A 139,927-nucleotide genomic window follows, 5' to 3' on the forward strand; every position below is an offset into this window, starting at 1 on the left:
CGTTTCTGCATAGAGCCCGGACTTCGGAGCCCGACCACAGCCTCGGCCCAGTGTGGGCACTTCGGGCGATCGTCCGCCGCCAGGCCTGAGCCCCGGTCCTGCTGCGATCGGTCCACGGTCCAGAGCCACATCTCGGGCCGGTGGTCGCGCTGTTTTCTGTCCCTGCACGTTGCTGAACGCCTTTCTGTGTTAAGGCTTTGGCAGAGCCCATCGCAAAGTTTGTTCTGCGGGCCTGGCCGGACCTCCGAGGCCGAATCAGCCGACCTGACTTCCCATCTTACTCCTTGAGAGGAAGAGGCATTGTTTTACTCGAGCTTCGAAAACATCTGCTTTCCATCCTCTCCGACTCACAGTCAAATCACCCAATTTTCTTTCCTTCACAGACATCATCACTACCTCAAATATGTGTGTCCTCTGCGTGCCTTAACACTGATGGGAACGCGGCCCTCGGCTCTCTTGAGAACTAAACCTTACTCAGGTGCAGCTTCTCGGCACCTCCAACCAGCGCCTGGCACATCATCCAATATATCCTTCCTCGCACCAATAGCAATAGAAATGGTGCATCTTGAACCATAGAGGGGCTTCTGCCCCTAGTGGCAAGGCTGCAGGCATCTCCTTGCCATGATGCCATTCATTCCACAGCTTGCATGGTTTATACCCAACTCACTAGCCAATGAATTTCCAGACTGCCCAGATGAGATCTGACAGTGAAAGACTCAACTCTCCTCTGTTCCTTTCTTTTTAAATTTTGTTTTATTTATTCATTTAAGTTTATTTGTATTGGTGTGTATGTATGTGTTTTCAAAGACAAAGTCTCATGTAGCCTAGGCTGGATTCAAACTATGTATGGGAAGATGACTTTGAACTAATGGCCCTCCAGCCTCCACCTCCCAAGTGCTAGGATGGTAGGCTGGCTTTACCACCCATCCAGCTTGCCTTGTTCTCCTGATATATAAAAATTCAAGGGTTTGGGCATTAGCTCAGTGGTGGAGTGTTTGCCTAGCAAGCACAAGGCCCTGGGTTCGGTCCTTAGCTCTGAACAACAAAAAAAAAGTTCAAGGCATTTGAAATCCCCTGCTAGATTGAATTCTTTCACATTTTAGCTAAGTATTTAATGCTATCTGTCCAAAAATATGAAAAGACACTGATCAAAAACATTTGGGGATAATGTTTTTTTATGTAATTTGGGGGGAACCTGGAGATTATTTTTTGTAAGCCATCTGCCTCATACCATTTCCAGGCATACAGACTTGAAGAAAACTAGTTAGCTGCAGGAAAGAGTGAATGCAGTGAGGTGGTATGTTATATATTGTGTCGCATGCAGTAAGTGTGTCCTCCACCCATAACTGTTATTAACTATTAAAATTGATAAATCTAAGAGCTCTTTGCATTGTCAATGGTAAGATTTATCCTTTGTAATTTCTTATGACCACTAGCACAATACTGGGTACATTCAAGAGGACTGAAGTGGATTTTCCCCCATTTATTTGTTCTGTTTTTGCTGGTCCAAGGGATTGAACCTAGGCCCTCACACATGCTAATCAAGCTCACTATCACTGTGTGACAGCCTTAGTCCTATCTTTATAGTTTGCCTTCTCCTTTTCCATAAATCATCAGAGGTGTCCCTTGACTGGCTCCTGACTTCTCTATGCTGAGATTCCTTGGAGAATCAAATATTTTGCATGAAAATGTTTCTTGGGAGGTTTGGATGCACTTACCATTTTGTCCTTTGCAAACATATTCGGCACCCTTGTTTATCTGTTTGTCAAATACGGAGATTGCAAGAATAGGAAGATATTTTTAGCACCTGTTTCTAAAGATCCATGCCAGGATGTTCTCTGGATACCAAGAACTGCAGTCAGAGCCCCTTGCCACAGGTTGGTTCTAGTGTCTTGCCTTCTGAAACGTCAGGCCGCTGGAGGTAGTAAGAACAAGAAAGAAAGCCAGGTATGGTGGTACACACCTTTGATCCCAGCACTCAGAAGGCAGAGGCAGGTGGATCTCTGTGTGAGGCCAGCCTGGTCTACAAAGAGAGTTCCAGGACAGCCCACACAGTCTTTCCTTCCTCCGAACAGTGAAGGAGAAAGCTATGCAGCTCATTTCACTATAGTTTTCTAGCTAACTCAACTCTCTGGTCAAATCTTGGTATGTATCAGGTAGCACTGTAATTATTGTAATGTCCTGTAATTTATTTGTGCTTATGAGTGGTGTTTCCCCTCAGCCCACTTCTGTTCCTGTGTAGAGTTAGCATGTGGTGTTGAGAACATTCCAGATGGCTGAGTAGATGGAATTAAGAGGCTATCTGACTAAGCTGGGTGGTTGTGGGACACGCTTTTGCACCTTTGATCCCAGCACTTGGGTGGCAGAGGCAGGCGGTATGTGAGTTCAGGGCCTGATCCACATAGTGAGTTCCAGGACAGCTTGAAACGTTTTGTTGTCTTGAAAACAACAAAAAAGAGGCTAGCTGACTGAGTGCACAGGGTAACTAAGCGTTTCTGCCTGCTCTGAATGTGGTATTAACATTGTGTATTGCTTCCAGCCATCTAGGTTTCATTTCATAACTCTTGTCATGTTCATTTTAAGATGTCCTTCTTCAGGGCTGGAGAGATGGCTCATCTGTTATGAGCACTGGCTGCTCTTCCAAAGATCCTGAGTTCAGTTCCCAGCAACCACATGGTGGCTCACAACCATCTTTATCGGTATCTGATGCTTTCTTCTGGCATAAAGGCGCACATGCAGATAGAGCACTCATATACATAAAATAAATAAATCTTTAAAAAATGTCTTTCATTAGTAACTTGGTACTATATGTTATCTGCCATCTCCAAGGGTACCCTGTCCATAAAACTATTTGCAATGTGATACTAAGGTGTATGGTTTTGGTGTACGGTTTTGGAAACCAAGGTAAAGAGGGTGCACACTGACTCTCAGTCTCCATGCAGCGTTGAACTGACTGTGGAGAGAGTACCTTCCCTTCCTCCTCCCCCAGCCAGTGTTGCTGTCAATACACTTTACTCCAGTCTACTCTTGACTTATAGTAAAGACAGATATGTCAGCCCATGTTCATACTGATGCTGAATGAAAGGTATGTGCACTCTTTGCCAGACCCAGAGAAGAACCTTGTCAGAGACAAGCAGCTGGCATACTTTCACTACCTGTAGCTTCCTTGCACAAACCACAGGGCATTGTGGCTACACCTGCTGGGTGGTGTGCATCGTCAAACTGACTGATGACTTACAGATGGTCATCATCTCCCTGTGCCTTCATGTAGTCCCCTGCCCCCACCTCTCTCCAGGGTCTCATGTAGCCCAGGCTAGCCTTGAACTCACTATATAGTCAAACATGGCTTTCAACTCTTGATCTACCTTTTGAGTGCTGGGATCACAAGCATGAGCTACCATGCCCAATGTTCCCAGGAAATTTTTTTATAAGGATACCACTCATATTGGATTAGGGCACACTACTACTGAGGGACCTTTTTCAACCTCAGATATCTCTTTAAAGGCCACTTCTCCCAATACTGGCACTCTAGGTAATCTAGGACCATGCTAGGGCCTGAGGGTGGCTCTAATCTGGTTCTCTGCCTTGGAGCTGCCTGGAGGAATGGCCTCTTGTCACATTTCCTGCTGTGCTGTGGAAAGGTCTGAACTTAGAATCTTCTCTCTCTCTTTTTTTTCAAGACAGGGTCTCACTATGTAGCCCTGCTGTCCTGGAACTCACTCTGTAGACCAGGCTGGCCTCGAACTCCCAGAGATCCACCTTCCTCTGCCTCCCAAGTGCTGGGATTAAAGGTGTGCACCACTATGCCTGGCTGAATTTTGAATCTTAAGACCCCAATTGCCTCTCCAATTGTTCTGGAAGACTCCTCCCTTCTCTTAAATACTCGATAGTCAGCTCATGGACGCCCCATCTCCTTGATGGAGCATTTCCTTTCCAGGCACCTGGGCCTCCATGGTATCCCCACTGTCTTTTTTGTTTGTTTGTTTGTTTTTTAGATTTAGTGTCTACATATATGTATGTGCCTAATTCCTGTAGAATCCAGAAGTGGATATTGGCTCCTCCAGAACCAGAGTTATGGATAGTTGTGAGCCACCATGTGAATGATGAGAACCAAGTTTGGGTCCTCTGCTAGAGCAGCAAAAGAGCTTAACTGCTGAGCCATATCTCCAACTCCCCTTCCCCCGCTCCCCTTTTTTTTTTTTTTTTTTTTTGGTTTTTCGAGACAGGGTTTCTCTGTGTAGCTTTGCGCCTTTCCTGGAACTGGCTTTGGAGACCAGGCTGGCCTCGAACTCACAGAGATCCGCCTGGCTCTGCCTCCCGAGTGCTGGGATTAAAGGCGTGCGCCACCACCGCCCGGCTTTGCGCCTTTCCTGGAACTCGCTTTGGAGACCAGGCTGGCCTTGAACTCACAGAGATCCGCCTGGCTCTGCCTCCCAAGTGCTGGGATTAAAGGCGTGCGCCACCACCCCACCCCACCCCACCCCACCCCACCCCCCCCCCCACCCCCACCCCCCCGGCTCCCCTCTCCCCTTTTTAAGAGAGGATCTCACTATGTAGCCCCGGCTAACCTAAAATTCACTACGTAGACTAGGCTGGCCTCACACTCCAAGAGATCCGCAGCCTCGGCCTCCCCAGCGCACCACCACCCCTGGCTGCCTTGCTTTCTAATAGCCCTTTGTTAGTTGCATGAACTTTTCCTGAGGAGACACAAACAGCTAATCACCCCAGATAGGCACCAATGACAGACCCAAGTAATGACGCCATCAAAGTTCAAGTCAGCAAAGGGATGGATTTGTTTGGCCTACTTACAGAGCATGGTTGAGGGATTACCTCCAGGTCCTGGGTGACACCCAAAAGTCTCAACCCAGCATGGATGACTTCCTCCATAGCTGCACAGAGGCCATTCCTCTTCAGCTACTTCCACCCTCAGTACACGTGAGCAACTCCCGAGACCATGAGACCTCTTGCCGCACGGACTGAATTACATACAGCTGACAGGGAGGTATAGGAAGAAGTGGCTGTACTCCAAGATGAGGGTGTTTTAAAGTTTCTTAAAAGACTGTTTGCCTGAGCCGGGCAGTGGTAGCTCATGCCTTTAATCCCAACACTCAGGAGGCAGAGGCAGGTGGATCTCTGTGAGTTTGAGGCCAGCCTGGTCTACAAAGTGAGTTCCAGGACAGCTAGGACTACACAGAGAAACACTGTCTTTAAAAAACAAACAACAACAACAAAAAAAAGATTGCTTGCCGATCTTAACATGAGGAGGATTCACTGTAATTGCCTCACAGACCAGATGGGGCTTGTTTCTGCCCATGACTTCACAGACTGACCACTAGGTGGCGTTGAGGACCGTGGATTGAAGTGACATGGCCACCTGCATTCGTTCACATTGAGTAGACTCTGTTAGGATTAATTAGAATCCCAAATCAGACTAATAAACTCTCTGAGTGACTGCTATGGTAGAGGAGGACTGATGGTTCACGTCTGCAATCCCAGCAATTCTGGAGGCGGCTTCAGGACTGCAATTGTGTGTTATTGTTGTTCTACATTTGTTTCTCTGTTCCTGTTGAGGGGAGGGGCCATGATGACAAGGTCTCTTGTAGCCCGGACTGGCTTCTGATTTGCTTTATAGTGAAGGATGGTCTTGAACCACTCACCCTCCTGCCTGCACCTCCGCAGTACTGGGATCACAGGCGTGTGCCATCACCTTTGAGTGGTGCTGGGGACTGAACCCAGGGTTCCAATGTATACTCGACAAACACTGTAACAACTGAGCTACATCCCAAGCCCAGAGACTGCAATTTCAAAGCCAGTCTGGGGAATTCAGTGAGACTGTCTCAAATAAAGAGTGGAAAACAGCAACAACAAAAACATAAGAACCCAACAACAAAAAGTGGATGGGAAGACTAAGACTATAGCTCAGTGGTAGAGTTCCCCTAACAAGCATGAGACTTATGTTCAATTCATAGTAAAACAAAACAAAACATGAGCTGGGTGTAGTCATGTACATCTGTAATCCAGGCATTTGGGAGGCTGAGACAAGTGTATTGCTGTGAGTTTGAGGCCACCCTGAGCTACATATTAAATACCAACCAGTCATAACTAAATAGTGAGACCCTGGCACACACAGAGAGACAGACAAACACGAGGAGGGAGCTGGGGAGAGAGTTCAGTACTTTATCAAGGTCTTGCTGTATAAGCATGAGAACCTGGGTTCAAATTCTCAGAACCTACATAAGCTAGACACAGAAGTCTATCTCTATAATCTCAGCACTCCCACCGAGAGATGGGAGGCAGAGACAGAGGAATCCTCAGAAACTCATGGGCCAGCCAGCCTGGCATACACAGTGTTGAAAATAAGGAACCCTGTCTCAAACAAGCTGGAAAACAAAGACTGACACTGGAGGTTATTTCCTGACCTCCATACACATGCCATAGGATTCAAATGCTCACATTCACACATAGAAATACACACAAAAATAAAAACAAAGGGTGGAATCGGGTGGTGGTGCACACACATTTAATTCCAGCACTCGGGAGACAGAAGCAGTCGGATCTGAGTTTGAGACCAGCCTGGTCTACAGAGGAAGTTCCAGGACAGCCAGGGCTACACAGAGAAACTCTCTTAAAACAAAAACAAAAAGGCTGGAGGAGTAGCTTAGTGCTTAAGAGCACTGGCTGCTATCTAGAGGACCTAGGTTCTGTTCCTAGCACTCACATGGTGGCTCCCAACCTTCTGTAACTCTAGTTCCAGGGCATGCCCCCTTCTGGCCTCTTTAGGCACTAGGCACACATATGGTGCACAGACATACATGCAGACAAAACACTCATGCACATAAAACAAAACAATTTTAAACTAATAAAAATAAAATAAGCCAGGTATGGTGACTCATCCCTTTAATCCCAGCACTAGGGATGGAGAGGCAGGTGGATCTCTATGAGTTCAAGTCCAGTCTGGTGTATATGGGGAGTTCCAGTATACAGCTGGACTTAGTGAGACCCTGTCCCAAAAAATAAAAATAAAACAATGATGTGCCATTTCCCCCAGTACACAATGTCTGATGCATCCCTTAGCCAGGCTGGAGATGAACCTAACTTCAGGATTGACTTGACCTGGACCTGAATGCACGTGTTGCCTTCCCTGTGTGCTCTTGAGATTATGTTGCCTAGGCCTCTGCATTAGCTGGAGATCTCCTGAGAAACAGAACCAAAGGACATAGAGAGGGGAAGAGAAAGATACATTTATATTAAGGAATTGGCTCCCATCATTGTATACCCTGGCAAATCTGGAGTCTGCTGGGCTGGCCAGCAGGCTGGGCCCTCAGGGGAGAATTGAATTTGTCATCTCAAGTCCAGAGGAAAGCTGGGGGCAGAATGCCTTTATCTTCCAGAGGCCTTGGTCATGCTGTTAAGGCCCTGTGGAGGGTGACCGCCCTGTTCCAAGTGTGGTAATTAAAATGTCAATCACACTTGAATACCTTTAAAATAGTGTCTAGACTGGCGTTTGACCAAACATCTGGGCATCATAGCCACATGAAATTTAGGAACTCCTTCTCAATTCATTAATTAATTGTTTTGTTTCATGGAGACAGGGTCTCATGTAGCCCAGGTTGGAGGACTTTAAATTTCTGATCCTCCTGCCTCTACTTCCCAAGTGTCAAGTGTTGGGAGGACAGAATGCCCCGCCAGCTATGCTTGCCTTCTGTTGTTGTTGTTGTTTTGTTTTGTTTTTTGAGACAGGGCTTCTCTGTGTAGCCCTGGCTGTCCTGGGACTTGCTCTATAGACCAGGCTGGCCTCGAACTCAGAGCTCCACCTGCCTCTGTTCCCAAATGCTGGGATTAAAGGCATGAGCTGCTGCCACCAGCGCCAACACCCCTACCGGGCTGGTTTGTTTGTTTGTTTTAATATTGGAAGAGGGAGGCTGAGGAGAGGGCTCGTCAGGAAAGTGCTTGCTGTACAAGCCTGAGGATGAGATTGAACCCCCACAACTCACAGATTTGGGGTTCACGATGTGAATTTCCCAAAGAATCAATTAAAAAAAAGAGGTGTGGTGGCATGTGCCAGTGATTCCAGCATTGGGGAGGCAAAGACAGGCAGACTCCTGGAGCTCACCAGCCAGCCAGTCAAATTGGAAAGATCCAAGTTCAGGGAGAGACCCTGACTTAAAAAACTAAGGTGATTAGAGCTGGAGAGATGGCTAAGTGGTTAAGAGCACTGGCTGTTTTTGCAGACCTGGGTTAAATTTCCATATGGAGGCTTACAACCATCTGTAACTCCAACTCCAAGTGATCTAACATTCTCTTTTGGCTTCCATAGGTATCAGGCACTCAAGTGCTCCACCCATATATATTAAAATAAAAATTATTTTTTTAATTAAAAAATGGGCCAGGCATGGTGGTAAACACCTTTAATCCCAGCACTTGGAGGCAGAGGCAGGTAGATCTCTGAGTTGGAGGTCAGCCTGGTCTACAGAGCAAGTTCCAGGACAGCCAAGGCTACACAGAGAAACCCTGTCTCAAAAAACTACATACATACACACACACACACACACACACACACACACACACACACACACACACTATAATGTAAGGTGGAAACTGAAGAAATGACTCAGGGGTTAAGAGTTTTTCAGTAGCATCAGTGATGGCAGACTCACAGTTGAGAAAGAGACATAGACAGCTTCTGTGAACCCTTACCCCACTGCTGGTGACCATGTCAGAGGGGCAGCAGGAAGTTCAAGGTGTCAGCCCACCAGGAGGAAACTCCCTGATGGGTGAATCTCAGCTAGGCAAGGCCCCCGAGACCACAGACGCCAGAGTGTCTTTTGCTTCTGCTGTGCCTTCACATGTTGGCCGCTGCCATCTTCCTCTGGTATCCAGCATGGTGTGACTGGCTGTGGGGAGATCCCTACTGCCTGTAATGTAGTGTGTTTATCTCATGGAAATATCCTGTTCTCCTGCGCATTTTCACCTGTGGATTATTATGAAGATGATCTCTTCCTAAGCTGTAGTGTCTAATTGATAATAACAATAATGTTAGTTTAAATAGAGTTTTGATGATTAAAAATACAAACAAGGAAGTGTCACACTGCTACAACACATGAATTTAAGGAAAACAATTGAGTCCCAGTTAGCCCAGCTAGCTTAAATTCTTTTAACCTTAATGTTGGGAGATGCGTTCACAGGTTTCAGAGTGCGTCACAGCTGAAACAAAGCTTTGAAAATAAAGTTAGACTAGATGCTTTTGTCAAAGATTTTTTAGGTGAAAACTCCAAGAAGCTAATCTAAAGTTTTAGAAAGGCACATAGTTGTGTGAGGAACTCTTTAAGGTCAGGGAACAAGAACAAAGCAGCTCAATTATTACTAGCTGACATGCCTTTCATGCTAGGATTGGTTGATGACCAAAGGTGATGATTAATTCCTTATACCCATTTTTGCCCTCAATCTTCTGACATAAAAAAACCATTGATGGCTGGGCGGTGGTGGCGCACGCCTTTAATCCCAGCACTCGGGAGGCAGAGCCAGGAGGATCTCTGTGAGTTCGAGGCCAGCCTGGACTACCAAGTGAGTTCCAGGAAAGGCGCAAAGCTACACAGAGAAACCCTGTTTCGAAAAAAAAAAACAAAAAAAAAAACCAAAAAAAAAAAAAACCATTGATGAATGGGTATGCACCCCAAAGATTTAAAGTAGAACTGATTGATTCTTTTTCATATGTATAAAAGTTTAGGTTTATGATTCCTTTAAGATTCCTTATAAGATTACCTTTCAAGATAAGTAATAAAGTAACCGGCCCTTTCTTTGTAACTGCAAAACTGCAGCCTGCCAGGAAAAGACCTGACTTTGAAAAATACCTTGCTTGCCTACACAGTTAATCTATAACAAGTGGCTTGGGTGTGAATGTATGTGGGTTCTTGGGATAATTTGTTTTTCCCCTGTAATACATAAAATGTTTAATCATGTAAGGGATATGGAAAACATGCTGTTTTTTACTGTTTGTTTTGTATTCATTGTTATCATTCACTTGAAAAACAGAATGTAACCTGTTGGAGCCCACAGAGGTTTCCTAGTGAGATCTGAGCGTGCTTTACCAGCAGGGCTGCATAAGAGGATGACTGGACCACGGGCCTGGATGCCAGGTGTTTGGAAGGGTCTACACTTGGCAGTATCTAGTAGGGGAGAGGGTTTTTTGCCTCACCCCTTGGCATTGTTATAAAAAGCCCTTTTGAATAAAGTTCTGGGCTGGTGGTTTTGACCCAGGCCCTCCTGTATTTCTGTCTTTCCTCTCATCATCTAGGTATCTCTTTCTATCTAAATATTCCCCACTTCTCCCTGCTCAAGAGTACCCTGGCTATAAAAGTGGGGGCTGGTCCCCCACAGTAACCACACTGTAATTTTTATATTGTCTGAAAGGTTTTGCTGGAGTATATAAGCTGTAAGAAAAAGAATTAGAGAGAGTTAAAATGGGCTAGAAGGAAAACATCAGGAATGAGAGAAGGCAATCACCAGGAAAATAAAGAATAGAGAATGCAAAAGATGAATAAAGAAAAGGTCTGAAGGAAATCCATCAAGAGAGTGTGTGAGTGTCTTTTTCCCTAACCCCCTCAGATAGAAAAGTCTAGTACGCGCCCAAGCCTGTGCTGCCTTGAGGCTGGTCCCCCAGGTGGCAATATCTCACCCCCCCCAAAAAAGTAACAGCCTAGACAGAAAGCCATTGAAGAGAACTCATAAGAATTGTGATAATGATGCTGAAGTGTAGCTCTCCACAGTTGATGGCTTCTGGCGGGGATGCAGGTAGAGAAGGACTCAGTGTCCTTAAGGAGTTTGACCATGCTCCAGTGAGTGTGTGGGCAACATAAATTGGACTTGTTTTTTTGGGGGGGTCACAAGGGTGGGGGTGGATCAGGGAGGACTGGAAAGTGAGTGTGACTGGGGTTCCTGGTGTGAAATTCCCAAATAATTTTCAAAAAGAAAGAAAGTACAAGACAAACAATGATATAGTATGCATGCCTATTAGATGATGACTAACGTTAAAAAGATTGACCACAGCAAGTATGGCAAGGATGTGGGGGACTGAAGCTTTCACATACTACTGATACGAAAAATAGTTCATCAAGTTTCTTAACAAGACAGACATATGACTGGCATACAATCAAGTAATTCTGCCTGCATGGACTTGCCAATGAGAGATGATAAAGTATGTGCTGATACAAATTTTTTTTTTAAGTTTTTATTGCTCTTGCAGAGGACCTGGGTTTTATTCCCAGCATCAATTATCAAGCTGCTCACAACTGCCTGCAACTCTAGTGTCAGGGATTGGTCACCCTCTGGCCTCCACAGGGATGTGCGTGTGGTGCACATAAACTTGTGGTTGGCACACAGGCGAACACACATAAATAAAAAAATAATAAAGAAATCTCACTTTAATGCAAAAATGTGAGTGGCCAGTGAGAACAGCACAGCAAGGAAAGGCTTGGCAACCTAGCTTTGATCCCTGGAACCCATGGAGAGGTGGAAGGAGAGAACCAACTCTGACAAGGTCTCCTCTGATATCCAGATGAGCCAACCCCCACTGTAAGTAAAACAAATAAACACATAAAATCAAATGTTAAAATAAATAATAAAGTCACAAGAAATAAGTAAGGTCTCGGAGAGCAATGGAGGGAGAGACCTGACACTGACCTCTGGATTCTGCATGCATCTGCACACTTGTATACACACACACACACACACACACACACACACACACACACACACACACAATTCTGAAGGAACTAGAGTGTAGCTTGGTGCTAAAACACTTGCCTAAGCAGCCTAAGGCCCTAGGTTTAATCCCAAGTACCACACACACATTAAAACAACAACAACAAAAACTAGGGGCTTGAGAGATGGTTCAGAGGTGAAGAGCACTGGCTGCTCTTCCAGAGGTCCTGAGTTCAATTCCCAGCACCCACATGGTGGCTCACAACCATCTGTAATGAGATCTGGCGCCCTCTTCTGGCCTGCAGGGATATGTGCAGGCAGAACAGTGAAACAAACAAACAAACAAACAAACAAACAAATAAATCTTAAAAACAAACCAAAAAACAAACACTAGCCAGGCAGTGGTGGCGGCACACGCCTATAATCCCAGCACTTGGGAGGCAGAGGCAGGTGGATCTCTGAATTCAGGCCAGCCTCATCTACAGAGTTCCAGGACAGCCAGGGCTACACAGCAAAACCCTGTCTTGAAATACCAAAAGAAAAAAAAATTGGTTCTTATCTACTTGGATTATCATCTTAAAATATTGATTCTTGCAATCAATGAATGTAGATTGTCTTTCCATTAATTTTTATTTCTTTTATTTATTATTTATGTGTGTATGAGTGTGTGTGTGTGTGTGTGTGTGTGTGTGTGTGTACCACTGAAGCTCCCAAGCTTCCTTCCACTGCATCACTGGCACACTACAGGGAAAGGAGCAGGTTAAAAGCAACACCTACACTCGTCGGCCTAACTCTCCACTATTCCCCATCTCTCTGCTGCCTCACAAGCATAAAGACAAGTCAATAAGGGGTTCTAGACTGTGACCTAGAACTCATCCTAGGCTAGCTTAACATAAAAAATGAAGTCTATGATCCTAATTCTCCTCAAATCTATCCAGCTGAATAATACAAAACTCAGCATGTACGTGTGTCCAGATGCCCATGGAGGCCAGAAGAGGGCAGTGGATTCCCTGGAATTGGGGTTACAGAGGGTCGTGAGGTACCATGTGGATGCTGGAAATGGAACCCACGTCTTCTGGAGAGCAGCCATTTTCTTAACCACTGTGTAGCGAGGCTTTCTCTGTCCCACCAGCCAGCTCCCAAATCACAACTCAGAGACTTATTATTAATTATGAAATCTCGGCCAATAGCTTAGGCTTGTTTTTTAGCTAGCTCTTATAACTTAAATTAACCTGCTTCTATTAATCTATGTGCTGCCTGAGGCTCGTTAATCTCATCTGCATACAGTCTCTCCTACTTCCTTCCTTCCTCTGTGTCTCTTCGAGGCTCCACCCTTCTTCTTCCGGTGTCCTCTGTGCCTGGAAATCCTTCCTATCTATTTGCCATTCAGCTTTTTGTTAAATCAGAGTGACACATCTTCACAATGTACAAAAAGTTTATTCCGCGGGGCGGTGGTGGCGCATGCCTTTAATCCCAGCACTCGGGAGGCAAGAGGCAGGCAGATCTCTGTGAGTTCGAGGCCAGCCTGGTCTACAGAGTGAGATCCAGGAAAGGCGCCCAAAAAAAAAAAAAAAAAAATCATTCCACTGCACCACTGGGCCATCTTCCCAGCCCCTGCTTTTTGTTTTTTTAAGACCAGGTCTCATGTAGGTATTGCTGGTCTTGAACTCAGAATTCTCTTGCCTCCTCATCCTAAGAGCCTGCCCCTCTTTCTGATCTTAGAAAGGAAACACTTTAGTCCCCCCTGCTACACCAGCTGAAGTTTTTGTAAGTACCGTATTTGTTTGTTAGGGATGCCATAACAAGATACTACTACACTTTGTGCAGTTTCACTGCCTGGGGGGCCAGCCTCCAGCAGCTCAGGACTCGAAGGGAAATCACAGAGTCGTGTGCTGTGACTTTTTTATCTGAGGGGTAAGGGAAAAGACACACACTCTCTCTTGATGGTTTCCTTCTGAATTCTTCTTCTGTATTCTCCTTTCTCTTTCATCTTTATCCAGAAATGTTCCTTATGTCTCTCTTGATGTTTTCCTCCTAATTCTCTCCTATTTGATGGTTTCCTTCTAACTCTATCTTTATTCTTCCTTATTCTTCCTCTCTATTTTTCCTCTGTTGCTTGTATACCCCAAGACAATCTTTCAGGCAATATAGAAGTTACAATGTGCTTACATTCTGTTTTTCAAGTGAATGATTACAATGAATACAAGAAAATAACAGCCTGTTATCCCTTACATGATTAAACATTTTACATATTACAGGTGAAAATCAAATTATCTCCAAGAACCCAAGCACATTCATACCCAAGCAACTTGCTATAGATTAACAGAGTATAAGCAAACAGGGTATTTTCTCAGCCAGTTCTTTTACTGGCAGACTATTCTTTGAGGTTACAAAGAAAGGAACAATCACTTTATTATTTATCTTGAAAGGTAATATTATAAGGAATCAGAAACCTAAACTTTTATAAGTGGAAAACAGTCAACTCTACTTTAAACCTTTGGGGTACATACCTACTCATCAACAGTTTTTATAACAGGAGATTGAGGGCAGAAATGGGAACAAAGAAATAATCATTTTCCTTGATCACCAATCAATCCTAGCAAGGAAAGTACATCAGTTAGTAACAGTTGGGCTGCTTTGTGTTTTTGACCCTAACCTAATGAATCTATAGCTCAGCTACGTGTCCTTGTGAACTGTAGATTGTTTTCTAGGGTTTTTCATCTCAAAACCATTATCAAAACATCTGATCTAACCTGAAGTTATTTTAAGGCTTTTTTTCAGCTATGATGCACACCAAAACCTGTGAATGCATCTTGTTATGTATACAGTATGCCTGCAGGCCAGAAGAGGGCACCAGATCTCATTACAGATGGTTGTGAGCTACCATGTGGGTGCCGTGAATTGAACTCAGAACGTTTGGAAGAGAAGCCAGTGCTCTTAACCTCTGAGCCATCTCTCCAGCCCCTGAATGCATCTTTTAAAAAAAATTTTTTAGATATTAAACTGATAAGAACAGATACTACACTTGATCTTAGCCAAAAGGCCGAGAAGCAATGTGAATGCATCTTTTAACATTAAGAATAAAATAATTCAAGCCGACCTGGCTCCTGGTACTCAATTGTTTTCCTTAATCATCAACCTGAACTGAGATCTATGCAGCTCCTTAGGTGAAACTCAGAGTTCCTAGCTGTGTGACATTTCCTTGTATATATTTTTAATCACCAAAACTCTATTTAAACTAACATTATTATTATCAATTAGACACTACAGCTTAAGAAGAAATCATCTTCATCATAATCCACAGATAAAAATGCTCAGTAGAATGGGATATTTCCATAAGATAAACACACTACATTACAGGTAGTGGGTAATCTCCCCCACACACATTCACATCATTCCAGATACAGAGAAAGGTTGCAGCAACCAACATGTGAAGGCAAGCAGAAGCAAAGACATTCTGGAGTCTGTGGTCTCAGGGTCTTGCCTATCCGAGATTCATCCATCAGGGATTTGCCTCCCAGTGGTCTGACACCTCCAACTTCAATTGTTACCTGCTGCTCCTCTGGCAGGGCCACCAGCATCTCCTCCCTTTTTCTTTATTAAATGAAGCATGTGAATCTCCCTTTGGGTAGAGTGTACTCTGGATCCTAAGTGTCTGAAGATGACTGGAAGAAGGAATAGAAGTAGAATAATTAATCCTCCAATGATTCCCAAATTAATAAGAAAACTCCATAAAGAATTATTTTAAACAAGATTTTTGACCAAACTGATGAAGTAACTAGCCACCTCTTCTGCAGAGGATATCTGCAGTTTAGAATGATGGCGTTAATCTGAAAATGAAGAGCATCCATGTTGATAGCAAGCTGAGAACTATTCCAAACACCTTGTAGATGTAGCTGTACCTGATCCCAGGACATCTCTGATCTGCCGTAAAGCAGAATAGTACCACAAATCAATTATAGTTCGCACAACACAATGTGGTTAAGTGTGTCTTAGTATTTTGAATCTGAGTCCCCGTGTAAAGAATGGCTTCTTCTAAAGCACTAGCTCTATCTGCTAATTCTCAATCAGTCTTTTCCTGAGTTACCAATGCTAATGAAACATTTCTAGATAAAGAGTTCATGTGATTAGCGGTGTGCACTTGCTGAACCAAAGCTGTAGGTGTTGTGGAGCTGACATAGATCTCAAAATTGCAATCCAAGCAATGAATAAACCATTTTGGCTGTGAGAGGGCAGTAGCAACCTGTTTCAATGCATCCATAGCAAGATCTTCATACCACCTAACTGGCAAAAGTACTGGGAAGAATTTATACATTAGGAATAAAATATTTTTTGAGGGCAGTCCAGCGCCTGGGCTGGAGAGTTCAGGGTAGAGGGCAGGGTATGCAAGCCCTATCCTATAGTAGGTAGGGACTGAGAGAAGTTGGGATAACCTGGCAGCCTGGTCCAGCTTTGACGTGATGAATAAGTTATGTCCTGGGTCTGAAATTTAACATCCCAGCCTTTTTGCTGATAAAAGATGAGTGATGGAGTGCTGAAATCATCCGCGACTACTTTGTGCTGACATTGGGGTGTTGTTGGGGCCCCAAAGACTGGAATGTTGACCGAATCTGGGAAGAACAGACTGTTTTCATTTGTTGTCCAGGCTCTGCAGGACCGTGCGGGGCTAGGGACATGCAGGCCACGATTGGAGCAGTCTGTAGCCTTTAATTGATTAGAAATCTGTGGGAACAAATATATATATTAATGGGCAGGAAATGAAGCTAAAAAATTTTAAGGGGGAAATTTTTCTTTTAGGTGTACATTTGGAATTTCCAGGTCCATGGTCCTGGCAGACAGGAGAGGCATGCCCCAAACCAGGGAAAGAGGAAGAGATCCCACCCCCTCAGGAATAGCCAGGTGGGGAAACAGGCTATTGGTTGGTAGTACTTAGCTGGAGCCCGTTTTGACCTGTGAGAGGTGGTGGATCCAAGTTGATTTCCTGAGCTTATAAGAACCTTTTTTTTTTTTTTTTTTGTTTTTGTTTTTGTTTTTCGAGACAGGGTTTCTCTGTGTAGCTTTGCACCTTTCCTGGAACTCACTTGGTAGCCCAGGCCGGCCTCGAACTCACAGAGATCTGCCTGGCTCTGCCTCCCGAGTGCTGGGATTAAAGGCGTGCGCCACCACCGCCCGGCAAGAACCTTTTTTTAAGAGGCAAAAATTTCAGATATGCTAGCATTGTTATTGCTTGTAGTCTGTACTGAAATCCACACTGTAGAAGAGGCAGTAGACTCCTGCCTCTGAGTCATAGTAAAAGTTTGGAAACCTGAAAATGATTTTGGTTGAAAGCATTAACATTTTTTACTTTATCCAGAAGATTGGGTGTATATAGACTAGGCAGATGTTTTTAGCACAATGAGAAACATTTTTATTTCTAAACTTAGAAAACAACCAAAGGGAATTTAAAAATCTTGAGCTTGTGACTATGCTAAAAATAGTGTTTAACAGAGCTAGTTTAATAGCTTATCAGAGCTCTATTGATTAATGTCAAAACTCTGAACTTTTGAAATCTCAGTGTAACAATAGCATAGAGAGGGGAAGAGATTTGAAACACTTTTTTTAAGAATTTTTATGTATTCAATCATTTTTTATCATAACTTAAACTTTTATGTCCTCAGACCTTAAATTTTTGAATCCTTATAGCTTAAACTTTAAACTTTATTCCTTTTTTATCCAGTTATTTATCAGGAGACATAGGTGGTCGATCACTGAAATAGTCGTTGTAAAACAAGTTCCTTTAAACAAAGGAATAGTAAAAAGTTACATTGAAACCTGTTTGGTGAGTTTATTTCTTATTTGGAATCTGGTAGCAAGGTAAATTGTTTTTAGACTTGGTATTAGCCTTAGGGAGTGAAGCCAGTGGCCTGATTTTTGCTTTGTTTTTTTTGTTTGTTTGTTTGTTTATTTGTTTGTTTGGTTGGTTGGTTGGTTTCTTTGGTTTTGTTTTGTTTTTGAGACAGGGTTTCTCTGTGTAGCTTTGGAGCCTGTCCTGGAACTCACTTTGTGAACCAGGCTGGCCTCGAACTCACAGAGATCCGCCTGCCTCTGCCTCCTGAGTGCTGGGATCAAAGACGTGCACCACCACTGCAGGGGTTGATTTTTACTTATGAGGGAAACTGGGAAGGTAGCTGAAGCCTCAGGGAAGGTGTTTATATATTTAAAACTACAGCCAGTCAATATTCTTAGAGATCTGAAAAGGATAAATTATGACTGGAAATATAATCTAAATGGTCTATGTATCGATTAAAATCAAAGAGACCCATTACCCAGACAGGTGACCTTAGGCTCTAGTAGTCTCCATAGTTTTGTTGGGGGCAGTGGTTGGAGGTCTTCAGCTGTCATACAGACCAGCATAGGCCTTTGGCTGTCAGATCCAGGTCCGAGATTTTTCTGTAAAGGAGCAACTTGGGGAACTGACCCTACCTTGACCAGACAAAGCAGGACGATTGACAAAAATATATTTTCTCCTAGTTCTGACCATTTAAAAGCCAAAAGCAAAGTACAGACATAGTTGGTTTCTCCCGAGGGCCTGCCTCTTCGGCTTGCAGATAGCCATTTTCTCCCTCCATGCCTGTGTTTTAATCCTTTCTTCAAAGGACGTCAGTCAAACTGGATTAGAGAACACCTAACAGACTTACTTAACCTCAATTACCCCTGTAAAGATCCTAAATAAGTCATGTTCTGAAGTACTAGCATTAGAAATCTAACCTATTGGGGATGATATAGGCAATCATGACCAGGAATCTTTATCAGACTCAGGAATTTCATTTATCTTTTTATTTATTTTACTTTTAGGCAAGTTCTCATTATATAGTGCAGGCTGGCTTTAAATTTATGTTAATCTTCCTGCCTTAGCATTCCAGAATGTTGAGATTAAAACATGAGCCACCATACCTACCTAAGGAATTTCGTGTCTATTCCTAAATTTGTTGAAATTTTTTGTTTCTGTTACTGTTCTTTCAGACAGGGTCTCTCTACACAGCCTTGACTGTCCAAACTCACATTATAGACCAGGCTGGCCTCAAACTCACAGAGATCTGCCTGCCTCTACCTCCTAGGTGCCAGGACTAAAGGTGTGTGCTACCACATCTGGCAGAGAAGTTTTACAAAGCTTTGTGTTGTGTTTTCTATTTGTTTGATACAGGGTCTTGCTCAAATGATCCTTCAGCTTCAGCCTGTAGAATACCTGAGACAAGAGGTTTGCCCAGTACACTGACTGGCTTCAGATTTTATCAAGTACTTTTTCTTTCCCCTACCCCTTCTGTACTGGGGATTGAACCAAGGACCTTAAACGTGCTAGGGAAGCACTTTATACCCAGTTCAAATACTTTTTCTGTCTTTGAGATGACTATGTGGATCTTGTCCTTTACTTATTGTGGTAGTTTGAATATAACTGGCTCCCATAATCTATTAAGAGGTGTGGCTTTGTTGGAGTGGGTATGACCTTGTTGGAGGAAGTACATCACTGTAGGGGCGGGCTTTGAGGTTTCCTATGCTCAGGTTATCGCCCAGTGTCTCAGTCCACTTCCTGTTCCCTGCAAGATGTAGGACTCAGCTACTCCTCCAGCGCCACATCCGCCTGCATGCCTCCGTGTTCCCCGCCATGATGATAATGGACTGAACCTCTGAAACTATAAGTGAGCCATCCCAATTAAATGTTTTCCTTTATAAGAGTTACTATGAGCTGGGCAATGGTGCCACACGCCTTTGATCCCAGCACTCGGGAGGCAGAGCCAGGCGGATCTCTGTGAGTTCGAGGCCAGCCTGGTCTACAAAGCGAGTTCCAGGACAGGCACCAAAACTACAGAGAAACCGTGTCTCAAAAACAAAAACAAACAAAACAAAAAAAGAGTTACTATGGTCATGGTGTCTCTTCACAGCAATAGAAATCCTAACTAAGACACTTCTGTTTTGTTTTGTTTTGTTTTTTTCAAGACAGGGTTTCTCTGTGTAGCCTTGGCTGTCCTGGAATTCACTCTGTAGACCAGGCTGGCCTCACAGAGACCCAACTGCCTCTGCCTCCTGAGTGCTGGGATTAAAGGCATGCACCACTGCAGCCCAGGGCAGCAACACTTACAAACCTAGAGTTTCGAATAGTAAACTAACCTTGCATTCTGGTTAAATTAAATACTATCTAGTCATGGTGTTTGATCTACTTTATATGTTGCTAAGTCAGATTATATATTCTGTTGAAAGAGGTTTTGTGTCTTTATTCATAAGGAATATTGACCTGTAGTTTCTCCATGATGTCTCTATCTGGCTTTGGTGTTAATACTGAACTTAGTAGAGTAAGTTGGAAAATCTTTCTACTTGCATTAGTCAGACTTCACAGCTGTGACAAACTACCTGGGATTCTGGGCATGGACCACAAACTCAAACCACTCTGGGCTACAGATGAAAGAAAGTTCTGGAGAAACACTGATGGAAATGGTTGTCATCACGGATGTCAGGCAGTGGGGACAAGACCAGGCAGCAAGGTGTGCAGCTCTGTACAAAGCCCAGGGCCTCAGGACTTTCTACTTCAAACAGCAGGCCTGGCAACTTCAAGCTCACTGTAGTAGGGAGCAATGGCTCAGCTGTTAAGAGCACTGACTGCTCTTCAGGAGAACCTGGGTTCAGTTCCCAACACCCACAGGCATCTCACAACTCTGTAAACTCCAGTCCCAGGGGACCTGACACCCTCTTCTGACCCTGTGGGCACTGTACACACATGATACATAGACATGCATGTAGACAAAACATCCACAAACATGAAATAAAGGGAAAAAATGTTAAAGTTATTCTACCCAGTTCCTCCTATCCAACCCAAAGTCCAATGACAAAGAGCCATATTCATCCTGGAGCCGAGGACCAGGAATTGTGTTATTTATCACCAGCATAGAGCAAAGCTATTGAACATCGAACTCTGAAAGATCCACTATGTATATAAATTAAAACCCTGGGAATATGAATGTAGAGACTCAGAATTAGCTGGGATGTACCTTGAGCAAGTCCCTGAGACTCACTGTGTCCAGCTTCCCCATCTGCCAAATGGCATCAGAGCAAGGTTGTTGTGACAAGAATAAGTTACATTTGTAAACATGCTTTGCAAGCTCTATTAAAAGGGTGGCTATGGGGCTGGCAAGATAGCTCAGTGGGAAACGGTCCCTGCCACCATGCTGGGTGACCTGAGTTTGGCTTCTGGGAACAATAGTAGGAGAAAACTCTCTCTCTCTCTAAGGTTGTCCTCTGACCTCCACCATACTCACATACACACATAATAGCAATATTTTTTTACAGATGAAAATGCAGCTATTATTAATCATGGATAGAACCCACCATGGTGATTTTGAAGTTGCCAGGCCATCTTTTTGAGGCAAAAGAAGCTCTTGAGGCCCTGGGTATTGTACAAAGATGCACACCTTGTTGCCTGGCCTTGTCCCCGCTCTCTGACATCCAATATCCCTCAGTGTTTCTCTGAAAACCCATGCATTCCATCTGTGCCCCAGCAGAATTTCCAATGTGGCGCCATCTGATAGAGTGCTGACTCCCGGGACAGGGACTACATCAACTTCAGAAAAACAAAGTATTGGCTTGCAAGGCTGTGCTTTGGAATGGGTGAATAACCTTGGTGGGCATTTGACGATGGTCTGCATGCCAGCCTTTGATTTGGCCGTGGTAGGTCTTCAGTGATTCTGGTGGGAGTATGTAGGCTTCAGCTAGGTCCTAAAACTGTGGCAGTTTGCTGCCTTCCTGCTCCACTGTGGCCTGTTTGTCTAGAGGCAGGCTTGTTCCCAGCAGGACTCAAGTCAGCCAAGGGCATCCATCACATGCTCTCCTCTCTGTCTGCCTTGCCTCTGTCTTGGCCCAAAGTCACATGGGCAAGCATGGTGGGCCCTGGAGCTGGCCTCATCCTCTCACACTGACACATCTCTGTAAGGCACACCTTTCTTCCTGAAGGTGCAGTCTCGGCTTGCTCCTCTAAGATCCTGCCAGTGGCACCTGTCTGGTGAATACTTACTTCCTGCTTATGTTTAATTCATGGCTGAGCGTTTGGGATGAGCTTCCCAAGAAAGGAAAGAACTCCCCTGGGGTCTTGCCCAGTTCCTGCCTGCTTTATGGGCCCACTGCCAAAGTCCCAGCCTCCTCCCTGTGAGTGGGGCTGGGCAACAGAAGCTGTCCATGGGCTTGGAGGACATTGTCCCTGCCAGGGTACAGCCATCAGTACCTAATCCACGGCCCTGGAATGTCTGTAGGCCAATCAGCAGGGTCTTTGGGGGCTCCCTGAGGGTGCTAATAATCCTACAATGATTAGCAGGGGCCACAGGGTCAGTGCACACCGCTCTGCTTGCTGCTGTGGAACAGACTGGCCAGACACTGAAGCTGGAGGAAGGAGGCTTTTAGAAGGACTCGATGTCTCTTTTGAAGCCAGTGGACCACTGAGGGGAGGCTATTTGGACACAGTGATGACTCACTAGCCTCCTCCTTTTGTCTGGCAGCTTAGCCTGACTCCTTGAGACTGTGGATAGCTTCACAAAGCCTTGGAGGCTAGGTGGACTGCTGAGAGAAGCCATGTCTGCAGCACCAGGCAGGCCAGAGATTCAGCCAGAGCCCTCCCTGGGGCTGGGAGGCCAGAGCCGATGGCTTGGTCTCTTGCTTGTGCTCCTGACTCTCCCTGGTGTCACCTGGACAGAGGTGCAGACACCCCAGCTGCGAGAGCAGGCTCCAACTCTCCAAGGTAAGGGATACCTGGGCAAAAACAGGAGTAGAGTGCTGTTGTGAAGGGATCCCTGAAGAAGGGATCCCAAGGGGTTTCTAGGAGTCAGGTACCCAGGACTGATGTGCTAGGATGGGGGTACCCGTTATATGACAATGGTGGGGGGTGGGTGATGGATGGATACTGGGGAGGAAGAAGGATGACGCAGGTGGGTCTGGGGTTGGGGTTAAGGAAAGATACTGGTTAGAGCCTTCAGCGAAGACCGAGAAGAAACAGTGGTAGAAGGGAGCCGCAGCTAGGACTGCCTCTAGCCCAGGCCTGGGTCTCTCATTTCCCTCCTCACCCCCACCCACAAGCCAGTCACTCACAACATTGCTCGATACTTGGTCTGTCCTCACCTGACTCTCCTGTCTCTCTCTTGGAATCCCTCTCTCTCTCTACTGGGAGTTCTCCCCGACACACCTACCATTGTCCCTCCTCATCTCAGATCTGGGTCCCTGGGTGGGGTTGCACTCTCACCTGGCTGTGGAGATGTCCCAGGTGCCGTCGTCGTCGGCCTGATCTTCTCTCCTGGCCTCCAGCCCTGAGCAGGAAGGAGAGTTTCCTGATCCTCTCCCTGCACAACCGCCTGCGCAGTCAGGTCCAGCCTCCCGCAGCCAATATGCAGAGAATGGTGAGTATGTTAACTGCTCTGTATCAAGAGGGCCGCCAGGGGGACCGAGCCCCAAAGTGAGCCCAGGAGGCCTTGCCAGGGCCTCCCCTTTCACCGAGGGCACAAAGGTCTTGGTGGCTGGAAAGCTATGGAGCTTCTTCCTTCAGGGAAAGCCCGTAGTATGGAGGTCAGGGCCCTCAGCGACTCACACTCAATAAGGGACAAACCTGCCTTTCCTGGCATCTTGTTGCCACGGAGATCAACAGATAGGGGGGAGCCAGGCTTCCTTCCTCCAGGGAAAAGGAGCCACACAAAGGATTCCAGCAGAAATGGAGAGGTGAAGAACAGGGAGGGAGAAGCATCCCGCTGGGCTGTGGGGGCACTGGTATGTGACCAGGATTTGTCTAGAGAGTATTAGGGGCCTCTCCCAAGTTCCTCCTTCAGCCACGCATTTGCAGTTTAGAACCTCCGTGACTGAGGCTACAGCGTTGGGCCTGATCATCCTGGGGGCTCAGACATAGTCTGGGACCGCTGTCGACCCAGCTCGTGTGAACAGGCCAGGGAACAAGGGTGGAATGGGTAAGGGAGGGCAAGGTTCCCCATGGTTGCCTTCCATAAAGTCCTCCGAGGCTGACAGCCACAGTGGGTGGCGACCTTGAGAGCTAAGGGGTCAGTTTCCCAGGAGGTGGGGGAGGGCCAGGAGGGAGTGGTCTGCTTCTCTCCGGCCCTACTCTGAGTGGCTCTGTCGCCGCCGCCTCCTCCTCGTGCCTACTATCCTGAGCAGCTAGGATCTTCCAAGTAATACCTGGCAGTGAGTCCTTCTACACCCAGGACCCTGCAGGCTGGGAGTTATGATTAACCGGCAGGTTGTTTGTTCCCTTCTCAGGGCCCTTTGGTCAAAGGCCTGGAAAAATCACATTTGGCCAGATGGGAGCAGCAGAGTTCTAACTGTGGCCAGGGCCAGCTCTCAAAGAGAAACACAAAGCCAGACATCCTGCAAGTCTGGGCACTGTCCAGGCTCAGATTACGGGATGGGAAACACGACAGTAGAAGCAATCCCCTACCCTGGCCTAGTGCTGTTCCCTAGGCAGGGCCGAAGGGTGTTCATGCAAAGCTCAGGGAGATGGAGGCACTATTTCCTGACGTCTCGGGCAGCTCCAGAGGTCCTGGCTGAACCTTCTGTGGCTCTATGCAGTGAGGAAAACAGCTCCGATCATTAGGCAGGCAAGCTCAGCTCTTTGCTTAGTGTGACCAGGCCCCCCATGGATGCTCAAAGACAGTGGAGATGACTCATTGCTCATTACTTCCCTCTTATCCAAAGGCCAGTTGTAATGGTTAGTTTTGGTTGTGTCAACTTGAATAGAATCACCAGGGAAGGAATTTCACTGAGTAACTGTCTAGATCAGGTTGGACTGTGGTGCATCTGCGCTGGACAGTCTTGATTACGTTAATCGACATGGGAAGACCCAGTTTAAAAGTGGGTGGCACCAGCCGAGCATAGTAGCACATGCCTTTAATCCCAACCCTTGGGAGGCAAAGGCAGGTGGATCTCTGTGAGTTTTAGGACAGCCAGTTCTACATAAAGAGTTACTAGACAGTCAGGGCCACAGAGAGAGATACTGTCTGAAAAACACAAAGAAAAAAGAAAGAAGTGGGTGGCGCCCTTCCCTGGGTTCGAGTCCTGGACCAGGGAAACGGAGGCAGTAAGCTGAGCACAGCATTCATGCCTCACTCTCTCTCTGCTCTTGACTGGCTGTGACCAGCAGCTTCAAGTTCTTGCCTCCTTGACTTCCCTGCAGGGATGGATTGGAATTTGAGCTGGATAAAGTGTCCCTCCTCATAGTTAATTTCGTCACACAGCAACTGGGAGGGAAAGGCGAATATACCACCTGAGGATGTCTTTCTTTGTGCCACTCCCAGGACTGGAGCGAGAGCCTGGCCCGAACAGCTCAAGCCAGGGCAGCCCTCTGTGGCACTTCAGCCACCCCAAATGTGGCATCTGCCCCACGGCACACCCCACAAGTGGGCTGGAATGTGCAGCTACTGCCCGTGGGCTCCGCAACCTTTGCTGAAGTGGTCAACCTCTGGTTTGCTGAAGGGCTGCAGTATAGACATGGGGACGCTGAGTGTGCCCACAATGCCACCTGCACCCACTACACACAGGTGAGTGAGCTGCTGATGAGGCCAGGGCATGGGCTCCCCAGTCACCTTAGAGAAGGCTGTACTTCATCCTTTAAAGGACACTGTCTAGATTTAGATGTCACCACACCAGAGCCCTGTGCCTTGTCTTTTCTCTCTGTCCCTCTACAGAAGAATCTTTCTCAAGTTCAGGTACGTCATTCTCAAGAAAGTTTCTTTCTTTTTCTCCTCCATTCAAGGACTATGAATATTTGTTGAGTGTTTTTATATACCTGGTTCTGTTAAGAGGCTAAGTACAACACTGAACAACACAAGCAAAATTCTCAACATGTTTTAACACCTTTAGTATACATACAACGATAGTGAAGCTGACCCATGAAATGAAGTAGAATCTTTGTCTTATTTCCTATTTTCTGGAATAAATTATATGACATTTGCTATATCTGTCCCTAGAACTATCAGGCCTTGTTTCATTTTGGTTTCTCTTTGTTTTATTTGTTTATTTATTTATCTCCTGAGACAGGGTCTCACTATGTAGCTGTCCTTGAACTCACTCTGTAGACCAGGCTGGCCTACATACTCAGAGATCTATCTGCCTCTGTCTCCCGGATTCTGGGATTAAAGGCGTGCGCCACTACACCTGGCCCTTGTTCCATTTTGTGTTTGTGTGTTTTTTATGTGTGCCTATGTAAATGGACTACTGTTGTTTTGTTTAAAATAATGATAAATTTAATATTTATCTGTTTGTTTATGTGTATGCCTCCACATACATGCAGAGGTAGAGGACAGTTTTGGGGGGGTGGATCTCTGACTTTTTCTTGGGTCCCAGAGACAAAACTGTCAGTTTTGCGCAGTTGACACTTTTACCTCCTGGGCTATCTCTCTGGCCGATTGTTTTGTTTTTTTTGTTTGTTTGTTTATTAGTTTTTGTTTTTAACATTTTGCTTGTTTGTGTGCTCATTTGTGTGTGTCTGTGTGTCACAGAGTACATGGAGAGCTCAAAGGCCAACTTGTAGAGGTGGTCTCCTTCTACCACGTGGGGGGCTGAACTGCAGACTTCAGAATTAGCAGCAGGTGCCTTTATCTGATGAGCCATCTCCAGATCATTGTTTTGTATTCTGAGGCAGTGCCTTGCTATGTATTCTTAGGCAGACCAAGCTGGCCTTGAACTTGTAGTGATCTACTTGCCTCTCCCTCCCAAGGGCTGGATTACAGGGGTGAGCTGCTCCTCTTTGTCTTCTGGTGTGGATTTTTATATCATTAATATGAAGTCTTTTTGTTTTTGTTTTTTTGAAGTCTTTTTTTTTTTTCTTTTGAGACAGGGTCTCATATAGCCCAGACTGATCTATGTAGCCCAGGATGACCTTGAGTTGGTGATCCTCGTGCATCCAGCTTCCAAGTGCTGTGACTGCAGGAGTGTGCCATCATGCCCAGCTTCATCCCATAAGTTTTTTCTTTTGATTTTTTAAAAATGATTTATTTACTTATTATGTATACAGTGTTCTGCCTGCATATATCCCTTCAGGCCAGAAGAGGACGCCAGATCTCATTACAGATGGTTGTGAGCCACCATGTGGTTGCTGGGAATTGAACTCAGGACCTTTGGAAGAGCAGCCAATGCTCTCAACCTCTGAGCCATCTCTCCAGCCCTTGTTTGTTTGTTTGTCTGTTTTGTTTGTTTGTTTAAGATTTTTTAAATGTACATTGGGGTTTTGCCTGCATGTGTGTCTGTGTGAGGATGCCAGATCCTCTGGAACTGGAGTTATAGACGGTTGTGAACTGCCATGTGGGTGCTGGGAATTGAACCTTAGTCCTTTGGAAGAGCAGCCAGTGCTTTTAACTGCTGAGCCATCTCTTCTGCCCCAAGCCCATAAGGTTTTTTGTTGTTGTTGTTGTTTGTTTGTTTGTTTTGTTTTGTTTTATTTTGTTTTGTTGGTTTTCGAGACAGGATTTCTCTGTGTAGTTTTGGAGCCTGTCCTGGATCTCGCTGAGTAGACCAGGCTGGCCTCGAACTCACAGAGGTCCACCTGGCTCTGCCTCCCCAGTGCTGGGATTAAAGGCGTGCGCCACCACCGCCCAGCTTTGTTTTGTTTTTTTGAGACAGAGTTTCTTTGTGTAGCCCTGGCTGTCTTGGAACTAGCTCTGTATACTAGGCTAGCCTTGAACTCACAGAAATCTACCTGCTTCTGCTTCCCAAGTGCTGAGATTAAATCTGCCTAGCACACATTTTTATATTAGTGTTTTTATTGTTATTAAGGCTGGGTTTCATTGTTGTTGTTGTTATTTGTTTGTTTTGTTTTCAATGATGATAAGGGGTTGTTTGCTTGTTTTGAAGCATGTAATTATATTTTAATTTATTTCTTTAAATTATATTTTATACTTTCTTTCTCTTCTTTCTTTCATTCTTTAATTTTGAATATATGTGGTACTAGTGATCCAACCCAGGGCCTTGCACATGATAGGAAAACACTTTAGCAGTGAACTATAACTCTAGCTCTAAAATTTTAAACTTGAAAATTATATTACATTAAAGCAAGACATGGTATATGCCTGTAATCCTAGTACTCAGGAGGTAGAGGCTGGAGGGTCAGGAGTTCAATGACATCCTTGGGTATAGAGAGAGTTTGAGGCTAACCTAAACAATATGAAATCTTTCTTTAAAAAAAAAGTATAGGTTAGTGGACTAGGAGAATGCAGCTCAATGGTAGAGCACTTGCTCAGTATGTGCCAGGCCCTGGATTAAGAAAAGAACAGTCTATAAACTATAAGTATGATGGAACATACCTTTAATTCCAACATCTGGGAGGCAGAGGCAGGTGGAACTCTGAGTTTGAGGCCAACCTGTTTACAGTAATTTCCTGGTCAATACTGCATGCTGCATAGTGAGATTTTTGTCTCACCATATACATACAACAATGGTTCTCAACCTTCCTAATGCTGCGATCCTTTAATACAGTTCCTCATTTTGTGGTGACCCCCACCATAAAATTATTTCATTGCAGCCGGGCAGTGGTGGGGCACACCTTTAATCCCAACACTCGGATCTCTGTGAGTCTGAGGCCAGCCTGGTTCACAAAGTGAGTTCCAGGACAGGCACCAAAAACTACACACAGAAACCCTGTCTTGAAGAACAAAGACAAAAAATTTTCATTGCTATTTCATAACTGTAATTTTGCTACTGTTGTGAATTTAACGTAAATGTCTGATATGCCACTGCCCTAGAGAGAAGTGAAGGCCGTTTTTTACAATCTTACACAAGGTCCTTGATATCAAAGTCTTTCTTTTGTCACTCTTTCCGTCTGCTCATAATCTTCCCTCCTGTCAACACTTAGTAACCTTCAAAACCTATTTCCCCTTCCATTCCAAAAGCTTATCTCAATTCTGATGGCTCTGCTCAGCATAGCTGCTGTTCCTCGGGCCCCAGGGAGGTAAGGCCAAAGCCTCACTGCCTGTGGTGCAACTTACCCCCAGGCTGAAGTAAGGCTAGTCTGAAAGGTTTCTCCACCCTCGTGTTCTCTGCAGCTGGTGTGGGCCACTTCCAGCCAGCTGGGCTGTGGGAGGCATCTATGCTCTGTGGACCAGACAGCCATGGAGGCCTTCGTCTGTGCCTACTCCCCTGGGTAAGCCCCTCACCATAGGCTGGGTGATAGCCAGGGGTGGGGTGAAAGGACAGGGAGGCTGGGCTGTAGGGGCTGAGTGGATGGATGGCTTCTTCTCAGGGTGGGGTATGCACCCAGCCACCCAAACTGTCTTTACCCCTTGGTCTGCACGAGAGAGAAGTGGATAAAAGGAAGAAGATATAAAAGATTCTGGCCATGAAGAGCAGGACTTGTCTGTGAAGGCTCCTTCCTGCTCTCATGGAAGGTGTCCAGGATTGATACAAAAGTCATCTTTTGTTTCCTTACTGGTCTCCCTGCCACATCCAGCCCCCTGAATCCTTAACCGGGCCAGGTGCTAAAGGAGCCCATGGGGAAGGCAGCCAGGACCCAGTCCTTCCCCATCCAAGGCCCCTCCTCAACTTTGTCCAAAGCTCCTCCTGCTCCTGCCCTGCCCAAGGGCAGGTTCTCCAGACCCTCTGATGCTTGCTTGCTCTCACAGAGGCAACTGGGATGTAAATGGGAAGACAATCGCCCCTTACAAGAAAGGCTCCTGGTGTTCACTCTGCACAGCCAGCGTCTCGGGCTGCTTCAAGGCCTGGGATCATTCAGGGGGCCTCTGTGGTGAGTATCCTATTTGCCTCCTCCTGGAACAGCGGGTACACGAGGACTTAGAATTGGTGGGAACTAGCAGTTGAGGAGCTGCCGCAGAAGCCTTGGCCTCAGCACCTAGGAAAGTGCCTGCCTGGTCTATCTGCTGGAAAGAGGCCCCTTCTCAGAATTACCTACTCTTCTCACCAGAGGTCCCCAGAAACCCATGTCGCATGAGCTGCCGAAATCATGGACATCTCAACATTAGTACTTGTCTCTGTCACTGTCCCCCTGGCTACACAGGGAGGTACTGCCAAGGTGAGGACTCGGTGCCTATTCAGGCTGCCCCTGAGGGGTAAGTGTGAGGGAGATGCACCTCGGTGGGCATACACTGGTCCTGTGGTGTGTACTGGAGCTGGTGCAGTGGGACAGCTGGAGGACTGAGGTGGCCAGAGGGAGTCTCAAGTGCATTAAAAGTATTGACTACTGGGTTTTCATACTTTGTGCATTCATTCAATAAAAACTCACTGAGCCCCAACTGTGTGCCATACCCTTATATATATATATATATATATATATATATATATATATATATATATATATATATATGATTTAAAATGCTTCGGGCTGTACTTAGGGCTAGTACTTGGGAAACTGAGACAGCAGCACTGTCATGAGCTCCAGGCCAACCTAGGCTGTATAGTGATCAGCTAGGACTACAGAGTAACACTCTGACTTAAAAGAATAAGAAGAATCAGTTTGGGCCCATTAGACTATCTACTGAAACAAAGATAGAACTGGGAGACAGAAGGAGTCCCTCTTGTGCCAATGCCCACTTTCCACGACTTCCGAACCTCAGTCTGCTTCTCTCTACAATGAGAATCAAAGCAGCCGAGCGTGGCAGTGGCTGGAAGCCCCTGTGGGCTCCTTCTCTAGGGGGCGTTCTTGCTGTAGTTGGCCTGTTAAGGTAACTTGAGGTCCAGGTGGTCAGAGACTGAGCACTCCGCCCTTCTGCTCTGTCCTGGCAGTACGGTGCAGTGTGCAGTGTGTGCATGGCCGGTTCCGGGAAGAAGAGTGCTCCTGTATCTGTGATGTCGGCTATGGGGGAGCCCAGTGTGCCAGTGAGTTCCAACTCGAGGTTGCTTTTCAGAACCCTCTTCAGTGGGGGGCTGGATCTGATTTTACCAGCTCGTAGGAGTCCATGTACCAAGCGATTACCTACTTCTTGCTTGGGAAAAACATGCCAATATCCTCAAATTGGCCACAGTGGATTATTTATACCAATGGAATTGGCAAATGCTGCAAGCTATGGATTTTGTGTGTGTGTGTGTATTGGTGGGGGGCGGGGGGGGTTCAAGACAAGGTTTCCTCTGTGTATCTCTGGCTGTTCTGGAACTTGCTCTGTAGACCAGGCTAGCCTCACTCAGAGATCCATCTGCCTCTACTTCCTGAATACTGGAACTAAAGGCATGTGCTACTACTACTCGGCTTATGGACTTTTTTAAAAAAATAACATTTTATTTGTGTGTGTGTGTGTGTGTGTGTGTGTGTGTGTGTGTGTGTGTGTGTGTGCTACAGAGCTGGTGTGGATGTCAGATTCTCTCCTTCCACCATGTGGGTCCTGGGGATCAAACTCAGAACATCAAGCTGGGTAGCAAGTGTTTTGCCCACTGAGCTGTTTTGCCAGTCCTGGATTCCCCAGCCCCACCCCCCCGCCCCCTTGAGAGATCTCACACTTGCAAATTTACCAGTACACTACTGACTTCTATCTACTTCCAGTTTGGAGAGTTAGCTGGAAGTTGGGGTACCTTGAACTTAGCTCAGCCTGTTGGGAGAGGGTAAAGATTCTGCGGTCAGCACACAAACTCAGGCTTTCCTGTCCTTCCTGCCAGCCAAGGTACACTTTCCTTTTCATACCTGTGACCTGAGGATTGATGGAGACTGCTTCACGGTGTCTTCCGAGGCAGACACCTATTATGGAGCCAAGATGAAATGTCAGGTGAGGGCTGCTGACCCTTACCTTCCCAGGGTCTCAAACAGGGTCATAATGGGGTGGCTTTGGACCAAGAGATGGTTCCTTCAGCTTCTCCTGGCCTCACTCTCTTCATTAGTATAAAGCAGGAGTCATAGATTCAAGGCTAGTAAAAGCCAAGAGCTCACTTAACACCAAGGAACAAGGCTGCGTCCCACACTCCTATGGAAGGAGCTGTCTTGTCTCAGCTCCAGCTGGTGGTGGACATGTTGGGATGCCAAGTCAGGGTATCCAGAACACAGGGTTTCTAAAGCCAGAAACCCAGGTTTTCCTTAGTATTTCTTGACTTGCTAATATTGACAATTGGTCCAAATATATTCAAGACACCACGTTATTGAGATAAAACTCTTGTGAGAGCAGGACCATGCTTGGGCCTGTGAACTGCCAACTGGGCTCATGTGCACACACAGAGGGGAGTCTGACCGGAGAGGAAGAGAATGTCTACTCTCAGAGGCCAGCGGTTGTTGAGGGTAGAGGTAAAGACAGTCCAGCCTGCACACCCATTTGGGATCTTGGCCATGGTGGGGCAACAGAATAGGCAGAAAGTTCTGGGCTTGAACTCTACAGTCTGCCCCATATGACCCAGAGTGGGGTTACAGGGAAAAGGTGGGGTACTAGCCCAGATCGAGAACCAGAAAGTGCAAGACATCCTTGCCTTCTACCTGGGCCGTCTGGAGACCACTAACGAGGTGACTGACAGTGACTTTGAGACCAGGAATTTCTGGATCGGTGAGTGCTTGGCAGCTGAAGGATGTGGTAAATGGGAGGGACTTGAAGTTCCACAAGGCTCCAGGATGCGTGGACTGTCGCCCACTAGCAGATAGCGAGGGTGTGGAAAGGGTTTGGAGCACGGAGTGGGTCAGTAGTCAGGATGGTCACTTTCCCTGGGTAGAGGGCTGCAGGGAGGGAAGAACCACAGGGTGGGGAGAGTTCTGGAAAGAATGGTTTAACATCTGGGAGCTTGAAAGGTACTGGGCCTCAGGCTCCTGGACTCTCAGATGGGGGGCAACCTTGGCTACCCTGGCCCAGGACTCACCTACAAGGCAGCTAAGGACTCCTTCCGCTGGACTACTGGAGAACACCAGTCCTTCACGAGTTTTGCCTTTGGGCAGCCTGACAACCAGGGGTGAGTCTGGGATGCTTACCCTCCCCTGGGCTCACTTCCCGCTTGGGCCTGTCTGGTTGAGCTTCAGATGCCACTGAAGAGCCTTCACCCAGCCTATGAGGGTCTGGACCTTACCTGGTTTTAGGTGCCAGGGAAGCCTGGACCTAGCTGGTGCAGACACAGGGCTGAGGCAAGAGGCACAGAAGGCACATTACATGGAGGAGGGACTCAAGAAGTTTCCATCCATGCATCATTGCCATTTGCCCTTGCTCTCTGTAACCCACACCCTTACCTGCCTACTGCCTGCATCAGTACATCATTTCTGGTACCCACCCACCTCCATCCTTCGTGCATACCTCCTCCAGTCGTCCTGTACAGAGAATATTCTGGCTATGTGGCATCTCCCTGGCCCTCACAGCCCAGGAGTGCCGTAACAGGGATGGAGGTGATGAGTCTGGAGGGTCACCCCGGGCTCCAAATATCTCTCCCGGCACACCCTCATTGCAGTCAAGTCTGACTGGACTTCCGGCATCTATTCTCTTGGTTGCAGAAGGATGTGGGCCTGTCTATTCCTGCTACGGCTAAGTGCTGGACTGGGCCGGGTGGGGGGTTACAGAGACCTCCCCGTTTTCCTGTGGAGAGCTGCCGTGTATGGGGAACAGAATGGCCCTGGCTCCCACCAGCCCCGTTTGCACGTGAAGCCCCTGGGCCTCTGAGATGCAGGTGGCTTAGAGGGGTGGAGGGCTGAAGATTCTCCTAGATTCCCAGTTTCATTCCTCTGCTTAAGCACTCTTTATCCTGACCCCTCAGGTTTGGGAACTGTGTGGAAATGCAGGCATCTGCTGCCTTCAACTGGAATGACCAACGCTGTAAAACTCGAAACCGTTATATCTGTCAGTTTGGTGAGAGCACGCTCTCAGCTCCCCTCCTCCTCTGATACCCGTCCCCCAATGTGCTAACAGTCTACTCTATGTTGCTTGGCTATCCAGCTCATAGGTACAGAGTGTGTCTGGGTGCTCAGAGTCAGAGAGAGTTTCCTGCTGGGGCCTTGTGTTGACTGAGGCTGAGAGGACAATGTGGCCCAGCATTGTATAGCATGCCCATGCAGAGAAACAGGACTGGGGGCCCACATCTTGCCTGGGAGTTCTCCAGGGTCCCTCTCCTCCTACCATGAAAGCTGTCACCTGTCAGATCCCTTACTATGCCCTACAGCCCAATAAGCTATGGGGGAGGGGCAGAAGTGAAACCTGGACCAATATCAGCTCCCAGCATCCACCTATTAGAATTTGGAGTTCCCTAAGAGAACACAGCCATGGCTAGCTACTTCTAGATGAGTACAGCGAAGTCCCCCTCATAGGAGGCCTCACTCTGTTATGCTTCCTTTCCAGCTCAGAAGCACATTTCCCTGTGGGAGCCAGGGCCCTGAGCCTGGCCAGGCAGCTCTCCTGCCAGCCTCTGAGTGCACAAGTCAGTTTGCCTTGACCACTCACCCGTGGGAAACACGGGCCTGGCTAGGACTGAATGTCCAACACTGAAAGAAGTCTCAGAACTTGCACAGTGCTCGATGTTGGGTAAGGGAAGCATTGAAGCCCACGAGAAATGATTTGGGGTCCTAAAGGAGCCTAGCACGGGAAGAGAAGAGCCAGGGACCATCAGCCTGCTTTTGAGTGGAAAGATGGGCTTCCATGGACCCCCGAAGCCAAAGCCAAAGCCAAAGCCAGTGGCCAACAGCTGTTCTGCTCCATCTAGACCAAACTTCATTGGACAGCTGGAGTTTTCCAGACCAGAGACTTCACAAAGAAATAAATGATGTTATGAATCAGCAGGCTTTGCAATTGATCAATTTTCCTTTTTCCTCTGTGTGTATTTTGTTCTGTTTTTGTATTGTTGTCGCAGTTACGGTTTTGTTTTATTGTGCTGACAAATTTCAAGCTGACATCAAATTCACTATGTAGCCCAGGCTGGCCTCCAACTCACAACAAGCCTCCTTACTTAGCTTCCGGGGTACTGGGACTTCAGGCATGTGCCATTGTGCCTAGCCAACTGCTGGCCTTGAAGGGGGATTCAGACGGTGGAGAAGATATTCCTGGGAAGATCAGAAGGGACGGGAGCTTCTCTGTCAGTCTCCTATTGGTCCTCTGTCCCTTTCAGCTCATCCTTATGATCTAAGCCACACCCTGGGCGTTTTTCGACTCCCTGAAAACTTAAGGACCGATTCTTTGACTCAAGAACCTCCTCCTCCTCCTCCTCCTCCTCCTCCTTCTCATTTCTTTTTTCCTAGCAGCTCCCAGCATTGTGCCTCAAGCAGCAGGGGAAAAAAAGAAAAAAAAAACTGAAAATGTGGGAAATGGTATGTGCTGTATCCACCTGTGGGGTACTATCACACATCACCTTATCATCACATATCATCTTACAGTTGAAGAACTGCCGGCACAGAGGTTGAGTAACTTGCCCAAAATAACACAGTTGAGAAACAAACCAAGTCAATTTGGCTATCATTTAATGCTTCTATTTTCTTTCACTGATTTAATCTGATGAAGCCAGGAAGGCACACAGGAAGAACTGATGTTCCCTCACTCATAGTGTGGACACTTGAGGGACCTACCATACGCTTATGTATATGGAATTTCATCTGGGGACTTTATTTTTCCCTATCAGGGACTAAGGGGGTCCAGCCCCCTCGATAGTCCCCTCCCAGGGTCCGGGAAGAATCTACAACCAGCTGATAATTAATCTTTGATGAGAAGAAATCAATCTATGTACACGAAACTCCTTAGTCCATATACTTTATTATTCTGTGTCAGTTACAAGCTTATATTCTGCTCTCATATTTAGGTCTTTTCTTGCCTGATTTCTCTCTACACTTGTCCGCGGTCCCCTCTGGGTTCTAAATTCCTTCATCTTGTTCTGCCCCTTCTAGGTTCTCATCCATCTTGTTCCTTCCCATATCATCTTTTCTCCCATCTCTTTCTCTCTCCTCATCTTGTTCTTCCTCATCTTGTTCTTCCCCATCTGGCTCATCCTCATCTTCCATCTCATTCCTCTAGTACTCTCTTCTAGCCCTTCAATCTAGTTCTTCCCCATCTCAGTTTGTTCCTCTCAAGTTCTTACCCGTCTAGTTCTTCCATTCTCTTTTCTCTTCTCCGACTCCCTGTGCCCTGGAAGCCCTGGTATATAAAGCCAGGCTTCCAGGGTCAAATGGAAGGGTGATAAGAATCACATAGGGAGGCAATAACCGTTAATTATCATTTGCAACCCCAAAGGGAAGTGACTAATGGGGAAATTAACTAAAGGCTGAATTCAGGTAATATCTAAGAAGAGGGCTCTTATGTGCTCAACTATAATCTTAAACGTGATTGGTAGAAAATGTTAAGAATCTATAAGTTGCTAGGTCAATGGGAGAAAATAGAACTGTCTTCTTTTTTCCTGTGGCTCCTATCTGTCCAAGCTATCTGCCGTTTTTCTGCAGGGTGGGGGAAAGTGTGCTCAGTCGCTAGGCAACCTGTGTACAGCTGGATGCCTCTGGTGATAGTTAAAGGGAGATCTGGAAATAGAGGTAAGGTTTGGGAAAGGCGGAAGTAACGCTTAATTGGCACATCCGCCAGGCCTTCTCAAACAGGTAGCCTGGATGGTTAAGTCTGTTCTTAGAGAATATAGAGGTATCTCTGATAAAGTACTCTCCTCCATCTGGGGATGGTCCTGGCCGGATGCTGCTAATGATGATAATTACAGGGAGGCTTGAACTGGGGTTCTGGCTGAGCATAGCTGTCAGTGCAGGAGGTTATCTAAATATTCCTAGAAGTGGTTAGGTAAGGAGTTAGCGGTCTATAAAGTTAGTAAGGCTGTAAGAAAGAGGGGTCCGAGCTGAATTGTGTAAAGCTATTACTTAACATCCACCTGACCTAGGTGGTGTCTCCTTGTGGAATTTACCAGGAGACTTGCATGTGGACTGTTATTAATGCTAGTCCTTGAAAGTGGCTAAGGGAGATATCTGATTCCAGAGAAAGCCTTTCCTGAGGCTGTTCTCCAAATACCTTGAATGTGTATGTCCAGAGAGTGATCAGTCCACACTGTTAGCCCTTCTTAGGGAAAAGTTAATTGGGAAAACTATGAAGGCACACATGACTTTCATAACAGAAGACAGCTGATATATAACAAGCCAAGTAACACCAAAAACTCCTTGGGATTTGGCTTCCTCTGGAGGAATTCCCTGATTCCTCCAGGTAGTGACTTTGCCATAACCAGCTGAGTTCTTATGATATATTCCTGCGGCCTGCAGCATTTCCCTAGTGTGGCAAAGTTTTCTAGGCCAGGGCATCTGTTTTCTCCAGTCTATAAAAGTTCATTTGCTGCCGTGTCTGCCAGAACCAGGCCTGAATGAAGCATTGCCCACTGCTTCCGATGCCTGCATGGAGGCAGAAGGGCCCTGCTTTCTTGCCTTGGCCCCCCAGCCTGTAGTTAGAGTCCTACTGGGGAGAGAAGGATGTGAAGCAACTTTAGGCTGTTCAGGATTCAGGTACCAAGACAACAGCCACGTGGGAATGACGTCTGCGCAGCGCACCTGCTGGCCATGAGGCCACAACCTTGGCCTCTCCTCCGTGTGAGATAGTCCCGCCCACCTCCCGGTAATCCAGTCCCTGCCACTGCGCCTCAAATTTGTCATCCCGCCCAAGCTCTTCCGCAGTGCAGCGGTGGGGAGTGGTAAGTTGCAGGGTGGGTCCTCCGTGGGCAGGCGTGTTGGAGACGGTAGCGTGCTCACAGAGACGGGAAGAAGGGGAACCTCGGATGCCAGATCCTCCCACCTCAAGCCCTGTGCTCAGTGTACTGGACTTCGAGAGGTGGCCGATGTCCCGTGGAGGTGTAGACACTGCTAAGGTCTCATCAGGGATAGAGACATATATCCCACATAGTCACCAATGCTAGGGGAAAATACAGGTTCTTCAATAAGCATGCACTAGCTAATAAATCAGAAAGATTTTTTGCTTCATAGTGGATTTTCATAGTAAATTCTGGAAAACTTACAGGACCTGGCTTACCATATGCCTATCTCTGTGGAATTTCATCTGGGGACTTTTGTTTTTCCATGATGTGGCAAGCTCTTCTAGGCCAGGGTGTCTGTTTTCCCCAGACTATTAAAAAAAAAAAAAAGTGCTTTAAGCTGCCAGGGGTGGTGGCTCACTCCTGTAATCCCAGCACTCAGAAAGCTGAGGCTGGAGGAATTCAATGATCTCAAGGCCAACCTGGGCAGCATAGTAATTCAAGGTCAATGTGGGCTATGGTGTAAGACTAACTAAAAAAAAATAAATTTGGGCAGCAAGATAACTCAATAGATGAAGATACTTGCTGTCAAGTCTGGTTACCAGAGTTCAATACCCCGGCCTCGCATGGTGGAAGGAGAGAACCGACTCCCACAAGTTGTCCTATGACAACACACATACATTATTTACTTTACGTGCACTGGTGTTTTGCCTGTGTTTATGTCTGTATAAGGCTGTCAAATCCCTTTGAGCTGGGTTACAACAGTTGTGAGCTGCCATGTGGGTTCTGGGAATTGAACCCCGGGTCCGCTGGAAGAGCAGCCAGTGCTCTTAACCACTGAACTATCTCTCCAACCCAGCACACATACATTAAATAAACATAAATAACCACAGCACTTCCTTTCTGCATTGGGGTAACTGATACACAATAGGAACTGGATCTGGTTCTTTGAAAAGTTCTGTTTGTAACCGGGGTTTGGTGTCATTTATCTGTGATCTTAGTGTTGATGAATCGAAGGCAAGAAGATTTTGCGTTCTGGGCCAGCCTTTACTACATAGTGAAGAAGTCAGGGAGGCTGTGTTTTGCTTCTCCAGGGAAAAGGAGGAAACAACACCAGCTAAGTACGGCCCAAACTCAGAGTAACCAGTTCATGTCCAAGGGCAGAAACAGGATGTAGAACAAACCAGCTGAGCTTCTCAGGAGAAAGATTTGTTTTCCTCAAAAGCAAGCAGACAACTCCCTAAGGCACTGGGTGGTGGTGATGGTGGTGGTGGTGATGGTGGTGGTGGTGGTGGTGGTGGTGGTGATGGTGGTGGTGATGGTGGTGGTAGTGGTGGTGGTGATGGTGGTGGTGGTGATGGTGGTGGTGGCCGCTCATGCCTTTGTGTCTATGCACTGCAGTACTCATATGTTTCATACATTACAAAAAGACACAAAAACCTTAAAGGGGCCAGGCAGTGACGGTGCACATCTTTAATCCCAGCATTTGGGAAGCAGAGGCAGGCAAATTTCTAAATTCAAGGCCAACCTGGTCTACAGAGTGAGTTCTAGGATGACCAGGGCTACGTAAGAAACCTTGTCTTGAAAAAAACAAACAAACAAACCCTTAAAGGGTAAATATGAAGGTTAACGTAAATGTCTTAATATTTTTCAGTACTGGAGATCGAACCCAGATTCTCACACATGATAGACAAGCTCTGTACCACTGAGCTACGTTCCCAACTCACTTACTAACGGTTCCACTTTGCACCTGCCACAAGGCCCTGCAAAGCCTTGCGTTTGTTTGGTTCTTTGTTCTAAGGGACCACAAGGTTAGCTGTCTCATCAAGGCATGCCATGCACTGCTGGAGTCCTTTCCCTTAATGCTAGCTGGATTTTCACGATCCTCTAGCTGCTGACTAGTCTTAGATTGCCCACTGTTTTTCTACCGGGCTTCTTGCCCCGAGTATTCTTGGTCCTATGTTTGTATGAATCTTGGTTGTAAGCTACCGAAACTAATTCTGGCAACTCTAAGCAGAAATGAGTTTGTTAAAGACATTTGTTAGCCCCCAGGGCAGCGGAAGAGTAAGAGAATCAGATGTGGAAGATATTACTTGGCGGAGAAGGCTTCATAAAGACCCCATTGCCTCTGCGGGCACAGTAGCTACAATTGACGCCACACAAGTGGGACAGAGATGCCACCATTTTGTAAAGCTGGACTTATGGGTCTGATCAGAAATCCTAAGTCATGTGCCCAATCCTTGACTTTGAGGAAGGAAGGCTGGGAAAGGAAGGTTCTTCGAAAGAGGTATTTTCAGCTTCTTTCAGGAACATAGGATCTGTCTGAGTTTGGTTCCACATAGTGAGAAACTGACTCCTGCAAGTTGTTCTCCGACTGCCACACACATTTAGTGGCACAAGTGTGAAGATACACAGATCTTAAAAGGTCTTATTAATAAAAAAAAAACCCAGAGCCAGATATCGGGGTGAAAGCTGAAAGATCAGAGAAGCAGAACAAGCCACAGCCAACCTCACCTCTTCAACTCCTCAGCCGATCCTGTTTCCAGGAATCCTCAGACCGAAAGCCTCTGAGTCCTCACCCCTGAGGGTCTCAGTTGAACTGCTGCTTAGTTCCTGTCTCCTCAGCCTTATACACTGTTCTCCACCCAGCCACGTCACTTCCTGGGCCACCACTGCCTGACTCTGTTCCCAGTGTGGCCTTGAACTCACAGAGATTCAGATGGATCTGTCTGGCCTCTATGTCTAATCTAGTGGCAGGTCTGTCCTCTGATCCCAAGTTAAGTTTATTAGGGTACACAATATACCACCACATTCCCCCTTTTTTGTCTAAAATAATAAAAGAAGGTTATAACTAATAGAAAAAAACTATATACAATAAGTAAATAAGTATATACACCATATACAATCAAGAGTTACATTAACAATGTCTAGTCCATTAACATTTTATAGATTCAGATAAAAACTCCATTATTTATTCTAGTTTGGTGAGTCCAAAATGTTGTACCTAATTCACTTTTTTTTTTTTTTTTTTTTTTTTTTTTTTTGGTTTTTCGAGACAGGGTTTCTCTGTGTAGCTTTGCGCCTTTCCTGGAACTCACTTGGTAGCCCAGGCTGGCCTCGAACTCACAGAGATCCGCCTGCCTCTGCCTCCTGAGTGCTGGGATTAAAGGCGTGCACCCCCCCCCCCCCCCCCCCCCCCCCCCCGCTGCCGCCACCACCACCTGGCCTAATTCACTTTTTATCCTAACTTGTATTACCAACCGAAAACTATCTTTTTTTTTTTTTTTTTTTTTTTAAAGATTTATTTATTTATTATGTATACAGTATTCTGTCTGCATGTATACCTGCAGGCCAGAAGAGGGCACCAAATCTCATTACAGATGGTTGTGAGCCACCATGTGGTTGCTGGGAATTGAACTCAGGACCTCTGGAAGAACAGTCAGTGTTCTTAACCGCTGAGCCATCTCTCCAGCCCGGAAAACTATCTTTTGATGTCTTTCAAACTTATACACTTTACATGTCTTTAGTGAGTTTCTGTTCTGAATTTGTTAACAAGGAAAACTATAACTACAACTATCTAATCTTCAATTCCCTCAGAGACCTAAGAAGGAAATAATATTAACTGAGTAAGGAGGAAGTGCAAACAAGTGACTTCCAAAACATTTGAGAAATGACAGAAACAGCTGGCTGCCTGGACAGTCACCCAAGGTTCCTCTGCAACATTGGGGCACCCATCTTTGGCCTACATGCCTAGCATATATGACGGACTCATCTGTGAAGCAGGATTTTCTAAAGGGCCTTCCTACCTTGTCTTGGCAAGAATCAGCAGTCCTTTCTTTTGTGTCCTGCTTGTCCAGTTTGGACAGCATACTGTCAGTAGTCAAGGCAAGGGCACTTTCTTGCCCAGTGGCTAACTTTTGCCACAATGAAAGTTTCTTTGATGCCCATCATCTCTGAAGTAGATTGGTGCTGCCAGGAGCAGACATGTCCCATTGTCATTAAAAAAAAGAAGAAGAAGAAGAAGAAGAAATCTATGTTATTAAAATATTTTAAATGCCATAGTCTGTAGATCTCTGAAGTGTTTGAAGTTGACCTGTATATCTCTGTCTGATCTTGAAAACATAACTAACATAACTACAAGTTTGATTGTAATGACTAGTAACTTTCATTTCTTTATATCCTAATTAGTTGGTAATAATAACTTTCAAGGACTAGCAATTTGCATTACATTGTTAGATGAACTATATAGGTACAATACCTTGAACAAGATTAAAAATATACTTACAGTATTTTCTAACAAAATCAATCTCAAATTTTTATTAATACACATAATTTGTATACAATATACAAAAATCCAATCCAATGTAAAATATTTAAAACTAGTTGTTGCTTTTAAAAGTAGATTCAATAGCCGGGTGGCAGTGGTGCATGCCTTTAATCTCAGCACTCGGGAGGCAGAGCCAGGCAGATCTCTGCAAGTTTGAGGCCAGCCTGGTCTACAGAGTGAGATCCAAGACAGGCTCCAAAACTACACAGAGAAACCCTGTCTTGAAAAAACAAAAACAAAAAAGTAGATTCAATAATCTACCTTTTTATCTTCCTATCTATATCCTCCCCTTTTTTCTTTTCAGAGTAGATTCAATAATCTACCTTTTATCTATATCCTCTTTTTTCTTTTTCTTTTTTTTCAAAATAAGAACCCCGAATCTAATCTCCTTGTAATCAAACACCCTAAACAATGACAATTATCCATAACCCATTGAATGACCAAAAACCACCCACCTCACCTCTTGGGAATGTGGGCATTGTGTTCTTAAAATTACTTCCTGCTGATTGGGGGAAAAGAGAATCCTGAAAAGAAAATTTGGGGTTAATTCTCAAGTCCTGGGAGAGGTAGCTGTATAATTTGTTGTCCAGTCTCTGCATAATGCAAAAGTGCAGGGCTTGTCTCAAATCCTTGCTCGAGTTGTCTGTGAATCTGGGTCATCTCAGCTAGCCATCTCGAAATTGTCCTGAGCAGTTTGTAGTCCCAAGCCGATCTTTGGGTGGTGTTTGTCATCTTAGTGGTATTATCATCGTCCTGATGGAATTGTCATTGTGGGGCCCCATCATCTTTTTGGAGACTTCAAAGTCGCTGTTAGTCGTGGTCATGGTTCCCTGCAGAAAACTGATAGAAACTCAAACCCGATCCTGAGGAGTTGGCAAAGTGAGGTTGGGTGTGGCTTGTTGTATTTCTCTGATCTTTCGGCTTTCACCCCAATATCTGGCTCTGGGTATTTTTTTTTAATTAATAAGACTGTGTTACATGAAGATGTACATATACACACATATACAAATAAATAAATAAATGTAATTTTAAAAACTAAAAATGGAAAGAATTTCAAAATAACAAAGCTCGAAGTTCTTGTGATGGGACACCTGTGTGACCTCACTGGTTAATTATCACAAAGCCTGCCCCTGCCCTTGAGAATATGGGATGGGGTCCCACCTGTTTTGCTATCATTCCACACCAGTGGATCAAAGGAGTCCCAATTCAGAGGACCCCCAATTCAGACCTTGGTTGCTTCATCTACTATCAATGTGAACTTAAACACTGCTGCGGAGACCCAGTCCTCTGCTGGACAGTGCCTTTCGGGTCACAAGAGAACTGAGACCACACACACCCTCCAGACCCCATCGGTCCAGATGATGAGAGGGAATCCAGGGTCCTCAGCACCCTCCTCCCAGGCTTGTTCCAATTCTTTACTGTAGTTCCTTGGTGCATTGAGCTCAGCCAGCCCCATGGGTTCCCAGGGAGCCATCTTTCCACTGTTTCCAGGCAGAGAGGTGGTCCTGTTGTCAGCTGTACCAGGGGGCAGTATAACCAACTTTCTCTGTTTGGAGCTTTAGTCTCTGCTTCCTCGACCCTGGCATATCCACCAGGAGCAGGTTGCAGAACTGCGTTCGCGCTCTCCCCTGTTAGAAAAAAAAAAAAAAAAAAAAAAGAACTCAGAGCTCCTTTGTCTTTTCTTTAAAACCCCTCCAGCTGATGCTTAACGGGTATGTTTAATTGGCAACGCAAAAAAATGTCTCATAGCCCTTCTGTTACAAGTGTGTGTAGGGGGTGGTAGGAAAATGGCTCAGTGGGTCAGTGACTCCTGCACTGCAGGGGTCCCTATAAGAATCATGGCAGGCAGGAAAATGAACCACAAAGAGATGAGAAGGAGCCAGGTGGTGGTGGTGGCGGCAGCAGCGGCGGCGGTGGCGGTGGCGGTGGCACACACCTTTAATCTCAGCACTCAGGAGGCAGAGGCAGGCAGATCTCTGAGTTCGAGACCAGCCTAGTCTAGAGAGCAAGTTCCGGGACAGCCAGTGCTATACAGAGAAACCCTGTCTTGAAAAACCAATACCCCAAAAAAGAGGGGGATGGAAACTCCGGTCAGTTCCACTTAGTCAGGCTGGATCAAACTTCTAGAGAGTCTAATGCTAGGCAGTTTATTGTATGCATATTTAAACACAATAGGATTTGGAAAAAAGGTTCCAGGCAACAATCATTCCAATTCCAGGTGCACAATAAAATGCCTTAAGGCATGACTACATAGAAACACCTTTACAAAGTAAAGACCTAGGATAGTGGTCCTCAACCTTCCTAATGCTGTGACCCTTTTTACAGTTCCTCATGTTGTGGTGACCCCCCGCCATAAAATTATTTCGGTGCTACTTCGTAACTGGAATTTTGCTACTGTTACATATCGTAATGCAAATATCTGATATTTGACCCCTGTGAAAAGGTCATTCATTACACACACACACACACACACACACACACATACACACACACACACACACAAAAAAAAAAAAAAAAAAAAAAAAAAAAAAAAAAAAAAACAAGACTCACAGGTTGAGAACCAGTGGCCTAGGATCTGGCCTGGTCTCTGACTGAGATAGTATAGAGGTCAGCAGGCTATAACGTACATGTGACATCTCCCCTAATGGTGGGTTCTATTGACTGAAAGATAAAGATAAAGGTCTAGGGAGGGAGAGTCTGGGATATTCATTCTGGGGAATTTTGGTGAGTTGTGGCTCTACAGATAGCCAAAGGTCACCAGGTCGTTAATAATATCCACTCTCGGCTTTCTGGATAGAATGCAGGTATTGTATCTCCTCCATTGAGGAGACACCCCTATGTGTTTAAGTTTGGGTCCCAGGATCCACACGAAAAAAAAAAAAGAGAGAGAAAAGTAAAAATAAAAAATAAAATAAACAGTGTGGCCAGACACCTGATTGTAGACCCAACACTAAGGTTGGGGGACAGGGAAATTACTGGAGTTTGCTGGCTGCCAGCCTAGCTCCAGGTTCAGTGACGAACACTGTCTGGTTTTTGTTGTTGTTGTTTTTGGTTTTTCAAGACAGGGTCTCTCTATGTAGCCCTGGCTCTCCTGGAACTCACTTTCTAGACCAGGCTAGCCTAGAACTCAGCGATCCTTCTGCCTTTGCTTGGATTAAAGGCATGCACCACTACCACCACCTGGTGGAGAAACATTCTCTTAAAGTCATAGGTAGAGTGATACATCCTCCTTTGGATGTACATTCTCTCTGTCTCTGTCTCTCTGTCTCTCCCTCTCTCTGTCTCCCTTTCTCTGTCTCTCCCTCTCTCTCTCTGTCTCTCTCTGCCTCTCTCTCTCTCTCTCTCTCTCTCTCTTCTCTCTCTCTCTCTCACACACACACACACACACACACACACACACACACACACACACACACACACACACAATGTGAGCCAAGAGGTTATTTTGAAGTTAAAATATTTCTCTTGGTATGGTGGTCAATGCCTATGGCTTTCTGGTGGCTAAGGTGTGAGGGTCATGAATTAGAGACCAGCCTGGTCTATTAGGTAGAGCAGAAGATGAGGTGCCCAGAAGTGGAGGCATCCACAAACAGCACTCTCTATAAACTGAACTGTGGGGCTTAATTACATATGGGCAGAAGGAGCCTCAACTCTTAGGTGATTGGAAAAGTCAGTAATTATAATGAGAAATCTACGGAGACTGTTTAAAGGGCAAGAAATTTATTAGGGGATAAAAACTCACTACAGCACGAGAGATTTATCGTAGGGTCCTGGAAAGCTGAGCTATGGTCCACGCTGTTCTTCTGCCTGGTCCATCTCAGCATCCAAAACTATGAGAAAGAGAGAGAGAGAGAGAGAGAGAGAGAGAGAGAGAGAGAGAGAGAGAGAGAGAAGAGAAGAGGAGAGGAGAGAGAGACAGAGAGACAGAGACAGACAGAGACAGAGACAGACAGAGAGAGGAGAAAGAGAGATGCCTACATGCATCCCAGGTCTTAAGGGTCCACGAGGCCATGCCCCAGGGGCATATACTTCTCCATAAGCACTCGGTGGTGTATGCCTTGCCCCCAATAATGAAAAATAGATTTCTAAAAGTTCCTTTTGCTCCTGGCTCCCAGCAACCCTGGCTCTTTGAGGCTTAGCACAGAAGCAGGTGCTGGGCGTGGGTCTGGCAGTGGCAGGCACAGGCACTCTCCGCCCTGGGCTGGTAGTGGGAGGGCACTCCAAAGTTAACTGGACTCAGTGTTGAGTGTCTCCTCCGAGGACACAAGGACCACAGGCTTTCTTCCTCCTGTCTTTTGACGGTAACACCCTAAACTCCAGGGCCTGGGCAACGAGGTGGATGTGACTGTGGGTTTGGGTCTGAAGGAAATGGTGCAAAGGGAAGGCTTTGTGTCTTTGTCTTAGGGGACGTCCAGGATGACTCTCTGGAGCTTGAGCACAGCCCCAGACAGAGGTTGCTAGGGCTTGTCCAAGGCCGGGCTGCCCATTGATGTGTGCACATGACCCATCCTCCTACAGCCCCTTTTCATCCCCTCAGATTGAACATGGCTGGAGAGCCCAGGCCTGGCTCTGCCCATCCAGTCAAGAAGAGGCTGCAGGACACGACCATCTTCCGGTGAGTCCATCCTGTCAGCAAGGGAGGCTGGTTGTCCGTTTGTCTGAGTTCCCCTGAGATGGAAAAAGGAATCTAGAAGATTCCCTGAGGGTCCGGCTGCTCCAGTCTGTGACTTTTTCTTGAGCCTCAGGTGTGGTCTGTTACTGAGGGGACTGATTCAGTGCCTTCCACCCTACCCAGGCGCCACAACCTGACATCCTCCAGCCTGGAGGCAGGAAGTCCTCCAAGGAGAATCTCTCCTGGGGGAAATCAGAAACCTTTTTCCTAAGTCTAAATGTTTGGGAACATTTCTGGATGACAACTTGTCCTTAGCTTGGCACACCTAAAACAATTATTAGGGAAACTTATTTTTTGCTGTTGCTTTAGAATTAAAACTTTATTTATGAATTTGCATGTGTGTGTTCATGCATGGATGTGTGTGTGTGTGTGCCCATGCGCACAAGTGTACCTGTTTCATGGCTCCTGTGTGGAAGTCAGAGGGCAACTTGAGCTGGCAAGAGTTGGTTCCCTTCATCTGCTCTGTGGGTCCCGGAGGTCAGCCGCCGGCTGTCAGAGTTGCTGACGTGCATCTTTACCCAGCGTCAGCTCACCCATCCCGCTGTTCTGTTTTGTACGTGTTCGTCTGTATTTTTATTTTGTTTATTTATTTTGGTTTTTCAAGACAGGGTTTCTCTGTGTAGCCCTGGCTGTCCTGGAACTTGCTCTGTAGACCAGGCTGGCCTCCAACTCAGAGATCCATCCAACTCTGCCTCCTGAGTGCTGGGATTTGCACCACCACTACCACACAGCTATTTTATTTATTTTAAGACAATATTTTTATTCCTTGAAAGTTCATACCTGTATCCAATGTATACTGATCATATCCATCCACCACTAACTCCCTTCAGCTTCTCCTAATGCCCCATCCCATTTCTCTTCCTTCCTCTATTTTCTCTATTTAATTTTTAGACAGGCTCTCCCTATTTAGCCCTGGCCGGCCTGGAACTCACAGAGATCTTCCCACCTCTGTCTCTCGAGTGCTGGGATTAAAGGTTCGCGTGCACCCTTCCTGGAGATAATGAGCAGAGCAAGGACTCTCTCCCTAAGCCAGAAATCCACTTACTATGTAATCCTTGAATAGAGGACATACCAGATATTAAAATAATAAGAACAGGTTGGGCATAGTTTTTAGACAGACCGCAGCCATTATCCCCAGTGCAAACGGATCGCTCCTCTTGTAGGAAAAAAAAGCCAAGGGCCAGGGGTGGCTGCACTCAGCCTAAGCAAGGAAACTAACTCAATGGTAAAATCCTTCTTGCTTGCGACGGGCAGCAAAACAGGTCGTGCATTGGCCGGGAATCGAACCCGGGCCTCCCGCGTGGCAGGCGAGAATTCTACCACTGAACCACCAATGCTGTGCGGTGGAACGGGGTTTTGCTGACTGGGATGTTCAGTCTCTGCCCTGTCTAGGGAGTGGGACATCGATGCTCCTGAAATTCATCATCTGGAGCCCTAGAGACAACACTCTTGTAATCAAACCCACATCGCAGGGGAGGCTGCACGCCTTCTCCGCGGTGACCTGCGCCAGCTCGCTTTTCTCCCTCCTCCCGGCCCGAATCCGAAGCAGCCCTGCGTATCCTCAACCGCCCACCCAGACCTCTAGAAGCCAGGAAGTAGAGGTGGCCGGATCTCTTCACAGTTCTGGGGACCCTGCGGGCTGAAAGGCAGACCTGTCCTACGTTTGGCTCTAAATAAGCACAATAAAAGGAGTCTGCCTTTGAGTTGGGCACGAAGGCGACAGCACCCGGAGCCCTTCATGTATAGGACCCACTTGTCTGCACAGATCCTTCATCTCTCCGTGTGAAGTGGGGTGAGGCCGCCTGCCCCTAGGAGCCTGGTACCTTTTAGGAGCTCGCCTCTTTCCATGGCCTGCAGCCAGGGACAGGCGGCTTGGCGGCAGCCTAAACCTTTCCTGCTGGTCCCGACTATGCTGACCTCTGCGTTCTGGCAGTTCCCATGCCCACACTGAGACCTTGGGCTCTGGCTTCACTTTTCCCTTTCATCCTTTGCCGGACTAAGATCCCGAAGATCAACAGTGCCTGGCTCAGGCAGATGAGCCTTTGGAGGGCCAGGCTCTGACTGGACGGCCGGCGGCAGGCGATTGTCCTCCTACGGCCACCTGCGGCGGGGGTGGGGGGGATGGAGGTGGGGACTCCAATCAGGGAGAAGCTGGTTTGCTATGGTCTCCCAAAATGACTTTGGGCAAGACCCTAGGGTGTCTTCTGGTGAAGAATCCTGACATTCAAAGGAAGAGCTGCAGGTGGAGGTAGGATGGTCAGGAGTTCAAGGTCAGCCTCAGCTGCAAAGAGGGTTTGAGGCCAACCAGGGATAAGACTGATGTATGGAAAGAAGGAAGGAAGGAAGGAAGGAAGGAAGGAAGGAAGGAAGGAAGGAAGGAAAGAAGGAAGGAAGGAAGGAAGGAAGGAAGGAAGGAAGGAAGGAAGGAAGGAAGGAAGGAAGGAAGGAAGGAAGCTCCCTCCTCTCCCATCTCTTTAGGGTGAATGAAAGCAAGAGGACCCCTCTACTCATCAACCAGGTCCCGGCCAAGAGCCGCAGGACCCATCTAAGTCCGAGGTTCAAGTACACCTACAGCCCTTACAAGGCCTGCAGGAACAGCCATCTGCCCCTGGGGCGGACAAAGTGTGAGTGAGGGGCACAGCCCTCACCGTCAGTGCTAGGGAGGAGGTGGGTAGCCTGATCTGAAGTGAGGGAAGGCTGGAAGGCCCTGGCAGGATCGCTCTAAGTCCCTGGGGCCTCTGTGTTCATGTGGACTTCAACCCTGCCCCCTCTCAGCAGTCCAGACTGAAGAGCTGGACTCCATCAGGAGGGAGCTGAGCAAGATCAAGGCCCGGGTGGACAGCCTGTTGGAGAGTCTGGAGTCCATGGAGCAGCAGAGGGAACAGCACACAGGACAGGTACTCAAGAGGGCCACACTCTCAGTGGGTCCCAGTTTTTCCTGCACTGGGGGTTTCTGTCTGTGGCTTTCTCTCACTGTAGGCCTTTTTTACGGTATTGTGCTTCTTCATTTTTCCTGGCTGTCTCCCATGGCCAGAGAACATCTGTGATGTCTGGGTTGTCCCAGTACCCTCCAGATGTCTGGAGTCAAAGTAGCTGTCTCATTCTCCCTTGTTCTATGGAGTTCTAGGTTACAGTTCTAGGTTACAGTTAGGCTCCTGATTGAGTCAGTCGGGACCTCCAAACTGACTATTGACTCTCAGAACAGGAACAAAAGATAGTGAAGAGAACAGGTATCCTGGAAGTAGGGCTCCTCAGGCACAAATGCTGGGCCCCAGCAGGTGTCCAGGGGCCAGAGCCTTTTGGAAAGCACAGACAAGGGGCAACCAGTGAGTGGTCGCTCTCCTTCACTCTACTTGTGTTTAGGTCCATGTGGCCTCTTTGTGAGCAAAGACAGGGCACTTTGGTTTGTGTAGGAAGGAGGCTTACAACCTCCACCCAAGAGCAGAGCTTAGGGCAGCCATCTTCTGCCCACCCCCAACCCCCCACCCCCGCCCCCCTTGACTCTGGGTTTGGTCAGCTCAGCTATATCAGGGACTACTGTCGGGCATTTGGACACTTGGGTTAGTCAGTCCTGGGTTGAAATATCATCTTCTGGAAAGGAAGCTGAACTTTATAGGATACCAAAGGTATGTTCCATATCCCAAGCCCCCCTGGTAAGCTTGTTAAAATTTGAATTTCTGCTACTTTTCTGGCTTCATCCCATTGGTTGCCTCTGGGTCTTGGGACTGCACCTGTACCATGCTGCCCAGGGAAGCTGTGGCATCCTGATGTTCCTAGATTGAGACAGTCCAAATCTGGACTGATAATGGCCCTACGTGGAGCAGTAAAGGGCCTAAGTTTTCTCTGCCCTCCCGTATCTTCCGGTTATCCCTGCCCCACACTGCCTTCCAAGTCCGCTCAGCAAGATCAGGGTTGGTAGTGGTGAATTCCCTCAGGACCCCTTGCCTAACCCAGGTTGGATGGGCTCAGGATGAGTCCTCGCTGCTGCCTAGGGCCTAAGTCACTACCCCAGAAAAAGAATGGACTACAGGGAAAGAACGTTTGCTCTTGCCTGCTGGTTCTGGGCTTCCAGGCTTCAGTGGCAGTGGGTACGCTTAGCATGGACAATCTCTAGCACCCCTTCCATCCCCCAAAGAATCTAGAATAGCCTCCGATTTACCAAAGGTCCCAAGACAGCAGTAGGAGGGGAATTGGGGGAAGATTTTAGCAGATAGCCTTCTTTCCTAAACTACGCCTCCCACCCTCTAATCCAGCCCCTCCTATTAACTCTACAGGTGAAGAATCAAGCATCGGACCAGGATAGCCAGGAGGTGGGGACGCTTCCAGGCTCCGCTGTTACTTCTTGGGTGGCTTGTTTCCCCTTACCTTGTTTTTGGAAGGCCCCTGGTGACACCCATGCAACCTGAAGTAGCCTTTCTGGAACCAGGGCAAGGGGGAAGCACGGTTCAGCCACGCAGCCAGAAAACGTCCCGGTAATTGTGGGTTTAACGTTTGAGGTCTTTCCCCTGAGTTCTGGGGTGGGCAGGGGAGGGGAGCCCCCCAGTCTGGCATCCTCAGTCGTGCAGGAGGCACCTGACAGGCCCTATGAGCCTTCATGGATGCAGATTGCTCTTACTTCCCTCCTTCCCCACGCACTGCTAAACCTGGTGCTGCGGAGCTCTTTTCTGCAGCCACAGTAGTCAAACCCACTTGTGTCCCTACAGTGACACTCAACTGTGAGGTCATGTGTATGCCTAACCAGCCCCTTTTGGTTAAACCCACCACCATGTACCCTACAAAGCCATAAGCCATCCTCCAAAACAGGCAGATAGCTTTTATCTCGTTTTTATCTTGACTTTTACTAGTGTAATACTAACTTCAGATCTGCTCTAGAAAAAGTCATGTCAGAAGGGGAAAAAAAATAAAAGTGTATTTCTTCCTGGTCAGGGGTTCTTACGTGGTCCTCCTGAAGCTGAGCAGACCCCTGGGATACCTAAACTTAACAGCAATCTCACACAGCTTCCTCCAATTCAGCCATAAGTGACGGTCAGGGACCCTACACTCCTGGTCAGTGAGGCCAGCTGTCTTAAGGAACAGCCAGGCTGTAAATGGTGCCACAGTTTTTAGGAGCTCTCTTTCTTGGTAGTCCATTGCTGCCCTAAGCCTTGTTCCCAGGAACCAAGACTGGACAGAGACACCAGGTAATGAAGCTAGTCCAGAACTCCCATTTCTGGTTTTTTTGTTTTTCTTTTTTCTTTTTTTGCAATAGGGTTTCTCTACGTAGCTCTGGCTGCCCTAGAACTTAGAAATCCACCTACCTCTGCCTCCCCAGTGCTGGGTTTAAAGGTCTGTACTACCGCACCCGATAGGGCACCACTTCTGCAAAACCATGGAAACCTGGGTTATGCTACTCTACCAGAGGAAGGGGCAGGGCGTCCTTCCAGAGCATAATCCTTTCCAGTTACCCAACTCCTAGACATGGTCTTGTCCTTCACCAAACCAAAGGAGAGGGAGGAGAGGTGTGCCCCCAGACTTCTGAGGCCACTTAACTCGCCCGTCTTTTTGTGGGGACTGGGTTTCTCTGTGTAGCCCTGGCTGTCCTGGCATCTATCTCCTCAGATATTGCTCCTGGGGCAGGAGGTTTCTCCTCTAAAGCACATTACTCCTTTTCACTTACAGTGAGCTAACAGGAAAATTTAAGGCAGTACTGACTCAAGCCATTGACGACACGGACTCAACACATGCCTAGTTCAAAACAGCATTGTTTCTAACTCTAGTACCAAGAAAAAAACCACAACAGATGTATTTTCGGGTATAAAAAAGGTTTTTATGTTTTAGTTCGGGTAGTGAGAAAGCAAAGTCCCCTTGCCCATCCTCTCAAAAGAAGCAGTTTATCATACATTGGAGCCAACGGCTGGCCTGCACAGGGTCCATCCCTTAGAAGACCACAGCTCCAGGTCTCATTTACCAGGTAATCCAGCTTAAGTCCTTTCCAACTTGCGAGTAAGGCTTTCAAAATTTTCCAACTGGATGGTGGCTGCAAAGGCCCTTTAAATCGTCCCAACACAGCTGTCCAGCGCTTTGGTTCTGTGCGCGCTACCTCCCACTCTCGTTTCTCGGCTCAGCTAAGCCAGGCGAGCAAGAGCTCCGGTCCGACTGGGAGAGAAGGACGACAGTAGTCTTCCGCATCGTGGTTGCTCAGGTTTTCCAATCAGGACGGGGCGGCGGCGCCCCTCTGGCGGGCAGCCCGCACCAAGCATTGCTGCAGCACTGGGTAGAGGCGCTGGCAGCCTTCCAGGCCCAGGCGCACCGCATCCGTCCAACTCTCAGTCTGGCCGCCTTCCCCGCTGCCCAGCAACCCGGCCACCTGATTGAGCACCGGCATGAGCGCCACCGTGAGGCCGGCTGCAGAGTGCTCCTCCTCCAGCCGCGTGGGGTCCAGCAGCCAGGTGGGCGAGGGTCCCGGGGCGAGGCTCAGGCCGCAGCCCACTACCAGATCATACATCTCCACTCCCGCGTCGGCCAGGGCGAGCGCGGCGGCCGTGAGCGCCGCGGCCAGCGCAGAGCCGCCGTCCTCCAGCAGCAGCGCCGACACCTCGAGTTGGGCGCGAGGGTAGCGCCCCAGGCGCACCGCCGGCTCCAGAGCCTCCTGCAGCGCCAGACCCAGCTCGCGCTCCTCGCCGCCGCCCTGGGGCGCGCGACGCCGGCGACCGGCGAAGGGCGCGCGGCGGAAGTCACAGAGCAGGCGGCCCCGGAGGGCGGCCGGGGCCTCGCCGCCCGCTCCCGCAGGGCCGCCGCCGCGCTCGCCGCCCTCGGCCTGGCGCGGGCCCGACACGGCGCACAGCACCTTGGTGCCTCCCGCCTCCAGGTAGGCCGAGCCCTTGGCCTGGCTCAGCAGCCCGGCGCGCGCGTACACCGGTCGTAGCCGCGTCGGGTCGCGGGCAGCAGGCGTCTCGTCTTCGTCGGCCGCATACAGCTGCGGCGGCTGGGACTCCTCCGGCCCGCGGATGCGCCGGTGGTCTCCCGGCATGGCGGCTACCGGCGTACGAACCACTTCCGCCTGCTGACCTACCTTGCGCACCGGCACTTCCGTCCACTTAAACATGCGCGCCCGCGCGAAGCCTATCGGGAGAGCGGTGTGTGGCCGCACTGCCTCCTAGCGGAGTGGAGGAGGTACAGCTGGACTTGGCCTATGCTAGGACCTGGGCTGGTTTTATGGCTCTAAGCTGTTAAGGTTATTCCTTGAATTTTGCATTCATATTGTTTTACACAAACTTGCCCAAGGTGAGGACTTTTTGCTCACTCCTGTACTCAATCCCCAGCTTGCTTCAACACTTGTTTAATAAATTGATGGAAATCTCTCTTCCTACACTGAATATATACATATATATGTGGTTGTGTGTATATGTGTGTGTATTTATATATGCATATATACATAAGCAGGGAGTATCTCTGCCTCCCACACACTACTGCTTCCAGCCCCTGCTGTTTGTAGACTCAGACAAATTGCATTTTATGACCAGGTCAGGGACTTGACTACTTTAGGTTAAGAAGCAGGGAAAGGACAGTTACTAGGAGACACCTCCACGCTTATGCTTCCTATATTAGTCATCTGACCTCGTATCAACAACACAAAGGGAGGCAGAGAAGGGACATACATGGCCCAAGTCATTAAGAGGTTGTCCCAATAGACTGATAAAGGTGCTTCCCCACTTGAAGAACTTCAGTAGAAATTTCCCCCACTCTATTGAATGCCTCAATTTCAGCCCATCCATTCTGCCTCTGCCATCCTAGGGGCCACTCCTAAAGTTCAGGGGTCTAGGGATGTGTTCTGTGATAGCTTCAATCAGAAACCAGCTGGAACCTCAGCCTGTTATTCTGCAGGTATACAGGGAGCCAGGGTCCACTCCAGGAGAAAAAGTAGAATGCATGCATCAAGTATTGCACATGGTCCTTTTTATTTTCTGCAGCAAAAAGGCTCCCTACCTGCAGACCTAGAAGCCTCAGGCTGGCAGAGCTGACGTTACCTAGACATGATCGTGACGATGTTAAACGGCATTCCTGGGTAGTGATGCTACACAGATGGTGCTGATTCGTATGGCTCAGAGCAGTAACGGAGAGGGGCGATGAGTCGCAGGGCAGCTCCAGGTGTGGTCCATTACTGCTGGATTAGGACGGACAGGGCTACTGAAAGGTCCCAAGACTCAAATGTCTTCGTGGCAGGGGAGCTCCTAGGTGGACTCCTGCATTCTGACACATCTGGTTGACGGGGAAATGGGTCCCAGTGAGGGCTTCCCTCGAGTCAGTTCTTCACATCTCCCAGGCGGAGCTGGGCAAAGGACGTCGCCAGCTGCAATGCTTCCTGAAGGCAGCCCACGTTCTTGCCTGTGGCCTGGGCAGACACATCCTTGCCACCACCTTTACCATCCATCAGGCCCGAAACCTGCTGTACCCACTCGCTGGCTTTGAGGCCCCGGTTGGCTGCATTCTAGAAGACAGGAAGGGGAAATGGTCAGAAGAGAAGATGAGATTGAGGTGGGATACAGAGGGACAGACACCACAAGGAGGGGAGCCACCCAAACCCATTCGTATCCTGGGTGATGCTACCAGAGGCCAAGACTGACTCTACAGCTGGTACAGGGGAGCAGCTATGGCCACTGTCAAGGTGAACAAAAAAACAATGCCAGGCATCAGCCAGTAGTTAATACATCTACCAACAAGAAGGCCTGAGGGGTAAAAAGTACTGAAGGAAGTAACAAATGGAAGAATAAAATCAGCACTTTCTCATGAGGAATGCACACACAGACAGACAGACAGACAGACAGACAAACACACACACACACAGAGTCTAGACAAATACTATGAAGAACCCCTCTCTGAGAAGCCACAGACAATGCTTCCCACTGGCATAGGGGTTTGCAGGCTCTTTTTTTTGGAGACAGGGTTCCTCTGTCCTGGAACTTGCTCTTTAGACCAGGCTGGCCTCAAACTCAGAGATCCTCCAGCCTCTGCCTCCTGTGTCCTGGGATTAAAGGCTGGCTGCAGGCTTTTGTTCGGAGTAAGGTTGTAGGAAGTTCTTACCTGGGGAACCTGACACAGGCACGTGATCTTGCCAGCCTCATTGTCCACTGTGAACAGCATGGCAGATGTCTGAGGAGAATGCGTCTTGAAAAGCTTCAAAGCTTCATTCAGGGCCTGTGGGGAGAACTTCATGTCAGGTCATACAATGGGGCAGGGAGCCCTATTTTCTACAAGGGAGTCTGTGGAGTAGGATCAGAGCACCACCCCATTTCCAAGAGCAGATGCTGTGTCCAGGAGCCCACACAAAGACCAAAGGCAGGACCCTGGCCAAACTCTCCCCTCGGGCGCTCCTTCTTCCTCAGGCTACCAGATCTCTCCGCGGCTCAGCCTAACTTCAGGACTAGGCAGTGGGCCTCAGAACTGTCAGAGGTCTGACAAGGCTGGAGGGGTACACACAAAGCTGACAAGCAGGGCAGCCCTGGCCCCAGCCCGCTTGCCTTGGCCGAGGCGCCGCTCTCCATCTCCAGGATGACCAGGGGCTGGTTGGGGTTGCTGTCAATCAGCTGCTTTGTCTTCTCTAACACCTACAAGAAGCCCAGGAGAGAGGCTTAGTTAGGCCAAGAGCCCAGACTAAACCGTGTGAGCCTCTGCCCAGGAAAACCCTCCTCCAGCTGCCAACACTGCTGAGACTAACTCGCTTCTGGACATCGGCTTTGCTGGCTCGGTCTAGGTCATCCATGACCTTCTTCAGGGATTTCAGAGTTTCTCGTTGTTCATCTTTCTGCCACTGGGGGATGACTGCAGTAGCCAGGGCCTGGAACCAGAACAGAAGTCTGTTCAGGTCTTTGCTACTAGGAGGGAGGGGGGAATTCAAGCCCACTCTATCCCACCCATCTGTCTTTGAACCAAAGTTTTCCATGGCCAGTGTCTGAGAAAACTGAGAAAACCACAAAGATATCTGCTGGCTTGAAGACTAGTCACTCTAGGGCTGGAGAGATGTTTCAGTGGTTAAGAGCACTGACTGCTCTTACAGAGGTCTTGAGTTCAATTCCCAGCAACCACATGGTGGCTCACAACCATCTGTAATGAGATCTGGCGCCCTCTTCTGGCCTGCAGGAACACATGCAGGCAGAATACTGTATACACAATAAATAAATCTTTAAAAGGACTAGTCACTCTGTCAAAGTAGCAGCCATCACAGCAGGGCTTAGCTCTTAAGTTGAGACCTAGGTGTGAACATAGCCTGCAAAGACTCGCTGGAAGCTTAGCATACCAAGAAATACCAGCCACTGTGTCAAGGGCAGCATGAGTTGCACAGTGATATCCTTTCTCAAACAACAACAACAAAAAGCCTGACGCCCCACCTCCCCCGCCCAGCATGTGACTCATGTTTGCAGAGAGATGGTAAGGCCAGGGGACAGCTGCAAATCCGAGGCCAGCCTGAGCTATATAGTGTGTTCCAGGCTAGTCTGGGCTACAGAGTAAGACTCTGTCTCAAAAAAGCACAATTAAAAGAACAAAAAGTTCAAGCAGAGGACGATCTTACTCCTCAGGCTTGATGAGGATCGCACAGACCCAGAAGCAGAGGGAGGCCATCCCTACCTCGCCAAGGTCGGCAATTTCCCTCTGCACATCCTTGTTGGGTGCCGTCTGGGCCTTCACTTTGGCCTCCATGACAGAGAGAGATTTCTTCAAGCTCTCTGCCTTCCTGAGGGCCTGGGAAGAGAACAATTGGAGATGTAAACACCAGGGATGTCTTTCCTTCAGGAAGCAAGTGCTCTGGCCACACACACACACACACACACACACACACACACACACACACACACACAGCCAGCAAAGGCTACACTGTAACTCGGGTCCAAGGGTAACCAGGTGAAATGACCGTTCCTCAGGTCAAGCTAGAGTTCCCAGCACAGAACGATGGTCCTCTGTGCCACGTTCCTCACGTTAGGTGGGCTGTGTGGGCTTCGTGTAGAGGGAAGGGCGATGAAGCAGAAGGAGACCTCCGCCTTGCCCTCCCGCACACGGCTGTGTCAGGAGGAAGACCCAGGTTATGTATTCTGTTTTCCACGATGCTGTTTGTTTTGGGAAGTTTCTATTATCATTTCGTGTGTGATGTGTGTGCAGGGTACCCACGTGGGAGTCAAAGATCAACTTCATGGGGCCAGTTCTCTCCTTACACTTTATGTGGGTCCCTGGCGACAGACTCAGGCTGTCAGTCTTTGTGGCAAGTGCCATTACGTACTGAGCCCAAGATGTGAAAGATGAGACACTGACAGCTAGGAATCTTGTGCAGTGACAGCTTCCTCTGACAGGCAGGGCCCACACACCTGACCTCACCTTCTGTGCTTCAGCGCCTGTGACAGCAACGATCCTCCGGATGCCCTTGGCAATCGCTTCTTCAGTCACTATCACGAAAGCTCCTGCATGACTAGAATTCCGTAGATGCCTGAAGGGCAGAGCATAAAAGGCTATGAAGAAGAGGAAGTCTGGGAGCCCTGGGTGGGTGAGATGCCTCTTCCCTATGAAGTCATCCAGTCTTTCACAGTAGGTAAAGACCTTTTTTTTTGAGACAGGGTCTCACTGTGCAACCCTGGCTGGCCAAGAATTTATTATACACACTAGACTGGCCTTAAAATCATAGATTTGCCTGCCTCTGCGTCCCAAGTGCTGGGATTAAAGACGTGCACCACCACACCCCCAGCGACCTTTCACTCTGATGGGATTTTAGGAGCAGAGGTTAGAAGCACAGGCAAGTGAAGGAACAGGAGGAAAAAAAAGTTGGGCTCAGCCCAGAAGCCAGGGTTCAGACTGAGCCTCAGTTTTCCCAATATAAAAGGGGACAGGTCTCCTTCACAAGGCTGTTATGAAAATCAAGTGAGACTCTCATCAAAATGCTGATATACCTAATATCCAACTCAGTAATATTGTTATTAGGTTGCATGTGACATTTTGATCTTTTGGTGGAACATAAGATATATTTTAATATATGTAAAAATGCTCATTAGTTGAGAATATTGGAAGATTACTTCTTTGGGGGGGGGGGTGTTTCAAGACAAGGTTTTTCTATGTAGCTTTGGAGCCTGTCCTGGAACTCACAGAGATCCGCCTGCCTCTGCCTCCCCAAGTGCTGGGATTAAAGGTATGTGTCACCACCGCCCAGTTTGGAGGATTACTTTTTAAATTTTTTAAAAACATTTTTTAATGATTTACTTATTCTTATTTTATGTGCAGTGGTGTTTTGCTTGCATGTATGTCTATATGAGGGTGTTAGATCCCCTGAACTGGAGTTAAAGATAGTTGTGAACTGCCATGTGGGTGCTGGGAACTGAACCCAGATCCTCTAGAAGAGCAGCCAGTGCTCCTAACCACTGAGCCATCCCTCCATCCCTACTTTTAAAAATCTTACTACATTACCTGGATCTAGAAATAGGCCTTATTCTCCAGTTGCTCAAAGAACTCAAAGTGTGCACTTGTGGAGGGGCCCCAAAACAGCTTGACCACAGAGCAGCCATGACAGGCTTAGGGGCCTACACAGCTTCTGTGACAGGCTTACTGTCGGGCAACACTCAGATCCAGGAAAAGCCATAAGCTGACACCACCCAGGGATCCACCCAGGGGTGAGGAAGTACCCAACATCCCAAACATTCCAACCAGTAGATAAGGTGGCCAGATGTCCCTGAGTCTAGCATGTATCTATTTTTGTTTTACAGATACCCCTGGACAAATGTCAGCAAATCAGGGTCCTGAACTCTAGAAATCCCCTCACCCCAACCTCTGCTATGATAAAAACCCCACCCTGCCTGGCTCAGGGCTCTCCGCTCTCACCGCTTCATGGGACAGACAGACCAAGCCCCAGAGCTTGAAAATAAAGGCTATCTGCTTTTACATGCGGGATTCAGTTTCCATGGTAGTCTTTTGGGTGTCCCTGAGATCTGGGCATAACACACTAACTCTTAGTCGAATGCTGAGAGGTTGGTACAAAATCTTTGAAAGTCATTCCCTAAGGGGTGGTCACATGTACTAGGCTCCCTTTAGAATCCGAATTGGCAGAAACCAGTGGTTCTCCCAAGCCAGCTGAGCCAGGTCTACCACAGGGTCTGCTCAGGAGCTCTCAGACAATGGGCTCAGTTTCCCTTCCCAGATGCTGCTCAAGCTGGCAAAGGGAATCATAGGCACAGGACTAGAATGAGCCAGGGCCAGCACAGGAGCTCTGTTGAGTACTCAAACCTTGCTGAATCCTGAATTCCCACCAACTTCCTTTTGAGGCTCGACCCAGGGAACAAGAACCAGCAATTGTAAATGTGCAGACAGTGTTCTTCATCTCTTTGTCCCGGGAAGAACATTTCATTAGAAACGCTAACATCAGACACACCGAGGCATCTGAGTGGACAATCAGGCTATTAGAATTCTCAGGAATCTTACTTGACAAGTGCATTTCTGAGGACTTCATTTTAACCTTAGAAATATTAGAGTCTGAGGCTCAATAGAACACTTGTTTAGCATCTGCAAAACCCTGAGTTCCATCCAAAGCGCAGCAAAATAATAAACTAACAAAGGAACATGACCGTCGGTCTGGTCTAGTTTCATATCTTCACGGGGGACACCAAAAGCAGGTGAGCTCATCTATTGCTGTTCCTACCAAAGTACTCACGTTCCTCCACAGAACTCAACAGAGGTCAGGGAGCCGGCAGGGCCAGAGGGGTCATCCAACAGCTCCGACACCGGGACCCCAATGGAGACAACTCGCACAGGGTCAGGATAGGTCTCATCAAACACAGCGCGAAGGCCCTGGATGGCTTTTGCTGCTGCCAGGGGACAGTTCTGGGTATAGACAGGCTGCCATAAAAAAAAGACGAGAGGGAAACAAAGCTGGAATAACCTCAGACCGTGAGGAAGCAGCCATGGAGAGAACACGGGCCTGTAACCCCACTGGGTCTGGCACACACCCTGAGCCTTCTGAAAAAATATCCCATGCAAAAGTAAAGAAAGCCAGACAGGAATTTCTAACCTTTTTGTTCAACTGCAAGCAAAATCTGAAGTGAAAACACTGTATGTCAGCACGAAAACACTGTTTAAGGAGGTGGGAGATCAAAGCCCTCCCTCCACGTGGCACGGGTGACCACTATAAAAGCAGTCTGAGGATCGCTGCCTTCAGCGTCGCCATGAACAAGTCAGGACATGGTACATGGGAACATCTGGACTGCTGTGCCTCCGTGACAGAAAGTGATGGTGCAGGAGCGTGAGCTTCATGTCCCAAGAACTCAGACAGGGTAGAACCTACCTTAGCTGCAGCAATCATGGCGTTGACGATCTCCTCAGCCTTCTTGATTTGCTGGGTGGACATGGCTCCCTTGGCAGTGAAGTCAAACCGAAGGCGGTCAGGAGCAACCAGGGAGCCTTTCTGGTCCGCTTCCCCAAGCACGGAGCGCAGGGCAAAGTTCAGAATGTGTGTGGCTGTATGGTTGCTCATGACAGGTCTCCGCCGGGGCTGCAGAGGGCAGAGAAGGCTGCTGGAGAGCTGTTCCCAAGTACTAGAAAAATCTGTTGATTATAAGGCTGCTCAGGGTAACAACAGTTTTTCCCAGTTTTCCTTATAGAAAAGTGTAGGCGTACAACTAAGTTCTGGCCAAGAGGATGTGAAAATGAGGTACCTTCAAGGGTGTGTGCCCTCCTCCTTCCTCTGCCTAGAACAGGAATAACACACTAGGGCTGATGGACCACATCTGACTTGTTTGAGTTTTATTTTTTTGAGACAGTATGTCTCACTATGTAGCCTGGGCTGACTTAGAACTCCAAGTTCCACTTGCCTCTGCCCCCCGAGTACTGGGATCAAAGGCTCAAGAAGGATCAAAGGCCACCATCCCAGCCTGTTGTTGGTTTTGATAAGGTTTTGTAAATAGGTTTATCGGGACACAACTACATTCATCTGTTTACACACAGTAGACATACAGTACCACAGCATAGCTGAGAAACTGTGTAGCCTGAAAAGCCAAAAATACTTACTACCCAACCCTTTCCAAAAGGAAGCTTGCCCACCCCTGACCTGGACAACATGCCTCAGAACTACCTTTTTGGTCCATGAAACCAAATCCTGAGCAAATCTTAGAGATAAGCAACAAGCAAGGAGAAGTGGGCCCTGTAACTTTTATATAACGTGAAACACACATTCCACCTATTTGAGGCGGTTACTTTGGAGCTCTGTCACATGTAATAGAACTAGTCCTTTTCTGTTTCTGAGACAGGGTCACACTGGGTAATCCAGAGGCCGACCTCAAACTCTTGATTCTCCTGCTTAATAAGGATGGCAGATGTGCCCACAAATTGCCTGGCTTCTGAGTTCTTTTTCTTTTTTTTTTTTGAGCTGAGGCTCGAACCCAGGGCCTAGCAAGCACTCTACCACTAAGCTAAATCCCCAACCCTGGCTTCTGAGTTCTTAATGCAGGCTCCTTGGCTCCTGAAAAAGTTCTTGGAGTTTGAAAAGCAATCCATGAGAGAAGGGGGTGTTTCAGAGGACAGGATCAAGATAAATTATATACGTGTATGAAATTGTCAAAGAATAAATAAAACACTATGAAAAGATTAACCTGGGACCAAATAGGCTTGAGTGTTAGCTTCTTCCCTTACAATCTACAAAATGCACCAAAATTTACTACTGTACTTTGCTAATAGTTTCACTTAGGACGGGCCAATGAAATGTCTCAGGGGGCAAAGGTGGTTGCCACCAAGCTTGACAATCTGAGTTCAATACCTGGGACCCACTTGGTAAGAACTGACTCTTTCAAGTTGTCCTTGACCTCCACATGTGTGCTGTGGCATGTGCACACAGAGATAAAATAAATATACTTTAAAAAAATATTAAAAAAAGGCAGGTGTGGTGGTACGTGCCTTGAATCCTAGTACTTTGGAGGCAGAGGCCTGGGGATCTCTGTGAGTTTGAGGCCAGCCTGGTCTATATAGTGAGTTAGAGGACAGCAAGGGCTCTATAGAGAGACCCTGCCTAAAAAAAAGAAAAAAACCCAAAATAAATAAATAAAAATATTAAAACAGTTACAACCAAAGGAGGTAATTAATCTCATAACCAGATCAAATGGGAAGCTGGGCAGGGCAGCGCAGGCCACTACAAACTACATAGTGTTCAAGAGACTGTCTCAAAACATCTAAGTAAATAAACAAACATCAAACGTGGACCAGCATATGAAACTTACCTCATCAATAAACAGCCGGACTTGATCCCCCACTTTCAGGTTTCCATATAATGTTCCTATATGCAGCACATACCCGCCACGGACCTGGGCATTCTTCACTGTGAACTCAGTTTTCTGCAGAGTCAAGGACACCAACTTTTACTCCTTTTATGTGCACATATTACCCCCCCATTGGATGATACACATACCGCCCTTTATACTGGGTGGCCTAGGGCAAACCTGACTTTAGTCTTCCTGCCTTCTCACTCTCAAGTGCTAGGATTACACGTACATAGCCCTACTCCCAGTTTTACACAGGGCTGGGATTGAACCCAGGACCTTGTTCATGCCAAGCAAACACTGTACCAACTGAACTACTTCCTCAGCAAGGAACGTCTGAAAACTCTATGAAGTGGATCCTGTCCTACTGGGAGGAAATCAGCTGCCAAAGGAGACCAAGCGACTGCCTCATCAGGACCAAACGCTCAGAGGTGGCCAAGCCAGAGGCTGAGCTTTCTGTAAGAATGTCCTTTAAGGGGAAGGCTTGGGAGGAGTAGGAAGAGGGACAAGAGGGGCATCTGAGCCGGGTGGTGGTGGTGCACGACTTTGATCCCAGACTCAGGAGGCAGAGCCAGGCGGATCTCTGTGAGTTCAAGGCCAGCCTGGTCTACAGAGCGAGATCTAGGACAGGCACCAAAACTACACAGAAACCCTGTCTCGAAAAACAAAAACAAAAAAAAACAAAAAAAAAGGGGGGGTCTATTTGTATGTATGTAAAATGAATAAAAAAAATTCTTAATAAAAAAATAAATTAAATTAAAACAAAACAAAACAAAAAATGTCCTTCAAGAGTAGTCTCTGCCAGGCATGGTGATGCATACCTCTACTCCCAACACAGGAAAGTCTGAGACAGGACTGCTGGGAGTTCAAGACTGACCTGAGCTGGAAGTGTGAGACCCTGTCTCAAGGAGCCAACAAACAAAACCATACAAGTGAAAAGAGAGTATCCTCATTATCCTTATTCACAAGGAAGCACAGAGGAGGCAGCAATGGCATTGGCATCGTGGCTGCAAGGACCCCTACAAGGTACCTAAGAACAACAGGTAGAAGAAGCAGCCCTCCCATGCAGTGGTGAAGCACGCTTTTAACACCAGCACTCAGGAGGCAGAGGCAGGCAGATCCCTGAGTTCAAGGCCAGCCTGGTCTACAGAATGAGTTCCAGGATGGCCAGGGCTACACAGAAAAAAACCTGTCTCAAACAAACAAATAAACAAACAAAAGAAAAAAGAAGCAGTCCTCTTGTCTGCAGAAGAAACACCAACAAAAGAATAAAACCTTAATGTCTGTCAAATCAGATCCCCACAGCTCAGAGTATGAAGGAGCGAAAGAGGCCACCCAGCTCCATGCCTGGCCTTCCAGAGAGAACAAGAAAGAAGCCGAGCCTTACGTCCTCACTGCTGTCATCAATCTTCACCAAGTAGCCTTCATCGTAGATCTGCCCTCCTTGTTCGGCATAGAAGCAGGTCTTGTCCAGCACCACTCCGCACTCCTGGCCCGTGACCACCTCTTCCACGAACATCTTCTCCCTACGCAGAGCAAGCACGGTAGCCACTGTGCACTCAAACACTGCTCAATTGACAGAAAGGGGGAGACAGGTCAGTGACTCTATCGACACATGTTACTCCCCTGTGCTGAGACTGACCCCGATCCTCACATGTGTTACACAAGCACTCCACCTCTGATTTACCATCCCCAGTCCAATCCACATATTCTTTCTGTGGTTGTTTTGGAGACAGGGCCTTAATATGTAGCCTTTGCTGGCCTGGAATTCTCTATATTTATATAGACCAGGCTGGCCTCCAACTCACAGAGATCCACCTGCTTCTGCATCCTGGGTATTGGGATTAAAAGTATGCAACACCATAATTGGCTCCAATCACATATTCCTTGTTGCCTTTTACTAAATTCTATTTCTCAGCATTAGGTCCTAATTGTCTACTTTTATTTTGAAAGCCAGCCCATTAGACTTTATAAAATAACTAGCACACTGATTTCCCACTAGGAAAGCCATACACAGTAGGTTAACTAACTGTCCCAGTTTCTAAAACTCAGGGGTTTCCTAATGGACTTGGGCTGGGCTAAGTGGAAATGGACTTGAGCTGGGCATGGTGGCACACGCCTTTAATCTAAGCACTTGGGAGGCTAAAACAGGTGGATTCCTGTGAGTTCAAGGCCAGCCTGGTCTACATAGAAAGTTCTAGACTAGCCAGGGCTACACAGTGGGACCCTGTATCAAAAAAGTCCAACTAGCCGGGCGGTGGTGGCGCACGCCTTTAATCCCAGCACTCGGGAGGCAGAGCCAGGCGGATCTCTGTGAGTTCGAGGCCAGCCTGGGCTACCAAGTGAGTTCCAGGAAAGGCGCAAAGCTACACAGAGAAACCCTGTCTCGAAAAACCAAAAAAAAAAAAAAAAAAAAAAAGAATAAAGGTACACAGTATGACCCACTGGGCACCTTGAGACTGATCTCTTCAAACTCCCCAGATTAAGAGGCAGACAGCATGGAAGCAGAACAAATGGCAGCATACCGTAGCTGTCGCTGGAGTCGGCATGGTAGTCATACTTTGGAGAATCGTCTGTGGCCTCCAAGCCCTTCGCCCGGAGCTCTTCAATAGCATAAATGTCCAGCATGATGAGGTCTTCCCCGCCTGCTCCCTTGCCCTGTGACTTCAGCTGTCCAAACAGGAGAGAAAGCCTTAGTTACCGCAATGCAGGAGAAGAGAGAATGGAGACTTGACAAACCATGGCCAAGGAAAAATTGAATAGCATTCTTTAATCTTCACACTACTGGCATTTGGGGCTTGACCAGCCTTTGTTTGGGGGGCTGTCCTCTTGCATGGCAGGACACTGAGCAGCATCAAGGCTCTACCAACAAGATGACAGGAGCATCTGTCTCTAGTTAATGAAAACTAAAAATGCCTTTAACACATTATTACAAAATGGTCCAGGAAGGATGGTCTAGCTAGGAGCCACTGGTCTAGGGAAAAGACTTTAAGGGAAAGAAGTCAAGCTGATTTGTACCTGAGTAGGATTTGCCTTTCCTGCCTATACTATACATTCTTTTCTTTTTGGGTGCTGGTGGTAATAGAAATAGAGGCCATTTCTGTTTTTTTTTTTTCAAGACAGGGTTTCTCTGTGTAGCTTTGCGCCTTTCCTGGAACTCACTTTGTAGACCAGGCTGGCCTTGAACTCACAGAGATCCCTGCCTGCCTCTGCCTCCCGAGTACTGGGATTAAAGGCGTACGCCACCACCGCCCGGCGAGGCCATTTCTTAGGAAAGAAAAAGCAAGCCAGGAGATGGTGGTGAATGCCTTTAATCCCAGCACTTGGGAAGCAGAGGCAGGTGGATCTCCATGTTCCAGACCAGCCTGATCTACAGATGTAGTCCCAGGACATCTAGGGCTACACAGTGAATCCCTATCTCAGAAAAAAAAAAGACAGACAGACAGTGCTGAGGGCGGAAGTGAGCTGGGAAGACAGGTGCCCAGCAAGTCACTCTTGACATTCTTCACCTGGGCCAGTCTCCTCTCCTCTTCAAAGCCATCCATATCGACCACCAGGCCCTTCTCTTCAGCAATCAAGCCAGTGAGATCCACTGGGAATCCGTAAGTGTCATAGAGGAGCCAAGCAGTATCTCCTACAGAGTACAAAGGAATTGTGTGAAAATAACATGACAAACCCTCCCTTCCCATGCCAAGCCCTCCCAGGAGGCCGCTGTAACAGAAGTGAGCAGGGTTAAGGCAAGTCAAATCTTTTAGGACTGAGCAGAAGGTACATTTTCAAGACAGGGTTTCTCTGTGTAACAGTCTTGGCTGTCCTGGAACTTGCTCTGTAGACCAGGCTGGCCTCTAACTCACAAAGATCCTCCTACCTCTGCCTCCCAAGTGCTGGGATTAAAGGCCCATGCCACCACTGCTCAGCTTCTTTTTTTTTTTTAAAGGATTTATTTATTTAATATGTAGACAGTGTTCTGCCTGCATGTATCCCTGCAGGCCAGAAAAAGGGCACCAGATCTCATTATAGATGTGAGTCACCATGTGGTTGCTGGGAATTGAACTCAGGACCTCTGGAAGAGCAGTCAGTGCTCTTAACCACTGAGCCATCTCTCCAGCCCCCAATTTCTGCTTCTTGATCTGAGCACTATAAATGAGTCCATTGTGCTCGCTTCGGCAGCACATATACTATAAATGAGTCCATTAATCTTTCTCTTTAAACATTACACTTCAATAAAAAGAAAATAATCAGAACTGGAGAGATAGCTCAGAGGTTAGCAGCACTAACAATGTTGCTCTTGCAGAAGCCTGGGTTTGGTTCACAGCACCCAGGTCAGGGTCCTCACAACCACTTACTAACTCTAGTTTCCCAGGGTGTCCAATGTTCTCCTTTCTCCTCTATGGACATTGCAATCACACGCCAAACCCACACTATAATTATAAAAAAAAAAAAAAAAAAAAAAAAAAAAAAAAAAAAAAAATTTGTGGAAAAAAAAAAAAAACCTTTAAAATTATTTTTCTCAGCTGGGTGGTGATGGCGCATGCTTCAATCCCAGCACATGGGAGGCAGAGGGAGGGGGATCTTTGTGAGTTCCCAGGCTACACAGAGAAACCCTATCTTGAAAAAACAAAAAAAAAAAAAAAAAAAAAAAAAAATTTTGCCAGCTGATGAAAAATAAAGTAAATTGCAAGATGATGTACACCAAATGTTATTTCTGTGTGCAAAATATGCAGACATAAACACCTATTTGGCATTCAGGAGGCAGAGTCAGGCAGATTTCTGAGTTTGAGGCCAGCTTGTTCTACAGAGCTAGTGCCTGGGCTACATGAGGAAAAATCTTGAAAAACCAAAACTAACAATAACAAAAAACCCATCTATTTGCAATTTCATGCAAATAAGAGAAAAATCCTGAAGAGTTCGTTACACACCAAATCTTTTATGTTTTTTTCTCTTGAGTAGTATTTTGCTATGTGGCACAGACTTGACCTTGTGATCCTCCTGCCTCAGCGTGCTGAGATTACGAGTGCCATTGTGCCAGCTCCTAACAGTGTTGTTTTACCTCTGAGAAATGTATTTGGAAAAGGTATTCACTTTTCATTTCTGTATTGTTTGAAATACTTTCACCACATTAAATTCTTTTATAATTATTTTTGCTCTAAGTCTTACTTTACACCAAAAGCAGTTTAGTTAAGGTACTTTCAACCTTGGCAGAGGCGAGAAACCATTCTTTCTGGGAAAGATTGATTCCCTGTGCCTGGGGGAGAAGGAAGGCGACAACTAGGCCTCACCTGGAATGGTCTTGCAGTCTCCTAAGCTCTGAATTTTTCGGTCCAGGATGCGCCGTCCTCTGCTGAGTGTCTTGAGAAACTGTACCTCTTCTTCATTAATGATATCTTTCACCATGTCTGGGTCCTTCTTTAGCTCAGGAAATGCATCTCCCTGACAAAAGAGATTCAGTGAGGGCAGAGACTATTCCATGACACACATCCTTCTTTTGGAAGCTGGGGATTCACTATGTCTATAACACTGGCTGGCCTATAACTCCCAATGTAGACCAGGCTGGCCCCAAACTCACTTGCCTCTGCCGCCCAAATGCTGGAATTAAATGCATATACCACCATACTTGATCTCCATCATCTCTATCTTAAAATATCCATTAACAGGCTAGAGATGGCTCAACAAGATAAGAGCACTGGCTGCTCTTCCAGAGGTCCTGAGTTCAATTCCCAGGAACAACATGGTGGCTCACAACTATCTCTAGTGGGATCTGATGCCGTCTTCTGGCATAAAGGGGTCCATGCAGATGGAGCACTCATATATAAAATAAATAAATCTTTAAAAACAATATCCATTAACAGTATGTTCCCACCCACCATATGTCTCTTAGACTATGAAAGCGGAGACTTTCTCTACGTACCAGAGACTGTACAACAACATCCACTAATGTAGCAAAGAAACCCCTGCTGGCATTCAGTTTCTCATGGGAATATCGAACAGCTCTGCGAAGAATCCGCCTCAGCACGTACCTGTGAAAAGCAGACTTTAGCATGTTTCCTGCTAGGAAACATCCCTGGCTGAGGGTTCCATGGTACGTCCTTTAGAACTCTACTCAAAGAGAGCAACATGAACTTTTGGTTCCCCTCTGTGTTTACAGAAATTTGGCTTCACTACCAAGACAAAAAAAAACAGACTGGTGTATGAGATCCTAGGCCAGCTTGTCAAGAATGCAGTTTCCTGGGATAAGCCAAGATCCTGTCTGACGGCCTGAGTGCCAACCTTCCCTCAGTAACTAATAGAAACTATTAAATATAGTAGTCTTCAAATAAATTAAAACTCCTTTCAGCTCTTAAAAAGAACGGAGGGAAGGGATCCCTCTACCTACTCCAAAGACAAAAGAATAATAAAGTATGGCTTTAAACTCCACCGTCAGAAAACTCATGGTATTAGTTCAAACCCTTCCCAGGGAGTGACTCACCCCCGTCCTGTGTTGTCAGGCCGGCCGCCATCAGCCAGTGCCACGGTGATGGTCCGTGCATGGTCAGCCAGAACCCTGTAGGCCATGTCAATTCCATCGGCATCCTCAGCACCAACTTTCCCAGTGTACGGCCGGGCACCTGTTCCCTACAGGTAAACAGCAGAAGGGCCGATGAGACAGTCCTAGAGGGCGAGGAGGTCTACGAAAGGATGACAATCTTGCCACATCCCACAACTCCAAAAAAGTGGTAGTAGAGACAGCCAAAGAGCATCAAGCCAGGCCCTACCCCTGACCAATAGCATAGCATCCCCTTCTTCAGAGAAGGGTAGGCTAACACTAATGAAGTAGGCTGATGGCAACAAGTACTTTGGGCTGTCAAAGCATTTGGCCATCCCTCTAGGGTGGCCGTGCTGAAAGTCCATCCTGCAAACCTCCAGAGAAGCATCCACGCTCACAATAGGATCAGTACCTTCTGAATGGCTTCGAAGTAAGGAACAAAAAGGTCAGTGTCATAGTTGGACATCTTGTTCTGCAGCACAGACACCAGTCTCTCTAGGCCCATCCCTGTGTCAATGCTTTTCTTGGGAAGAGGTTTCAGAAGGCCATCAGTTTCTCTGTATGATACAAAGAGGAAGTTGAAGCAGGGACCCAGGCCTCGTTGGGTCCTGTTGGTTAAAACTCACTTAGCATTGTTTGAAAGGTGTTACTATTCATTTGCCCTTGTCCGGTTTGTGAAGAGAGGGGCAGATACATACCCAGCATCCTTGCTTTGTTTGTTATTTTGGGGGGGTTGGGGATGGTGTTGAGACAGGGTCTCTCTACATAGCCTTGGCTGTCCTGGACTTTGTATATAGACCAGGCTGCCCTTGAATGCTGAGATTAAAGGCATGCACTACCACACCCAGCTTCTTATTTTTAAATAGAAGGCAAATGGCTCAAGAAGGTATTATATAAGATTAGCTTTTAAAATAGGTACATCCTGCCCACTACCTATGGTTTGGACACCTTGCACAGCCTTGATGCAGGGGTTGGGGGGGGTGCGGTTGGACCTTCCTCAGCTGAATGTATCAGATTCTGCTGACTCCCCATGGGAGGCTTTACCTTTTTGGAGGAGGGAGTGGGGGGTGGGGCTGGAGGGAAAGGCTGGAGGGGGCAGGAGGAGGGAAGAGAGAGGGATCTGTGGTTGGTATGTAAAATGACTAAAAAATATTCTTAATAAGAAAAGAAAGAAAAAAAAATAGGTACATCCCTGTCCCATGGATCAGAATGGAAACCCAACAATATAATTTAAAGAAATGCCACATGATCCCAGGAGCATCTGAAGCCTGCACCAGGACTGCCCACTGTCTCCAGAAATAAAGATCCCAAACAACCTTCATCCATGAAGTCACTGTGCAGCTGATTCCCCTTTCTCTGCTTGGTTAAAGAAAAGGAACTGCTCTGAGCAGGAAGGAGCAGGCCCGAATTACCTATTATACTGGATGAACACCAGGTTCCAGATCTCGAGCACATTGGGGTCATCCTGGTTGACAAGGTGTGCTGCATCCCTACCACCAATTCGGTCATAGTGGATCTCGCTGCAGGGACCACAGGGGCCTGTGTCACCCATCTCCCAGAAGTTGTCCTTCATGTTGCCAGGGAGGATTTTGGCATCATCCAGTCTGCACAGAGCAAGGAAGATAAACCCACTTGGACGCCATCATCAAAAATCCCTCCAAGACTTGCTTCTACCACACAATGGATCCCTCTCTGGCAATCACTAATATTAAGTCTACCTTCAAAGCCTACTAAGGAAGCAGAACATGACTCCTCATAATGCTATGATCACAACCCAATAAAAATGTCAAGATATACACATAAAGCCTAGAAAATATATACAACAAAAATATTTATTTTGAATACGAACACAATTTAAGCAAATGGTTCTTTCTTTTATTTTTTTGAGACAGGGTCTCACTATGTAGCCCTGATGAGCACGAACCGGGCTATGTAGATGATGCTGGCCGACTCACAGAAATCCATAGCCTTTGCTTTCCAACTGCTGGCATCAATGGTGTGTATCACCACACCTGACATGTTTTCTTTACAAAAGTTCTTTCCATTAAAAAAAAAAAAAAAAAAAAAAAAAAAAAAAAAAAAAAAAAAAAAGGACTACCGGACTACCATGGTTTAGATGCGGCATGTGCCTGTCAAAACTTAAAATGAAAACATTTTTGTTAATGCTTTTGAGACAGAGTCTTGCTATGTAGTCAAAGCTGGCCCTGAACTTAGAATCCTGCTTCCTCGGCCACCAGGTATAAGAATTATAGGTATGTCATCAAACTTGGGTTTCACACTGAAATGTAATAATTAACTGCCAAGGAGCTGGGGGTATAGTTGAGTGACTGAGTGTATATTTGGAACCCACTGAGAAGAAGAAAGGGAAGGAAGAAAAGAGGGAAGGGTTACAGGTGGTTGACCGTCCTTGAATTTAGGAATCTCTCTAAGTAAGTAGGTTACATTCTTATCCCCACCACACACACACCCCATTTTTAAATATTTAAGAATTTCTTTAAAGAATTTTTTAAAAATTATGTACGTATGTGACTATGTCCATGTGAACACAGGTCCCTCCAAGGTCAAAGGTGTTAGATCCCCTACAGGTACTTGCTGTGAACCACAGCCTCAGGACTAGGAACAGAACTCCAGTCCTCTGCGAGAATGAACCACCTCTCCAGTCCCCTTACCCTAAATTTTGCCAGATCTGCCTGCACTCCAGGTCCGGCTCTAGGCCAGCTGCTTCATCGCCACCAAAGTAAGTAACATAGAGTCTCTCAACTGGAATACCAAACTCTTGGGTGAGAAGTTCCAGGGCCATCTTACATGCCAATTCCTAGAAAAAGAAAGATACAGAACATGGATTCAAAACCATGATATCTTCTTTAAAAACTACAAAGATTCGACTTATATAGGAAATAGAAAGAAAAACCATCAAATGATAAAAGTTTTCTAGGGAGTCTCAGAATTATTAAATGCCCTTCATTCCTGAATAGTCTAAATGATATTTCATGCTTTAAAACAATCAAAATTAATAACTCAGTCCCTTTTGTGGAAATTAGCGTCATGTTAAACTAAGTCACCTATGTTGAGCTTACCTTAAAATAATCTCCAAAAGACCAGGAACCCAACATCTCAAAGAAGGTGTGATGATAGACATCTTTGCCCACGTCATCCAGGTCATTGTGTTTGCCCCCAGCCCGGATGCATTTCTGGGTATTGGCAGCTCTGCTCAGCTTTGCCATAGGGTGAGATGGGTCAATTGTGTTTAAGAAGATGGGTTTGAACTAAAAAAAAAAGATAAAGGAACAGTTTAACTTTTTAAAGGCCTGCAGACTATGTCAAGTGTCCATAACCTGGCAGGAAGTGGATGCACACCAACTGTCCTTTGGATTTTGTGAGCCTGGACACTTAGAAGCAGGGGTATGACAGAACCAAGGCAGAGTCCGCTAATCTTGGAGCTGCTTCTCCCTAGACCCAATACCATAAAAGTCTTCACCACTGCCAGTAATACGACCAGCACAGGAGAAGCCGCATCACATCTGAACAGCTGAAGGTGATGTCTAAAACCGTCTTTAACGACTATGATGTCTAGGTCTTAGATCAGTGATTCTCCACCTTCCTAATACTGCAACCCTTTAATTCAGTTCCTCATGCTGTAGTGACCCTTCCAACCATAAAATTATTCCATTGCTACTTCCTAACTGTAATTTTGCCATGGTTATGAATTGTAATGTAAATATAATACGCAGGATATCTGATATGTGACCCCCAAAGAGGTCATGACCCATGGGTTGAGAGCCACTACCTTAGATCATCCTTCTAGAAGAACTCACCTAACAAATGGATATGCTCACTTAGGAGTAAAGGTGTCAAAGAAGAAAAACACTGAAACATATTAGACAAGTGTGATCACCACTTGCTGATGAAGGATTGGACATGAAGGTTTGATATGTCCCTGTTCTGGGGATTTACCAATTCACATTTTGATTTGTCATTGTTAGTCATACAGCTTTGATTTATTGTTCTTACCAGGCTTGTACAATTTGATGTTTTCCAACTTGGAAACTAGTAGCTACTTGTGACTATGATAAATTAATTAAAATTAAATACAGAGAGATGCTCAGCATTTTAGAGATCTTGCTGGTCTCACAGAGGACCCAGGTTCAGTTCTAAGCACCTATGTGGTAGCTCACAATTGTTATGAATCCAATACTAGGGAAATTCAACATCTTCTTTTGGCCTCTGTGGACACGGCATGTACATGGAGTATATATATAGATATGTACAAGCAACATGTATACACATAAAATAAAAATAAATTAATCTTTAAATAAAGATTTTAAGAGGCTAAGGAGATGACTCAGGGGTTGAGCACACTTGCTGTTCTTGCAGAGGACTCAGGTTCAATTCCCAGCACCGACATGATGGAGCACAACCACCTGAAACTCCAGTTCCAGGGGCTTTGACACCTTCTTCTAGAAGGCACACATGTGGCATGCAGACAAAATACCCATACATATAAAATAAAATAAACATTAAAAAAATGTGCTGGGCGGTGGTGGCACATGCCTTTAATCTCAGCATTCGGGAGGCAGAGTCAGGTGGATCTCTTTGAGTTTGAGGCCAGCCTGGTCTACACAGTGAGATCCAGGACAGGCACCAAAAATACCCTGTCTCGAAAATACCAATAAATAAATAAAAATAATAATAATCTTTTCAAGACTCATTTAAAAAATGAACTTATTGGCCAGGTGTGGGAGCCATCTTCCTAACCCTCTTACTTCCAAACATTACCCACAAGCCACACTGTTACTATTCTTCATTTCAGAAACTCAGGCTCACCATGGGAAGCCACACAGGCTTTCCGGGATTCTGTCTGACTCCAAGAGCTGTGTTTTAACTGCTGCTCTGCTGCCTTCAGCCAGTCAGTCTGTCAGAAAGAATGAAAATCTTTACCTGGTTCATGCCTGCATTGGCAAAGAGCAGAGTGGGATCATCCAACGGGATCGTGGCAGAAGAGTGAACATAGGTGTGCTCATTTTTTTTGAAGAAGTTTATAAACCGCTCTCGTATTTCCCTTGCTGTTAGCACGGAGTCCATCTTGAAAGTCACCTCAGGGAACTAACCAAAAGAAAGAATGATGGGAAATTAGGGGAAATAAAACTAAAAGTAGGCATTACACAAGACTCATGGCTTCTCAAGCCAAGTCAAAGAATGACAAAGGTTAGCCTTTTTTGATCCTAAAATCTGTGTGTTGCAATGTCCCAGGGAAGAGTTATTGTCAGAGGAAGATTTTTGCTGTACCAGCAGAGTGGCCCTGGCCATTATACACCCGCCATCCTCAACAGACATCAAGGAGAGCAGGTGACTTATTCAAGTTTTCATTCATTGAACAACTACGCACTGAGGACCCACTGCCAGGAATCAGAAAAGAATAATGGACGTGGTCTTCACAGTCCCAGTGAGGAAAAGGGCGAGGCTCAGGAGACCTTGATTCTAATCCGAATCCTTGAGGGGCTCACTTCAACCAAAGGAGGAGTCTGTATCTACTGGCATCTAAAGATCTTTCAAACTCTGTTAACCTGCATCCTGAAGATTGCACACAGTTCCAGATCCCCAAAGCCAGAGATGCTAGGTTTGGGCTGACACTTTGGTGTCAGTGGCAGTGAATCCAAGGATAAGCCTGTTTGTGCCACAAGTTACCTTAAAGTATCAACAATGTATCAACCTGGGGGCTGGAGAGATGGCTTAGTGGTTAAGAGCACTGGCTGCTCTTCCAGAGGACCCATGTTCAATTTCCAGCACTCTCAAGGCAGCTCACAACTGTCTATAACTCCAGTTCCATGGGATCTGAAACCCTCACGCCAATGTACATAAAGTAAAAATACACACACACACACACACACACACACACACACACACACACACACACACACCTAAAATCTCCAGAACGCTAGCTGGGTAAGAGCTTACTAAGAACTGGGAGAAAGGGTAGCTCAGTGGTAGAGTATACATTATTTCAAAATCAGCTACAGGAAGAAAAGCCAACTGAATAAGCCCAGGAACTCAAAAGAGACAGAAGTTGAAAAAAGGCAACTTTATAGCTTCAAAGCCTTTTTATACATATTATGTCCCTGAAAGGCAGGGTGTGTGGGGGGATGGGGGTGGTGATAGGTCTTGGTGAGTATACCAATCATATCTAGTGTTGTACTGCCAAGCTGCACTGGGTGCCCAGAAAAATGAGAACTCTCTCATTCATGCTATTATCTACAAGTCTCTAGAATTCTAGACCCAGCTCTAACCTTAACTGCAACACTTTAGCTTGAGTTTAGTCCTTGTATCAATAGGATTTTGTGAGAATCAAAAACTAATGAAACGGACACTATTTACATCAATAAGCACCGAGTTTTTAAAGATATTCACACAGCACAAGACATCCCGACTCAGTCAACCACACTCCAACTGATTTACTTACAACTCAATTAACATATCATTGAGACAGAAGCCCCAAAGGGACAAAAAGATGGTAAAACAGGCTGAGAGAAAAAAACTGGACTAGCGTTCCCACAGGGTTTGCTGTTCATGACAAGGAGTCCAGGTTAAGGTTTTCAGAAATCTTGTCACATCTCATTCTTTTTCACCCCTCCTGCACGTGCCTCTCTCAACAATGGTTGTAAAAATGAATTTACCTTTATAACAAGTCATACTAGTTAAAGAAAACTGCTTCTCTAAATAGGTAACCTGAGGTAAAGTTACATTCCAAAGAACACTTGAATTTTCCATCTTTGCTTATTCATTCAACATAATGAACACGTATTGTGCGCTGAAAACCAAGACGGAGAGTCCGTCAGTGCCCTCCATAGGGAGACCACTAACTATACACAGAAATAACAAGTGTTAACTGGGATCTAATATGTTGGTTATTAGCCCTATAGAGACTGAAGACCGTTCAGAGCTGTGTCCCCCGCCAGACAAAAATCGCAGCGTTCAAGAGGCTGAGGAAGGGAAATTGAGTGGTGGCTTAACGCCTGTGATTCCAGCACTCACAATGCTGAGGCAGGAGAACTGTCGCTAGTTCGAGGCCATCCCAGGCTACAGGGCTGAGTTCAGGCCAGTCTGGGATAAGGTGTGAGAACATAAAAAGAATAAACGGCTATGTCCCTCAGCGGGACTCCACCCAGCTGGGTCACCCTGGTCTTCAGGCCTGCTCCCCCAACCCCCTAAGGGATTAAAATCAGAGGAGACGAACCCTTGGGTCTGGGGATTACTGGACAGCAACCGCGATCTTCCCAAGGTCTCGGTCCTCGCCAAGTCCACCCGAGGCCGCACCACTTTAAGTGCCCCGAGAGAACAGCAAAAGCTCCTCCGGAGTTCGTGCTCCTGCCAAGCCTGGGGCTCGGCTCCAGCCCAGCTCCCGCTCCCAGGCCAGGGGCGAGACGGCCGGCAGCCTGACGCAGTGCCCCCTCCCTCCGCCCCCAAGGCCTGGCTTTTCTCGTAGAGTTCTCCAGGCCCTCTTGCTTTTCCCCCCAGTTACGACCCGGAGCCCACCGCCAGATGCCCCCAGTTACCTGCTCCCTCAGATGCGAGGACACACAGCTGTACCCACCCGCCACCGCCGGCGCCAGCCCCGTACCTCGCCATCCAATCAGAGCGCTCTCAGGAAAAGTGCTCCGTTACGCCTCGTCCTCAACAGATGTTATTGGTCGGCTCACATGCCAACCATCCGGAGCGCGAATGAGTTTACAAACCGGTTTCTGGGAAGGCGGCTGGGCTTGGCTGATGCAATGCTCAAGAAAGCTGGGACCTTGGGTGTCACATGACAGGGTTGGCTATTGGCTCTTGGAGGCCGACATTTTGGGTAACATTGGTAAAACCCTAATAGTCTACAGTTAACAAGAGGGATGGGAACATGAATTTGGTGGCGATTGCAGATTTTGGTATAGCACTCCTGTTTTAACTGCAAAGTGATACACAGACCTCAAAGGTTCTTTATTTGGCCTTTTGAAACAGGGACCAGGTTGGCCTCGAAATTGGGATTTTCTTGCCTCTCTGCCTGTCCAGTGCTAGGATTGCACGTGTGCACCAATCAAATGTTCTTATTGTTACCAAAATTAGACTTGTATTTCTTGCTTAACGGTACTTTGGACTGCAATAAGTGCCTGAACCAGGCCAAAGTGCTTTATCACTTATCAATCCCTCCAGCTCTCTCTTTTTGACACAGGGTCTGGACAAATGGTCCAGGTTGACCTTGAATTTTTCAGTCTTGTCCCACCCTCCAGAGTAGGTGGGATTACATTCCTGTGACACCAGGGACAGCTTTATATTTGTCCTTCTTATCCCAATTTCTTGAATTTGAAGAGGAAGAAATGACCTAACACAAGTTAACGGACATCGGGCCCAACATTTGCTTTAGAAAAACAGTCAACATTCATAGGGAAAGCCTTTAATGGTGATCGACACCTATAATCCAGTACTTGAGAGGTAGAAGCAGGGGGGTTGGGAGTTCAAGGCCATCTTTGGTCCATAGTAGACACTGTCTAAAATACCACACACACACAAAACATTCCACACACAGTTTAATTTTTAAACTATATTATTAGGTCTGCTAGTATCCCCTTTATACAAATGAGAAAACCCCAAATTACATATTCCAACATGGAAACTGTTTCATTAAGTTGTATGTAGTTTTACAGAACAAAGAAAGTCATAAATTAAGGCAATTTTAAAATCCATCGGTGGAAATACCAGAGGGGTATATAGCAAGGTGGGGAAAGCCTTATCTGTAGGCCCAAGATGTTATTTGATGGCATCCTTAGCCTTTGGGTCTGCTAAGTTAATAGATCCCAAACGATTTCTATCTATCAGTACAAGACTTGAGGTCCAACACAGAGATGGGTAAAGAATAGCTGTTTCTAGCCCAAGATAAAGTCATTAGCCTCTGGACCTGCAACATTCCAGTCTCCACAGCGCTGAAATTATATCTAATCAGTCGACCAATCTCTGTACACACAAACTCTTTTCAAGAGCTTTTGTTCACAGTTACATAGCAAGACCAAGTCTTTTTTGTTTTGTTTTATTTTTAAGATAGGTCTTACTATGTAACCCCTGGTTGTCCTAGAACTTAATATATAGACCAGGATGGCCTTGAACTCACAGAGATCTGTCTGTCTCTGCCTCCCAAACTCTGAGGTTAAAGGTATGTGTCACTACGCCCGGCTGGGATCAGAATTTATTTCCTTTTTTTTCTTTTTGTTCTTCGATACAGGGGTTCTCTTTGAAACAGTCCTGGCTGTCCTGGAACTCACTCTGTAGACCAGGCTGGCCTCGAACTCACAGAGATCCTCCTGCCTCGGCCTCCCGAGTGCTGGGATCAAAGGCGTTGCGCCACCACCACCTGGCTGAGATCAGCATTTCCTAAAAAACAGACACTGAGTTGCTGTCAAGGGATTTCTAGTCATTGATCAACTCAGCACCGAATGGCAAACTTGAGACTTCAAGCGACCTTCCGGCGGGGGCTGCCAAGGGTCTTCGGAGGCAAGGGTTCTCGGGGGCGCATGCGCAAGCCGGAGCGGTTCCCTGCCCGTCTGTTGATTGGCTCGGAGGAGCGGCTTTCCAAGCCCGGGCCAATGGAGCTTAGGCTTGGCTGGGACTGTGAGTGGCGGTTGAGGAAGCCTAACCGCCATGTTTAGCCGTGATGGCCGGAGCTGCTGGCCGGGTCGAGGCCGAGCCCGGGCCCAGGCTCGGAATCCACTTTCCTTGCCCTTGAGTGGCGTGAGTATCTGTGCGGGTGGCTCTCCTTCCGCATCCGTAGGTGCTTTCCTGACTGCTAGAAAGAAGGGAGGGGAGAGAGGAAAAGCCGAGGAGGCCTGACCCCGCAGCCAGGCCCCGGGCCCAAGGCCTTGGCATCTCGCAGAACCCGGGTGGCTGCCTACCATAGACTAGGAAACGGGCCGGCGGCGGCTACACGGGGTGTCACACCGGAGGCTGACCGAAAATGCCTACGGGGCCTTTCTCCGCACACCGCTTGGGATACCACGTTCTTCTCTGGAGTCTCACGATGCTCGGCTTCATTACGGGTGGACTCCGAGAGTCTAAATTTTTATTTATTTTTCTTATTTTTTTGTTGTCTTTTTTCAAGTCAGGGTTCCTTTGTGTATTCCTGGCTGTCTTGGAACTCGCTCTGTAGACCAGGCTGGCCTCAAAACTCACAGAGATCCGCCTGCCTCTGCCTCCTGAGTGCCGGGATTAAAGACGTGCTCCATCACTGCCTAGTTAGATTTTTTTTTTTTTCTGGAGCTGAGGATCGAACTCAGGGCCTTGCGCTAGGTAGGCAAGCTCTCTACCACTGAGCTAAATCCCCAACCCCAGATTTTTGTTTTAATAGAAAAGATAACATAAAGTTTAATTCAGGAAAGCTGTGCCCCCTCAAACTCATTATATAGCTAATAATGACCTTGAACTGGATCTTTCTGTTTTCCACCTTCCAAATGTTACAGGGGGAACCACTTGGTTGAGCTTTGAGGGTGCTTCAGTTGAAGTTTTGTGTTTGAGGTATTCAAATACATCCAGGGTCTAGCATGTGCTGCTAGACAAGAGATGTACTTTCCGTTCCCACGTTTTATTTCTTTTTGGTTTTTCGAGATAGGGTTTCTCTGTGTCGCCTTGGCTGGCCTGGAACTCGGAGTTTGCCTCTGCCTCCCGAGTGCTGGGATTAAAGGCATGCACCACAACAGCCAGCTCATGTTTTATTTCTTAAGAACTGTGGTAGGAGCCTAGGTTGTTGTTGTGTGTGTGTGTGTGTGTGTGTCTTTTTAAATTGTTTTTTTGGCAGTTTCATAAGGGTGATGTAGCACATCTGGTTGCATTCATCCCTTCATTCCTTCCATGCCCTGGAAGACGAGGTATTTGTTAAATATTGTTCCCTTCATTGTCGAAAGTAAATTTGTTTTTTGTTTGTTTGGTTGGTTGGTTTTTGTTTTTCGAGATGGAGTCTTACTATTTATAGCCCTGGGTGGCCTGGAACAATGTGGACCAGGCTGGCCTCGAACTCACAGAAATATGCCTACCTGTGTGCTGGGGTTAAAGGCTTGCATCACCACACTAAGGTATTTTTTAAATTTATTTTTGTTTGTTTTTAAATAAAAACTGGTCATGTTCTCCAACTCCTTATTCTCCTGCCTCAGCATCTTGAGTACTGGGATTACAGGTTGTACCACCATGCTTGGCTTGATATACAATTATTTGTTTGGTTCGGTTTTGCTTTTTTGAGATTCTGTCTCAAAAGAAAAATCGACGGCTGGAGAGATGCCTCAGCGGTTAAGAGCATTTACTGTTCTTCAGAGGACCCAGGTCAATTCCCACCACCCAATTAAAAAAAAAAACTTCATTATTTGCCGGGTGGTGGCACATGCCTTTAATCCCAGCACTCGGGAGGCAGAGCCAGGTGAATCTCTGTGAGTTTGAGGCCAGCCTGGTCTACAAAGCAAGTTCCAGGAAAGGTGTAAAGCTACACAAAGAAACCCTGCCTGGAAAAACCAGAGCGGGACGGGGCGGGGGGGGGGGGGGGGGGGGGGGGGGGGGGGAGGGAGAGAGAAAGGAAAGAAAGAAAATGAACACGTGGAAAATAACTTCAGAGGATAAAATGAATTCAAAATGAATTTTCAGGTGGTGGTAGTGATGGCTCATGCTTGTAATTCCAACATTTGGAGACTGAGGCAAGCAGATCACTGTGAGTTAGAAAAATCCCTCCTAAGTAGTTCCCATTTATTGTGTTTCTGGTGACTTTCATACTGTGTATACACACCTACGTGAGTTTGTTTCATTTTGTTGAGCGAGTAGAACCTATTCTGTTATATTGCGTCTTGCATAATTTAATGTTTATCTTCATTATATTTTGTTTGGAATTTTTTTTTTAAACTTTCTGTAGCTTTGAAAAATACAAAATAACCTAATATTTTCTAGCTGGTTTTCCCCAGGGTTTCTTATAACTTGAAATATGGTCATGGCGTCCAGGCTGTGCTTGGTTGTCCCTTGCCTGCCCAATCTTTACTGCTCACCATTGCTTGAGATTCATTTATTGTCATGGAATATTAGTAAAATGTTGTCATAACGTTCCAGAAACTCCGATTCCTTCTAGGAAGTAACAAAGGATAAAGGCCTGTTTGATTCCAGTTAGGGGAAAGCAAGTATTTCAGTCCTTATTTTACTATTCTAAAAACTTGGAGCTATTTCTTCCTTTTAAAAATTATCCAAAACTAAGGCTGGAGAGATGGCTCAGAGGTTAAGAGCACTTGCTGCTCTTGCAGAGGTCCTGAGTTCAATTCCCAGCAACCACATGGTAGTTCACAACCATTCTTAACTCCACTTCTAGGGTATCCAATACCCTTTTCTGACTTCCCTGGGCACCAGACACACATATGGTGCACATAGACATGCAAGCAAAACACTCATACACATAAAATAAAATAAGTAAATCTTTAAAACTAAATAAATAAAATGCCAACTACACAACCTTTACATAGGAGAGCTGGCCATCTGAAGAAGGCATTGATGACTCCAGAAGTCATCTATTTCCTTATTAAGCAGCTCTTACCATTTCCTCCAGGAACTGAATTGGTTTGGTTGAACAAACTAACTTGCTCTTTCTGGTCTCTGATACTGTACCAGAAATTTTCCTTGTCACCTTCCTTTGGTTTTTTTCAAAGATCAATTTGTGGCAGAGCTTTGAGCACTTAACCCTTTGTTTTATGGGACTGATTGCCAATACTTAGACATCTTATTAAATTGATAAGAACAGATAATATCTTGATCTTCGATAAGAGTCGGGTAAGCTTATACACCGAGGCATTTTAAATAACCTGAAACGTTAAACAGCGATTTGCTTGCTTGTGTATTCTGACTGTAATAGTTATGAGCTCCTCTATGCCACCATGCTTGGCTTTCCCCCCTTCAGTCCGAGAGCATTTAATCCTGTCTACCGCATTTGGGTAGCAGGGCCATCTGCAGCGAAAGGTGAAGGGTGGGGACGCCAAGACTACCTTAGTGGTGCGGTCCCGGGACCTTAGAGGCGCAGTGCTGACGCAGACTCTGACGACACGCGGAGCGCCGCTTCCGGTCGTCTGCGCTGCAGTGAATGATTTCCCCCGAGGCGGAGCTCGACCCACCTGAGCCGGCAGTCACGCCGCCCAAGTGGGCGAGCCTGCCAGCACTGCCCCGCCACCAGGGACCATGGCCACGGATTCCTGGGCCCTAGCGGTGGACGAGCAGGAAGCTGCGGCTGAGTCGGTGAGTTGTCAACAGCCACTGGATGACCGGGGGCAGTGCTGGTCAGGGTCTTGGTCTCTTGGAAGGACACTTCTTAGGTTGCTCGGTGCAGGGCGGAGGGCCCTGGCGGGATGGAACTTTAATCAAAGCTGGCTTTGATTACCCAGACCCTCCCACGTTGTGTAAACTCAATTTGGGTGATCGATTCCCTACAGTACCCAGCCACCTGTCTTCTTGGAATCAAGGTTTATAATCGATTGCACTCACAACCTCGGGTGGTAATTTTTATATACCTTCAGATAAGAGTTTCTTGGGCTCAGGGACATACCTTACTCATATTTGTATGACTCCTCCCACTTGGTTATTGGTGGTGGGTGATTGACTGGTCTATCTCTCAGTAAATTCTTGATTGGCTCTCTTTTTCTGAGCCTGATACATTGTAACAAGATAGGAGTTATATATTGCTATGTGGAATTAATTTCTAAACATTCTGAATTCTAGTAGAGATTTGACCGTATATATCTGTGAATTTTCCAAGAATAAGGATTTGTCCACTTTAACTTTTTTTAACTTGTAAAGAGTAAGGTTTTCACCCTGGCATGATGTGGCACCTCTCATCCTAGCTGTTGGAGGTTTAGGCAAGATTGCTTTAAGTTCAAGACCACCCTGAAAGGAAAAAAAAGATTTATTTTAGCTCAAAACTTTTATTATTTTATATATATATACATATATATATGTATATATATATATATATAAACTCACATAGTTTAAAAAGAAATACTGTTTGGGCTTTGTGCATTGAGGAGGGTATTTTTATTTATTTATTTTCTTTTTTGAGACAGACCCTTGATATATATATGACTGGAACACCTGATCCTCTGCCTCTTATCTCCTGAGTGCTAGGATTACAGGCCTGCACCCCTATGCCCTGTTTGAGAATTTTTTTTCATTTTCTTTTTTTGAGACAGGGTTTCTCTCTAGTCTTTGGCTGTCCTGAGAACTTGCTCTGTAGATCATGCAGGCCTGGAATTCACAGAGATCCACCTGCCTCTGCCTCTGAGTGCTGGGATTAAAGGTGTGCACAAGAATTTTTTTTTAAATTAATTTCTTAGGTTAATATACAAAGTTCTGGGTTTCGCTGTGACGTCTTCATACATATGTGTCATGATACTTTCTTGTTCTCTTCCCTCACTACTCTCCCTCAGGCCACTTCCCTCTAGCTGGTTCTGTCTTCTCCCAGGAAGCTCCCCTTCTGCTTTCCTTTATGCCTTAAATCCCACCTCCCATAAGACCTTTTCTCCTCTTTCATGATCTCCTTTCTAGTTTTGTGACCTATAAACACACATATAAATAGGTGCACACATACACGCCTATATAATGTTGCGTTTAGGTGCTGCATATGAGAGAAAACTTGTATTTGTTTTCATTGGCCTGGCTTATTTTACTTAACATAGTCATTTCCAGTTGTACCCATTTTGTACAGATAACATAATTTCACTTTTCTCTATAGCTCCATAAAATTCCACTGTGTATACCACATTTGCTTTATCTAGTCATCTATTAATGGACATCTAGGGTAATTCCATTTCCTGACTGTGTAACTATAAACACAGATGTATAAGTATCTTTGGTATAAGTGGTATGTTGACTTAGTCTTTCATCCTTTGAGAACACCAAGAGTGGTAAGCTGGATCATGTGGGTCATGTTCTATTGTCAGGGTTTTTTTGTTTTGTTTTTTGTTTTGTTTTTTATGTTCGTACTGATTTATATACTGGCTGCATAAGCTGATCTTGTTAACATTTTCTAAGTGCTGGTATTATAGGAATTTATAGTAGTCATGCACAGTTCATTCAGGTCTTGGAATTGAACTCAGTTTCGTGTATGGTAGGCAAGTACTCTACCAGCTGAGCTACATTCCCAGTCTCATTTCTATTTCTTTCTCTTTTGGGTATGTGTGTGTCTATTTAGTTGATTAGCCCATTCATTGATTGAATGGTTTGTGGATTGGGGGCTTATTTTTGAATTTCTTTTAAAAATAAAGGCAATTTTATTGGTTGCATGTATTTTTTAGGTATGTTAGCATATATTATAAACTTTAACTCACTATATAGCCCAAGCTGGAATTTAATTTTCAACAATCCTGCCTCAGTTTCCCCCAGTTTGAGGATTACAGGTATGAGCCACCAGGCCAAGATCCCAGTTTTCATTATAATGTTATCTTTTAATTAAGTGGACATTCTGTATATTATTATTTCCTAAGTACTTTTTTTTTTTTTCCCTTTGGAGACTGGATCTCTCTACATAGCCCTTGCTGCCTGGGACACACTATGTATACTAGACTGTCGAACTCACGGAGATCCACTTGCCTCTGCCTTCCAAGTGCTGGGACTAAAGGCCTGTACCACCATGACCAGCTCTTTAAATTTTAAAATTACATTTATCTGGAGTGTGTGTGTGTGTATTTTGCCATAGCGTGAATGTGGGGGCCAGAAGACAACTGGAGGAGTTGCTTCTTTCCTTATACCATGTAGGTCCTGAGGATTGAACTCATGTCTTCGGGTGCGGCGGCAGATGTCTACCTACCGAGTCTTCTTGGCCACCCCCTTACTAACTCTATAAAACTTGTTTTCTTGGAATTTTTAATTGCTTTGTGTTTTTTTTTTTTAAATCCGTTCAATCCTTAGCTCTATGCTGGTAGTCCATATATCAAGATGTCCAAGTACATCAAGCATTCTAATAACTCTTGTTTCTTTCATAACCTTTAGTCTGATTCAAACTGGACTGGCCACTCCTGTTTTTAGAGTACATCTCATTTTGGGAGGGGAAGGGGAAACAGCAGATTTGCTTTCAATCTCATTCAGAGGGATTCCTTCTTCCTTTCTCTTTCGTTGAATATACTCTCTTCTGTCTCCTTTCCTTTCCTCCTCCTCCTCCTCTTAGACACGGGTCTCGTGTAGCCCGAGCTGGTCTCCAGCTTACTGTGTAGCCCAGGATGGTCTTGAACTCCTAGTCCTCCTGCTTTCACCTGTTGAGTTCTGAGATCACAGATAAGGGCAACCAAGGCCAGTACCTAACCCTCTCCACCACCTTGTTTTTTGAGACAGGTTTCTCTGTGTAGCTTTAGCTATCCTGGAATTCACAGAGATTTGACTGCCTCTGCTTCCTAGCACTGGGATTAAGTGTACCTGGCTTAGTAGCTCTCTCTCTTTCTCTCTTTTTTTTTTTTTTTTTTTTTTGGTTTTTCAAGACAGGGTTTCTCTGTGTAGCTTTGCGCCTTTCCTGGATCTCGCTCTGTAGCCCAGGCTGGCCTCGAACTCACAGAGGTCTGCCTGGCTCTGCCTCCCGAGTGCTGGGATTAAAGGCGTGCGCCACCACCACCTCCCGGCGGTAGCTCTTTTTAAAGGTCCTTAAATACTAGAATTAAACAATGTTCCTGGCAGGGTACTGGGGAGTACTTTAGCAATGGCCTCAATATATGGAGTACCATCTATGTACCACGCAGTGTACTGGTACCTTCATACTTAGTGTCTGTTAATATGTTCTTGATCCTTCAGAATGAAGGAAGGATTTGTATGTTTTTATGATTTCCTTTTTTCCCTCTGCTAGTCTCCTTTGTCTGCTCTCCCGTATGTTCCTCCCTGCTGTTCTGTAACACTGTAGGTTCTATAAGTGTTAGTTTCCGTGAAGACAAATGGGGTCCTCCATCTGCAGCTAACCACCCATTCAAACAACTTTTTTCTTTCCTGCCTTCCTAACCTCCTTCCACTTTTCCTTGTTTTTGGACTTAGAGAAAAGACAGAGAACCTGGCACTGATTTTAGAAATAACCATTTCTTTGTAATGATTTTTCATTCTTTTTACCCTTTACTAGATGATAGCTGAGTCTCTACTTAATATTTTATAATTAGTGCAACTGACTTGTGCTAGGTGCAAGTAAAAATATTCCCTGTCATTAAGGTATTTATTTTATGTATATGAGTGCTCTGTCTACATGCACTGACTTCTGCATGCTAGAAGGAGGAATTGGATCCCATTATAGATGGTTATGAACCACCATGTGGTTGCTAGGAATTGAACTCAGGACCTCTGGAAGAGTAGCCAGTGCTCATAACTGCTGAGCCATCTTCCAGCCCCCCATGAAGATATTTACATTCTCATGGGCAGACATAATCCATAACAGGATATTTCTAAATTTATACTGTTTGACAAAGTCTTGATGCTTGTTGCCTTGGCACATTTCTCTGCTCTGTTTCTTCTTTTCTAGTTCCACCTGAACCTGTTTTGGGTAATTTTAGTTGTGCCTGGTGTCACAGTGCTCCAAGCTGTGCTAGTGAAGATGTCAGACTCCAGCACAAAGCACCTTGAATGTGAGGCTGCATGTTAGCTGTGCTGGTCTGGCTCGGACCTACCCAGCAACAGAACTAAGTCGTGTCACTGCTGCTTTGCCTTGTAATCTTTTCTGCCTGGTGTTGGCTGTCTGAAGTGAGACTGCATTTTTCGTTGCATTTCTTTTCTTTCAGGACATGAGAAAATGACAGCTCTGATGAAAGAAAGGCTTTTTGTAAATCAAAGCATTAAGCAGACTTACAAATTATAATTCTGCCTAGAACTGTAATTAGAAAGTGTGAGTCTGGGACTACTGTACAATTTTTTTCTTTCCTACTGCTGTATTTATGAGAAATTTTGTTATTCTCTTTCAACCATTTGGAAATAAAAAGAGCACATAGCACAACCTAATGAATCATTCTTACTGAATGTATCTAGTGAGTAGGTCTTGAGACTAGTTCTTCCACTTTTGTTAGGGAGGCTCTGTTGACTCTCAGTCTTTTAAGTGATTTTCCTGACACTTTCCCTTCCCCCCACATTCTCCATTTAGTTGAGCAACCTGCATCTTAAGGAAGAGAAAATCAAACCAGATGCCAATGGTGAGTAACTAAAGCCAGTTGGAAAACAAATGTGATTTCTCTTTGGTATTTCTATTTTGATACAGCAAACTACCTGGAAAATTACTAGACAAAGGACTAGTGGATACTGATATTTGTTTGACTTGGGTATCAATAAACTGGGCTGTATAATTAAAGAATGTTTAATATAAAAATAAGAATACCTAGCTAGCATGTAAATTATTCAGTTTATTACTTACCATAGGACTATGTTGACAGAGATGATTTTTGTTTTGTTTTGTTTTGTTTTTTTCGAGACAGGGTTTCTCTGTGTTGTTTTGGTGCCTGTCCTGGATATCGCTCTGTAGACCAGACTGGTCTCGAACTCACAGAGATCCTCCTAGCTCTGCCTCCTGAATGCTGGGATTAAAGGCGTGCACCACCACCGCCTGGCCAGAGATGATTTTTTTTTTTAACTGTTTTTCAGTTTTTAGTGAGATGCACATAAAGTTGAGTAACTTGTCAATTTACATGTGCTAAATATCCTGAACGTATATGTTAAAATATAAGATGGAGTAGGGCGTTAGCTTAATGTAAAGTGCTTGCCTACATACACAAACAAGGCCCCAGGTTCTCAAGAACCACAAAACAAACAAACAAACAAAACCAAGATCAGAGCAATATTAATATTTACCTCACTCTGAATACGCTTATGATCTTATATATATATATTTACATAACTACAATGTTGTTTGACTATATATTTCTATTAGTCAATCATTTACATACATGGAATTTTTATGGCATTGTGTTCACATTGACAATATGATTTGCAGATATTTTGTTGAGCACCACAAAGATGCTTTTTTTTTTTTTTGGTTTTTCGAGACAGGGTTTGTCTGTGTAGCTTTGTGCCTTTCCTGGAACTCACTCTGTATCCCAGGCTGGTCTCGAACTCACAAAGATCCGCCTGCTTCTGCCTCCCGAGTGCTGGGATTACAGACGTGCACTACCACCACCTGGCACAAGTTTTTTAAAAAATAGTGCAAGGGAACCTGGAAGTAATCATACATATATAAGCGGTGTCTCTAAACTTTATTTTTTATTTTTTTATCTTTATTTTATGTGCATTGGTGTTTTGCCATGGGTGTCGGGTCCCATGGAACTGGAATTATAGACAGCTGGGAGCTGCCATGTGGGTGCTGGGACTTGAACCCAGGTCGTCTGGAAGAGCAGTCAGTGCTCATAACCACTGAGCCATCTCTCCAGCCCCTCTAAACTTTATTTGGAGAGAATAAATTGGTTTTAGTAGTAACTTGGTTTCCTTATTTGTTTTGTTGCAAAAATTTGATAATTTCTCCCCCTAGAATTAAAATTGTCTTGGTTGCTAGATAAGGGATAAGATTTTGAATAACACCTACTTTGTATCTGATCAAGGTGCTGTTGTTAAAACCAGTGCTAATGCAGAGAAAACAGATGAAGAAGAGAAAGGTAATATAGTCTTTAAGCTATGTAAAGGAGGTTCTATGTCCTAGAAAAAAAGTTATGACAAGGCTTTATGTATTCGTTCATTTACCAAGGTGTTTTTCAGACAAGATCTTGTAATGTAGCACTTGGTGGCCAGGAACTCTATATAATTGATTTAGCCCTGAACTTGTGGTAGTTTTCTTTCCAGTACCCACTGAGTACTAAGATTACTGGCATGTACCACCATACTCAGTTTGAAACTTGTATGTGTGAGTGTGTGTGTGTGTGTGTGTGTGTGTGTGTGTGTGTGTGTGCGTGCACGCGCGCACTTGAATGTGGAGGCCAGAGATTTCATCAGGTATCTTCTTTAGTCACTCTCCACCTCTTTTTGCTTTTGAGACAGAGTCTCACTACGTAGCCCTGTCTGTCTTGGGACTCACAAGTGCATGGGACTCAGATCTGTCTACCTCTGCCTCTGTCCCCTTAGTGCTGGGATTAAAGGCCAGTGCCACCATGCATGGTCTTTCTGCCTTTATTTTTTGAAATGGTCTCTCATTAAACTTGGAGCTCAATAATTAAGACAGCTAGCAGGTCCTCGGACCCTCTTGTTTCCTTGCTAGCATGAAGCTTCACTGTTGGACCCAACTTGAATAGGCGTCACAGTGCTAGGGTAAAGTTTAATGTAATCAGTATGTAAAAGAATTGATGGTTTATATTTCAGAGAAATCTTTCATTGTTTATTTATTTATATATTTTATTTTATTTTTTATTTTTTTTAGACAAGATTTCTCTGTGTAGTTTTGGAGCCTTTCCTAGATCTTGCTCTATAGACCAGGTGGGCCTCGAACTCACAGAGATCTGCCTGGCTCTGCCTCCCGAGTGCTGGGATCAAAGGCATGTGCCACCACCGCCCAGCATTTTATTATATTTTAAAATCAAAACTAATGTACTTGAATCAAGAAGCCCAGGGTATTACTTAAAATACCTATGACTGTTAAATCCATGGACTTTTTAAACACTCCTGTACTCTTTCTTCCTAACAGAGGACAGAGCTGCTCAGTCTTTACTCAACAAGCTGATCAGAAGCAATCTTGTGGATAACACCAACCAAGTAGAAGTCCTGCAGAGGGACCCAACCTCCCCTCTCTACTCGGTGAAGTCTTTCGAAGAGCTTCGCCTGTGAGTATTCATTGCTTTCTGTATTCAGATAGAGATCATGGCCTGATTATCCATATTTTTCATACCGCATTATGTTTACCTACATGAGGCTAATAATAAGCATTAGCTCCTTTGGGCTGTTATATAAAATGTTCGGGGAATCTGGAAAAGCTTTAGCTGCATCCTCACTTTATGTTCAGTTGTGCTCAGCTCGATACTGTGTATGTGTACCAGTGGAAAGCAGACAAAAATCTCCTACATATTTGGCTGTGTTCCTCAATCGAAGTGACTTTCATCTTTAATTGTTTTTTCTAGGAAACCACAGCTTCTCCAGGGAGTCTATGCCATGGGTTTCAACCGCCCATCCAAAATACAAGAGAATGCATTGCCTCTGATGCTTGCTGAACCGTATGTAACTCAACATAACTACCTCATCTATCATTTAAGCCTGTTGGCTCATGCCTAATAATCCTTGATGTTTAGGAAGTTGAGGCAGGAGAATGAAAAGTTGAAGGTCTGCTCGAGCTATATAGTGAATTCAAGGCCAGCCTCAGCAATTAAAAAAACTGATGTATACCAGCTATTTGTCTGGCTTTGTTTGTTTGTTTTTCGGGACAGGGTTTCTCTGTGTAACTTTGTGCCTTTCCTGGAACTCTATAGCCCAGGCTGGCCTCGAACTCACACAGGTCCACCTAGCTCTGCCTCCCGAATGCTCGGATTAAAGGCATGTGCCACCACCGCCTGGCTCTTGTCTGGCTTTTAAAAAAGGGTTTTATTACATTGTGTGTGTTGGTGCATGTGCACACTGTGGTATGTATATGGAGATCAGAGGACAAATTGAGGGGTCAGTTCTCAGCTTCTACCATGTGGTTCCCAGAAACTCAAACTCAGGTCAGCAGGCTTGGCAGCAAGCACTGTCACCTCCTGGGCCAGTTTGTTAGTTCCCAGTTGTTTTTTTTACTCTGAACATACTGTTACAAAAAGCTGAAGCCATTCAATGAATTTGAAAGGATTTTGTAGGGAAATGCCCATATACCTCCTACCTAAATCCTACCACTACCATTTGATTATTCTTTTCATGTGTCTGTCTACTAGTAGATATTTTCAATGTTTTTTTTGCTTGCTTTTGGTGGGATGTGAGGTTGCTTTTGGCCACAGTAAGTGTTGTTTTGAGACACAATCTCAGTATAGCCCAGGCTTGCTTCAAATGCTGAAAATGATTTTTTTTTCTTTTTTAATACATCTGTCTGAGCATATGCTACTTGTGTGCAGGTACCTCAGAGAGAAGAGGGAGTTAGCTACAGCCCCTAGACTACTGACACAGTGCTGGGAACCAAACTGACATCTCTGGAAGAGGAGCAAGCTCTTGTAAATATTGAGCCTTCTCTCTAGACCTGATGGTTTTGAATTTCTGATCCTCCTGCCTTCTCCTCCCAAGTGCCAGGGCTACAGGCATGCATCACCATGCCAAATTTATGCAAAGATAGGGGATCAAACTTTGGCTTCCTTCATGCTAGAGGAACAATCTACCAACTGACACACATCCCCAGCTCCCTAAATTTCTTATTTCTTCTTGTAATGAGAAAAACTTCCCTGGTCTTGACTTTTGTTTTTTTTGTTTTTTTGTTTTTCGAGACAGGATTTCTCTGTGTAGCTTTGCGCCTTTCCTGGAACTCCCTTTGGAGACCAGGCTGGCCTTGAACTCATAGAGATCCACCTGCCTCTGCCTCCCGAGTACTGGGATTAAAGGCATGCACCACCACCGCCCGGCCCACGAGACAGGGTTTCTCTGTGTAGTTTTGGTATCTGTCCTGGATCTCGCTCTGTAGACCAGGCTAGCCTCGAACGAACAAAGATCTGCCTGGCTCTGCCTCCCGAGATCCACCTGCTTCTGCTTCCTAAGTGCTGGAATCAAAGGCAAGCGCCACTACCACCTGGCTAAAAACTAATTTTTTTTTTTTTTTTTTTTTTTTTGGTTTTTCGAGACAGGGTTTCTCTGTGTAGCTTTGCGCCTTTCCTGGAACTCACTTGGTAGTCCAGGCTGGCCTCGAACTCACAGAGATCTGCCTGGCTCTGCCTCCCGAGTGCTGGGATTAAAGGCGTGCGCCACCACCGCCCGGCCTAAAAACTAATTTTTAAGCTTTATTCACTTCTATTTTTGAAAAACTTTAAAAAAAAACTTTTCTTTTGTGTATGTTTTGCCTGCATGAATGTGTGTGTGCCACTTACTTATCTGGTGCTGGACGATATCAGAAAAAGGTATCAGATACCCTGGAAGTGGAACAGTTGTGAACCACCATGTTTGTGTTGGGAATTTAATTCAGGTCCTTAGCAAGACCAACAAGTGCTTTTAACCACTAAGCCAACCCTCTAGCCATTTGAAAACTTATCTGATGGTGGAGCTCCTAAACTTTTTTTTATCTTACGCAGCCCACAGAACTTAATTGCCCAATCTCAGTCTGGTACTGGTAAAACAGCTGCCTTTGTGTTGGCCATGCTCAGCCAAGTAGAGCCTGCAAACAGCTATCCCCAGGTAAGGACTTTGGGAATGGGTTTCCTTCTAGCATATAGCCTAAAAGGGATAACAGTATTCCTGGACTAAAAGCCAGGCTGTGGATTGTATCTTTAAGTTTCTCTGGTCCTGTGTTTCTCTGGTCCCGTCCAGCCCTGCAGTCCCGCAGCTGCTTATAAAATAATCACTCAGAGGCTTAATATTAATTGCAAATTATGTGGCCCATGGCTCAGGCTTCTTACGAGCTAGCTTTTATAAATTAACTCAACCCGTAACTATTAATCTATGTATGGCCACATGTTCTGTGGCTTTACCTTCGTCCCATTACAATGTTGCTCCTTTGACATTGGTTTGGTGTCTCCCCTTACTCTCCTTTCTCCTTTCACTATTTCTTTGGATTTTCCCGCCTGGCTCCATCCTGCCCTGCCATAGGCCAATGCAGCTTTATTTATTAGCCAATGGGAGTAACACATATTCACAGCATACAGCAGGACATCCCACAACACTTAGCTTTCTTTTTGATTAGACAGAAAAGGGGAAGTGCTGTGGGATGTCTTTCTGTATGCTGTGAATATATGTTGCTCTGATTGGTTCATAAATAAAGTTGTTTGGCAAATGGTGAGGCAGAATAAGGTGAGGAGACGGTGCTTTGGAACTGGAGAAAGAGGAGAAGAAAAGGAGAATGTGGCAGATTCTGTGAGCCACCGCCAGGAGAAACAAGATATGAAAGTACTGGTAAGCCACAAAGCCATGTGGCAACTTATAGATTAATAGAAATGGGTTAAGTTAAGATGTAAGAGCTAGCTAGTAAGAAGCCTGAGCCATTAGGCCATACAGTTTGTAAATAATATAAGCCTCTGTGTGTTTACTTGGGACCAAGTAGCTGAGGGACCTGGGAGAGATTTGTCCCAACTGCGGGGCCAGGCAAGACTGGAGAAACTTCTGGCTACATTTGGCGCCCAACATGGATAAGTCAGGGTTATCTACATTTGTAATCTCAGTCCATGGCAGGCAGAGACTTGAGTGCTATGTAGTAACTTCCAGGCTGGCTTGGGCTACAGAGTAAAACCCTGTCTTTTTTCTTCTCTTTCTAAATGGTCAGCTCTGAATCATACACATGTAAGTAACTGGACTGAGCAGGTTGTATTTACATATTTAGAAACACACGCACACACATAAAAACAGTTAAAGCAAAAAGAGCCAATGAATTCGAAAGAAAGCAAGGTATGGTACAAAGGAAAGTTTGGAGGGAGGAAACTGAAGAAGGGAAATGATGTAATTATAATCTAAAAAAAAATAAAAATAAGCCGGGCGGTGGTGGCACACGCCTTTAATCCCAGCACTCGGGAGGCAGAGCCAGGCGGATCTCTGTGAGTTCAAGGCCAGCCTGGTCTCCAAAGCGAGTTCCAGGAAAGGCGCAAAGCTACACAGAGAAACCCTGTCTCGAAAAACCAAAAAATAAAAATAAAAATATATATAACTAAAAAAAGACCCTTTATTGAAAGAACTTTCAGATAAAAATGATTATGCAGTAAAAATAGCCAAACCCAAACTCTATTTTTTTTTTTTTTTTTTTGTTTTTGGTTTTGGTTTTTCAAGACAGGGTTTCTCTGTGTAGCTTTGCGCCTTTCCTGGAACTCGCTTTGTAGCCCAGGCTGACCTCGAACTCACACAGTTCCGCCTGCCTCTGCCTCCCGAGGCGTGCGCCGCCGCCGCCGCCGCCGCCGCCGCCGCCGCCGCCGCCGCCACCACCACCCGGCCAAACTCTAGTTTTCAATGGATTTCTTTACAGTTAGAAAAATCATTCTGTGTGTGATGGTGACGCACGCCTTTAATTCCAACACTTGGGAGGTAGAGAAAGGTGGATGGATCTCTGAGTTCCAGGTCAGCCTGGTCTACAGAGTGAATTCCAGGACAGCCAGGGCTTCACAGGGAAACCCTGTCTCAAAAAATCAAAAGAAAAAGAAAAACCATTCTGAAGCTATGGTGCTTTACATTGGATTTGTTTTTTTAATTTTTTTTTTTTTTTTTTTTTTTTTTTTTGGTTTTTCGAGACAGGGTTTCTCTGTGTAGCTTTGCGCCTTTCCTGGAACTCACTTGGTAGTCCAGGCTGGCCTCGAACTTACAGAGATCCGCCTGGCTCTGCCTCCCAAGTGCTGGGATTAAAGGCGTGCGCCACCACCGCCCAGCTGTTTTTTTAATTTTATGGCGCCTATATATATGTATGTTTTGCACCAGTTGTGTGCTTGGTGCCTGCAGAGGCCAGAAGAAGGCATCATATTCCTTGGAACTGGAGTTAAAGATGGTTGTGGGCCTCAATGTGGGTGTTGGGAATAAAACCCAGGTCCTTAATACTTTCACTATGGTACTGTTTTGTTTTGTTTTTTGAGACAGAGTCTTTCTGTTACGAAGCACTGGCTGCCCTGAAATCTGTTACTTGGATTCTATCCTTCCATTATCCAGTATTTACCTTTCTTGCTCTCCTTTCTACATGTTACACTGTATCCACATGTACATTTGTTTACACACACATAGGCTAGGATCCCCAGAGAAAGAAAGAACAAGAAAGGTAAATATTGTTTCCTATATGGTTGTATGACCTCCCTTAATACATTCTAAGTCCATTTCCTTACAAATTTTGGATAATATTCCATTTTATATAGCTATGAAATTTTCATTATACACTCATTTTAAACAAACCAAAAAGCTTTTATCAGTTTTTAGAAAGGGTCTTTCTCCACCCACCACCCACCCCCTTTTTAAGGTCTCTCTCTCTCTCTCTCTCTCTCTCTCTCTCTCTCTCTCTCTCTCTCTCTCTCTCTCTCTCTGTCTCTCTGTCTCTGTCTGTAGTTCAAGCTGTACTGAAACTTGCTATGTAATTCAGGCTGGCCATGAGCACTCAGCAATCCTCCTGAGCCTCTCCTGTGCAGGGATTGTAAGCATGAGACACCACATCTGGCTTGATTCTCTTTTATATAAACCAGAACTCAAATTGAACACAGAATGTGCAAATCCTAGACTACTGCTAATAAGCTTGATGTTTTTACTTGTCGGAAAAACCTCATTACAATTAACATAGGTACAAAAGTTCTAACTGCTAGGCATGGTAGTGTATGTTTGTAATCCTAGAATTTGAGGCTGAGACAAGTTGAACTTGAATTTAAGGATAACCTCGGCTATATAGTCATCTTGAGGTCAGCTTGGTCAGAGAAAGTTCTGAGAATTTTCTGTGTGAGAAGGAAGCTAATCTTCAACTGGAATATTACAATTTTGTTCATCAACTTGATGAGATTTAAAATCCCCTGGGATGTCTACATGCCTCTGGGTGAGTCAGGAAGGGTGTTTCCAAGTGAGTTGAATTGAGGAAAGGAAGCTGACTTTGAATATGCATGCATCATCCCAGACTAAATTAGGGGGAGAGGAAGCCCTGATTGATTGCAATGCAGCGGGACTAGATCCTTCATGCTTCTCCAGTTACAGCTTCCTCAGCAGGATGAACTCTGTCCACTCCACACACAAGCCTTTCCTGCCTGAAGTTACAGATGTTGTCATAGAAACACAACAAAATGTAACTAGCACAGTTGCTCATGGGGAGGAGGGTTTTTGTGCTCTAGTGGCCAGCTGCTGCTCTTTTCTTCCTTTTTTCAGTCTTTCCTTTCTTCCTTTCTTTTGAGATTGGTTCTCATTATGAAGCCTTGGCTGTCCTGGAACTCCCACTGTAGAACAGTCTGGAATTGAATTCAAGAGATATGCCTGGCTCTGCCTCTCGAATGCCGGGATCCAAGGTGTTTGCTACCATGCCAGACTGGCAGTTCCTGTTTTCAAGTGTCTTTACCTAGCCATAGTCTGACCACTAGTAATTCTAGTATATGACCCAGCAGTTTAAAAGTGAAATGGAAAAAAAAAAAAAAAAAGTGAAATGGTGTAGTTGGAGAGATGGCTCAGCAGTTAAGAGCACTACTGCTCTTCCAGAGGACCTGGGGTCAACTTCCAGCACCCACATAGCAGCTCATAACTATTTGGAATCCAGCCCCAGGGGACCTGACACCCTCTTCTGGCTTCTTAGGGCACTGCACATACTTGGTTCAGACTTACATGAAGGCAAAATATCCATATAAATACAAATTAAAATTTTTTTATGGTCAGGTGGTAGTGGTGCATGCTTTTAATCTCAGCACTTGGGAGGCACAGGCAGTGGATTGCTGTGAGTTCAAGGCCAGCCTGGTCTACAAAGCAAGTTTTAGGACAGCTAGGGCTACACAGATAAACCTTGTCTCAAAAAAAAATATTTTTTTTATAAATACAAATATTGTATGCTGCATATATTCTTTCCTGTGGCCCCAGATGGATGGGTAGGTTCTAATGTGGAGTCCCTTGGCCAGACAGATTTTTATCAAGAGTTCTCATTCTGTACTCTTTCTCTCCAGTGTCTCTGCCTCTCTCCTACCTATGAGCTTGCTCTTCAAACAGGAAAAGTGATTGAACAGATGGGCAAGTTTTACCCTGAACTGAAGCTAGCTTATGCTGTTCGAGGCAATAAATGTGAGTATGAATGTGGGCCTAGATCATAAATAAATCTAATAACTTCTTTAATTTTGAGAAATTTCAAAACATATCCAGGAGTTAAAACAGTTCAATGAATATATGTATATATGTATGCTTCCTTCTCAGATTCAGAAACTTAACATTTGCCCCATTTTCTTTTTTTTTTTTTTTTTGTTTTTGTTTTGTTTTTTTTTTTTGTTTTTGTTTTTTTTCGAGACAGGATTTCTCTGTATAGCTTTGGAGCCTGTCCTGGATCTCACTCTGTAGACCAAGCCGGCCTCAAACTCACAGAGATCTGCCTGAGTCTGCCTCCTGAGTGTTGGGATTAAAGGTGTGGGCCACAACCGCCAGCTTGCCACATTTTATTTTATTTTATTTTTTTTATTTTATTTTTTTTTGGTTTTTCGAGACAGGGTCTCTCTGTGTAGCTTTGCGCCTTTCCTGGAACTCACTTGGTAGTCCAGGCTGGCCTCGAACTCACAGAGATCCGCCTGGCTCTGCCTCCCGAGTGCTGGGATTAAAGGCGTGCGCCACCACCGCCCGGCTCGCCACATTTTCTTTATTGATATGTTTGTACATTTTTGTGAAACACTTGAAAGTAAATTGTCTTATTGTAATTGATTCTTCCTAAATCTTTTAGTATGTACCTCATACGGACATTATATAATCATAATGCCCTTGTTACAACCAAGCAAATTAACAGTTCCCTAAAAAACTTAACATCTGCTTTACTCTTGCCCATTTGTACTCAAAATTTTCTTGAGCCAGCAGGTGGTGGCCCACGCCTTTAATCCCAGTACTCGGGAGGCAGACTCAGGCGCATCTCTATGAGTTTGAGGCCAGCTTGGACTACAGAGCAAGATCCAGGACAGGCACCAAAACTACATGAGAAACCTTGTCTCGAAAAACCAAAGTAAAAAAAAAAAATTTCTTCAGTTGCTGAAATCTAGCTTGGTCTTGCCCTACAATCCTATTTTAGCCTCCTGTGTACTGGGATTATAGACATCCACTACCATACCTGGATCCTTTTTTGACTTTATCATTTTTATCATGTTTTGATTTATCCTTAACATTTAATTTTATTAATTTTAAATGTGATTAACTATGTGCCCATTAGATATTATAGTGACATCCAAACTTTCCTTAAAATATTAACAGAAAATCATTAGTACTAAGTACAAAGTAGCTACAAAATATCTCAGAATAGAGAGCTGGCTTTCCTTTGGAATATCTGAAGAAAACCTGTCTTTTCCACAGTGGACAGAGGTCAGAAGGTCAGTGAGCAAATTGTCATTGGCACCCCCGGGACCGTCCTGGACTGGTGCTCCAAGCTGAAGTTCATTGACCCCAAGAAGATCAAGGTGTTTGTTCTGGACGAGGCTGACGTGATGATAGCAACTCAGGGCCACCAAGACCAGAGCATCCGCATCCAGAGGTAGGAACTGGAGCCAGGAGGAACTTCCAAAGTCTCCTCTTGCATCTTTGGGTTCTTTGCTCTGCTCTGTGCAGCAGCATTTGTGTGATGGGCCATTTCCACAACAGCTCTCACCATGCTCCCAGCCTGGGGCATGGTGAAAGGGAGACCCGGTACCCTCACTCAGCCCAGCGCCACTCTTGGTCTGCTCCTCCCTCCCAGGATGCTCTGTATCCCACTCAGCCTGCTGGGGCTGCAGCCCATCCAGGCTGCGGAGGCTGGGCTTGTGTGCCTTCTGGCAAAAACCTTGGAGTCGCTCAAAGTGCCTGGGTCTCCACTTGCAGGATGCTGCCCAGAAACTGCCAGATGCTGCTCTTCTCTGCCACCTTTGAAGACTCAGTGTGGAAGTTTGCCCAGAAGGTGGTCCCAGACCCCAACATCATCAAACTTAAGCGTGAAGAGGAGACTTTGGACACCATCAAACAGTATTATGTCGTTTGCAATAACAGAGAGGAGAAGTTCCAGGCCCTGTGCAACCTGTATGGGGCCATCACCATCGCCCAAGCCATGATCTTCTGCCATGTGAGTAGCTGCTGCAGGCCTGCAGGGGTGTACTGCCCTCCCTGCTCTTGTTAGGTCAGTGTATGTCCTGTAAAGGCACCTGCGGAGGCAGTCATCTGCAGTGCTCAGCTGAGGAGGACTACTGCAATGAGGGGAAATGACCATCCACATCCACCTGCCTAGGCAACAGTCTCCTTGGATTTCAAGTATATAGTTGATTTGGTTGATCATACTTAGAGATTCCTTTAAAAAGAAATCTCCCAAATCTCAAATAATGAGCTAGCAGTGTAGCCTAGTTGTAGCATATTTGACTAGCATTCATAGTTAATAGATTCAATAATCAGCACCACAAAAACAAAGCAGACCAAAAAAAAAAACAAAAAAAACAACCAAACAAAAAAACAACCCGGACAGCGGTGGTGCACGCTTTTAATCCCCGCACTCAGGAGGCAGAGCCAGGCGAATCTCTGTGAGTTTGAGGCCGGCCTGGGCTACAGAGCGAGATCCAGGACAGGCATCAAAACTACACAGAGAAACCCTGTCTTGAAAAACCAACAACAAAAAAAAGCAGAACAAAACAAACAAAAATAAAGCTGGGTGGTGGTGACACAGACCTTTAACCCCAGCACTCAGAAGGCAGGCAGATCTCTGAGAATTCAAGGCCAGCTTGGTCTACAGAGCAAGTTCCAGGACAGCCAAGGCTACACACACAGAGAAACTCAGTGTCTCAATAAACAAAAAAGTAAAAAGAAAGAAAATCCATATATTCCCCCCGCTCTAGCTGGCCTTGAACTCAGAGATCCCTCTGCCCTCCTACCCCCTTGCTCTCCACCCTTCTACCTCCTCTGCCTTTGCCTCTTGCTGGGATGAAAAGCATGCACCACCATGCCTAGTTTATACAATTTTTAAAAATGTATCTTATTTTTATTTATGTGTATGTGTCTGTGTATGCATGTATGTGGGTGGGTACCTGTGGAAAGCAAGAGAGACATTATATACCCTGGAGCTGGAGTTACAGGCAGTTGTGAGACACCAGACATAGGTTCTGGGAACTGAGTACTGGTCCTCTGCAAGAGCAGCAGGTCCTCTCAACCACTGAACCATCTCTCCAGCCCTGGAGTTCAGTGGAATTCAGTGGATGACTAATGACCCAAGCAAGCTTAATTCCCAGAACCCACATGTTCCCTGTGTGCACCATGGCATGAACATGTGTACACACATAGTAAATAAATATAATAATATTAAAAATAAGTAAACTGTTCACCTAGGCTGCCAAGATGACTCAATGGGTAACGATGCTTGCTGCCAGGCATCACTTCCTGAATTTGACTCCTAGGATCTGCCTGGTAGGAAGTGAGAACTGAATACTGAATGTTATCATTTGATCTCCTTGTGCACAGTAGTGTGTTCATGTTCCACCCCCACCCTCCTAATCAAACACTACTTAAATTATTTAAAAAAATAAAAGATATGGCCAATCACCTTTAATCCGAGCGGGAGGCAGAGGCAGTTCAAGGTCAGCATTGTCTACATAGTGATCTCCAGGCCAGCCATGGATACACAGTGAGCCTTGTGTAATAAATGAATGAATGAATAAATAAATAATATGTGTTGTGCATTCGGGTGAACAGCACTGTGAGGTGGTTAGAGAAGATCTTAAAGTATGGGTCTTCATCTTCTACCTTGTAATTGAGGCAGGGTCTCCCCTGTTGTTTGCCACTGCAGTCCATACTCCAAGTTCACTAGCCTGTAAATGTGTGTATCAGCCTTTTACATGGGCTAGGATGTGAGGTCAAGTTGTCAGAATTGTACTAAGATTCCCTTTTATGTTCTGAACCATTTACCAGACATGCTTACACTTTTTTAAACATTAAGTATATGGACTATTTAGAAATAGAGATAGTTACTCTTTGTTTTCAAGACAGGGTTTCTCTGTATAGCCCTGACTGTCCTGGAATTCACTCTGTAGACCAAGCTGGTCTCAAACTCATGGAGATGCACCTGCTTCTTCCTTCCAAGTGCTGGGATCAAAGGTTATCACCATGCCTGGCTAGAGATAGTCTTACATGAAAAAGTAACAGCAGTTAAGTAGTTCATCCAAATGAATTATATGACCAAAATTCCATTCAAGAAAACATTTTAAAGCTGTTTCATTTTTTGGTATCTGGTGTCTGTTATCTTTTATGTGGTGTGTGTGGTGTGTATATGTGCTAATGTGTGCAGATGCCCTCAGGGCTGGAGGCATCAGATCCCTGGAGCTGCAGATATAGGTGGTTGTGAGCCACATGATGTGGGTGTTGGGAACTGTAACTCAGGTCCTCTGCAAGAGCATTATGTGCTCTTAATCACTGAAACGTCTCTCCAGCCCTGGCAAACATCTTTAAATGTTTTTATATGTTTGAGACTTTCATACATGCATACAGTGTATTTTGATCATGTTCACATCTCACTACTCCCCTCCAGCTCCTCCGTACTCCCTCCTCCAGCTCTCCCTGACAACTTCATGTCCTCCGTGTTTCTTTTCTAAGCCACCAAGTCCAGTCCTTGCTGTCTGTGCTCATGTGTCGGGCCATCCAGTGGAGTATGTCAGCCTATGGGGATCACACCCTTAATGGAACACTGACCTTCCCTCTTCAGCAGCCATCAGTTACCAATAGTTCCTCAGCTAGGGATGATGGCTCATGTACACCTGCTGACATTCTGAACTCTTGACTGGCTTGATCTTGTTTAGATCTCGTTTAGGCATTTACAGCTGCTGCCAGTGGTCTTGTTGTATCCAGAAGACTATTTTACTCCAGTTCTGCCCACCCTCTTGGTCTTGCCATCTTTCCACCCCTCTATGTGAGAAATTTGAAGCCTGGACAGCCCACTGAATTCATCAGAGCCTTCATCTATCATAATAGCAAGAAACCATCTTTTTGTGGGTATCTTTGTTTCTGTTTTTGTTTTTGTTTTACAGGTCTCTTCATTAAAAACAATTCTTTTCACTCCAGACCCGCAAAACAGCTGGCTGGCTGGCAGCAGAGCTCTCCAAAGAGGGCCACCAGGTGGCTCTGCTGAGTGGAGAGATGATGGTGGAACAGAGGGCGGCTGTGATTGAGCGCTTCCGAGAAGGCAAAGAGAAGGTCCTGGTGACCACCAACGTGTGTGCCCGTGGTGAGCAGAGGATGGCCGCCCCATTCACCAGGCGAGGGTCCCAGGCCCTGTCAGCAAGAAAAGTGCTTGTAGCCGTGGTCTCACGGAGGTGGGAGGGTTTTAGGGACATTCCTTTGTAGGAGAGAATCAGTCTCTCCTTGGGCAGTAAGAATCACTTGGAAGAAGCCAGCAGTCCTGCCTTGGTGGGAAGAAACTCAGGGTTCTAGATACTCGCTTTCTGACTGCTGGCAGAGTTCTGTTCTTCTGCCTAGGCTACAGTCCTGTAGATGTCCTCTTTAGTGCCCACAGCCCAGTGGGACCTGCCCAAGTCATGTCTCCAGTGAAGTGGGTGTGTGTGGCTGACGGTGCCCCCCTTGTCTCCTACCTGCCTCCCTCCAACCCCTCTGTGCAGGTATTGATGTTGAACAAGTGTCTGTGGTCATCAATTTTGACCTTCCCGTGGACAAGGACGGGAGCCCAGACAACGAGACCTACCTGCACCGCATCGGGCGCACGGGCCGCTTTGGCAAGAGGGGTCTGGCCGTGAACATGGTTGACAGCAAGCACAGCATGAACATCCTCAACAGAATCCAGGAGCATTTTAGTGAGTCCCTGAGTCGGCTGTGCCTGGGACCCTTTTCAGAGGGAAGTGTGGGAGAGGGGAGGTTTCCTTTGTCCCTGAGGCGGGCTCTGTCCCTGCACTTGCTGTCTCCACGTGGATGCTGTCAGGGAGAGCTCCTGCACATTCAGGGCTCAGGGACTGGAGTATCAGTGCCCTGGCACCAAGCTAGGAGAACCTGACAACTTCCCTGGGAAGTTGGGATCAGTGCCCAGGACCCTGTTGCCAGCTGCTCAGGCTCAGGAAGCCTGCCCTGTGCCTAGAGGAAGCACACTGTCCCACAGCTGGGCGCCTGCCCTCCCCAGACTGCCATGCTGTTCTAGGTGACTTCTGTTACATTTCCACGGTGGTCCACGGTGGTCTTCCAATCTTTATTTCCTCAGATAAGAAGATAGAAAGATTGGACACAGATGATTTGGATGAGATCGAGAAGATAGCCAACTGAGAAGCTTCACCAGCGACTGGCGCCACCCTCAGCACTGTCCCTGCCTGGGAGCCCAGTGCTTTCATGGCATAGGCCTGGACAGGCGGCACCTCAGAGACCAAGGCCTGAGTAGAGACTACCTACCTCATTCAGAATTACGTTTGGACTTGACAAAAATTTGTACAAATGATGGGGGATGGTAGAAAATTTGTTTACACAACTTTGGAAGATTAGGCATGAATACACAGAAATTTACCTTTTAGAAGTTCCGTCATTTTTTTTTTTTTTTTGCCAATATTTCCCCATCATTATGCTAATCTAGATAATATGCCCAGGCTTCCTTATGACAAACCTTAGCTTTTCTTTGACTTAGAGTGTGCAGGCCAGCCTTGTGGCGGTGACAGCACAGGAGAAAAGAGGGCACCCCGAGGCAGAGTCCCCAAGTAGGATAGGGATGTAGGCCAGTTCTAGTGTCAGGAGGACGGCATGAGGAGTTGGCCTATGAGCTGCTGCTTAGCACTGGGTGTGCAATGGCTAAGCTGAGTTACCAGAGCCCTGCTAACTTATCCCAGGAGAGATTTACTATGCTGGACCAAAATGCCTTTGGGGCCACTGTATTCAGGTTTGTGCCTCAGGAACATGGCTTCTTCTTTTCAGGAGGCAGCAATGTGTATGCAGGACAAATCTCATTATTAGTGAGTTCTTGGCTCATACATCTGCAAGACCCATGGATAAGCCATCAGGGAGAATTAGTGGTCGCTCTAGCTTGCCGCAAGCCGTTGTCCTGGGCTACTTGCACCACTGTTTATACATCTGTAACATCACCTTACCTCGTACTAGTGCCAGCCCATAAAGGGGTACTTGAGATTTGGATACTTAGTGAATACTATAGCCTCAAGTTTCTGATGGGCAGCCTCAGGCTAAGCAGTTCTAGACATGGTCAGAGTTCCCGCTAGGGCATGATTACAAACATTGGGCATCTTGATTCTAAAGGGATTCTGATCATCTGTGTTCACAGTGCCTCGAATGAATACAAAGGAGTGTGATGAGGGACAAGATGGACCACAGCCATTTATTTGTCCAAGACAAGAATAATCACGCATTTGCTCCTTTCTTACTTGGCACCTGTGAGTAGAGTAGTAGAAGCAAACAATAGAAATGGAGAATTCCTCACACCTGGCTTGGCCATAGGTGCCCACAAAGGGACAGAAGAGACGGAACCAGCCAGAAGTCATCCTCTTCAGTTCTTTGACTGGGATGTGGAGTGATTCTTCTTTCTAGGATTTTTTTTTTTTCATGTACGTGTTGTGGTGGGACTCACATATGCTAGGTAAGCACTTTACACAGAACTATCAGTCCCAGCCATGGAAGAGGCTTTTTCTATGTTCCTGGATCTTAAGGCCAGCTCCATCACCTGGAAAAGGGGAGTGGTTTGCTTAATGTTACAGAGAGACCAACAAACTGCCAGTTCAGCCACTTCCTCTTAATGGGCATTTGACTGAATAGAATTCTTTATATACTCTTGGCCAACTTTGATCTATTGTAGGAGTTTTAAAAGGAGAGAAGAAATTTTTTGCCCTCCCAAAACACTGTGAACCAAACCTGGAATAACTAAAACCAAGGATATAATTGAAGAAGTATGTAGACTCTTGCTAAGTCTGAAGAGGAAGATGGGGAAGGTGTACAGCAGACTCTTCAGTGGCTTCTGGTGGAAGTGTAGCTCAGCTGTTCTTAACCTAGTGTCTTGCACCTCTGAGGATTCACTGGCTGGGTTTCATGATGTCTGTGACGTATTATTTTGAATTTAAATAATTTCTTGGAGTACTCCCAAAGGATTACACACCTTTTAAAAAGGTAAGACCCACAATTGTGGATGACTCTGGAATGTCACTGTGGGCCATATTCCTTCACAGTCCACACTCATTCCTGCCACCACCTGTTCCCCAAGGCCAGCTTAGAGCTGTCAGGAGTCTTAGAATTATTGCGCTTGCTGAGCCTTTGGTCCAGGGATTCTTTTACTGATTTCAATAAAGTTATATTCTATGACATGATAAACTGAACCCAGAAACAAAGAAACTCAGGGAAAGAAGAGAGACGCTCAGGGAAGGAAATGTTCTTGTCTAATGGAAAGTTTTACGATGTTCGTTATCCATAAACAATAGGTTTTACTGGGTTTTTATTTTTTTGCTTCAAACTCAAGTTTCCTGAGTGTTAGAATTACAGGTACACACCATCATGCCAGACTGGGGTATTTTGTTCTGAGTATCATTTATTGGTTGTATACATAAGATCTAATCAATTGTTGAGACATAGTTTTTGTTTTTTGTTTTTTGAAGCAGGGTTTTCCTTTAGCCCTGGCTATCCTGGAACTTGCTCTATAATAGACCAGGCTGGCTTTGAACTTAGCCTCTGCCTCCCACGTGCTGGGATTAAAGGTGAGACATAGTCTTTACTGATGTTAATTATGAAGTGTTCATATTACTAAGACATTAATGATTATAAAAAGGAAGTAGCATCTTGTGGTTGTTGGTATTAAGTGAAGTCACATGTTGTGCCTTAGGCTAATTATAGTTAGTCTTATTTCAATTAGTACTGTTCTAACATGAGTAGCTGGAAAAACTCCATAGAGGCAGGATTCTGCTCACTTGCCAGAGGGGCACAAATACACACACCTCCTACCCCACTGCAGTAAAACAGGATTCAGGCTAACTACTCAGAAAAAGCTAACTGCCAGTAAATTCAGTCTGTAGATCCATCCTCCTAATCTTAGGAAAAGAAAAAGGATATAAATTGGGCAGTAGGGCTTAGAGACCAAGAGTGATGATCCATACCTGTCAGTCCCAGCATTAGCAAACCCGAGGCAAGAGGGATTTTAGTTTCAAGTCAGCCTGATCTATGTCTCAAACAAAAAAACAGGCTGAGCATGGTGGTTCATACCTGTAATATGGGCATTTGTGATATGAAAGCAGGAAGTTTCAGGAGTTGAAGGGCAGCCTACACTACTAGGTGGGGGCATGTAGCCTGGAGGTAGATCTTTCCTCTTTATTGAGTCAGTGTCTAAGACTGGTATATAAAGCTTTCCAAAGGCTAGAGAAAGTTTCATAAAGGAGTGGGGTTTGTATTATGAGAAAGCAGTCTTGTGACAGGCAGATCCCAGCCCAGGAATATTAAGACTAAAGTTTAGAATGGTGGGACATACCTGTAATTCCAGCGTTTAGGAAGTGATATGAAGATCAGGGGTGCAAGGTCATCTTCAGCTACAAAGAGAGCCTGTCTCAGGAAACAAAAGACTAGAGCAAAAAATACTAGGTAAAGTGGTTTCATGTTTGTAATTTCAACATTTAGGAGGCTGAGGCAGGAGGATTGCTAAGTTCAAAGCCAGCTTGGTTACATACAAATATGCCAGCCTTAGCTATTTGTACATTTTGACTCAAGTTGACAAGGCTAAAAGAGATATGCTAGGAAGACAAAGTGCTCAACCTGGCTGAGAGGAAAGTCAAGATTCACAGGATAAGATGTTTTGTTGTGTTTGAGAGAGGGTTTCACTATTTAACACAGGCTGGCCTGGAAATCAAAGCAATTCTGCCTCAGCATCCTGAGTGCTGGCATTCCAGGCAGGAATTACCAAGATCATTAGATTTTGACTGTGTCATAGTCCACTGTCCTGCTGTGACAATAGCCAGGGCTGGGTAGTCTGAAGAACAGATGCAGCCAGCAGGTCTGGAGGCTGAGACTGTCAACATTGAAGCCTAGCAGAACATTCAGAAATTCTTAAATCACAAAAATAATGAAATTGGCTTTCTGTTGTTGGAGAGAGGTACTGTAGTGGCTGCCTCCTTCACCCATACCACCCAAGGTAATGAAGATTTAAGGGATCCTCTTCAAGTTTCTCTTGGTCCTCATTAGAGATACCAGATTCCTGGGAACTCCTTGCAATTTTACATGACTTGGTTTCTCTGCCTGAGAATAAATATCCTGTATTCTGTTGCTCAGCTGTTGCAGTGTCTTCCATGAAGAACCCTGGGGCGCCGGGCGGTGGTGGCGCACGCCTTTAATCCCAGCACTCAGGAGGCAGAGCCAGGCGGATCTCTGTGAGTTCGAGGCCAGCCTGGTCTCCAAAGCGAGTTCCAGGAAAGGCGCAAAGCTACACAGAGAAACCCTGTCTCGAAAAACCAAAAAAAAAAAAAAAAAAAAAGAACCCTGGGGCATGAGATTAACCCAACTAATACTGAGGCACTTGTACTCTTGCTTTTTTAATCCGTTAGCTGAGATAGGGCTTCCCCAGAACAGCTTTGAAAACCTAGTGTGAAGATGCAGGCACATAAGGGTAGCACATGCTTTTCTTGGCCTCCAGACTGCCCTGGCTTTAGAATCCAGGGGGCCAGGCTTCTCTGTAGTAGTTTCAGTTATGAATGGGTAATTGAAATAGAAGGTGGGGGAAAGATGTTTGAGGACAAGCTGGGTGTGGTGGCATATCTCTGTAATCTTAACACTTGGAGGGGCTGATGGTTGAGTTTGAGTACTGTTGGGGCTACAGAGATCCTGTCTCACCAGAAATAAAAGGTTAGGTGAACCTTGACGGTGATGCCTGACATGTCTGCTATCCAAATGGAGCACTCACACCTCTACCTTAGCTGTAGTTCATGGACAGAAGAGGGACATGGATGAGAGAGCAGACTTTCCGTGCCCTTTTAGCCTGGGACTGTGGCTAGTTTTTGCCAAAGTAAGAGACAGCTTTCCCCAGAAGACGGCTCTTGTTTTCAGCCTTTCCTATTCTCTTACAACCTACCAGTGTGTTTTCAATTAAAGAACAGTCTACTGAGTTTAGGTTATAATTATCCCTGAGGGCAGATCTACCCGTTTGCACTTGAAAGGACAACTCAGGCTAGGCTGTGGTGGTGCACGACTTTAATCCCAGCACTTGGGAGGCAGAAGCAGGCGGATCTCTTTGAGTTCCAGGCAGCCTGGTCTACAGTGTGAGTTCCAGGACAGCCAGGGTAATACAGAGAAACTCTGTCTCAAAACACAAAATAAAAAAGACAACTCAGGTTATGTGGCCAAATGGGCCTGGATGTGTGTGTGTGTGTGTGCGCGCGCGCGTGCGCGCTGTTCATTTTACTGACAGCAGTTAAATAGAGACTTATCGAGATATGACTGGTGAGATGGCTTAGTGGGTAAAGGCACTTCATCCCAGAACCCGCTGCTAACAGTGGAAAACCTGCCTCAAGGCGTCATCCTTCATTAGTGGGGCAATGGTGCATACCTACACACGAACTTTAATTTTTAAGATTTACTCGTCATTTTAAATAAATACGTATTTTTAAATGTCTATGGGTGTTTTGTCTGCATGTATGTTTGTGCAGTTCCTGCGGAGGCCAGCAGAGAGCATCCAATCCCGAGAACACTCCTTGCAGGCAATCATGAGCCACCATATGGAGTTGGGAACCAAACCCAGGTCCTCTGCAAGAGCAATAAGCGCTTCTAACAACTGAGCCATCTTTTCGGATCCTATCTTATTGAGACAGGATCAGGCTGGCCTTAAACTCACAGCATTCCTCTGACTTTAGGGTTTACAAGTGTACAGCACTATATCCTGTTCCAGCACTTGTGCTGTATGGCCAAAAGTTTACAAGAGTTGATTTCATGCATTGACCTCCAGTCCCAATCCCTCTGTAATTCTCCTCAGAGCTCTCCTGAAGAAGTGTCCTTTGTCAAGAACACTTGATAGCCTGTGCAAGCCTAATCTGGAACACACTTTCTGTTCATATTTGATTTCTCAGCAGTAGTCAACAGTACTTTCTCCAGGAACTAGAACCACTCTAGTGTTTACCATTGGGACACCTTCACTTTTGGGTCTTTTTCTGACCATGTCTCAGGCTCTTTGACGATTTTATTCACCACCTCATGCCTCAGTTCTTGGCCATTTCCTCCTCTTTGCCACAGGCAACTTTGTTCAATCCTATGGCTCTATCTGCTGGAACTCCGAATCCCCCACCCCCAATAAAATCTATCCCAAGACCTGACTGTTGAATTCTAGGGTAGGAGAAACAACTGCTTATCCTGGGATGTTTTCTAGTTCTGTTACTATGAACAACACAGAGCCTAGCAAACACTACCAACCCAAACCCTGAACCCTGCTCTGAGTTCCTCCAACTTGACCTCACAAAATGGCATCACAGTTGCCTATTGTTCAAGTTAGAAACCTGGAATTCAACATGAGTCTTGCTTCCTGCTCCTGAGCCAATAAAATACCAAGTCCTTTGGATCAGTTGTCTATTGCTGTGTCACAAGTATTCTCAAAACAGTGGTCTGTCAGATGTGGCAATGCATGGGCTTAAACCTAGTTTTCAGTAGGCAGACAGGTGGATTTCTAAGAGTTTGAGCCAACCAGAGTTACACAACCTTAGCTGTACTTGGTGGCACAAGCCTGTAATCTCAATGGTCAGAGGGTTGAGGCAGGAGAACTGTGAGGTCAGAGGGAGACTGGATCTAAAAAGAAGAAAACAAAAACCACTTTTCATTTTTGTTTGGTTCAGTACAAAATGAAGTTGACCAGGGGCTCTCCACACCTGCTTCATTCAAATGCGTCTTTACTTCACCCGCCCCCGACGGTGCTCCATTCTGTCTTGTCACAAACTGAGCTGTATCACACAAGTTGATGAGCTTGTGTATTTTCCTATTTTCTCACTTTTCCACATCTCCCCACTCAACCTGAAGCAAAAACAAAAATGGAAGGAAACTGCCCAAGTTAAAGGTAAGTAGGGATTTTCACCTCCAGGTTCTAGCCGATGTGAATGTGGGGGAAGAAAGGGAATTGGAAATAGAGCCTTCCAGTGCAGCAGTCGGGAAGCACAGTACAAGTGGAGAGGACAACCTGTCAGTCCTGCTCTTCCAAGTCCTGTTCTCTTAGAAAAAGCTCAGGGCTGGAGACATGGCTCAATGGTTAAGAGCACTGGCTGTTCTAGAGAACCCAGGTTTTCTCCGGCACCCACATGGCAGCTCACAACTGTAAGTCCAGTTCCAGGGGATCTAACACACAAATATAAGTGCAGGTAAAAACATCAATATACATAAAATAAAAACAAATTTTTTTTTTGGTTTTTCGAGACAGGGTTTCTCTGTGTAGCTTTGCGCCTTTCCTGGAACTCACAGAGATCCGCCACCACCGCCCGGCATAAAAAACAAATGTTTTAAATGTTTAAAAAAAAGCCAGGTGGTGGTGGCACACGCCTTTAATCCCAGCACTCGGGAGGCAGAGCCAGGCGGATCTCTGTGAGTTCGAGGCCAGCCTGGTCTACAGAGCGAGATCCAGGACAGGCGCAAAGCTACACAGAGAAACCCTGTCTCGAAAAAGAAAATGTTAAAAAGCTGGGCATGGTGGCACATGCCTTTAATCCCAGCATTTGGAAAGCAGATACAGGAAGATCTCTGAGTGCGAGGCCAGCCTAGTCTATAAAGTGAGTTCTAGGACAGCCAAGGCTGTTCCACAGAGAAAGTCTTTCTTTAAAAAGAGTGTGCTCAGAGGAGCCTGCAGGGTGGGCCTTCTCTGCCATCAAGATGTTGCAAAAAATTTGTGATCTCATTGGTGTTTTGTCTGCATGTGTGTCAGAGCTTGGAGTTACAGTTGTGAGCTTCCAGGTGGGTGCTTGGAATTGAACCCAGGTCCTCTGGAAGAGCAATTAGTGCTCTCAACCTCTGAGCCATCTCTCTGGTTTTGTTTGTTTGTTTGGTTGTTTTTTTTTTGTTTTGTTTTGTTTTTTTTTTTTGGTTTTTTCGAGACAGGGTTTCTCTGTGTAGCTTTGCGCCTTTTTCTTGGAACTCACTTGGTAGTCCAGGCTGGCCTCGAACTCACAGAGATCCGCCTGGCTCTGCCTCCCGAGTGCTGGGATTAAAGGCGTGCGCCACCACCGCCCGGCTGGTTGGTTGTTTTTTTTCAGTTTTTTGGGGTGTGGGTTTTTTGTTGTTTTTTTTTTTTTTTTTTTTTTTTGGTTTTTCAAGACAGGGTTTCTCTGTGTAAGTCCTGGCTGTCCTGGAACTAACACTGTAGGCCTTGAACACACAGAGATCTGCCTACCTCTGCCTCCCTTTCATCTGCTGGGATTAAAATTGTGTACCACCATGGCCTGGTAACCCCACAACTCCACCTTGAACTGGATCTCCTCTTCCTGTTTCAGTGGTAAAAATCTTCAGGTGTGCTCCATTTCTGTCTTAATCTTCTATAGTGCCCTGTACTTCCCTTATTGACACAGTATTTGTCAAGTAATCTTCCAAGGCCTACCATAAATTAACCCATCCATTCTTCACAACAAACAGGTTATGATTCCTGTTTTATGGAAATGAACACAGAGAGGCTGGGTGAATTGCCCTACAACACTCCCGCTACGGAGAGGCAAATCCAGATAAGCCTAGACTTTCTGGTTCCAGGCTCCACACTCTCAATATTACTTCATTTGCCTCATGCCCTTTGGGGACTGCTTCTTAGTATATGTTTTCCTTTGTACTCTAGTACAGCAAGGGTAGGAAGCATGTCTTTACTACTGAATTCTGAGATAGCAAGCAGCACCAGGGCTTGCAAAGAACTGTGCCATGGTAATATGTCTTCGAATGTTTTACATATCCTCAGGAAAATGTTTCACAATCATTTTTTTCATACAGTTAATCTTAGTGCTGGGAATCAAATTCAAGCATCCCTTATGCTGGGCAAGTGCTCTACAGTGATCAAGCTACACCCCTCCAGTCCTTTATACAATTTTTTTTTTTTTTTTGAGACAGGGTTTCTTTCTGTAGCCTTGACTGGCCTAGAACTAACTATGTAGACCAGGCTGGCCTCAAACTCATTGAGATCTACCTTCCTCTGCCTCTCAAGTGCTGGGATTAAAGGCATGTGCCACTGTGCCTAGCTTCTTTTATATAATAAAAATTGAAGTTTTTTCACTTTGATGAGTCAAATAGTTATTCTAGCACCTATTCTCTCTCTCCTTTACTTTCTGAATCTTGGTGGCATTTGGCCACTCCTCCCTGACTTGTTGCTTACTATATGTGGAGGCAGCTGGAGTGTAAAGGAGCAGAGAATTCACTTACGGATGTGCTCCCTCCTTAACTGGAGCACCATTTATTGTGCCCTACATGGGCAAGCTGCAGGGAAGCCAATGGTGAGTCTGGGAGTCAGTGATGAAAACAAAATTTCTCACAGGTCAGGGAACTTGAGAGCTCCATCCCAGCAGGTGATTCAGAGGCAGTTCTAGGCCCAAGAGCGGGTAAAAAGTGCCCAGAAAAGGGGTGTTGTCTTCCGGTGATTGGTTGGCTCATTTGGTGTTGGCCAGTCAGATGCCATCAGGGTTCTAAGATGCATGCTTGTTGAACTGGTTAGTAAGAAGAAAACTAACCATGTCTACTCCCAGGTTTTGGGTTTGTGCAGTAGAACTGAGTTGTCCTGAAATCAGTGGGCACATTTGCCAGTTGGTTAGGCTGTGTGATGTCAGAATTAACTTCTTGGGCTGGAGAGATGGCTCAGAGGTTAAGAGCACCGACTGCTCTTCCAGAGGTCCTGAGTTCAATTCCCAGCACCCACATGGTGGCTCACAACCATCTGTAATGAGATCTGGCTCCCTCTTCTGTATACATAATAAATAAATAAATCTTTTAAAAAATCAATACAGAATTAACTTCTCTAACTTTAGTTTCCTCAATGGGAAATGGAGATGACAGAGGGATACTGAGAAATGATTCAATGAGTTTTCTGAGACAGGGTTTCTCTGTCTGGGACTTGCTCTGTAGACCAGGCTGTCCTTGAATTCACAGGTCCTCCTGCCACTGCCTCCCAAGTACTGGGATTAAAGGCGCATATCACCATGCCTGGTTTAGAATGTTTTTAAAAAATGTTATCTTACTGCTGCTTCTAGGCCTTCTGGCTGCAATCAAGTGTTGTTGGTTTTTGCTCTTTTAGGGGCCTGCCACCCAGCTCCAAAATAAATCACACAGAGGCTTATTCTTAATTATAAATGCCCGGCCTTAGGTTGGCTTGTTTCTTGCCAGCTTTCTTTAAATTATCCTGTCTACCTTTTGCCTCTGGGCTTTTCCCATTCTCTTACTTCTGTAAATCTTACTCCATGGCTTGCTGTGTAGCTGGGTGGCTGGCCTCTGGAGTCCTCCTCCTTCTCTAGCTCCTCCTTTCTCCCTCCTCCATCTCTGGCTCCTTCTATATATTCTCTCTGCCTGCCAGCCCCGCCTGTCCTTTCTCCTGCCTTGCTATTGGCCATTCAGTTCTTTATTTGACCATCAGGTGTATTAGATAGGCAAAGTAACACAGCTTCAGAGTTAAACAAATGCAACATAAACAAAAGTAACACACCTTAAAACAATATTCTACAACTATCAAGTGTAGATGTTAACTCATGTTACCATGTTCACTTGAGTCAGAACTCAGCTCAGAGCAGACTATTTGATAGGAATGATCAGAGAGTGCCTTCTCTTTGGCCTCAGGTGTGGAAAAAGGAGTCATTCTGGGTAGATTGTAGCTGGTGTACTCCTTTTGGAGTATACAGGCTAGCTGTGGGCCTGGAGTGAATGTTCTGGCAGAAGGTAAGATATAGCCCAGAGCCGTTTCTAAAAATAGCTGACTAGTTTCATTGTTCCAGCTGGGGCTTCAGCCTAAGCTGCCAGAAACCAACCTCATAGTAGATGCAGGTGGTGTGAAAGAAGTGGTTTTTAAAAAAATCATTAAATGCAGGAGTGGTGGTGCATGCCTGTAATCCCAGCACTTTGGAGACAAAAGCAGTTGGATCTCAGAGTCCATCCTGGTCTACACTGAGAGTTCTAGGACAGTCAAGGTTGCAAAGTGGGACACTGTCTTAAAAAAAAAAAAAGCTGGGTGGTGGTGGCACACACCTTTAGTCCCAGCACTCAGGAGGCAAAGAGGCGGCTCTCTGAGTTTGAGGTCAACCTGGTCTACAGGACAAGTTCCAGGATAGCCAGGGCTACTTACACAAAGAAACCCTGTTTCAAAAAACTAAACCAGCTGGTCAGTGGTGGCATACGCCTTTAATTCCAGCACTCGGGAGGCAGAGGCAGGTGAATCTCTGTGAATTTGAGGCCAGCCCGGTCTACAAAGTGAACCCAGGACAGGCTCCAAAAGCTACACAGAGAAATCCTGTCTCGAAAACACAAAACAAAACAAAACACTAAAACAAAACCTACTAAATGTCTTGCAGACTCAAGTGAAGCCAAAACTTGAACTCCTTAATTGTGCTCACACACCATATCTGCTCTAAAAATTGTGTCCTAGTGGATATACTGAAGAACCATGCTCTTGGTACTAGAGCAGCTGTGCTTGGTAACGAAACTGCGAAACAGAGAGGACAATGGGCAGCCAGACTCCAAATCTGTTTTGAGACTAGGTCTGTCTCATATAGCAAAGGCTGGCCTTGAACTCTCCATCTTCTTCCTCATACTTCCCAAGTACTGGAGTTAAAGGTGTTCACTACCATGTCTTATTTTACACTATTTTCAGAGCATCTTTTTTTTTTTTTTTTGGTGAAGTGTCTCTTCAAGTCATTCAAACAGCTTTACACAACTATCATGATTTTAAAATGTATCCCAACAGCACAACAGTGTGAACTAGTTCTCTTGTCGCAGTATTTGGGAGGCAGAGGCAGGAATAAAGGGAGTTCAGTGCCAGTCTGGGCTACATGAGATTCTTGTCTGCGAAAACAAAAATTAAATACATACCCACACATGTAAGGATGTAACCAGGTTTTTCGAGACGGGGTTTCTCTGTGTAGTCCTGGCTGTTCTGGAGCTCTCTCTGTAGACCAGGCCTCTGCCTCTCAAGTTCTGGGATTAAAGGCCTGTTGCTACCACCGCCCGGCTCATTTTATTTTTTTATTTTTATTTTTATTTTTTTATTTTTTTGGTTTTTCGAGACAGGGTTTCTCTGTGTAGCTTTGCGCCTTTCCTGGAACTCACTTGGTAGCCCAGGCTGGCCTCGAACTCACAGAGATCCGCCTGGCTCTGCCTCCCGAGTGCTGGGATTAAAGGCGTGCGCCACCACCGCCCGGCTTCATTTTATTTTTAATTATGTGTATGTAAGTGTGTGTGTGTGACCGCAAAGGCCAGTAGAAGGCGTCGGATCCCGTGTAAGCCTGGCATTTGAGAAGTGAAGGGGGAAGCTGAGTTCCAGTTTACAAACCAAAAAAGAGGGAGGGACTATTTTAGCATGAAATGAAAAGATGCAGCAAGTACTCTCTTGGGCGTTAACTCACAATCAGACCACACCTAACGAAGTAGTAGCATGCTTACCAACCCGTGGGCGGAGCGCGGGTGGGAGACGATCGCGCGGGACAGGAACTGACGTCAACTCCGCGCACGTCTTCTTCCGCTCCGCCTGAGTGGCGCTTGGCGCGTTCTGGGGCTCAGCGCTGGTGTTGGCGGCGTGCAGCGCCTCCCTGCAGGTCGTGCTCGCCTCGGGGACCATGGCCACCGACTCCTGGGCGCTGGCGGTGGACGAGCAGGAAGCCGCTGTCAAGTCGGTCAGTGGCCTGGCGGGGACGGGGGGCTGAGGCGGACGCTCTTTCCAGCACGCCCGGGGACCTGAGTCGGGTTGGCCCGCGCGCCGCTGCTGTTTGCGCCGGCCAGTCGCTCTGTGCTGATTGATTTGCAGCGGAGAAAACCCGCAGCGAGCTTCTTTATCCGAGTTTGGACTGAAAAGTTTTTCCCGTGGTGACTCTGTCCTCACTATGTGTGCGATGTCCCAAACTGGCTCTTTCTCTTGACCTTTTATAACATGGCAACATAAAATTCTCTTTTTCCTTGTTAAGGGACAGTTTTTGAGTGCGTTTATGCTGCTTTTCACCTAACAGTTCCTACGTTCATGCTTAATGTGGTTGGCAGTTTGTAGCTCTCCAGAATAACGGGTTTTTTTGTTTGTTTGTTTGTTTGTTTTGCTTTGCTTTGCTTTAATGCTTCTCATGGCTACAAATACAAACTGTTTTGTTAATATTTTAGTGACCTTTAGTTTTACTTCTTAGTTTTTTTTTTTTTTTTTGTGGTGATGGTGTGATGGTGTGTTCGAGGAGACAGGGTTTCATTTAGTCCGGGTTGGCTTCTGACTTGCTGTGTATGTAGCTGAGGCTAGCCTTAAGAACTCCTGCTATCTTTCTGCTTCCTAAGTGTTGGAGTTACAGGCTTGCTGCCTTTGTTATTGACACAGACCAGATGGCCTGCAGATCACTGTTCAGTTCGGGTTGGCCTCAAATATTTTCTTTTAATGTCTACTTATGTTTGTTTTACATGTATCTGTGGGTCACTTTTGTGCTTACATACATTAGAAGACGGTGGTGGGTCCCCGGGAACTGGAGATAAGAAACTAACGTGAGCCTCTCGGTGGGGGCTGGGAACCAAACCCTGGACCTCTGCAAGAGCAGCAAGCTCTCTTAACCACTGAGCCATCACTGTAGCTCCTGTGTTTATTTTTTTAACCATTAATTGTATTTGTGTGTGTGGAGGCCAGAAGACAGCTTGTGAGGGTAGGTTCTCATCCTACAGTGTGGGTCCCAGGGATGGATTCAGTTCATCAGGCTTGATGACATGCAGTTACCCACTCTAAGAGTTCCAGTCTGAAATTTCAAATCTAATGTTTAATATGAGATTATCCCTAAAAGATATTGACTGGGAACTGTTTTCAATTTAATTATATATGTTTGAGAAGGGGATCTCACTCTGATGTCCAGTGTGGCTCAAATCCATTGACTCCAGTAATCCTCCTGTCTTAACTGGAATTACAGGAGGGTACCACCATACCCACCTTTGTATGTTTTTAAAATGTACTAGCCAAAGCTGGGGACTTAGTTTTGTAAGTCATACTTGCCTAGCCGGAACAAGGCCCTAGGTTGGACACCCCCTACTGCAGGGGTAAAAACAAAGTATGTCCTTAATTTCGTTATGATATGAATGTCACCAATACCACTTGAACATCCTTGATATTTAACCTAACCATTCTGCTTCTCTGAAGGCTGATGTAAATCTAGAGATATGCCCCCCCACCACCACCACCACCCCAACATACATACACGGTCTACCACATAGACCTGTGTGCATTTCCTGTCCAGAGAGGCAAGATTAATCATCAGAGGTTGTGTGCCAAGGTGAATCCAGAACAAAGGACTGTGGGCAGTTGATTGGCTGGCCTTCCCATTGGTGGTTACTGTTCACTCTCAAGACAGGTGTACTTGTCCACCAGCAGTTCTTTGCTTGAATGCAGTTGAGTAAGTGCTGACAAATTCTTGCTTTTGACATCCTTGGTCTAGCCCTTCTGAGAAAGCTGTGTGTTACCACATTGAGACTGTGTCTCAAAAAACCAGCAACTCATGACATTGATTTAGGGTCTGGGGGTGGACCTAGGCCCTGGAAACACATGACATTGATTAAGATCTGGGGGCGGACCTAGGCCCTGGAAACACATGACATTGATTTAGGGTCTGGGGGTGGACCTAGGCCCTGGAAACATTTTTATAACACACTGCATTAGCTGCTTTTCTCTTGGCTGTGACAAAGCGGGACAGGAACAACAGCTCCCAGCTTAAGAAGGACACATGGTCCATTATGGGGGAGGCATGGTGCTGGGAGCCACAGGGGTCCTCAGGGAAGGAAGGGAGAGATGAGTGTGGCTGTTGCTGCTGCTTCCTCACCTTCCCATTCAGTCCTGGACCCTAATGCAGGGATAGTGCTGCCCACACTCTGTGTAGGCCTACTGCCGCAGGTAAACTTCTCAGGGGTGTGTCTTCTGTGGATTCTAAGGACCATCAAGTTGATAGTCAAGATTAACCATCTTACCATCGTCAAGTTACACTCTTAGCAGTTTTTAGAACATAAGAAATGTTTGTGAGGGGCTGGAGGGATGGCTCAGCGGTTAAAAGCACTGACTGCTCTTCCAGAGGATTGTAATAGTTTTTTTGTTTTGTTTTGTTTTTTTAAATGGGGCATTGTTTTTTTTTTTTTAAAGATTTATTTATTTATTATGTATACAGTATTCTGCTTGCATGTATCCCTGCAGGCCAGAAGAGGGCACCAGAGCTCATTACAGATGGTTGTGAGCCACCATGTGGTTGCTGGGAATTGAACTCAGGACCTCTGGAAGAGCAGTTGGTGCTCTTAACCACTGAGCCATCTCTCCAGCCCGATTTTTTTTTTTTTTTTTTTTTTGAGGCAAGTCTCATGTAGCACAAGCTGGCTTCTAACTCATGATCTTCAACTTCGGCTCTTTCTGCCTCCATCCCCCAAGTGCTAGATAAAGGCCTGTTTCCCTGCCCCCAGTTTATTTTAATACATTTTAAACAAGTTACTTATCATGCAGGTGGTTGATAGGCTAGAGGACTGTAATTTATTTGCTGTTAATGGGGTTAGAGAGGTTGGGGCATGGCTGAGTGGTAGCACATCTGCCATTAAGGACACAAGTTCTGTGTCCTGGGTTTACCCTAGCATCACCTAAACCCAACAAACAAAAACTTGGAGACGTTCTAGAAAGAGTGTAAGTTAGAAGAAAGCAAATGTTTGAAGCTTCCCCCCGCTCTCCTTATACAATTACGTTTAACCCATGCCCACCTCTTCTTTCTATTTATTTATTATTTATTTTAAAGGTTTGTTTATTTTTATGTATACAGTATTATGTTTGCATATATGCCTGCAGGCCAGAAGAGGGTGCCAGATCTCATTACAGATGGTTGTGAGCCACCATGTGGTTGCTGGGAATTGAACTCAGGACCTCTGGAAGAGCAGCCAGTGCTCTTAACCTCTGAGCCATCTCTCCAGCCCCTCCCTCCCTTTTTTGCTGCTGAGGAAACATGAAATGTCTTTGCCCAGGTTTTTAGCACTTGTGTATTGAGTAGAACAAACTAGCTCCCCAGGCAGCCCCACTGCCTTCCTTGGTTGGGTCTTTTGCTTACCATTTCCTTTTATTCTTACTCAGATGAGCAGTTTGCAGATCAAAGAAGAAAAGGTCAAAGCAGACACCAATGGTGAGTCACTGGTAACTACAGACTAGGTACCAAAGTTACACCTGTGCGTGTTCCACAGCTCACAGCTGCAGTGAGCAGTGGAACTGTCCTGGAGCCACTCGACAGATGTCAGCCCTGGAATGGAGCCCAAAGTAGGAATTAGGGTACATTTCTGAAGCGGGAACGTTTTACAGATATTTCTAGCTTCTGATGCCTTATAAATAAAAGTCACAGCTGGGGCCAGGTGGTGATGGTGACATGCCTTTAATCCCAGCACTCAGGAGGCAGAGCCAGGTGGATCTCTGTGAGTTCGAGGCCAGCCTGGTCTACAGAGCAAGATCCAGGACAGGCACCAAAGCTACACAGAGAAACCCTGTCTCGAAAAACCAAAAAAAAAAAAAAAAAAAAAGTCACAGCTGGGTGGTTAGTGGTGCATATCTTTAATCCCAGCACTTGGGGGGCAGAGGCAGGTGGATCTCTGAGTTTGAGGCCAGCCTGCTCTATAGAGTGAGTTCCAGGACAGCCAGGACTAACACAGAGAAACCCTGTCTCAAACACACACACACACACACACACACACACACACACACACACACACACAAGTCACTATCAGATTGTTTTCCTATTTACTTCATGTTTAAATATTTTGAAACATGACTAGTTTCAAGCCAGGCGTTGTAGCTCCTCTCTGTGATTCCAGTGGTCAGGATGATTATTGAAGTTTTTTAGACCACTCCTGACCTGCCCCAGGACTACACAGCAATACTCTGTCTCAGAAACAAATGAAAAAAATCAACTCAGAAAGTATGAAAAGGCACAAGGCCTCCATTCCACAGTGCTCAGTGTTGTCCCTCGCCCCCTGTGTTCGTCTGCTGGGGCTCCTCTAACAAAGCACCTCAAAGGTGGGTATTTAAACCATGACAGCTGCCACGTACAGTGGGGAAGCCTTTTCTCCCAGAAGAGGCAGACACAGGTGGATTTCTGAGTTAGAGGCCAGCCAGAGCTACAAAATGAGACCCTGTCTCAAAAAATAGAACAAACAGAAACCAACCCACAGTAGCTTATTGTTCAAAGCTCAGGAGATTAGAATTCAAAGATCAAAGTGTCAGCAAAGTTGGTCATTTTTGAGCTTCTAGAAAGACCTTATTCCAGGCCTTTGCTGGCAGTTTTTGGTGTTCCTTGGGTTTTAATGATTTTACCAGATCTCACATGGTATGCTTCTAAATAGCATTCCTTTCTTTATTGATTAATTGACTAGTTGATTGGAAATGCTGGGGATCAAATGCAGAGTCTTAAACATTTGAGGCAAGTGCTCCGACACTCCTCAGTCCAAGGTTCCCTCTTTTATATGGGTCCAGTAATACTGGAGTTGGGCACACTTAACCCCATTTTCAGATAAGGTTCCCTCCTGGGGTACTGGGGATTAGGCAGGATAAGTGAATTTTAGGAGTACCCAGTTAAATCTGTAACAGAAGTAACTACTGTTAGTGACATTTTACTTTAGTTTCATTTTGCTTAGTTGTTTAGGTCTATTCGTTGTTTATTTATTTATTTATTTATTTATTTTTGGTGGCAGGGTCTTGCTGTGTAGCTGAGCCTGGACTTGAATTCTTAACATTCCTCCTGCCTCAGCCTTTCAAGTGCCAGGATTATAGATTGTGTATAGATTGGGCCTGGCATTGAATTTTTAATATTATTCCAGAGTTTCTTTATAAAACGCAAAATACAAATAGGGATTGATATTTTCATTGTCTCTGTTCTCCGGTTTCTCTCCACATCACGCCCTACCTCTGAGAGGTTTCAAGATAATACAAAGTATACTTGGTTTTGTGTTTCATGTAACAATATTTCTTTGCATGCTCTCCATATTGACCTGCACAGCATTGCACAATGTTGATATGTCATTAATCAGTCATCTAGGGTTTGTCTCAATTTGATATTATTATAAACAGCATGTCTTAGAATAACCATGAGCCTAAGTACTTTATATTGTGCAATGTGTTTCTACAATAATTTACCCTGAATAAATTTGCTAGGTCAAGAGTATAAGCATTTGGGGCTGGAGAGATGGCTCAGAGGTTAAGAGCACTGACTGCTCTTCCAGAGGTCCTGAGTTCAACTCCCAGCAACCACATGGTGGCTCACAACCATCTGTAATGAGATCTGGTGCCCTCTTCTGGTCATACATGCTGTATACAAAATAAATAAATAAATCTTTAAAAAAAAAGAGTATAAGCATTTGAAAAAAGAAAAAATTGTGGTGTGATGGAGAGTGGTTAAGAGTTCTCACTACTCTTGCAGAACCCAAGTCTCAGCACCCTCATCAGGTGGCCCACAGCATCCTATAACTCCTCCCTTCTCTGGCCTCTAAGGACACCTGCACTCATGTGCATAGACATTATATAATTACAAGGAAATTAAGTCTTTAAGAAATTTTATTATGCTGTATGTGTGAGTGACGTGTGTCATGGTGCACATTTGGAGGTCAGAGGACAACTTGAAGTTGGTTGTGTCTGCCAGGTGTGACTTGGCGATTGAACTCAGGTCAGCAGGTTTGGCAGCAAATACCTTTACCTGATCATTCACAGTTTTTACAATTTTTCTTTCTTTTTGCATTTCTCTGTGTAACAGTCCTGACTGTCCTGAAACTCACTTTGTAGACCAAGCTGGCCTTGAACTCACAGAGATCACCTGCCTCTGCCTCTGCCTCTCAAATGCTGATATTAAAGTGGTGTGCCACCATTGCCTGGCTTACAGATATTTCCAAAGTAGGGGTGAGGATATAGCTAAGGTGGTAGGCTGCTAGATAGCATGCAGGAACCTGGATCCAATCCTTAATACTATATAAATCAGGCATGCTCTTGTGTCTTTGTAATCTAAATACTTGGAAGTAGAAGCAGGAGGATCAGAAGTTGAGAATCATTCCTTGCTACATAGCAAACTCCAGGCCAGCCTGGACTATATGAGACCCTGTCTCAAAAACAAAACATAAAGGACCCTCTGTACGATTGTTTTAGTTTTTAGTGTTTTGGTACAGCCTTAACTGATGTAGAATTTTTATATCGACCAGGCAAGGCTCAAATTCGTGGGAGAGCTTGCTTCTGCTTCCCCAGTCCTGGGATTATAGATATTCACCATCGTACAAGGCTCTCTGAAAGTATTCTACAATTTTATATTTCTATTGACAGAGCCTAAAAGTGTCTGTTTCCCTACAGTCTCATTACAAAATGTTTGATCAGACTTTGAGTTTTTCTAGTTTTATAGGTAAAAAATAGGGATAGAATTTGCTATGTAGTGCTTTGCTGTTTTTTAGGATAACTAAGTCAGAAACCAAGTATTTTTGTGATTTAAGTTCAAATTTTAGTTTTTTTATGCTCTCACATGATTTGTAAACATTAAATCCATTAAACATAAAAAAAAAAAAAAATGCCAGTTCTTTACATTGGTTTACTTTAGTGTTAGTGTTTACGTTGTTCCAACCTGTTGGTGGGTTTAGTGTTTGCCTTTCTGATGACAACTCTTTTCTTGTGTAGGTGTTATCAAAACCGGCACCACCGCAGAGAAGACTGAAGAGGAAGAGAAAGGTAACCATTCTTTGAAGTCCTCTTCCGAGAGACCTGGTGGGGCCAGGGCTTACCCACCTGCACTCTTGGGTTACAAGACCAGGGAAGTGAGGGAGAAACCAAAAGCAGGTGTAATGAGATGATTTTACTCTCTAGCTCCCAAATAATCACACGGAGACTTATTATTTCTTATGAATACCAGGCCTTGCTTGGCTTATTTCTCACCAGCTTTTCTTAAATTATCCCTTCTACCTTTTGCCTCTAGGCTTTTACCTTTCTGTTTCTGTATATCTTTTCTTTCCTTCTTATTCTGTGTGTGGCTGGGTGGCTGGCCCCTAGCATCTTTTTCTCCTCCTTTTCCTGCTCCCCCCTCTTCTCTTCTTCTCTTTCTGTATATTCTGTCTGCCTGGCAGCCCCACCTATCCCTCTTCTGCCTGTCTGTTGGCCATTCAGCTCTTTATTAGACCAACCAGGTGTTTTAGACAGGCAAAGTAACACAGGTTCATAGAGTTAAAACAAATGCAACATAAAAGAATGCAACACGTGTTTGCATCATTAAACAAATGTTCCACAGCATAAACAAATGTAACCCATCTTAAACTGATATTCCACTACAAGAGTGTGTTTTCCTTGAAGCCAAAGAAAATGTCTTCAACGGTGGTGTGGTATATCAGATCTGGGAAGATGGCTTGTTCAGTAAAGTACTCCTCCCTGCCATGAAATCGTGACCTGAGTTACCCCCAGTTTGTACCACATGAAAAACAGGAGCCGTAGCTTGCATCTGTCCGCCTAGCGCTGGTGGCGGAGGTGGCGGAGGTGGCGTGGCAGCAGGGGTGCTGGGCTTTCTGGCCAGCCGGTCTGAAACATTGGCTAAGTTCCAGGCTCATTGAGAGACGACTCCATTTCAAAAAGGAAGGTGACGAAGCAGTTGAGGAGGGTGCATGATCTCAGTCTCTGACCTCCACACTCACGTGCACATTCATGCATGCCTTTGTACTTATATGAACACACACATTACACACACACACACAAAAAAAAAAAAAAAACGCACAAAGGGTGTGTCTCAGCCTGGACATGTACCTCAAGGGCAGAACACTTGTATGTGCTGGACCCTGAGTTTTATCCCCAGCTCTGGGGAAAAATAAACAAAGGGGTGTTACTATAGATGATAGGGTGATTAAGAAGCATCACATGCTTGTGGTCTCAGCTATTTGGGAGACTAAGGCAAATGAGGTTTAAAATAAAAAAATTCATTGCAAGGACAGGACTCTCAGAACTCAGGGCTCTGTGACAGAAGGATGCTGTGAGTTCATGTGAGACAGCATCTCCAGTAAATTAAAAATGGGAAGGGAGTGGATTGGGCTTTTCTCCAGCTGTGAGTGCTTGTCAAGGTCTGATGCAGAGATGGGGAGAGTATTTTCTCAAGGGCAGGCCTTGCCTCGTAGATGAAGAAAATCTGCTTTCTTCCTGACAGAGGACAGAGCTGCTCAGTCTTTACTCAACAAGCTGATCAGAAGCAATCTTGTGGATAACACCAACCAAGTAGAAGTCCTGCAGAGGGACCCAACCTCCCCTCTCTACTCGGTGAAGTCTTTCGAAGAGCTTCGCCTGTGAGTATTCATTGCTTCAAACAGCTCTTGCCCAGTCCCAATGAAAAATCTCTGAACTGGGCACACACCTTTAATCCCAGCACTCAGTAGGCAGAGGCAGGTGGATCTCTGTGAGTTTAGTCTAGCCAGAACTATGTAGAGAGCCTGTCTCAAAAACGACAGCAACAACTAAAAGCTGGCAGTGGTGGTACACGCCTTTGGGAAGAAGAGGCAGGCCTGGTCTTCAGAGTAAGTTCCAGGACAGCCAGGGCTACAGTCTCTGGACTTTAACTTTGGCTTTAAAAAAAAGTTGTTGTTTTTAAATTATATTTACATCTTTGAGTAGGTAGTAATCTACATGATTTGCTGGATGATTGTGGCTCGTGCCTTTAATCCCAGCACTTGGGATGCAGAGGCAGGTGGATCTCTGAGTTCAAGGCCAGCCTGGTCTACAGAGTAAGTTCTAGGATGGCCAGGGCTACACAGAAAAACCCTGTCTTGAAAAAAACCCACAAAGAAACAAATAATCTACATGATGCAGAAATTAGTGTGGGAGGGTTGAAGGTTGTGATCAAATGAGTACCTGCTTAGCAAATATGAGGTCCTCTGTTTGATCCCTAGTACTGCACAAAGCAGGCATTAAATGACACACTTGTAATCTCAGCGTTTGGGAGATTGTACAAGCAAGAGGATCAAAAACTCAGGGTCATTCTAAACCATACAGCAAGTTTGAGGCCAACCTGGGACAGATGAAACTATTGAAAAGTCTAGAGCGATGGTCTTCTACACTCTTTTTTTGGCTACCCTTTTTCTTCTAGTATATCTTTTTGGATACTAAATCTCAGAGTAGCCTGGTAGTGATGCAGGCCCATGATCTAGCTGCTTTGAAGTAAGAGATTCAGAAGTTCAGGATCTGCCTGGGTTACAGCGTGCATGTGAGATCTCACTGTGTTGCCCTTGCAAGCTTTGGACACCTGAGCCTCATGGGTAACTAGGACTATAGGTGTGTACCAAAGCACATAATTTTCTTAGTAGAGACTGAAATGCTACAGGTTTATTCATCATAGCTGAAAGTCTTTTTTTTTTTTTTTCTTTTATATTCTTAGAACTTTGAATAAAATATTGGCTGACAGGTGATTTCTGGATGTCAGGAACATGTCTTATTAGGTAAGCCCTTTGGAAGACTACAGGGTTTACAGACAATAGTCTGCTTTTAGAAAGTCTCTGAAGAGCCTGGATTCCTGGTACCTAGAATTCAGCGAAACCTGTGATAGGCCAGGCTTTGAGGGAAGGAACCACGTAATGATAAAGTGTGCTTAATAGCTCTCAGAGGGTTTTTCTGTTTTTAATTATTTGACATGAGACTGAGCTATACAGCACTGTCTAGTCAACACTACTGCACTGACTACTTGAAAATGCCAAATGGACGGAGCTCTTGGCAAATACTGTGTGTGAGAGAGAAACAGATTTCTCCCTTAACCTGGAGGATATTCATTCTGCTAGGCATCCTGGGGATCCTCCTGTCTCCACCCCCCACTAGCACTGAGATTACATTCATGTAACCCTCCCCCTGGGCTTTTCGTGGGTGCTACACATCTAAACCCAGACCCTCATGCTTGTGTGGCAGGCACATTGCCAACTGACTGTCTTATCACAATCACTTTTTATTATTATAAGACAACCTTTTTGGAGATAAGAGTTTCATACAGCACATGCTGACTTCAAACTCCCTTTGACTGAGGATGACCTTAAACTTCTGATGTCCTACCCCTACCCACCTTATGGTGGGCTTACAGGCATGTGCCACCAGGCCTGGTTTATTCGATTCTGGATCTGTTCCATGCATGCCAGGTAAGCACTCCACCAGGGAATTAGACTTGGAAGTATTCCTTTCTCAAAGGTTTTATTCATTTATTCACCAATCTGTCATCTGTTCCTGCTTTTTCTTTTCTTTTCTTTCTTTCTTTCTTTTTTTTTGAGGGGCGGGGGGGGGGGAGCTTTTTGAAACAGGTTTCTTTGTGTAGTCCTGTCTGTTCTAGAACTCATTCTGTAGACCAGACTGGCCTCAAACTCAGAGATCCGTGTAGTCAGAAATTTTCCTGTTTCCTGCCCATCCCACAGCCTCTTGGACAAGTAAACACACAGAAGCTTATATTACTTACAAACTGTATGGCCTAATGGCTTGGGCTTCTTGCTAGCTAGCTCCATTAACTTAACCCATTTCTATGAATCTATAAGTTGCCATGTGATCGTGGCTTACCAGTACTTTCACATCGTGCTTTTCCTGGCGGCAGCTGTCTTCTCCTTACTGCCTATGCCTCTCCTTTTCCTGTCCCTGTCCTGGACTTCCCACCTGCCTGTAAGCTGCCTTGCCATAGGCCAAAGCAGTCCATTTATTAACCAATGGGAACAATACATATTCCCAGCATACAGAAAGATATCCCACAGCACTTCCCCTTTTCTACCTAATCAAAAAGGAAGGTTTTAGCTTTACTCTAGTAAAATTATATGTAACAAACAGTTATCAAGCAAGAATTACAGTTACAATATCTAGTATATTTGTATTTGGCAAAATTAAAGAAAATATTTTATCCTATATTTGTGAGTCTAAAGTTTCATATCTAATTTATCTTTTATTATAACTAAGAAAAATTACAGTTATAACTATCTAGTCTTCAACTACATCAAGGACCCCAGAAGGATACAATATTACCTAAGTAAACAGGAAATGCATTGTAAGCAACTTACAAAAATCTAGAATGACAGAAACAGCTGGCTGCCTGGACAGTCACCTAAGTTCCTCTGCAACATTGGGGCATCCATCTTCAGCCAACAGGCCTAGAGTTTTTTAGTTGGTTCTCAGTGTGTCCTATAGAATATTTGTCAGTCTCCTATGCGAAGCAGGAACTTGAAGAACCATTTTGCCTTGCAAAGTTCAGTGGTCACCTTTCTATGGGTCCTGCATGTCCAGTTTACATAACATATTATCAGCAGTCCACACAAGAGCAGTTTCTTGCCCAAATGGCTATTTTTGCTAAGAAGAAGATAAACTCCATATAGTGTGTCTTCAATGTTCATCTTTCTCTTTGAAGTAAAAGTGCTGCCAGGAGCAGATGTGTCTCGCTGTCCAGAAAGTCGAAGTTTTTAAAACATTTTAAATGCCATATTCTATAGGTCTTTGAAGTGTTTGAAGATTACCTACCTAACTGAACTGTATCTATGTATACCTAGAAAACTAACATGATTATAAGTGTGATTATCATAGATGACTAATTATTAATCTATTTCTTAATTATACATTACAATTTTAAATGAGTTGCATAAACATAATACCTTAAACAAGAGTAGAAATATATTATGGTATAACAAAATTAACTTTAAATTTGTATCAACAAACTAAAATCCATAGCATTGTAAAACATTTCAAAAAAATTGTTTTTCTTTAAAAGTAAATTCAGTAATCTACCCTTTCATTCAGTCATATCTATATCCTACATTTCTATATCATATCCCCCTTTCTTCTTTAAGAAAGAGATTGACTATGACCAATAACAGTTTGCAAACAACAATCTAAACAAAGACAAACATCCATAAACCATTTTTTGGGAATTTGGGCATAGTAGTCTAGGCTGCTTCCTGCAGATTGAGGGCACTGCATCCTGAGAAAATTAAGAATTATGGTCAATTCCTGAATGGAGTAGTCTGTGATACTCAATGTTCTCTGAGCCAGTTGCTTTGAAACTGCTTTGGATGTTGGATCATCTGGAGACCTCTCAGGGGGTCTTGGTTGATCAAACCATATTACCCTGGAAACAATCTACAGGTTCTCATCTTCTGTGGAAACAAAAGCAGAACCTCTTTTCCAAAGCAACATATCCGTAGACACAAACTTTGAAGTCAAGATACCTTTAAACTATATATATTGTCAAGTGGTGGTGTCGCAGGCCTTTAATCCCAGCACTCGGGAGGCAGAGCCAGGTGGATCTCTGTGAGTTTGAGGCCAGCCTGGTCTACAGAGCGAAATCCAGGACAGGCACCAAAACTACACAGGAGAGACCCTGTGTCAAAAAGACCCCCCCCCCCCAAAAAAAAGAAAAAAAATATAGGCTTAACTTAACAGCCTTTATAATCAAATGTCTTTCTGCAGTTAAAAATCCCAAAGACAGCCGGGCGGTGGTGGCGCACGCCTTTAATCCCAGCACTCGGGAGGCAGAGCCAGGCGGATCTCTGTGAGTTCGAGGCCAGCCTGGGCTACCAAGTGAGTTCCAGGACAGGCGCAAAGCTACACAGAGAAACCCTGTCTCGAAAAACCAAAAAAAAAAAAAAAAGAAAAAAAAAATCCCAAAGACAATATAATCCAGACTCTCTGTGTGATTTCCATCTTTATGTGGCTTTTTTTTTTTATAGGCTGCGGGACGAGGGTGGGAGAGATTTGTCTGGACCACACAGGGCCGGGTGGGACTTAGGAAAACTTCTGACTACAGATCCGCCTGCCTCTGCAAGTGCTGGGATTAAAGGTGTGCGCCACAACCGTCCAGCAAAAAACAAAAAACAAAATAAAACAAACCAAAAACAAACCAGTTTTTTAAATTTAGGTATTTTATTTTATGCATGAGTTCTTTTGCCTGCATGTATGTGTGTGCACCATTTGTTTGCCTGGTGCAGGTGTAGGTCAAAAGAAGGCATTAGACCTCTTGGGACTATAGTAATAGATGATTGTCAGTCACCATGTGGTTGCTGGGAACAGAACTCAGGTCCTCTGGAAGAGCAGCCAGTGTTTTAATCACTGAGCCATCTCTCCAGCCCCCTTGCTTTTTTTTTAGAGGTCTCACTACATAGCCTAAAGTAGCTAGGACTCACTAGGTAGTGTAGGTTAGTCTAGGACTCAGCGATGCTTCTGTCTCAGCCTCCTAAGTGCGAGGATTACAGGTGTGAGCCAGTTGTCTCAGTAGTTGAGTGAGTTCTGAGCTCAGAGTTTCATATTCCTTTCATTTGGAAGACTTGCACTCTCAGTTCAGATCCTGATGGATTGCTGTTTGATTTTTGAAAGAATCTAACTGTGTAGACACATGGCTAGCCTAGAACTTGCAGAGATCCTCCTGTGTTGGCCAGCCAAGTGCTGCTCTTATAAGATCTGAGCTACCGCTTGGAACTTGAGTTGTCCTCTTTGGCAGGTTTTCTCTTGTTTATTTGTTGGAAGGTAACTGGATGGAACCTAGATTGCCTAGGGTACTTGGGTTGTTTGTTTGGGGTTTTCTCATTCTTTGTGGGGGAGGGGACTTTTGTTTGTGTACCTGTGCATGGGAATGCATTTGCACACACTTGGAGGCCAGAGAGTGATGTTGGGGACCATGCTCTTACCATTTCTCGTCTTATTTTTGGAAAGGGCCTCTCACTGAACTCCTCATAGCTTACTTGTTGGCTAGACTGGCTGGCCAGCAAACTAAGAATCCAGCACCCTGCCCCCCGTTCCAGACACTAGGGTCACAGACATGTGTCACCATGCCCAGCTTGGATTATTTTATACTTAAAGATTTGAAAGGCAAAAAAAAACAAAAAACAAAGAAAGCTTATGAGTCAGTGGAACCTGTTGGTGAATCCCAATTAAGTAGTAACTTTTTTTGGACAAGCAAGTTAAGAGGCTGCCTTTACTACCAAATAGAGAATACTAAAGGGTTTTGTTGTTTGCTATGTCTGAGAACCTACATGTGCCAGAAGAGTTTGTCTTTTAGAGGTAGAGAAGATGGACAACTTCTTAATTTGGTTTGACTTTTTATTTTGTTTTGTTTTTCAAGACAGGGTCTCTCTGTGTAGTTCTGGCTGTCCTGGATCTCACTCTGTAGACCAGGCTGGCCTAGAACTCAGAGATCTGCCTGCCTCTGCCTCCTGAATGTTGGCATTAAATGGAGTGCCACCACTGTCTGGCTTTTTTTTTTTTCTTTAACATTTTTATTTAAAATACAGAATTTTTCTTTTTATGTGTGTGGGTGTTTTGTCTACATATTTTTGTATGCCTGGTGCCCTTAGAGGCCAGAAGAGGGCCATCAGATCCCATAGAACTGGAGTTATGAGCTGAGAATCTAACCAAGGTCTTTTGGAAGAACAGCTAGTGCTCTTATCTATCTGCTGAGCCATCTCTCCAGCCCCTTTGTCTTTTAAGTTTTTATTGCACTTCTGTGTGTGTGTGCATATACGGAGGTTAGAGGATAGCGTGTGGGAGTCAGTTTCCCCTTTCCACCATGTGGATCCCGTCTGACAGATCAAACTCAGGTCATCAGGCTTGAAGCAGGTACCTTTACTCACTGAGCCATCTTGCTAGTCCTTCCCGTACCCCCTTCCTTTTTTAAGATACAGTCTCACTCAGTAGCTTAGGCAGACCTGGAAGTCACTGTGTAGCCAGGATAGTGTGCAACTTGAGACAGTCCTTTTACCTCAGCTTTCTGAGTGTTGGGATTATAGGTGTGAGACACCATGCCTAGCTATTAGCTTTTCTGTGAAGAGCTGAGCAAAGTGGGGTGTGCTATGATCCCAACCCTCAAGACAGAGGTGGAGGTAAAATGATCAGGAATTCAAGGCTACCCTCAGCAACATAGTGAGTTCAAGGCCAGCCTGCGTTTTGTGAACTCTAGGTCTTTCGAGACAGGGTTTCTCTGTGTATCTTCGCGCCTTTCCTGGAACTCACTTGGTAGCCCAGGCTGGCCTCGAACTCACAGAGATCCGCCTGCCTCTGCCTCCCGAGTGCTGGGATTAAAGGCTTGTGCCGCCGCCGCCACCACCACCCGGCGTGAACTCTTTCCTTTAAAAAAAACAAGCAATAGCCGGGTGATGGTGGCACACACTTTTAATCCCAGCACTTGGAAGGCAGAGGCAGGCGGATCTTTCTGAGTTCGAGGCCAGCCTAGTCTTCAGTGAGTTCCAGGACAGCCAGGGCTGTTACATGGATAAACCCTGTCTCGAAAAACAACAACAAAAAAACACAAGCAAAAATCCTCCTGGGCCGTCAAGATGGCTCAGTGGATTAAAGACATTGCTGTGCAGTCTCCAGAATCATGGTAGAAGGAGAGAACCAACTCCTGAAAGTTATCCTGTAATCTCCACATGTGCATGGGCCATGGCTGGTGAGAGCATCACTCACAGATGTGTCATGCACATACACACAGTAATAACAAATGAATAAAAATTTAAAATGAGTGTTGTGTGGTTTTTGTTAAATATTTTTTGAATGTTGAGGTAGTAGAGAGCTTATTGTAAATACAATATAAACGTAATATTAATTGATACTTGTTATGTAGTTGCTTAAGAAATTGTTGCCAGGACTGGGATTGCAGCTCAGTTGGTAGAGTGCATGCGTGGAGCCCTGGGTACGATCCCCAGCATAAATCAGAAGTAGTGATGCAGGCCTGTAATCTCAGCACTCTAGGGGTGGAGACAAAAAAACAAACAAAAAATTTAGAAGTTGGTGCTTTTCTAGTCTTGTTTTTTGAGACTACTGCACAGTAGCCCAGGTTGGCCTTGTATTCTCAGCAGTCCTCTTGCCTTAGTCTACCAAGTGTTGTGATAAAGGCATGAGCTACCACATACACGGCACCTCTCCTAGTTTTGATTTTTGACTAGACATAATCACTACATCTGTCTAAACAACAACACTTACCTGGTTACCATGTCAACAAATAGAAACTAGATTAATCACTGTTCTTCCTTTTGGTTGCCCTGTGTTTTTGCCCAGCTGGACACACAAAATTAGGGCTCAATTTTAGCATCTAAACCAAGAAATAACTGAAATTTCAGGATGGCAGTGTAGTTCACTCTGTAGAGTGCTTGCTATTAGGGTTTGAGAGACCACCCTAATAGCAATATAGAAGACCATAAAAGACCACCAGTCATGTATGCAATCAGTAAGAGCATTTAATAAAAAAATTCCAGCATACTGGGGTCAAACCATCTGACCAAGTGGCAAATGGCCACCCTGAGAGAAGCTCACAGACTCCTTTTAAGCAGGATTAGGTAAATTCCAGCTGTGGTTAAGTGTAATTAGGTGTAGGCCCTTACTGGTACAGGAATCATTTTATGATTGGCTCATGACATCTGGTCAGCAACTGTGGTTGTAGTGTCAGAGGTCTGTTTGACTGAAAAATTGCAAGAAAAGTTCCTGCTTGTGACCAGGTAGGACCCTGATGGCTACCAGACCGGACATACTTCTGTCTGATTGAAGCCAGACATGTGTCAACATAGAATGGTGGGGTAATGTGGAGCAGAGGTCTTAGCAAACTGACCCTGGGAAAAAAAACAAAAAACCACAACTGGCCTGTTAGATTCAGTCATGTTATAAGAGGGGATAGCCACTTCACTTGCCTAGCATGCACAAGGCCCTGGTACTGCATAACTGGTAATACACTCAAGAGATCAGTCAGGATGGACTATAGTGAGCTCCAGGACTTCCAGGGCTACATAGACAGACCTTGTTTCCAAGAAATAAAAATAGCTCTTAAAAAATGAAGCAAGAGCCAGGCGGTGGTGGCACATGCCTTTAATCCCAGCACTTGGGAGGCAAAGGCAGGCAGATCTGAGTTTGAGGCCAGCCTGGTCTATAAAGTGAGTTTTAGGACAGTTAAGGCTACATAGAGAAACCCTGTCTGAAAAGGGGGTGGGGGGAGGGGCAGATGATCAGAATGATTAAAGATAGCCTTGACACACACATACACGTATATATAGAGAATAGATAAACAGATTTTAGAATAATAGTTTGGTTGAGATAGGACACATCATGTCTTATTAAATCTAGGGTAAGATGATAAGCCTCTAAAAACATTTTAATTGCTAGAAACCCATCTCATCTGTATCTACCTTTCCTCCTAGGAAACCACAGCTTCTCCAAGGAGTCTATGCCATGGGCTTCAATCGACCATCCAAGATCCAGGAGAATGCATTGCCCATGATGCTTGCTGAACCGTGAGTACAGACCCAGCTGTTCCTTCATAGTTAAACTGTTTTGTGAATGGCTTTTATTGTTGCTGGGCACAAAACAGGCTGTCTGGGAAAACCTGCTTTTTCAGGAAAAATCTTTTGGAGTGCAGAGAGAATCACATGGATTTGAACACATTTCTTTTTGTGGGTGGGGATGGAGTATTTTCTTGTTTTTTTTTGTTTTTTTTTTCAATACAGGGTTTCTCTGTGTATCCCTGAGCTCACTCTGTAGACCAGGCTTACAATGAACTCAGGAGATCTACCTCCCTCAGCCTCCCAAATACTAGGATTAAAGTGGTGAGCCACTTAGCTCACATTTCTTTTTTTATATAAATATATATTTTTTAAGCCGGGCGGTGGTGGCACACGCCTTTAATCCCAGCACTCGGGAGGCAGAGCCAGGCGGATCTCTGTGAGTTCGAGGCCAGCCTGGGCTACCAAGTGAGTCCCAGGAAAGGCGCAAAGCTACACAGAGAAACCCTGTCTCGAAAAACCAAAAAAAAAAAAAAAAAATATATATATATATATATATTTTTTTTTTTTTTTTTAGAATTTATTAGCCAGTCGGTGGTGGCACACGCTTTTAATCTCAGCACTCGGGAGGCAGAGCCAGGCAGATCGCTGTGAATTCGAGGTCAGCCACAGAGAAACCCTGTCTCGAAAAAACAAAAAAACAAAAAAAAAAAGATTTATTTTTAGGGGCTGGAGAGATGGCTCAGTGGTTATAAGTATTGGTTATTCTTTCAGAGGACCAGGGTTCAATCCCTCGCACCCACATGGCTGCTTACAGCTGTCTGTAACTCCAGTTCCAGGAGATCTGACACCCTCATACATGTAGGCAAGACACCAATGCACTGAATATAAAAATAGTAAATCCTTTTTTTATAAAAGATTTATTTATAATTATGTATATAGATGTGTATGTGTCTGTGTGTGGGTATGTGCATGTGCAAATGAAGATGCCCACAGTCTAGAAGTGGGCATTGGATCTCTAGGATCTGGAGTTACACATGGTTGTGAACCCTACCCTACACAGATGCTGGGAACTGAACTTGGGTCCTGTGGAAGAGCAGGAAGTGCTCTACATCTCTGTGGACACAGTTCTTACTGTTTCCATTTAGCAGTAAGAATAAATAGTGTTTCATTTTAGACCAGTGGTTTGCACCTTCCTAATGCTGTGACCCTTTAATACAATTCCTCGTGTGTGACCTCTCCAACCGTAAAATTATTTTTGTTGCTGCTTCTTTTTTTTTGTTTGTTTGTTTTTTTTGTTTTTCAAGACAGGGTTTCTCTGTAGCTTTGGAGCCTGTCCTGGACTAGCTCTGTAGACCAGGCCTGCCTCTGCCTCCTGAGTGCTGGGATTAAAGGTGTGCGCCACCACCGCCCGGCTTGGTTGCTGCTGCTTAACTAATTTTGCTCCTGTTATGAATGGTAATGTAAATATCTGTGTTTTACAGTGATCTTAGGCGACCCCTATGAAAGCGCTGTTCAACCTCCAAAGGACTCTCAACTCACAGGTTGAGAGCCACTGTTCTAGACCCTTATAAAATTTTATATTTAAAAAATTTCTATTCTGGGGTTGGGGATTTAGCCCAGTGGTAGAGTGCTTGCCTAGCAAGCGCAAGGCCCTGGGTTCAGTCCTCAGCTCCGGAAAAAAAATTTCTAAGTCAGGAGGGTGGTGGCGCACGCCTTTAATCCCAGCACTGGGGGTAGAGGAGGCAGAGCCAGGCGGATCTCTGTGAGTTCGGGGCCAGCCTGGTCTACAAAGTGAGATCAAGGATAGGCACCAAAACTACACGGAGAAAACCTGTCTCGAAAAAACCAAAAAAATTTTTTTTTCTTATGTTTTAGATATTATTTTGGAGCCTAGTATATGGTGGATCACACCTGTAATTCTAGCCTTTGGGAGGCAGATGTAGGGGGATTTCAAGTTCAAGTCCAGACTGGACTACAGTGAGATATTGTCTCAAAATTAAATAAATGAATAAATAAATCCAGAAATAATATTTGAAAATTTACTTTGGAGTTTAGGATGTACCTCAGTGGTAGAGTGATTACTTGACATTCTTTTTGTTTCTTCATTCCTTTTTTTGGGGGGCGGGAGCTAGGTTTCACTATGTGGTCTTGGCCTACCTGGAGCTGGCTGTGTAGACCAGGCTGACCTAAAGCTCGTAGAGATCTGCCTACCTCATCCTGCCTACCTCATCCTGCCAGGTGTGGGGGTTAAAGGTGTGTCTTAACACTCCTGGCCCTTGCTTGGCATTCTTGATGACATAGGTTTAATATCTGCTTCTTCAAAAACAAATTTGGTTCAAAAATTATTTTGAGGGTCTGGAGAGATGACTTAGCAGTTAAGACCATTTGCTGCTATTCCAGAGGATTCAGGTTCAATTCCCAGCAACCACATTGTGGTTCACAACCATGTATATAACTAAAATACTACTTTGGAATTTTTGAGCTCTGCAATAAAAAGTATACAGAAAGATACCAGTAATGTTTCTCTAGCTTTAGAATATAACATTTGTCCAGTTGCATATGGAACCTTCTATAAACCCCCCCTTCCCATCCCTTGCCTACCCTCTCTGAAGCAAATGCCATCCTGAGATTGATTATTATCTCCTCAGGAGTCTTTGTACTTTTATTATGTGTATAGTTATCTAAGGTTCTGAAGGGTAGCTTGGATATTTTTAAAGCCTAGACAAATGATATTATATTTTGGATGAACTTTTTTAGCTCCAACTTTTTTTTTTTAATAACAAAACACCATGGTATTGGGTGAGGTGAGATAGATTGTAAAGGATCCTTCTAAAATACCCATTACAGCTAATTATGGACTCAGTGTGCACAAGTTTGAGTTTGAGGCTAACCTCCTGGGCTACGTACTACGACCATGAAAGAAGAAAGGAAAATGTGCCCCCTGAGTCAGTGTCTCAAGTTATCTGTAGGATGAGAAGAGAGCGTTCAGAAAGCTGAAATTTGGGGGCAAGTTATGTAGCTCAGCAGAAAACATCACTGGGACTTTTGTGGCCCAGATCTTACCCTGCATTCTTGATCTCCCTGGGACATTTGGGGCATAAAACTAGGACACTCCAGAGTGGAGTCTTGATGTTTGGGTTTTTTTTATGTGGGGGGAGGTTTCGTTGTTGTTGCTGTTTGATTCTTTTCTTTTTCTTTCTTTTTTTTTTTAAAGATTTATTTAATATGTATACAGTGTTCTGCCTGCATATATGCCAGCAGGCCAGAAGAGGGCACCAGATCTCATTATAGAGGGTTGTGAGCCACTATGTAGTTGTTATGAATTGAACTCAGGACCTCTGGAAGAACAGCCAGTGCTCTTAACCGCTGAGCCATCTCTCTAGCCCTGGGTGTTTGATTATGTTTAACCAATATTAACTTTTTTCTTTTTTGAGACAGGGTTTCACTATGTAGCAACTTACACTGAGTAATCTGCCTGTTTCTGACTCCTAAATGCTGGGATTAAAAGCATGGATGACCATACCTTGCTCCAATATTAAATTATTTCTGTTCTTTGTCAATGCAGCCCGCAGAACCTAATCGCCCAGTCTCAGTCTGGTACTGGGAAAACAGCCGCCTTTGTCTTAGCTATGCTCAGCAGAGTGGAACCGTCAGACAGATATCCTCAGGTAAGCGTTAGAAGCCTGGGGACTCTGACTGGTCTGCCCTGAGACAGAGTAGTGCCGTCTGATGAGGTATGACTAACGTTCCCACCTTAGTCATTGGCTCCTGCAAAGCAGGTTAGTGCTGAAGCCTTAACAAGGAAGAATACTTTTGGAGACAGCAACTTTAACCACTGTTTCTTAAGGCCTCTACCAATACCAAAGTAGGGGTCCTGCTAGGGCAGGGTTCTTTACTGAGGCATTCGTTCTGCAGATGAGAGGTGGGCGTGCTTGATAAGAAGGTCCCCTGCACTATTTCAAGAGGAAATAACATCAGTATGCTTGTGGGCTGAGGCCTGTTGTCCATTCCTAAACTCATCTATGATTTCTCTGCCAGTGTTTGTGCCTGTCCCCAACATATGAGCTGGCACTTCAAACAGGAAAAGTGATTGAGCAGATGGGCAAATTTCATCCAGAATTGAAGCTAGCTTATGCTGTTCGAGGCAATAAATGTGAGTATAAGGGATGAGACCTAAACAGAGACCTTGGAATTTGTAAGCCTGGGCTACCATGCATGCCTGACAAGACTAATCTCTCAAAATGGAATGTTATTGTACTCGCATTAGTAACTTTATAAACAGTTATATAAGTTTCAACTTGAGCTAGCTGAAGTTTCAGAGTGCGTGTGTGTGTGTGTGTGTGTGTGTGTGTGTGTGTGTGTGTGTTTTAAGCTAGAGATTTGTCTTGAGGGGAACTCGCTACACAAGTAGACTGTCTGTAGGCCAGAAAGCAGAACAAAGTCTGTGCCAGGATCCTTGACTCAGAGCTACCAGTTTAGGAGGAAGGAATTGAACTACATGGGAAAGTGAATGATAAATCATGTTAAAGAAGAGCTACATGATACTACATTTAGGAGAGGGCTGGAGAGATGGCTCAGAGGTGTTCTTTCAGAGGACCTAGGTTCAATTCCTAGGACCCACATGGGCAGCTAACAACTGTCTGTAACTTCAGATCCCCTGAAACTGGAGCCCCCTTCTGGCCTTTGAAGGCACCGGGCATGCAAAACACTGCACCCCTCCCAAACTAATAAAAAATGTTTTTCCCTTTAATCCCAGCACTAGGGAGGCAAAGCCAAGCGGGTCTCTGTGGGTTCAAGGCCAGCCTGGTCTCCAGAGCAAGATCTAGGATAGGCACGAAAACTACACAGAGAAACCCTGTCTCAAAACAAATAAACAAACAAATAAACAAAAAAAACCCAGAAACTGTTTTCAATGTTTTTAAGCGAAAGTAGAAAGAAACTTCCACGTTTTATGTCCACAATGCACTGTACAGGTTGTTCAACTGTACAGTTGCAGAAAGCAAGACTGACCCTCAGGTGTGTTTTATTTATGCGGTGGGATATGGTAGGCACTGTGTGTGTTTAGGTCAGAGGATAACCTGTGTGAGTCAGCTCTTCCCTTCCACCAGGTAGTTCCCAGGATTGAACAAAGTTCAGGCCTGACGGGGCCTTTACACCCTGAGCCATCTTACCGGTCCCCACATGTGTTGTGAAATCTGGAGTTGATTGGTTCTGACAGTCTGAGAGGATATATAAGGCTTTTATTTCCAGAGCTGGCTTTCCTTTGGAATACCTGAAGAGAACATGTCTTTTCCACAGTGGACAGAGGTCAGAAGGTCAGTGAGCAAATTGTCATTGGCACCCCCGGGACCGTCCTGGACTGGTGCTCCAAGCTGAAGTTCATTGACCCCAAGAAGATCAAGGTGTTTGTTCTGGACGAGGCTGACGTGATGATAGCAACTCAGGGCCACCAAGACCAGAGCATCCGCATCCAGAGGTAGGAACTGGAGCCAGGAGGAACTTCCAAAGTCTCCTCTTGCATCTTTGGGTTCTTTGCTCTGCTCTGTGCAGCAGCATTTGTGTGATGGGCCATTTCCACAACGGCTGTCATCATGCTGAGACCCGGGACCCTCACTCAGTCCAGCGCCACTCTTGGTCTGCTCCTCCCTCCCAGGATGCTCTGTATCCCACTCAGCCTGCTGGGGCTGCAGCCCATCCAGGCTGCGGAGGCTGGGCTTGTGTGCCTTCTGGCAAAAACCTTGGAGTCGCTCAAAGTGCCTGGGTCTCCACTTGCAGGATGCTGCCCAGAAACTGCCAGATGCTGCTCTTCTCTGCCACCTTTGAAGACTCAGTGTGGAAGTTTGCCCAGAAGGTGGTCCCAGACCCCAACATCATCAAACTTAAGCGTGAAGAGGAGACTTTGGACACCATCAAACAGTATTATGTCGTTTGCAATAACAGAGAGGAGAAGTTCCAGGCCCTGTGCAACCTGTATGGGGCCATCACCATCGCCCAAGCCATGATCTTCTGCCATGTGAGTAGCTGCTGCAGGCCTGCAGGGGTGCACTGGTCCTCCGTCATTCAGCCCCACTTCCTTTGCACAAGAGGTTCAAATTCTGTGGAGCAAGGAACTGGCTTGTGGAGATAGAGAGGGTGGTTTCTTTAGTGGCCATGTTCTAGGAGTTACATAGCTTAACACAGCATTCCCGCAACAGTATATATTTGTAGGGGATATGTTATTGGAAAAATCTAAAAGAAGGCTGCTAATGATTTAAGAAATTTAACAAATTGATTAAATTGTCACAGGAAGAAGCACTTGAAAATATTGTTAGGAAGCAAAAGAATAAGACATGTCATCTTCTGTTAGTATAAGACTTTTTACTGTGATTTTAGTTTAGTTTAGTTTGTTGCTTTGGTTTGGTTTTTCAAGACAGGGTTTCTCTGTGTAGCCCTGGTTGTCCTGCATCTCACTCTGTAGACCAGGCTGGCCTCGAACTCAGAGATCCGCTGCCTCTGCCTCCAGAGTGCTGGGATTAAAGGCACACCACCTCCACTCGGCTTAGTAGGAACATTGTAAAATTGTTTCCCAAGTGACAATTTTGCTTGCTATTGTACTGTCAGGTTGGCAGTTTTGTTCAGCACATTTAATGTTTGCCTAGTAAGTGTCAGATAGAGTCTTCTAGATCCACAATAGTCTCTTTAGGCACTAATATTTCTTTTTTTTTTTTTTTTTGGTTTTTCGAGACAGGGTTTCTCTGTGTAGCTTTGCGCCTCTCCTGGAACTCACTTGGTAGCCCAGGCTGGCCTCGAACTCACAGAGATCC

The 139,927-nt window shown here is 45.4% G+C and overlaps 6 protein-coding genes, 1 long non-coding RNA gene, 1 other non-coding gene and 1 pseudogene across 17 annotated transcripts in view; 4 read left to right on the plus strand and 5 right to left on the minus strand.

Annotated features, from left to right (window-relative positions):
* Positions 1–13,117: 13,117 nt before the first annotated feature.
* LOC128104071 (uncharacterized) lies at positions 13,118–24,999 on the minus strand. Its single transcript, XR_008215858.1, has 2 exons — positions 22,955–24,999; positions 13,118–15,365 (listed from the first exon to the last, which is right to left on the minus strand). It is a non-coding gene; the product is annotated as an uncharacterized LOC128104071 (long non-coding RNA).
* Positions 14,647–14,755, minus strand: LOC128104878 (uncharacterized; annotated as a pseudogene).
* Positions 21,121–34,373, plus strand: LOC128104070 (C-type lectin domain family 18 member A-like). Of its 3 annotated transcripts, none has more exons than XM_052728829.1 (13): positions 21,121–21,930; positions 22,218–22,456; positions 23,017–23,108; positions 25,008–25,250; positions 28,749–28,846; positions 29,325–29,446; positions 29,624–29,731; positions 30,442–30,534; positions 31,306–31,412; positions 32,045–32,174; positions 32,428–32,571; positions 33,361–33,452; positions 33,939–34,373. In XM_052728829.1, exons 2-13 carry the CDS (start codon positions 22,291–22,293, stop codon positions 34,083–34,085), a joined length of 1,542 nt encoding a protein of 513 aa, XP_052584789.1. In that variant the 5' UTR covers positions 21,121–21,930; positions 22,218–22,290; the 3' UTR covers positions 34,086–34,373. The 3 variants fall into 3 exon arrangements, with proteins under 3 accessions (XP_052584789.1, XP_052584788.1, XP_052584790.1); XM_052728828.1 differs by lacking the exon at positions 21,121–21,930 and adding an exon at positions 21,931–21,970; XM_052728830.1 differs by lacking the exon at positions 21,121–21,930 and having other exon boundaries at positions 21,938–22,456; positions 32,475–32,571; positions 33,939–34,086.
* Positions 34,374–47,573: 13,200 nt separating this feature from the next.
* Positions 47,574–47,644, minus strand: Trnag-gcc (transfer RNA glycine (anticodon GCC)). The gene has a single exon. It is a non-coding gene; the product is annotated as a tRNA-Gly (tRNA).
* Positions 47,645–47,710: 66 nt separating this feature from the next.
* LOC128103757 (heterogeneous nuclear ribonucleoprotein C-like 1) lies at positions 47,711–51,232 on the plus strand. 6 transcript variants are annotated; one of them, XM_052728392.1, is made up of 4 exons: positions 47,711–48,555; positions 48,786–48,931; positions 49,083–49,204; positions 50,582–51,232. In XM_052728392.1, exons 1-4 carry the CDS (start codon positions 48,482–48,484, stop codon positions 50,711–50,713), a joined length of 474 nt encoding a protein of 157 aa, XP_052584352.1. In that variant the 5' UTR covers positions 47,711–48,481; the 3' UTR covers positions 50,714–51,232. The 6 variants fall into 6 exon arrangements, 3 of the variants coding, with proteins under 3 accessions (XP_052584352.1, XP_052584350.1, XP_052584351.1); XR_008215767.1 differs by having other exon boundaries at positions 47,711–48,974; XR_008215769.1 differs by lacking the exon at positions 48,786–48,931.
* Positions 51,233–52,089: 857 nt separating this feature from the next.
* Exosc6 (exosome component 6) lies at positions 52,090–54,106 on the minus strand. Its single transcript, XM_052728389.1, has one exon. It carries the CDS (start codon positions 53,389–53,391, stop codon positions 52,498–52,500), a length of 894 nt encoding a protein of 297 aa, XP_052584349.1. The 5' UTR covers positions 53,392–54,106; the 3' UTR covers positions 52,090–52,497.
* Positions 54,107–54,220: 114 nt separating this feature from the next.
* Aars1 (alanyl-tRNA synthetase 1) lies at positions 54,221–76,735 on the minus strand. 2 transcript variants are annotated; one of them, XM_052728387.1, is made up of 21 exons: positions 76,631–76,735; positions 74,019–74,183; positions 72,158–72,346; positions 71,750–71,895; positions 70,493–70,684; positions 69,493–69,637; positions 69,024–69,169; positions 68,466–68,574; positions 67,837–67,987; positions 66,067–66,191; positions 65,083–65,227; positions 63,945–64,123; positions 62,519–62,632; positions 60,595–60,801; positions 59,965–60,149; positions 57,651–57,759; positions 56,910–57,023; positions 56,002–56,121; positions 55,805–55,891; positions 55,368–55,481; positions 54,221–54,774 (listed from the first exon to the last, which is right to left on the minus strand). In XM_052728387.1, the coding sequence occupies exons 2-21, from the start codon at positions 74,160–74,162 to the stop codon at positions 54,589–54,591; spliced, it is 2,907 nt and encodes a 968-aa protein (XP_052584347.1). In that variant the 5' UTR covers positions 74,163–74,183; positions 76,631–76,735; the 3' UTR covers positions 54,221–54,588. The 2 variants fall into 2 exon arrangements, with proteins under 2 accessions (XP_052584347.1, XP_052584348.1); XM_052728388.1 differs by lacking the exon at positions 76,631–76,735 and adding an exon at positions 76,312–76,440.
* A 5,447-nt stretch (positions 76,736–82,182) lies between these two features.
* On the plus strand, positions 82,183–108,372 carry Ddx19b (DEAD-box helicase 19B). The gene is made up of 12 exons (XM_052727996.1): positions 82,183–82,346; positions 87,202–87,250; positions 88,646–88,699; positions 89,719–89,854; positions 90,149–90,241; positions 92,264–92,366; positions 96,773–96,887; positions 98,148–98,325; positions 98,649–98,886; positions 101,859–102,021; positions 102,413–102,604; positions 103,003–108,372. Exons 1-12 carry the CDS (start codon positions 82,290–82,292, stop codon positions 103,062–103,064), a joined length of 1,440 nt encoding a protein of 479 aa, XP_052583956.1. The 5' UTR covers positions 82,183–82,289; the 3' UTR covers positions 103,065–108,372.
* Positions 108,373–115,419: 7,047 nt separating this feature from the next.
* Positions 115,420–139,927, plus strand: part of Ddx19a (DEAD-box helicase 19A) — a 26,883-nt gene continuing 2,375 nt past the window's right edge. The window contains exons 1-9 of one of the 2 annotated variants that reach the window (XM_052727623.1): positions 115,420–115,570; positions 119,005–119,053; positions 122,566–122,616; positions 124,070–124,205; positions 133,041–133,133; positions 136,690–136,792; positions 137,163–137,277; positions 138,423–138,600; positions 138,900–139,137. In XM_052727623.1, coding sequence (XP_052583583.1) covers positions 115,514–115,570; positions 119,005–119,053; positions 122,566–122,616; positions 124,070–124,205; positions 133,041–133,133; positions 136,690–136,792; positions 137,163–137,277; positions 138,423–138,600; positions 138,900–139,137 — 1,020 coding nt within the window. In that variant the 5' untranslated portion in view covers positions 115,420–115,513. Of the gene's footprint in view, positions 115,571–119,004; positions 119,054–122,565; positions 122,617–124,069; positions 124,206–125,290; positions 125,352–133,040; positions 133,134–136,689; positions 136,793–137,162; positions 137,278–138,422; positions 138,601–138,899; positions 139,138–139,927 lie in introns of those variants that run through there. The other variant, XM_052727624.1, reaches the window with a different exon arrangement.

This window comes from Peromyscus californicus, unplaced genomic scaffold (genome assembly GCF_007827085.1).
Source record: "Peromyscus californicus insignis strain IS unplaced genomic scaffold, ASM782708v3 Scaffold_8__1_contigs__length_139910024, whole genome shotgun sequence".
In the NCBI taxonomy this organism is placed as follows: domain Eukaryota; kingdom Metazoa; phylum Chordata; class Mammalia; order Rodentia; family Cricetidae; genus Peromyscus; species Peromyscus californicus.

What these genes read in the sequence shown, in the direction of transcription:
- LOC128104070 (XM_052728829.1), top strand. Translation starts at nt 22,291, where the DNA reads ATGTCTGCAGCACCAGGCAGGCCAGAGATTCAGCCAGAGCCCTCCCTG. An exon ending in GTCTGTGCCTACTCCCCTGG is followed by an intron (nt 28,847 to 29,324) that starts GTAAGCCCCTCA and finishes TTGCTCTCACAG; the next exon opens with AGGCAACTGGGATGTAAATG. An exon ending in TCATTCAGGGGGCCTCTGTG is followed by an intron (nt 29,447 to 29,623) that starts GTGAGTATCCTA and finishes TCTTCTCACCAG; the next exon opens with AGGTCCCCAGAAACCCATGT.
- LOC128103757 (XM_052728390.1), top strand. Translation starts at nt 48,631, where the DNA reads ATGGAAAGAAGGAAGGAAGGAAGGAAGGAAGGAAGGAAGGAAGGAAGG. An exon ending in GCCCCTGGGGCGGACAAAGT is followed by an intron (nt 48,932 to 49,082) that starts GTGAGTGAGGGG and finishes GCCCCCTCTCAG; the next exon opens with CAGTCCAGACTGAAGAGCTG. An exon ending in GGGAACAGCACACAGGACAG is followed by an intron (nt 49,205 to 50,581) that starts GTACTCAAGAGG and finishes TTAACTCTACAG; the next exon opens with GTGAAGAATCAAGCATCGGA.
- Exosc6 (XM_052728389.1), bottom strand. Translation starts at nt 53,391, where the DNA reads ATGTTTAAGTGGACGGAAGTGCCGGTGCGCAAGGTAGGTCAGCAGGCG.
- Aars1 (XM_052728387.1), bottom strand. Translation starts at nt 74,162, where the DNA reads ATGGACTCCGTGCTAACAGCAAGGGAAATACGAGAGCGGTTTATAAAC. An exon ending in CCAATGCAGGCATGAACCAG is followed by an intron (nt 72,347 to 74,018) that starts GTAAAGATTTTC and finishes TTTTTTTTTTAG; the next exon opens with TTCAAACCCATCTTCTTAAA. An exon ending in AAATTGCCGACCTTGGCGAG is followed by an intron (nt 56,122 to 56,909) that starts GTAGGGATGGCC and finishes TTCTGGTTCCAG; the next exon opens with GCCCTGGCTACTGCAGTCAT.
- Ddx19b (XM_052727996.1), top strand. Translation starts at nt 82,290, where the DNA reads ATGGCCACGGATTCCTGGGCCCTAGCGGTGGACGAGCAGGAAGCTGCG. An exon ending in TCTTTCGAAGAGCTTCGCCT is followed by an intron (nt 89,855 to 90,148) that starts GTGAGTATTCAT and finishes TGTTTTTTCTAG; the next exon opens with GAAACCACAGCTTCTCCAGG. An exon ending in CAGAATCCAGGAGCATTTTA is followed by an intron (nt 102,605 to 103,002) that starts GTGAGTCCCTGA and finishes TTATTTCCTCAG; the next exon opens with ATAAGAAGATAGAAAGATTG.